Source organism: Salvia hispanica, chromosome 4 (assembly GCF_023119035.1).
Source record: "Salvia hispanica cultivar TCC Black 2014 chromosome 4, UniMelb_Shisp_WGS_1.0, whole genome shotgun sequence".
Lineage (NCBI taxonomy): Eukaryota > Viridiplantae > Streptophyta > Magnoliopsida > Lamiales > Lamiaceae > Salvia > Salvia hispanica.
In genome coordinates, this window is record NC_062968.1 from 38,193,472 (window position 1) to 38,334,058 (window position 140,587).

Genomic DNA, 140,587 nt, shown 5'->3' on the forward strand with positions numbered 1-140,587 from the left:
GTTAAAACTAGTTAATCACTTTGAGCTTGGCGGACAGAGTATTTAGTAGCCTAAAATATCATTTTAAATGTCACAGATATCCTTTTAAATTTTAATTGAGAAACAGTTGTGTATCTCACTTTCTTCGTGTAACTTGTTTTAAACAAAATTTAATTGTGAAACAAAATTGTTTTATCTTCTTGAATGCATATTCTTTTACACTATTTAACGAAATTAGTAACTAATTTACATTTTAATTTTATTTTTACTGAGTATTTTTTTACACTATTATCTATTATATTAAAATTAAGGATCGGAAAATGTCAGAATCCAACTTTCTTTGTATTAGTAGTACTCTAGTTTATAAAAATAAAATCATTGTATAAATAATACTTCCACCGTCCTAAAAAGAATAGATTCATTTTATTATCTCGAGTCATTATTAAAATTAGACCAAGTCTAAATGTGGAAAGTTTTCAACAAATAATAATCATATAGAATTATACAGTAGTACATCACTTATAATAGGGGCCACAATCCATTAATACTCTCGCCTTTTGTTTTTTTTTTCTTATTTTACCAATTGTATATAAAAATCTAGTATATCATTTAATAGTTTATCTCTCTTTCTCTTATTTTACCAATTGTATATTAAAATCTATATTCCCTTTGTCCCACAATAATATGCACTCTTTCCTTTTTAGTTTGTCCTACAAGAATATTCACTTTCCAATTTTGGAAACTCTTTTCTTTTTAAAAGCATCCAGAGTTGGGCGGACGATAGCCCGCCCGATGCATCGTCCGCCCCATCGTCCTCCATTGTAGCTCTGTGGACTATGCAATTTCCTTCCTCCGCGCCCTATGCATCCTCCACGGACGATGAACCATTTTTTGTTCCTGCGGCCTATCCTCTGCCCATTGCGGGGGATAAGGAGGATAAGTCCGAACGATGCACACATTTTTCATTTTAATTTTTTTTTATTTTCTTATATATATCACCAATTTTTTTACTTCATTTAGCGCCTTTCACTCCACTCTCTTCCCCCGCTCAATTTCTCTCTAAATTCAATAATGAATTCCAACGATTTTCCATATTTGCAAGCATAAAATATAAAAAAAATAAAAAAAAAATATCGACAATAGGATTTGCCTTTAATTTATGGTATTTTTATATTTATTCTTGCTAACTAATATATTTGCAAATATTAAAAATAAAAAAATAAATACAAAATAGGAGTTAAAATTATAGGGTGGGCTGTAGGGCGTCCCACTGGAGGTGGATAGGATTGAGGAAAAAATGTTGATGTGGCGAAGGATAGAGCGCTCCATTGTGGATGCTCTAATGAGATAAGACTCATTATCAAGTAACAATACTTTAATTACTTTTTTTTTTCTACCGTTCTATCACTTTACTAATTTTTCATTAAAATCCGTACTCCAAAGTGTTTATCCGTTTTGTTATTTTAGGACGAAGAAAGTAAAAAATAAAATTAAGAGTGAACTACATAAATGGTACATTATCTTTCACTTTCGCACATAAAATGGTACTTGATTTTTATTTTATATCGTTTTTGGTATCCAATGACAAAAATAACCCTAGATACCAAATACGTGCTTTTTTTCATAGAGGATATTTTTGAAAATTTTAATTAAATAGTATACCAAATATGTGATTATTTTTTCTTCCTTTCTTATTTCTCTTTTTCTTCTTTAGTTTCTTCTTCTTTCTTTTTTCTTCATTTTCTTCTTTCTTTTTAGTATTTTACCTTCCTTTCTTTTTTTTCTTTTTTCTGCTTAATTTATGTTTCTTCTTCCTTCTTTTTTCTTCTTTTTCTTCTTTCTTTTTATTATTTTATACATATGTCTAATATAAATAAAAAATAAAATACCTAATTAAATTAATTATTTAAAGTAATTAAATTAATTAAATATTTTTTATTAAATTATTTTATACTCATTTTAAGGTTGAAACACCTAACTAAAAATATTCAACTTTTTATTTCATTATAAATACAATCACAATGTTAAATTTTTATTAAGGCGGTAGTGATTAGTTACTAATTTAATGTAAAATATAATTATTGCTATTATTATTATTACATAATATTATGTGCTTCATAATTTATATAATTATACCATAATTATTTATTAATTTCTATCCGTTTTTAGTATTATAATAATAATATGATTATAATAACTAAATATAATTATTATATTCAAATATATTGGAATGATATTAAAAATGAATTAATTATTAATTTATAATATCAAAGTAATAATATTAATATTGATTAATAATAATATTATAAAGAACGAGGAGAATGAGAGAATATATTATAATATTATTTTTGGTACTAATTTTATATATGCCTAAAATACTCTGTATGACATAAATAAGAAAATATATTCGTTTAAAGGATATTTTGGAAAGAAAATTACATCAAGTACTGATTTATAAATATAAAAAATAATATAAAATAAAGATTAAATAAAGATCAGGTACCATTAATTTAGTTCAGTGATTAAAAGGCTATCTTAATTTTACCATATATCGAGTGGAGGTGGGAAATTAAAGGGGAGCTTAACTTGTGTTTTGATGTTTACACTGACAAATATAATGATTGCACTTTTGCTTGATTTATGCAAAACTGACTGATTGATACGTTTACCATTTATTGAAAATCGAAATATATATAAGCATTCCATCTTTCCTACTTTGCCCTTGCAATATTTAGTTTGGTAAAAGAGAGTTAATATTAGTAAAAGAGAGTTAATATTAGTACCTAGTATTTGAGAATTTTGAAAGTAATTAGAAATATTTAGTGAATTAGGGATAATACAAATTTGAGAAATTTAAAGGGCCTAAATGGAATTATTAAAGATTAATTCAACTAAGGTGAATAGTCCAGCTGCCATGTGCCATCGTATCCTTGCTTTACATGCCACAGTTTGCACTCATCTCAAGTGCTCAATACACTTGTGAATTGATTATATCAATCCAAACAATGTACTACGAAGGTGTTCGATTGATAAGATTAAATCTCATGATTAAATATGTATCATGTTTGGTTCATAAGATTAATCCTCTCAATTCATTCATAGATGGATAGTCTCATGATAATTAGTCATAGCCTCCTCTTCCAATTAAAATAATCCCATAATTTAATCCTAAATGGATAGTCTCATGATTATTAGTCATGACAGCCGAACGGCACCTACTACTACTGGTTTCTATTCTCTTACACCCCCACTAAATATTGTAATTAAAATACTAAGCAAACTTCCCTGAAGTATTTGTATTACTAGTAATTAAAAACTTGACTCCACAAACGCATGACATCTTTTAAGCAGAAAATCTTCAAACATATCAGGTCTTCGGCTTAGCGTATCGGCAAAATATTATACGAAGCTCATTTATAGTTTTTATATTTACTTATTTTAATTATTTGTTTCCTTTACTGTTATCTTTTAGTTGAGCTAATTGAACAAGGGTTACATTATTAAAAAATTTAATAATTCAGAGGAATGGAACTTTTTTTAATAATTCACCGGAATGAAACTGGGACGTGGAGGCATCCTACATTGTAGTTTTCGCAGTAATTTTAATTGAGCTTGATAATTACACGAATATCTTCAAACTATTTATTAAACTAATTTTAATGTAAATGTCATAAATATTAAATACTAGTAATTTTATTACACTTTAAACTTAAAAGATTATTAATTATACATCCACTCCCTTTTCACACTCACAATATCTCAAAAAGTTTGTAAATAAATGAGCAATAAAAAATAAGTAGTCATTTGTCTAAAATTCAAAATGAGATAAAATTTGAGATACCATTAATATTAATTTCATACTTTATTTTATGTTTGAAAATATCATTGGAGATTATCTATATAATGCACTAATACTGAACTAATTAGTTTACATACATATAGTGTGCCATCAAAATAATAGTATTTGTGATGAACCCGCCGTTGAGAAGTAGAACACATTAATTATAATGTCATAAATAACCTACTTCGTGAGAAACTAAATTGATACATCATCCGTAGAACATAGATAAATATCAATTGAATCAGAGATTCCGAATATCTTCAATACGATTAATTTAATAATAAGGAAATAAAGTAAGAGTATTAATTTATGAAGTGATGAAAATTTAAAAGTGGAGTAGCTTTTGGCTTAACCAACCAATCAAGCCATCTCTTTCCAAAACTTTTGACATAGTAAGAGAGAGTACTAGTATTGTTTTTTGTGAGTAAATAAATTAAAGCAAAGGGGGTTGGGTTGGGGTTATTTGGTACTATAAAAGCTTAACACTATTGCTCCATTTCTCATTCCTCATCTCCCCAGTTGTACTTGTAGGGCATCATTCATTTTCACACAAACATAAGTATATACTCCACAAAGAGAGACAGATTGTGTGTGGCGATGGAGATGGAGAAAGAATCAAGATTCAAAAGGATTTGTGTTTTCTGCGGCAGCAGTTCTGGCAGGAAACCAAGCTATCAAGAAGCTGCTGTCGACTTGGGAAAACAACTGGTAATCACACTATAATTTAAAAAAAAAAAGAAACCTTTTTTACCTTTGTGTGTGTGAGTGAGTACAGTTTCTTCTCTTGAAAAATACAGTATTTTGTGATCAATAACGAAACAAACAAAATTGTCTCAGCATTGCTGATTTCTGACAAGTAGTTTCTGTCTTTTATTCTCTCATTCATAGGAGTATTATTTATGTCACAATATAATTCTTTGTTGATAATGAATACAAGTTTGAGTATTCTCTCATGAAATCTGCATTTAGAGAGAGAGAGAGAAAGCTGCTAGCTGTAATCTGTCTGTAGTTGGGAGCAGCCTTCTTGCGTGATCTCAATTTGTTTATAGTAAAATAAAAATAAAAGAGTGCCTTTGAACGGGGAACCAAACGTGCCCTATCGAAATGATGACTGTCTCAAGCGTGTTCCGTTTCGCCCCCATTACCATTTACCAATCCTTGCCTTGGTCGTTTCCATTTCTTCATGCACGTATAATTAAACAATCTCATCATTTTTTATTAATTTTAATATAAATAAGTATAACTAAGTAGGAGTATATTCTTCATCTACAATGTGGAGTATGATGTTGAAGCGATGTGTAATTGTTTTGATTATTAAATGGGAAGGTGGAGAGAAGGATTGATTTGGTGTATGGAGGTGGAAGCGTGGGTCTGATGGGTCTTGTTTCTCAGGCAGTTCATGATGGTGGGCGCCATGTTCTAGGGTATGTCTCTCTCTCTCTCTCTCTCTTTCTCTCTCACACATATATACTACTGACTATGTGTGTTGTAGGATGTGTCAAATAAAGAGGGGAAAGAATCATCAACATCATTTCTCCCTCATAATTCCCATCTTTTGTTTCTCTAGTTATTTATCATAATAATAAAAGACCATGCAACTCTGTCTATCTAGTCTCCTTACCACCCAAAGGCAGACATCATGGGATCAAATGCTTCTTTTCTATTATCAATGCGTCTTCTCTATTTTATTACCTTTATTACAAACATACCGACTTGTCTTTTACTATCATTTCAAGGAAATTATTATGTTAATTGCTGTCGTAATCTTGGTCTTATGATATTAGTTGCAAGTGTAAAAGGATTGGATAGTGCCAAAATGTGCATCTAAAACTTGGTTACTTAATCTAGTACTCCCTCCGTCCCAAGGTATTAGACCAACTTTCCTTTTTGGGATGTCCCAACATATTAGACTCATTTCCTTTTTTAGCAAAAAAAAACATCTATCTTATTTTATTCTCCACCTACTTTTTTCTCTCTTCTCTCCTCTACTTTTTCCCTCTCTCATACTTTACTCTCTCCACTTTAACTATTTAAATATTAATTCCTTAAATCATGTGTCCAAAAGAAGTGAGTCTAATACTCTGGGACGGAGGGAGTAAATGATTGTGTCTTTATTTGGAAAACATTACCTAATTCAAGGGTTTGTGATTGTGTTGCAGAGTTATTCCAAGAACTCTTATGCCTCGAGAGGTAGCATTTATTATGTGTATGATCATTTTTGAGTTGGTTTCTTGTCATATGCCAATAATACTATTGAAAATGTGTTGTAGATCACGGGCGAAACTGTAGGAGAAGTACGAGCTGTGTCCGATATGCATCAGAGGAAGGCAGAGATGGCGCGACAAGCTGATGCTTTCATCGCCCTTCCTGGTATACGATGCACACTAGATTTTTTATCATCTAAATTGGTTTTCAAAGTTGGATTTTGATGAGATTCCTTCCTTTTAGGTGGTTATGGCACTCTTGAAGAGTTGCTTGAAGTCATCACTTGGGCTCAACTAGGCATTCATCGTAAACCAGTAATTAAATCTACTCCTTTCTTCTTAATTCATACTAATGATATAAATTTAGTAGTGTAACAAGGTAATGATTCAAAATAAGGGAGACAAAAGACATTACTACTATCACCTTAATAATGTAGTTTTGGATAAACAGAGAGGCAATGAGATAGATGTCTTCTTTTATTTTGACTATATGCTATGATGTTAAGCCCTTTTAAATATTTGGAAGCCATTTGTTTATAATTTTGGTCAAAAGTGGGATATTCTTCAACAATGTGGAACTTGCTCTTCACATGGAGAGATCGGACAAGATTTGGTACTAGCAATGATTCATGGTTTGAATAGTTAGAGAATCCCTCTACGAATTGTAGAAAAAAATATAAAGTTTCAGAAAAAGGGATGATGATTAATTAGTGGTCAAAGGAAGGAAATTGTATGGGTGTTTGATTAATGTGGTTTAAGCATATGATTAGGCGGTGATTAATGTAGTATAATGATGTGAAAACGCAGGTGGGGCTGTTGAATGTGGAAGGTTACTATAATTCCTTGTTATCTTTCCTTGACAAGGCCGTTGATGAAGGCTTTATCTCCCAAACCGCACGTCGAATTATTGTGTCTGCCCCGACCGCCAAACAGTTGGTCCTAGAGCTCGAGGTAATATAACTAAACGAGGTGCCTAGTGCCAAAGGTTTCGGATTTAAATCTGTCATGACATAGTCTTTAAATTTATGTTCATTTATGAAAAAAAAAAGAAGCTAAACTGAGTTGAATTATGTCATGCTTGACTATACCATTGTGAAAGTTCTAAATTAATTTATTTTAAATTTATAAATTGTAGGAGCATATTCCGGAATGTGATGAAATTGCGTCGAAATTGATATGGGAAGAGGTGGAAATGATGAATTACTTGCCTGAATCAAATGTGCCAACGTGATTAATGAGGGAATATGGGCTTCGACTTTTGGCTTTGGAATTTTCTTGACTTTGTAGTATATATACGAACTACTACTATATTTTGATGCACAGTAACTACCACTTTTTTCTTTTCTTTTTTTTGTACTTTTGTAACTCTCCCCGCAACCTTAAAGTTGTAAACGTATTGGGGGAAAGTGGAAAGAAAAAAAAAATACTCCTACTACGTTTAATTGTTCTACTTATACAATGGTTTTACTACTACATTTTAACATGTCTAATGTAATTTTCTGGGCATCTTGTTCATTTTTATTATTGTATTTGTATTAACCCACATGATTGTTTTATTCCATAACAATAGTATACGTACAGTACTATTAACTTCGTATATATGGTTAATTTTCCATTTCTAACAACCAAAAGTTTAGATATTAGATGAACTCAATACGAAGATGAATTCAAATACATCTCATATTTTACTTGGCTTAATATATTACATTATATACTGTGAATGGAATATAACCTAAGGTCCTTTAGGATTTGTTTTTTTTGGTTTATTGACATAATTTGTATTCTTTCTGTGGAGCTAACTAAGACAAAATCTATCTATATCTCCCCAAAAAGATAAGTTTATATGCTCCAAACATAGTCATAAAATCTATCCATATCTATCTAGTCATTTAAAGTAAACATGCCCTTAATGTTTATGGAAAATACCAATTTACAACAGAAGTTTGTGATTTTAGTGACTAGTACCCTTTTCTAAAATTATAAAATATTGATTTAAAGAACTTATATTCAAATTTGAAATTTATGTCTTCATAATTAAAACCAAATCTTATTCAAACCTTTGACCTAAAATAATTAAAAAATAAAAAGATATAGTGCGTGTTTAATAAGTTAGTAATACCAAGATAAAGAATTATATATGGAAATTTCTAATTGTTTGATATCATAGTTAAGCTTAATTCAAAGCTCAATATAAGATAAGGGCTCTTTCTAATTTTACTAAAATTATAACTTTAACCATGTTTATGTAACCCACGAATTTGTCAAGTTAAACCATGTTATTTAATATGCTATACAAATTTAGATAATTTTTGTTCTATCAAACATAACGAAAAAAATCATATCTTTGTATAAATTGACATGAAGGCCGTATTTCTTATCTTATTTTATCAAACGAGTCCTTAATCTTGATGGATGGTGGCATTGGAAAGTGAGAAAAAAATGACTTAGTGATATTTTTCATTTACCAAACACATGTGATTTTTGATTTTTTTTCAAGAGATCTAACCATATATTATTATAGAGATTAAATTTTAAGCTCACCCTTGAAACAACTGATATTTTCAAGTAAAAATTTATGATCTTAGACATATAAGCCCATTAAGCCTTTTTATTTCTAATATTGGCTAATTGTACTTCATTTCAGACCAAGATGTGGATTGTAGAGTAATAATAAGACAATGGAACATTATACATGCGACAGCCTTGCTGCGTTCTACATTGATGTCACTGGAAAACAACTGCGAAATCCATCGAATTCAATAAAAAACAATTTGCGCAACAAATGTTTTCGATGACATCTCTCTCACACACAAAACGAATAACATTAGTATCAGGAGCTGTTTATATTGCAGCAAAGTACTCCTTGCTGAGCTTAGGGTCTGGTTTCATTGATTTCTCCCCAGGCTTCCATCCAGCTGGGCAGACCTCATCCGGGTTATCCTGCACAAACTGCAAAGCCTGCACAACCACCAACCACCACATTTAGATGGACATAGAGAGAGGGAGAGAGAGATTGTTCTAGTGTGATATAGTACCTGGAGTGTTCTCAGCGTCTCATCCACACTGCGACCAATAGCAAGATTGTTGATGGTGGAGTGTTGAATAATTCCCTCCTTGTCGATGATGAATAGTCCTCTCAAAGCAATTCCCTGATAAAGACAGCATCACATATGATGCAAAGATTTAGAATACTGCTAAATAGCTGCAGTTCTTTGTTCATATGTTACGTTGGTCAAATTTCAGGAAATAAATTGGCTGTTAGTGACATCTTATAATGAGTAATAAACAACTGAACGAGAGGTTGATTGGTATAACTAAACTCAACATCGCCACAAAGATATAAACAAGCTCCATTCATATCTGGAAACTCTGAAAGAGGTCAGCAATTTAACATCCTGAGTTAGATTAGTAACATAATTGTTAAAATAGTTACTGAACCAACTGCATGCAGACTTCCAAGAGTTTTGGGATAAAAAAAGTCGGTCTTTTCTGTAACTCAAATTCCTTTGTCTCGCTCAGATACAAAATAACAAATCATACCAGGCTGGCAATAAGAAAACATAAATTGAAGTTGATCTAATCAAGCATTGTTGAATCAACTAATATTCTGTGCGGGACCAAACAAATAGAAAATTATGATAGCAACAATGTTAAACACATACCTGATCCGGGATCAGCACGCCATACGATTTTGAAATTGATTTGGTCACATCGGAAATTAAAGGATACGCTAGATCACCCAAACCTCCAGACTTTCTGTCAGTTTGAACCCATGCAAGGTGGGAAAACTACAGTAAAATTAAACGACCAGTCAATGCAAAGTTGAATCCATCCGGATTCTACGAGAATTATCTAGAGAATGCAACACTTAGGACCAATACATCGAGAAAGCTGAAGAATAATAACGAGCACAGAAAATCCAAGACTTATCAGTTATTGTAAATGCAGACATAAAAAAGTAACATAAAATACCATCATGCTGTGAATGGGAAAATCTAGACAATATTTAACATGTTGAAAGCACTACATACCACACTGTCGACAGATACACCCAATATTTCTGTGTTCAACTTCTCAAATTCTCCATGGCGATCACTGAAAGCAGTGATCTCTGCAAGAGGAACAATAGATAAGGGGAACTGCCGGAAATACCAGTTTAATGACAGCCAAAATGTTAACAAGGCAGGTTTGGACGTACCAGTGGGGCAAACAAAAGTGAAATCCAATGGATAGAAAAAGAGAATAACATATTTCTTCTTAAAATAGTCAGAGAGTTTAACCTGCAGAAAGAGAAACTCATCCATTTGAGAATTATGGATATTTAAACCCATTCACCAACTAATTTTGCATTTGGATTTAGAATTGGGAGTGCAGCATTCGACATTATAATGAATTTCTGACATTTGTTGTACAAATTCTGAGTAATATTCAGATGATACCTGGGGATAAATCCACCTAATGTTTAAAATATTTTGATTCATTTTCTCAGATTCGAATAACATAGCATTAGTTAATACAATAGCAGAATATATACCTTGAAGGTTCAGTTTGAATATATTCTGATGAAAAAAAGCTTCTTTGCAAACAAAAGCAACTATAAAATGTACTCCACATAAACAGATACCTTAAGAAATGATGAAGCAGTGTTACCTGGACAAATTCCTGATCGAAAACAGCTTCTGCCTCAAAATCTGGAGCTACATTTCCAACTAAAGGAAGTTCACTCTGCAAAAAGGAGATAAATACATCAGCAAAAATAGATCAGTTAACAGTTAACACTCACAACTCCCAAATCATCAAAGGCAAGTCTCGCGGTGTGAATTTAGAGCACATTGGTTCCGTTTTCATTCATAACCTCCCACATTTTACAAATTGAGCCAAACATAACACAATTATCAGATAAAATAGCAATAAATAGTCAACCCTAAAGTTAAACATGAAAATGAGAATAAAAAGGCAATTGGATAGAAAGGGGAATGCTAAGGATGAAAAGAAATACTACTCCATATTCTATGAGCTCAAACCAATTATAAAACCAGATATTAAAACAATGCTAGCTTAAACCCTATAAATTCAATACAAACAGACGCAACTGAAATTGAAAGCGCATATCCGTATGTAACAGCTAAAGTGAATGTGAAAGGCAAACTTACGGCACGAACAGCCAAACTCCGGCGTCTGGAGACGGAAGGGAGAGAGCGAGTGGCACGTGGCACGACGGGCCTGCCGGCGAACGAGGAGGGAAGGGAAACGGGCCGCAGAGAAACGGGCTTTTGGGAAGAGACACAAGCTTTGGGATTGAGATTGGATGAGATGATAGCAGCCACTGAAGCACCAGCTGAGCACGCCATTGTTGCTGAATTAGGGGCTTTCACTATCTCACTCACTCTACAGTGTTGAATATAAATAGATGAATAGTTTGGGATCTAAAGGTGGAGACTTGTTGTAGAGGAGCAATACAAGATAACGGAACTGCGTCGTTTTGTTGTGAGTATTTTGGGCTGGGCTGGGCTGGGCCTTTCCGCAGTTTGGTCCTAGTTTTGTCTTCCATCACAGTAAAATTGATTTATTCTGTTTATTAATGTTTTAAAAATCGGACAGCTAATAAAATTGATCAAGTTATTAATTTATTTGTCTTATTGCAAGGGATTGATATTTTATGTTTAGTTGTCTTATTGCAAGTGAAATTTTTTTTAGCTAACAGTAATCTTTTTTTATCTTTTACATTTTATTCTGCAATCTTTATTCTACTTTTATCTTTCTATTTTATATTCTCCATACTTTATTTTATCTCTATTTAATTCAATAAATATTACTCCCTCCGTCCACAAAAAATAGATCACTTTTGTCATTTTGGAACGTCCACAAAAAATAGATCATTTTCTAAAAATAGAAAGTTTATCTCTTATACTTTACTCACTTTTTCTCCCTATCTTTCTTATTTTACCTACTTTTTCTCCTCATCTCTCTTACTTTATCAATTCTACATTAAAACTCATGCCGAATAACAATAGATCTATTGTTTATGGACGGAGAGAGTATTTTTTAAATTTATATGCGCAACAAAACTCAGTCACTCTAAGTGAGACAGATGGAATTATAACAAATATTATCATTTACTCTCTTTGTTTGTCCTTATTTTTCGTTTTGATTTGTTCACAGATTTTAGGAGGAGTTGTTAGAAGGTGAAAGTACAGAGAAAAAGGTATTTCAGTTGAATATTTTATGAGAGAGGAAAGAAAATATAAATATAGAAAGTTGACATCTTGATGTAGTTATAGAAGATAAGACTTGGAGGCTAAGCAAGTTATATTTTAGGTTTTATTTATTTTCTAGTTAATAGAATTAGTCGATGGAAAAATATTAGAAGTAATTGTTTTTCCTTCTATTAAATTAGATTTTCCTTTTTGTTTATTTTCTTTTAGTTTTATTTTCCATAAGTTTAGGATTTCCCTTCGCTTTGCCTATATAAAGGCCTCATTGTTGAACTAAAAAGACATACTTTTGAATATTAATTTTAGATGAGTTTTTATACTCTAGAGTTCTCAATTTATTGAGTTCTTATTTCTAACAGTTTAGTCATTTTTATACGTTTCTGCACCACATCTTCAGCGGGACAAACTAAAAAAGGCAAGGCTGGCATCTTGAACGAGACTGGATGGAGTATTTTTTTAATTTTGCAATTTTATTTTTAGAATTTTAATCTATAGTTTTTGATATTTTATTTAAGTGTTTTAAATGAATTGTTTTTAATTAATTGTCATTTTTAATTGAAGAAATTACCATGAATAATTAAGAATAGATGGTTAGGTCGTTAGGACTTGGGAGATAAGAGCATCCACAATGGATGCCCAATCGCGCGTCCGATCGGCCGAGATCGGGCTCGGGCGTGGTCGGGCATCCATTGCAGGCGTCGGTCGCGACCGATCGCCCGCCCGATCGATCGGGCGCCCATTGCGTCACAACGCCCGTGCCCGATTTAAAATTTTTTTTTATAAAAAAATCAATTTTTAATTATAAAAACCAATTTTTAATATTAAAAAATCATTTTTTAACTTGAAATAAAAAAAACTATAATTTCACAACGATCCGTACTAAAAGACGGATCCATGAATTAGTGAGCAAGTTCTGCATTACTTGAGTAAACCTTTTATAGATAGGTTTTCAACTCTAACTTTCATTGTGACTTCGATGTGGGACAAATGATAGTTTTATAGATAGGTTTTCAACTCCAAATTTCTTTGTGATTTCGATGTGGGACAATTAGTTTTACACGAGTTTTTTTTTGCTTTATGTAAAAATTTGTTTGATTTCATTACATAATCTAGGTTAGCCTAATGATAAATGTATCTTGTTAAATTATAGAGTTTGTGTGTTCAAGCCCCAAACTCAACATATTTTTTTTTATTATACTTTTCTCATTTTATTTGATTAATGTAAGTGTTTTATTTAAATTTATTGTGTTCTATAATAGTGTATTTATATTTTGCTATTTTTTATTTGATTAAAATTAAATATGAAATTTACAAATTCTTTTTTTAAAATTAAGTAATGCATGATTTTCATTTAATTTAGTATTTAATTTTTTTATTTATAATATGTGAAAATATAAAAAAAATAATATTAAAATTAAAATGAGAAATGAATAAGAGATAGGGCATCCACTAGGGCTCTACCATTGTAGAAAGATAGGACATGCTGATGTGGCAACCATTAGGGCTCTCACTAGGGCTTCCACTAGGGCATCCATTGTGGATGCTCTAAATAATTGCCAAAAGTTGTGAGGTGGAGTATGATATGAGACCCATACATAACTTAGATAAAAGATGGATAAGAGATTCATTTCAGACCAAGATGTAGACTGTAGAGCAATAAGACAATGGAACATTAGACACAACACATCCTTGCCGCATTCTACATATATATCACTGGAAAACAACAGCAAATCCATCGAATTCCATTATTTGCGCAACAAATGTTTTCAATGACCTCTCTCCTACAAAACGAATAACATCAATAACTGGGAGCTGTTTATATTGCAGCAAAGTACTCCTTGCTGAGCTTAGGGTCTGGTTTCATTGATTTCTCCCCAGGCTTCCATCCAGCTGGGCAGACCTCATCCGGGTTCTCCTGCACAAACTGCAAAGCCTGCACAACCACCAACAACCACATTTAGAAGAACACAGAGAGGGAGAGAGAGATTGCTCTAGTGTGTGTTATAGTACCTGAAGTGTTCTCAGTGTCTCATCCACACTACGACCAATAGCAAGATTGTTGATGGTGGAGTGTTGAATAACTCCCTCCTTGTCGATAATGAACAGTCCTCTCAAAGCAATTCCCTGATACAGACAGCATGACATATGATGCAAAGATTTAGAGGACTACTAAACAGCTGCAGTTCATTGTTCATATGTTACTTTGGTCAAATTTCAGGAAATAACAAACAGCTCCTTGAGAGGTTGATGGGTATGGCTAAATTCGACATCACCAAAAGATATAAAATAAGCTCCATTCATATTCGATAACTCTGAAAGATTGCTTTGGGTTGTAGTCGGCAATTTAACATCCTGAGCTAAAATAGTAACATAATTGGAAAAAGTCGGGTTTTTTCTATAACTCATTTTCCTTTGTCTTGCTCGGATACAAAATTACGAATCATGCCAGGCTTGCAATAAGAAAACATAAATTTAACAGAATTGATAACTTGAAGTTTACTAATATTTGTGCGGGACCAAACAAATAGCAAACGCGATAGCAACGATGTTCAACACATACCTGATCTGGGATTAGCACGCCATATGATTTTGAAATTGATTTGGTCACATCAGAAATTAAAGGATACGCCAGATCACCCAAACCTCCAGACTTTCTGTCAGTTTGAACCCATGCAAGGTGGGAAAACTACAGTGAATTTAAACGACCAGTCAATGCAAAGTTGAATCCATCCAGATTCTACAAGAATTATCTAGAGAGAGTGCAACACTCGAAGCCAATACATCCAGAAAGCTGAAGAATAAAAATGAGCACAGAAAATCCAAGACTTATCAGTTGCTATAGATGCAGACATAAAATACCATCATGCTGTGCATGTGAAAATCTGGACAATATTTTACATGTTGAAAGCACTACATACCACACTGTCGACAGATACACCCAAAATTTCTGTGTTCAACTTCTCAAATTCTCCATGGCGGTCACTGAAAGCAGTGATCTCTGCAATAAAAATGATAGATAAGTGAAACTGCCTAAAATACCAGTTTAATGACAACCAACATAGGAACAAGGCAGGTTGGGACGTACCAGTGGGGCAAACAAAAGTGAAATCCAACGGATAGAAAAAGAGAATAACATATTTCTTCTTAAAATAGTCAGAGAGTTTAACCTGCAGACAGAGAAACACTTATCCATTAGAGAATTCTAGATGTTTAAACCCGTTCGCCAAACTAATTTTACATTTCGACTGAGAATAATGAGTGTAGCATTCAACATTATAATGAATATCTGACATTTGTTGCACAAATTTTTAGTACTAATCAGATAATAGCTGGGGATAAATCCACCCAATGTTTGAAACATTTTAATTCATTTCTCATATTCAAATAACATAGCATAAGCATTACAACAATGTAATTTATACCTTGAAGGTTCAGTTTGAATATATTCTGATGAATAAAAGCTTCTTTGTAAACAAAAGCAACTATAAAATGTACATAAACAGACACCAAATTTAAGAAATGATGAAGCAGTGTTACCTGGACAAATTCCTGATCGAAAACAGCTTCTGCCTCAAAATCTGGAGCTACATTTCCAACTAGAGGAAGTTCACTCTGCAAAAAGGAGATAAATACATCACCAAAAAAAAAGATCAGTTAGAACTCCCAAATCAAAAAGGAAAGTCTCGTGGTGTGAATTTAGAGCTCATCGGTTCCATTTTCATTCATTAACTCCCTACAATTTACAAATTGAGCCAAACATAATAAAATATCACATAAAATAGCAATGAATAGTCAACCAAATGAGAATAGAAAGGCTAATGGATGGAAAGGGGAATGCTAAGGAAGAAAAAAAAAACTACACTCCATGAGCTCAAACCACTCAAAAAATATAATTTAAAACAATGCTAGCTTAAATTCAATAAATTAGATGCAAAATCTCAGACGCAACTGAAATCGAAAGCGCATTTCCGTATGTAACAGGTGGTAATCAAATGAGGACAACAGAAAATGAATGTGAACGGGCGAACTTACGGCACGAACAACCAAACTCCGGCGTCTGGAGGCGGAAGGGAGAGAACGAGTGGCATGGGACACGACGGGCCTGCCGGCGAACGAGGAAGGAAGGGAAACGGGGCGAAGAGAAACGGGCTTTTGGGAAGAAACACAAGCTTTGGGGTTGAGATTGGATGACATGATGGAAGCCATTGAAGCACTAGCTGAGCACGCCATTATTGCTGAATTGGGGGTTTTCACTCGCTCTCTCTACAGCGTTGAATAAATAGATGAATCGTCTGGAATCTAAAGGAGGAGACTTGGTTGAAAAGGAGCAAGAGAAGATAAGTGGTGGAACTGCGTCGTTTTGTGTGCGACTGTTGAGGGCTCGACCTTTCTTCCGTTGGTCGTAGTTGTCATCAATTATATACTACTCCTACTATTAAACATTGGTTCGATGAGTAAGTACTACGAAGTTATTAGTTGGGACTTATTATCATCTATCTATACATATATAAAAGATGAGTTTTGACCTTAATACTAAATATTTATTAATTTAAGGGCATAAATTTAAATATTTATAAGTTTAGGAATTTTGAGTAATTATAGTGATATGTTTAATTCCTATGATTTTAATCAACAATATAAATGTAAAGGTACAATTAATGTATTCAAATATGGTACTCATCATTTTGTAACTGCTTTCTACCCAAATAAATTAAAATTACTATCAAAACTTTAAGTTTTTATAATGATGGTAAGCAAAGTGTCAGTTACTAACGAAAATTGTATAAGCAAATTTCTATATTCTATAGTTATAAACGTATATTATAACTTTTCACAAAATGTCTTGTTACAACTTTTGAACATATAAATCTTTAATATTGTTATTGTGGAGCCTAAAGCCTAAACCCAATCATCTATAATTTAATTCATTTATAATAGCTTCTTTCTACTTTTTGCCTATAAATATGTATCATTTGTTACCTTATAATTCACATCCTCATTGCCTCCTCCCATAACATTACGAAATCTCAGCAAAAAGAAGAATATTTTCCGGTATGTTATTACTCTTTGCCAATGATAGTATCTTTATTTGAGTATATAGTAAGCGTTCTTTCTGTGTGACTAATATGTTCCTAACATTGTGATCTTACCAAAGGAAAAAATTGAAGTCATGGAATTAGCATTCCTACATGATCTAAAGCCTAGCAATAACTAAATCAGTCAACAGAGACCGGAGTGCGCATATTTTCTATGATCGTAAGTTATTTGTGTCATTACTTATTAAGTTTTTTTATTTATCCAAAACCATTGATTGTTACTATATTCTTTTTCCATGCAGACCAATAGGATTCAAGGAACATGTCTCGACACCTTACAAATTAAGCTTCGTGATCAAATTAGGGAGGGATCTATTATTTCTATTTTCAAATTTTTGTGAGAATATATATAGTCCATACCCCTATTATACAAACAAAATTATTATACCTCGGCAAGGTAGTTCGATCAGTCTTATACAACGTGCACATGTCAACATATTCTCAACCTTAATTTGCCGAGGTAGTTCGATCAGTCTTATACAACGTGCATATGTCAACATATTCTCAACCTTAATTTGTCACATTTTTTAACACATCCTTTACACACCATGTAAAATCACTCTTCGTAATGGCATTCTACAGTTTTTAAATTTGCCAAGAATTCAATACTATGGAACACAAACCCAACAAATTTCATTCAAAGATAAACAATTTTATTAAAAATGGACGGGTTTTCTTGGTTATTGATCACTTAATTGTACTTTTGTCATATACATTCAAGCCATAGTTTATTAGTATTATTGTTTTGGACTATAATATTAGTATAATTAATTTAATATATTGATAATAGCTTTTTTTTTACATATAATTGTGGAATAATTATTTCATATTTGTTTAGAACATTATTAATTTATGGAGTATACTATTGATGAAACTAAAATAAAGTTTACAAATTAAATGTAATATTAATAAGTAAATTTTTATAAAAATATATGTCACTCTATATTAAAACTCCTTCTGCCACATCATCTAGGATTAGAAATATAACTGTCACATTATTAAAACTGGACTAGTACTAGGACTAGCCACAATAAATAAAATTATAAAAAATAAATAAATTACAATCACGCAAAATACGGAATTAAATTTACGACACAAATACGGGAAAATGCAATAATTTTATTTAAATTAAAAAAAAGTATATTAAAAAAATTACATAATTAAAAAAAAAACCTCCTACTTCCACACACGAGCCCCGCCTCACTCCTCGTCGCCGTCGTCGCCGCTATCTAGGAATCCCAAATCTGCCGCATCTGAGTCCCCGGCGTCTCCCGCCTCCCTACGTGCGGCAGCCAAATCGGCCTGCATACTCTGGAGGAGATCAAGAAGAAACCCCTTCTCCACAGGGACAGTTGTCACCCGCCATTCACCTATGATTTTCCACATGTTCACCTGCGTTTGTTGACGCGCGAGGCGGGTGAGCTCAGCTGACGACTGGCCAGTAGGGGGGATGCCGACTGGACCTCCTGGGACCTGTGGGCGACTCTCCTAGCTCCCTGTTGCGCCCTCTTTTGACCAACCGAGCGAGTGCGGCAAGTAAACGATGGAGGGGATGGGAACTCCTGAGTAGGGGTGGGAATACGGATATCGTGTATTGGATTTACCCGTACCCGACCCGATATTCGCCGGATTTTGGATACCCAATATCCAATTTTATGAGATTGGGTTTGGGATTGGGTATTGAAATATAAGATAAATCGGGTATTGGATAACCCGAATGGATATTGGGTATTACTCGAAAATATACAATTTATTATTTTAATCATATTTTAAATTAGATTTAGTCATTTTGCATTAAATAATCTTATACTTTAAAATAAAAGTGTTCCATTTTTTTTTGTTTTATACTACAAAATAAATAAAACATTAAAGACATTAGTCAATTTAGATATTTCTATATTTTCATTAATATATAATATTCAATTTTATTATATTAGTTATTAACATATGTAAAGAGTCGGGTATTTGGGTACCGAATACGGACGGAGAAAGTGCAATGATAATTTCATTAAATAAAAAAAAAATAGTTAACAATTTTTTTTTTAACAAATTACATTATAAATATCAACGTGCACCCCTCCGCGTCCATAGCTCTTCAATTATATCGTTCTGGAGTCGAATATGAGCTTGTTGTTGGCGCATGTCGGCAAATGCACGGACCCGATCGGCCTCTCCATAGGGTATCCCCATACGTACATTGACGGTGGCCATGCCGTGGCTTGGACCGGCAGCATCGACATCATCATTGGCCTAATCAGTCAGTGTTGGACCTTCATTTTCGACAATCATGTTGTGCATGATAATACATGCGTACATGATATCAGCGATGCAGTCAATATACCACATCCGTGACGGACCCTTTACTGCCACACATCGAGCCTGGAGCACACCAAATGCCTGCTCCACATCCTAGCGCGATCCTCCTAATGTTGCGCAAAGTAGATCTTCTTATCTTCTACTGGGCATCTGATCGTCAAAAACCCGCACCATTTGATAAGTCAAAGTAGTATATAATCAATACCGTATGCTCAATGCTAACGTATGTAGATTAAGAAATAGTTATTTATCAAGACCTAGTCTTTCAATAGATAGCATAAAGACATGTCTTGTTGTTAGATCCATTCGGTGCTATATACCACACCAACGTCATCTTATTTCAGTAAGGCTTAGAAATAATCGGATTGACATTGCAACCTTTCACGATAGGTAGTCTAAGCCTATCTAGGTTGTGAAATTCTTCTTTTTCTTTTGCAAAGCATTGCATAGAACCGTCCGTGTTACCTTAAAGTGGACGACGCCCACAACCGGTCTACTAAGCAAAAGACTTAGACTTTGTTTGCTTCTTATACATTTAAATGTTTATAAAACATCTTATAAATGCATAAGCAAACACAATGTAATAATATACTGATTCTATTTGTGCGAAATTGCTCGAATAATACTGAATCGGGTTAAAAGTGGATTGTAGAGTTTTACGTATACAAGCAAGATTCTATTCGAGCGAAACTTGCTCGAAACATGCTTTTCAGTATACCAAACTTAACAGATAGAAACCTAGAGAGAGAGAGGGAAACTCGTTAAAATAAGTGGTGCGAATGAAATAAAGTTCAACGAGCCGTATATATAGAGTTTAAAAAAAATCAAAATTCAGGACGTCTGCCGGGACGTCCGTCGTGGCACCGCAATGGCGGACTTCCCGACGGACATCGCCGGAAGGCCGCAGATACCTCACATCCACGGCGGACGTCCGCATCCGCCTCTTCTAGCCTAATGGCGGACGTCCCGCACGGGTATCCGGCACGGCGGTCCAACGTCCGGCGGGAAGTCCACCATTGCGGATGCTCTAGTTCTCACTCTTTCTCTCTTGCAAAAATGTTCGGCTCCGGCAATCACCCCTCCGAGTCCCGCGAATGGAACCACGAATGGTTTGGGGCATCGCCATTCCCTTCGCCAGATACGAATTTTCTCGCCCCTCCCTTTTACCCAAGGTTTGCGAATTCCGAGTGGCTACCGGCCTTACCCGGTGAACGAGCAAGATGCCTCCGAGGGGCAATACGGGTGGGCACCCGAACAAGGCTCAAGAGGGAGCGCCTCGACGCCACCGGTGTCCCAAATTCTGAGTGGCGATTCCGGCAGTCGTGGCGCTCGTGGTGTCTGTGTCCGTACTCGTAGCAGTGCCGGTGACCCCAACGTCCGCACCCCGTACACTCCAGTCGAGATGGAGAAGGTATTCATGACCTATTTGAAAATCTCCAAAGATGAGAAGGTAGACACGAACCAAACCGAGGACATGTTTTATTTCCACGTCGCTTGCTTGTACAATGCCAGCCGACCGGCAAGAACTGTGGAGCGCAATGAAAGTATGTTGTGCAATGTCATTGAAAGAGCCAACGAACAAATCCAAAAGTTCCATGAGTATTATCTCCAGGAACAGCGGTCGGCAGGAGCGACACGAGCGGTTCCCGACGCCGGCAGCAAGGAAGGAAACAAGCGACGACCAACCGCCGTCGTGCCGTGACCCCAGCTGCACCGCCGGCTCCCGCTCCTTTGTGTCGCCTCCACCCCCCATCATCACGTTGTGGGCCCTTCTGGCTCAAGCCAAAATGGCCGATACGTCTCGGATGAGACCCGATCAACTTGATTCACATATTGCAATGATACGAGCTCTCCGATAACAATTGGGGATATCACCATGCGACTAGTCTTCTTTTAAATTTCCACGGATGTATTTTTTAGGATTTAATTATGTAATTTTTAATTTGTAGGATTTTAATTATGTAATTTTAATTTTTAGGATTTTAAATATGTAATTTTAATTTTTTTTAATTTGTAATTGTAGTTAGGAAATTTTTAATGCATCTTAATATTGTGGAAATGTTTTTATTTAAATTGAATAATAGAATGGTGGGACCCTTGAGCATGCTCTTGCGGAAGAGCATGAATATGGGTGTTGTGCTCTTGCGGAAGAACAGAGATTAAAAAATAAATAAAAGTGGGTCCGGGCCCATCCATGCAAGATCATGGATGTGTTTGCTTTTACTAAAAAGGAAAATGACTATTACTATGGAACGTACCAAAATGGCAAAATGACTCTATTACTATGGAATATGGAACGAAGGGAGTATCTCTTATCTTATCATTCATCTACCTAACACACTAAAAAAAAAATCATAATCTCTTTACCGAAAAAATGACTCAATTTATAAGAAACGGATGAGTATATATTATTTTATAAAATATTAGTAATATTTATTAATTGAAAAAAAAAATTACTATATGATAAATCAATTTAACTATTTTCCAATAATATACATGTAGAAAAGTTTTGGAGATACTAACAAAAATGTCATTGGAATTATTATAAAAATAAGTCATACTAACTTTTATTGTGTTTTTAAGGGATATTGGCAGGTAAAACTGTACATTTTCGCCAAATTTTAGTATTTTTCATGAACTTAAAATTGGTCTAAAATATAACAAACTTTATATTTTGTTTGTTATTTCTCAACTGACCGCTAATAATATATATCTTCGGCGTCTACGTCGGTAACTATGAAATATTATGATATTTAGACCACTTTTTAAATCGTGGCAAGTAGGATAAAAAAAACCATATAGAAAACCATATTGATTTAGTAGTGTCTACTAGGATTAAAAAAAACACGTAAGTTAATCGTGAAAAATAACAAACAAAATATAAAGTTTATGATATATTCAAAAGTTTACGAAAATTTCACAAATTAACCAAAGTTTATGATTTTAGGCCAATATCTCAATTTTTAATGCATAAAGTGAATGATTTTTTTTTTTTATATTTAACTTTTGCGAAGTTAAAAGGATTTTTAACTTATCACAGGTAGGGTAAGTGAAAAGTTTTTCGAATGTGATTCTAATTTTACAACTTCAACTATAAATATGATACGTTGGAACGTCAAATAACATTCTCTTGAAACATTTAATAAGAGCATCTGCAGCGATGCTTTTGGGGAAGAGCAGCCGTCGTGCCATTGGCGCAACGAGTACCAATGCGCCATGCTTGTCGTTGTGCTCTAGCCGACGGCACGGACGTGCTCGATAGCAAGAGTACTGCAGTGCCGAAGAGCATGGCTACGTGACGCCTCTGATAGAGCTCGTTTTTATTCTGTTAAATTTACTCTTTTTGGAAATTCATAAAAAATCGAAATTAATCTAGAAAAAAGAAAAACAAAAAAAAATCGGATTCCCAAAAATATAGCCGTTTATTTACCCTTTTTTCCAAATCTTTTGATTTTTTAAAATCTTTTTATCCCAAAATCATCTATAAATACACACATTCATCATTCATTCTTTACATCAAATTATCTCTAATTCATACTTCAAATTTTCTTTTATTATGAATTTAATTATGTAATTTTTAATTTTTAGAATTTTAATTATGTAATTTTTTAGTAATTTGTAATAGTATTTCGGGTATTTTTTGATGAATTTTAATATTGTAGAAATATTTTTAGTAATTGAAGTATTTAAATTGAATAATAGAATGGTGGGACCCTTGAGATGCTCTGGCGGAAGAGCATAAATGTGGTTGTTGTGCTCTTGCGGAAGAGTATGAAACTAAAAATAAATAAAGGTGGATCTGGGTTACATCCGAGATAGATATGGATGCTCTAATTTTGCCACTGAAATTAAAATAATTGTTTTCGTTCATAAATCATAGGAGTAATAAAAGCACTACTATTAGCTAAGAACTTTGTCTTTCCATTTCATTCTTCCAACACATTTTGCTGATTTTCAGCCTCAAAATTCAGCTATAGTTAAAAACTGAAATCCCTCACTCATTCAGGTGTCAGATTATCGAATCGATTTTCAACATTTGTGTTTAATTTGATTGCGGCAGCAATCGATTGATCAATAGATCAGGATTTTGTGCCGGTGTGACATGAGTTATAATGTTGGCGATGAGGAAGATCGTTGGTTCGTGGAGGATGCTGAACTTGGTCTAAACAAGGCAGCTGACACTTTGCAGGTAATTAAACTTGATCTAGCACCCTTTCGTTAAGTCCTAGAAACTTAATTGAATTTCAACTATGCAGGCCCAGAAAAGATATAATCCTTTGTCCTATAATAAAAGTTCTATTTGATTATGATACGAGTTTTAAAAAATATAAAGAAAGGTGGATTGAATAAATTAGTGGAATAGGTGTCCCACTTACATGTATTAGTTTTATAATAAAATGTGAGTGAAATAAGTTGGTAGAATATGAGGTTACTTATCATTTATAATAAAAGTGAAATAAGACTCTTATTGTTATCGAAATGGCAAAACATGATTATTATTGTGGGACAGAAGGAGTATATATTACATGACGAATGTCCTTGAAGGGATTGGTCTTATTGAAAAGAAGCTGAAAACCAGAATACACTGGAAGTAAGTGTGTTTAGAATGTTAGAACTATCATTAGATAATAAGTATCCTTATCAATACAGAGAATGACAATAATGGCAAGAGAATGAGCCTGATTACTTAATAGGCTACTTGATCCTTCCTGGACAAGTGGACGACAAGGATGGTGCTCTTCTGCATGTAAGTATGATGGAAAAGTTTGAAAAGGTGAATGGAGTTGAAGATTCAACAAATTTCCCTAATGCCTCAAGCAAGTTGAGAGGCACATCAGAACTTAGCACTCGAGCGATCATCAATAGCATATGGTACACCACAGTTTGAAACTCAGACACAAGATAGCCATAAACTTAACAATTGTGCATGATTCTAAAGATGTTTTCTACTGTTACGGAACGATTCAGACTACTGGCTTTTATCAGATGCAGCAGGCATCAGGCTGACAGACTTGTGGAAGACAGATAGTAACATTCTACCAATTCTCTTAATACTTTTAATTTTCTTTTAAAATGAATCTTGCTCAGAAGCAAAATTCTTTTTATCTTATGCAGCTGGTGTGGAGTGGAATGATGTAAATATGCTTGAAGAGGAGTTGGAAATGGCTGCTATTGGCACACCAAAAGCACAGATTCCATCATCTGTTGATACTGTTGTACATCCTGTTGTTGATAATGTCCAACCTAGGTGATTCACTAGAATTTGTTGGGTGGGGAGGGAGGGGGCAAGAAGACTCCTATCCAATTCAGATAGTAGAAACACTTGTCATTTTGATGTTTATGAATTGATTAGCGTCACAACAATAAAGATAAACCGAGTGTTTAGACCATTGAATTTTTACTCGATTTGAATACCGTATATATGGAAGAGATATTAATTTGTGACACTTATTAACAGAATGATTATGCTCCAAAGTCTGCATCAGTAGGTTATTTCCATTCAACTCATAAGCAAAAATTAGAAATACAAAGTGATAGAAAAATGAGTGTAAAATGGAAAAGAAGCACTAAAATGAAGTGATATAGCACTTGGAAATTTATGGACCCATTTTTTTTTTTATCTCATGTAATAGCAGGCTTTACAGTCCGACTTGCTGTCAGAATTACAGTTTCACCTTCTCCATATGTAGGATTTTACAAAGAATCAAAGACAAGATTACACCCTCTAATTATCCAAGACTTTCTTCACTAATTAAGGCACCAACCAACATTTATTTCAACCACGAATTTCCACACCAATAGAAATTCTTAACTAAGTACTTTACAAATAAAATTGAGCGAATCTCAAAATTCATAATTGAAAATAAAATGTATTAGTAAAATTAACTAGCATGAGTTTGAATGGTACTTTGTTGCTTTGAGACTGGTATGATGGAGGAAGCATGATTTGAAGTGATAAACAATGACCTCCGGTGGCCATTAAAATCTCCAAGTTGTTGTTCACGACTTTTTTCCTTCAAATGATTGAAGAGAAAAATGATTTCGTGCACAAGCTCTCGACATCATATAATTTAAAACTAAATTTATATAGTAGAAGGCCATTTGCATCTGCAAGAGGATGATAGAGAAGGAGCATTAGCTTGACAAGTAGTCTTAGTACATCAGAACCAACAAATGGTCTCTCTGCAGCTAAATTTCTATAAAAAGGCATATGAATGAAAACCCATCTGGTACTAATCACTAGCAAGAGCGTACCTTTTTGAAGATGATTGGTCTCGGCGATCAACGACATATATTATCCATAGCCAAAGTTTTTTTCCAATTCCGCCCATACCAAACGCATGAATCGATCCTCCTACTTGTCCTCCATCCCAATCGAGCAACCCCAAAATAGAAGATTTTACCATTTTTTTTGGAGACATATTTGAGTTGTGAATTGCACAAGATATAGGGTCGAGGAGTCTTGGTCAATGTCAAGTAGACTCGCTTCACCTAACACGCCCTAACAACTTGCAGCTCCTCTATTATTTTTACCACCAAAATCACATTGACTTTGATATTGACTGTAATCGACGACTTCGTCAATACGTATTCCAAAATTTTCTTTCTTGATTTACGACGTACTCCAACTTTGAGTTTTATACAAATTGCCTAAACTTTTCTTCCCTTCTCTCACAAAATATTCTATTTTGTCATTTTAATTAGGTGTCCACAAATTAAGTACTCCACAATTTACAAACTGATATTCTTTGCCCATCTTTCCACCCAATTTCCTTATCTTTTTATTCGTACTTTATCCACTTACATATATATAATGATATAGTAATTCATTACACATGACTCATCATTTTCCACACACAAAAAAAACTCTACCAATAAAGTGGAGTTGGCTCCACTCATAATATACTAGTACTACATAATTTATCTCATTTTTACTAAATTTTGGGATGGAGATTATTTCAAATTTGCTTTTTTAAATTACCTGTACTAGTTTCTGATCGAGAATAAATTTAGTGAATACTCCACTTAGAGTTTTAAAAACGTGGTAAAGTAAAAATTTTGCATATATTTTCCATTGATGTATAGACTATAGAGTAGTATAGAGTACTAATATTGCAATCCTTTTGTTTACATTTTTTTTTTCAGTTTTGAGAATAACTAGTTTGCTCTAGTAGATTATTGAGTCTCGCAAAGCTCGAGCTTAGTTTAGTACACGCTTAGTTAATAGGGGAATTTGTTGGCAATTGAAACTAAAAAAAATGCAATATAACTATCCCTATCATCAATTGGTTTTTAGGATGTAAACCATGATTTCTATCATAATTAAGCAATGATACACTAATATAAGGAAACTAATTTTACACCTCCAATTTGAATCATATAATACACGACATCTTATTACATAAGTACATAACTATATAATGTAATTTCATGATCATGAACTATGAACATGTGCAGAGATACAAGATTCAAACTGTTTATTCTAAATTACAAACTTTAGTGACAAAATCTGGATACACGACCAACTTCATAGTACTTTTAAGGTGGAGTCTGAAAGCAAAATACTTTTCAAAGGGAGTTTTTGGTAATAAAACGCTTGATTTCTTCTAGAACTTTGTAAGCAACTTGTGAGAAAGGTTGATTGACAAAGAAACCGTGTTGTTCACCTTTATATTCAACATAATCAACTTCTTTTCCCATCTCTTTCAGCCTTTTGGAATAATCATCAATTCTGTCTCTCATCACTTCACTCCCTCCAACCAACACCAACATTGGGTCAAGTTTAATGCAATCCAATCTTGGGCTTGAAGGTCCAAAAGGGTTTGCAAATGGGTGGTCTAATGTTTCCCCACTTGGAATTGACAGCCTCCAGAACCTATTCCATTTCCAATTTTAAAACAAAAAAAAACAATTAATTAAGGTTTGCAATCCAGATAGTCTTTATGGACTCCCACAAATTATAGAATCCAAAGAAAAGTCTTTTAAGGTTTATGATTTACAATAACATGCACACAAGTATTGAGATGTCATTTTCATGCAAGTTTAATGTGGAGTAATATAAAACAGAAGGCAATGATTCTTGTACAATAAAATAGTTGTATAAGATATTAGGATGAAACTTATCCAAATCTGATATCTTTATCTAATATCTTATCTTTTAAACGTGACCTAATATTAGCACCTTTTGTTTTTGGGGATGAAGACATACTTATCTTTTAGCAGAGTAAACCACTATCTGTAAAATAAATATTGCAGAGGATTAATTATTCCATATACGAGAGGCTGCAGTTGCAATACATTAGTAATTCATTAAAGTACTAATTAGTTATAAGTTTGCTCACCTAGACGATTTAGGTCCTAACGCTACATAATTGCATTAGGAAAATGGTTTTCAATTGCTTCAAATATTTTAAGAAAATAATACTAATATTTAATTAGATTTAGATAGAAGAGTCACGCTTTTGAAATTGAAGATTTTGGACATTTTACCGACGTTAAAAGACTTTTCATTCGCAAATCGCAACAATATGCAATAATGCAAAAGGATGTGATTAAGATTTAAGATATTTGGACGTGTCATTCACAAATTTTCCCGCATTATTGGTGACGGACCTTTCACTTTCCTATCATGTATTAATTGAATATTGACCATATACCGGGAAAAAGGAGATAATGATTTATATTTTTTAATATATAAATAATAAATAAATACTATAAATTTAATATAGTAGTCTGTTGTGGTGGATTTGAATCCGAATTTTTTTATTTAATTTCAGGCATTACCGTATTATCACTAAACCGACACACACTGATTTATTAATATGAGGTAATAAAACACCCTTAAAATACTGATCCCCACATTATTTTCCCCACTTTTCTTCATATGAAAAATATAAATAACTCTAATTAAGTGCTAACTCCTAAACCCTACTAATAATACTATTAATGATAATGATATGACTATAATTCGACCTCGTGGCTTTGCATTCACATTTAATTTTATTTTTTCCTCTTTACTTTTGAGGGCATCTTTACATTATCATGTAGAAGACTTTTTCCCCTTTCTATGGATGGTTATATATATAAATATTCCATAAAATCTTTGGTCCAGTCATGAAAATATGGGCGAGATAAGATTGAAAAAGCTAATCTTAGGAATGTGGTTGTTAGTGGATGCCTATATATATAGTATAATCTAATACATATATGCGACTAAATTCATGTTGAAAAATTCCAATATATATACATAAATGGCTGCACCTTTCTTGACGCTGATAGGTTTTGTCTTCATCTTCTCCTTTCCATATCCCACTACCTCTTAACCGGTCTCTATCATTATAAAGTTTTAGTAATTATTCACCACCATTTCCCACCCTCCACAAAGTTATTGCAAATTTGATTTTACGTTTGATTAATAGGAGTATTTTAGTTTTCAAATTTTATTAAAGAAGAAGAATCATTTGGCTAGCTAGCTTTTGATTTATTTTGGTCAGATATATATGCTTCTCAAATGGGCTCCAATATTCATGAGTATCTAAGTGGATAGCTTTTTTGACACTATTTGTCGACATATTTCACCCAAATTTAAATTAATTACTAATAAATAAATAAGTTTGACTTGATCCACGTGGTGGCCTAATTATTTCCATTTCGCTTTCCATATGTAATACTCCTCGATTGTAAAGTGGAATATTGGAGCACTCAGCATTTTCCGGATCAATTATTATACCAACAACAAAATTCATACTGAATAAATAGTATACCATGTCAATAATTATACCAAAACATGGGATGTGCTCCCTAATTAGATATTGATTTCGTTTTTTTTTGTTTTGTTTTGAAGTGATAGATTTATATATACAATTTTTTATGTTGAATCTGGTTAGTTGATATAAAGATAAAGAAGAATATGTAGGAAGTGATATACTATAGTTCCTTTTATTGCATGCATATATATATGCAATAGATGTTTCATTATAAATGTAACTACTGTGCATTACATTAGTACTATTGATATTGGAAGATTCATCATAAAGTATATTCTTGTTCTACTCTATAAATTAGTAAATTCAAATAGTTTAGTGTTATAATATTTATCATCATTTCTAAATTAAGCCGCCCTAATTCCCATGCAAACAAAATGCTTTTCACGTAAGTAACAAAGAAATACCTGTCGAGAATTTCCAAATTCAAGTATTTTTCCGGCGGCCCTTCCGCTTCCGATTTAGTCCTAACAACCCCGCCGAAGAACGGCGCCATCAGCACGTATCCCCGCACCCTAACCGGGGCCAATCCAGGCGATCCAGGGCGGAGCTCCACCGCCAGATGGTGCGCCAGGTTCCCGCCGGAGGAATCGCCCACCACGAAAACCCTCCCGAAATCAATCCCCTCCCGCAGCCACTCGTCGGCGGCGGCGGACGGCATCAGAGCCTGTTGCTGCAGCCACTCGAGGGAGGCGCGCGCGTCCTCCGCGGCGGCGGGGAGGCGGTGCTCCGGGGCGAGGCGGTAGTCCGGGGCGACGACGAGGGCGTGCAGGGCGGAGGCGAGGCGGAGGCAGCAGCTGTGGCAGTTGGGCCAGGTGCGGGAGCCGACGCAGAAGCCGCCTCCGTGGAGGAAGAGGAGGACGGGGAGGGGGGCGGAGGAGGTGGCGGAGCGGGGCTTGTAGAGGCGGAGGTGGAGGTTGTTTTGGTTGTCGTATAAGCAGTCTTTCCAGAGGGCGGTGCCGTCGTCCTCCACTTCCATGGGGAATTTGACGAATTCGGAACGGGAAATGGAGCCGTCGCTAAACACTTGTACAATTCCTAGGCAATCTTCAACTACCTTAGGTGGAAGGGATCCCATTTCTCTCTCTCTCTTTACTTTCTATGTGGAATGGTGAGTACTTTAATTGTATAAATAGGCTTGAATGCGGGAGGAGAGGATAAAATTGAAGGATTCAATTAATATAGTAATGGATAATGACAAGGGTGTAATCGCGCAATATTGAGGGGGAAAAAGCAAGTGATAACGACATTTTTGAAATGATAAATGGAATAAGAAATTGGAATTCGTATCTGATTTGATAGTGCTATGTCCACAACCAACAATAAAAACCTAATAATGTAACCGTTAATGGAGTAATGTAATTACTCTGATTGGTTGGATTTCATTTTTATCATGTGATATTATATATCCGGGTCAATTAATAATTTGCAAGCACAACTTGAGTTCGGCACTTGCAAATCAGTATACTGAGCAATTGAGCATTAGTCACAAATTGAGCATTAAGTAAGTAGTCACATAGTATATCGAAAGTATACGTGTTTGCAAAAGAATTACGAGTACATACTGGTTTCATACAGTTTGGTGTCATGGAAAAGTAAATTAAAAATTGTTAAATATTCCCTCCGTTCACCATTTAGATTTAGTACTCCATTATTTTACCATTTTTAGATATCCACAATTTAAAGATTTGTTTTTCTTTTTCCACTTTTAGTATACAGATCTTATATATCATTATTTTTTCCACCTATGATAATCTACAATACTCCCTCCATCCACAAATATATATTTCGTTTCACTTTTTCTATAAATAGTAAGTACACCACATATTCCACATGTCACTTTGCTTAAATTATATTACTCTATTATAACAGTAATAGAGTACATTTTTAGCTATCAAGTACTATATAATTATACTTCACATAAATTATGAGGATCCTATTTCAAAACTTTTTCACTCGCCCATCTCCTAAAATCTTTTCATTCCTCCACTTATGATAAGGAAACATTTCAGTTTCCTAAATGTGTATATACATTAAATTCAGTTTTATGTCTGTTTATTAAGATGGGATCATGTATTGTTTACATTGTAAAATGTATATAGTACCATAATGAAACACATCCTATGAATCCTCCAATAAATATATTTTCTGTAGTCGAGTCATTTCTTTTTTGGACTCGTTTTGAAAAAATAATAATTAAAGAGAAAGTAAAGAGAAAATAATCTAGATGAGAGTCTGATACGGTAGTCCCTCCAATCCAGACGGAGCAGCGCCGGACCGTCATAGAGGAAGAGGAGGTCGAGGAGCCGCAAGCGCCGGAGCTGAATTGCGACACGGTGGAACGGGGAAGACCGTCGCCAAGGGAGGCGAGTAAACAGGGGAAGCCGAGAAGAAGAACAAGGCCAACTGTTAGATTTGGAGACTTTGTCTCTAAATGAAGCGTGGAATAGAATAGGATTATTTATTGCTATTTTCTGAATTTATTGTTTTGTTTTATTATTATTATTTGGAACTTTTGAGTCGAGCAATTTATAAGCTCCGTTCCGGGTTTTCTTTGTTGGTTCTTTCCCGGGCCGTAAGTCGAACCAACCCTAGGGTCCTTAGATTATAAATAGGCGCTGAAATTAATAAAAGAGTATCGAGAATTCACCTACTTTTCTGTTTTCTTTATTTTATCGCTACAAACCCTAGTTGTCGACGGGATTCTGCCTCTCGGGACTTTTTATTTCTGTTAACGGCATCAAGTTGAGAGGAAGACTCTTAACAAATTGGTGCTTTCACTGAACTCATGGACACTATCACTTCTGATGTCGTTCGATCGGATGGGTTACCATTGTTTCGGTCGACCATCTCGCCAATCAGTGCACCTGTTTCATCTGGTACGCCGATTCAGGGCCCGAATCCGGTGTCAACAATGTTCGAGCATATTTTGGCTTCTTTAGCGAGATTCGAGACTCGCATGGATGATTTTGATCGGCGTTTAGTGCCTCCGCGATCGGCGTCGGAGCAGAGTTTTGGACTTCCTTCGCACTGGTTTACCGATTCCCTACCTCGTTCGACGCCTCTCTCAATCCCTACCCAATCAGTGGTGATGACCATGCCGGCCTCTACATCATCTCATCGGTGGGAGCAACCGGGATCAGCCGCGGGCGCGACTGGAGGGATTCCCTCGCTCGGATCGTTTATGCCCACCTTTTCTGCACCTGGCTATGGTAACGGTCTGGTCAGCAGATGGCGCGCGGGTTCAGGCCAGGGAAATTGCTGGGAGCCTCCGGGGGGCAACCAGGGGATGGTGGCACCCTTGGCTCGTCAACCGACTTCGTGGGATAATCCAGTGTAGAACAATAATGGGAGCCATCGGGCATGGGAGGAACCAAGGGATGTGAAGATGAAGCCACCACGCTTCGATGGGTCGGATGCTGTTAATTGGATTGCCAGAATCCAATACTATTTTGACCATTTGATGATGCCCGAGGCCTATCGTCTACATTATGTGGTAATGCTTTTTGAGAATCAAGCGGCAGAGTGGGTGTTTAACTATCGCGCTAGCAACCCAGTGGTACTGTGGAAGGACTTCTTGGAGGATGTGCGGCGTCGTTTTGATCCGCAATGTTTTGAGGATTACCTGGGTTTGATAGCCAAATTGGTGCAGACGGGTTCTCTGGCAGAATACAACGCGACCTTTGAGTCTATGCGGAATCGAATCCCAAACGTTTCGGAATCTACTTTTTTACCTATTTATGTGGCTGGTTAAACACCAACACCCGCGTTCCGTGGCGGCTGCAATGGCCCTTGCTACTGAATTTGATGGGAGCGTGGAGAAGCCACCAACCCAACCGGGTTTCCAGCGACGGAATTGGACTTCCAGAGAGCAGAAAGGTCCAATGCCGGCATCATCATCTCAGCCACAACAGCAACTCCAGCCAACGACCAGACCTGTTCGCGCCAGAGGCCCCGATTACGCGAAGCTGCCAGTTATCCACCTAACCGCAGAGAGAACAGATCGCACACGGCGCGGCCTTTGTGTTTATTGCCAAGAGAAGTGGGTGTCAGGCCATGCTTGCAAACAGCCATTTTTGGCCTATATGGGAGGAGAGGTGGAGGGCGAAGTTGAGGAACCAGAGGCATTGGCTGAGCAGCAGGACCCGGAGGTGATAACGGCGGACCTTTCCCACATCTTTGCGCTGGACGGGAAACAACGACCAGAGGCGATGGAATTGCAGGGTACAATTGGCGCTGACCCCGTTGCCATTCTGGTCGATACGGGCAGCACTCACGATTTTTTGCATCCTAGAGTGGCGCAGCAGTTATCACTTCCTTTAACGGCTGTAAAACCGTTCAGAGTGTATGTGGGCAACGGAGAATCGTTGGTTTGCTCACACGCTAGCCTCCAGACGCGGATAGTGATTCAATCCCACGTGTTCTTGATTGATTTGCATATACTTCCGATACATGGGCCAGAAGTGATTCTAGGATTGGCGTGGCTGAAATCGTTGAGGCGTGTAACTAGCGATTTTGTGGAAGGGACGCTGGAGTTTATGCGCAATGGGGTACCAATGTCGTTGAGGGTGACCACACCGAAAGCTCAGCCGGTGTCCCTCAAGGCTGTCGCGAGCTTGCTGTCACTTCGGGGCGAGGCTGAGGCGTTGAGTTGATTTCGGTCCCCGAGGACGAGTATCAGGGGGCTGCTGCCGAACCACCCCACTTTCCGGACGACCTGGATCCCATGGTGTTGGCAGTTTTGAGATCCCACGAGGCAGTGTTTCACGCTCCGACGGGGATGCCGCCGCCACGACCTTTCGACCATCGTATACACTTACTCCCAAATTCAAAACCGGTTAATGTGAGGCCGTATCGCTACCCATACTTTCAGAAGAACGAGATCGAGAGGCAGGTGAATGAGATGTTAGCCTCGGGCGTCATTCGCCCCAGTCAGAGCCCGTTTTCATCCGCGGTTTTGCTTATCAGAAAGAAAGATGGCACGTTTCGGTTTTGCATTGATTATCAAGCCCTGAACATGGCAACGGTACCCGATCACTTTCCGATACCCACCTCGGATGAGCTGTTTGACGAGCTGGGATCAGCGCGTTTTTTCACAAAGTTGGATCTGCGATCAGGGTACCATCAGATTCGGATGCACGCGGATGACGTTTTCAAAACAGCTTTTCGGACGCATGACGGCCATTTCGTGTTCCTGGTCATGCCGTTCGGTTTGACTAATGCTCCATCTACATTTCAGTCGGCCATGAATGCGATTTTTAGGCCCCTGCTACGCCTCTTTGTTATTGTCTTTTTTGACGATATTTTGGTCTACAGCCCCACCTTGGAGTCTGATAAGGCTAATTTCATGCATCGGTTACATGGTGAAAAGCGTTACATTTTGCTGGGTCTAACATGTTTCCTAAGCCAGGTGTGTGATAAAATCGCTAGATCGAGAGAATGCTGAAGGAAACAATCTAGCGAAAGGAATGAAGTGAAATGAGCAGACTTAAAAGGAAAAGAAGGCGTGACGGAGGGAGTCAGTAGCTGAGGGCAACAAAGTCTATCTATACCTCGTTGGGCCCCACTCCAACGCCTATAAATAGAAGAACATGCAACGCACAAAATCACTTTCTTTTGCTCTCTTTTAGCTCACACACATAACACACACTTGGGAATGAGAGATCTGGGGTAGTTCGGGGTACGAAAGGGTTCATTTCTTTAGAAAGTTTCAGTGCAACACCGTCCGCGTGTGGGCGAAGATACAATCTCTTTAAATTTCAGTTTGTTTTTGCACTTTTGCGTCGAACTTCACTTTTGGGAGTCGACTTGGCTGTTGATGCTACTTATTATCATTTCGCTTCTGTCGGTTTGCGTTTATTTGTGATATTTCAAGTTGATTTACGTAGATCTTGCTGCTGAGAGTTTATTTTGACAAGTTATATGCCGATCTCTGTTTTATTTTGATGCTTTGTGATACTCGATCTGGGAATTTGGTGATAGATCTGTAGTTTGTTGACTAATTGGAGGTTGTTGTTTAAATCTGAAGTGATGAAGTGTTTCTGTTGGTTGGAGTTTGTGTCGGACGCTTGGATCCGGAGTGGATTTAGCGTCTGAGGTTGGATCCACAGTGAGGAGATTAAGTTGTGCATGAATTTGAGTTTTCAGTTTGTTTTTTGTTTTACTTCGTCTAGCATCCTTAGATCTGTTGAGTTCTTGTTGTTTTGCATCTAATTGGTTTAGATTTAGTCTGCTCTGCTCTGATTTCGTTCATGTTGTTTTTCTTCTGAGTTTTTACGCAATTTGGTTGAAGAAGATGATGTCGCTGTTCGTTAGTACCAGAGTTAGTTGTTTTGCCAGCTTTTCGTCCGTACTCTGCTTTTTCAGTCATGGTCCCCACAGTCAGTTTGTTTCCCAGGTCTAGGTAATTAGAGTAGTTTTTCTTTTAGATCTAGTGATTGTGCGGTTAATTTTCCTTGCATAGTTTTCTTTGTTGCTTCGCCTAGGTCTAGTTGTTAGCGTAGTAGTTTTAAAATTCCCAAGTCAAGTTTATTTTGTTTTCCTCAACCCAAGAAAAATGCGTGGCAGCAGCCAACACCTAAAACAAGTCCAAATCCTTGAACATAATTATTACGCATCCTTCTCTGTGGGATCGATCCCTACTTCCCTATACTAGGTTTAGTAAAGTGGTTGAGGGTTTTTGAAAGAGTGCTCTGTGTGTCCGACGACCAGGATCTCCTACGACCAACGAGTTCCTAGACCGCGTGATCTAGTGGATTTGCTGGACCAAGGGAACCTGTTTATTTCCTTCTGTGCGCACCGTGAGAGCAACCAACGTACTTTCAGAGTCTCATGTGCGCCACCTGCACGAGGTACTCACCATACAGAAATCTAATCAGTTTTTCGTAAAAATGTCCAAGTGTGTTTTTTGCAGCACCACGGTGGAATACTTGGGCCACTTGATCGCGGAAGGCCAGTTGAGGGCCGACCCGGAGAAGATTGCAGCCATGGTGGCTTGGCCGATCCCTGCATCCTTAAAACAGTTGAGGGGATTCTTGGGCGTTACAGGGTATTATCGACGATTTATTGCGAATTATGCATCCATTGCAGGACCATTAACTGAGCTCCTTAAGAAGGACGCATTTGTCTGGTCACCCGCAGCGGAGGACAGTTTTTTGGCGTTAAAATCGGCCATGACTTCAGCCCCAGTTTACGTTTGCCGGATTTCTCCAAAGTATTTTTTGTTGAAACAGATGCTTCGGATTTTGGCGTGGGCGCAGTCCTTCTCCAAGACGGTCACCCCTTGGCCTACTTTAGCAAGAAATTGGGCCCCCGCCGACGGGTCTCGTCGACTTATCATAAGGAGTTATACGCAATTGTAGAGGCGGTTTAGAAGTGGCGCCAATATTTGTTGGGGCGCGAATTTGTGATACAGAGTGATCAGAAGAGCTTAAAAGAATTATTGCAGCAAATTATCCAGACTCCTGATCAACAGTTCTATGCCAGAAAATTGATGGGCTACAAATTTCGCATCGAGTACAAAACAGGGGCATCCAACCAGGTGGCGGACGCGTTGTCACACAGGGATATGGCGCCGGAGGTGGGAGTGGCGGAGCAGGAACATGCCGATGCAGCGGCGTTGGCATTGGTAGCCCACCCTGTGCCGGATATCTTTGAACTTTTGCTGACCGAGACTGGGTCGTTGGAGGAGCTGATCGAGCTGAAGGCGCTGATCGCCGACGGCAAAGCAGGGGCTGACATGACTTTTGTGGGGGGTCTGATTTATCGGGGTAGAAGAATTTATGTGGGCGAGCTATCGGCGGCTAAATTGCCGTTGTTGCATGAGCATCATTCGACCCCACAGGCGGGCCATCCGGGCGTCGAGCGAACCTTTCGCCGTCTGGCAGCACAGTTTTATTGGAAACACATGAGGAAGGATGTTCGAACCTTTGTGGAGGCATGCTTGGAGTGTCAAACTACAAAGTACTCGACACAAAAACCTGCGGGGTTGCTGCAGCCCTTGCCTATCCCATCACAGGTTTGGGAGGACGTGTCTATGGACTTCGTGACGAGCCTTCCTCAGTCTCGCGGGTTCACAACGATCATGGTAGTGGTTGATAGGCTGACCAAGTATGCGCACTTCGCTCCTTTGCCGCCGCATTTTAATGCTTTGAGAGTGGCCAACCTTTTTTATCGAGACAGTGGTAAAGCATCATGGGTTTCCGAAGACTTTGGTCTCGGACAGGGACTCGGTGTTCTTAAACGACGTGTGGGAGGAGATGCTGCGTTTGAGTGGCACGAAGCTGCATTTCACGACCGCATACCATCCTCAATCTGATGGACAGACGGAGGTGCGGAATCGTGGGTTGGAGCAGTCCTTACGCGCTTTCGTGGCAGACAAGCCGAATAAGTGGGTGAATTTCTTACCGTGGGCCGAATTGTCCCTGAATTGTTTCTTTCACGAGGGTTTGGGCACTTCGCCATTCAAGGCTCTATATGGGCGCGAGCCACCTCCACTCGTCGCAGCGGAGCCGTCGAACTTCACCCCTGCTGATGTAGCTTCTCTGATTCGTCAACGGGGTGAACTCATTGTTTCTTTGCGCGCCAATCTGGAGAGGGCACAACAGCGTATGAGGACCGCTGCTAATAAACACAGGCGTCATGTCGAATTTCAGGTCGGCGATGAGGTGTTGTTAAAATTGCAGCAGTACCGGCAATATTCAGTGGCCAAGCCACTGTCTTCAAAGTTAGCTCGACGGTTTTTCGGTCCCTTCGAGGTGTTGGAACGTATAGGGCAGGTTGCCTATCGTCTTCGTTTACCTGAGGGCAGTCGGGTGCACAACGTTTTCCACGTGAGTTTGCTTCGACCCTTTGTGCAGGGAGCTTCGCCAGAGTCCATAGCGTTGCCTCCTTTGTTCGCCCAGGGCCGCCCTGTTTCGAGGCCGCTGAAATGGGTTGATAGCCGAACGGTATGGAGGGATGGAGCGCCAGCGGAGGAGGCCTTGATACAGTGGGATGATGATGGGGGAGAGAGTCCTACGTGGGAGCCATTGTCGGTTGTTCGTCGCCGTTTTCCGACACTGATCCTTGAGGACAAGAATGCTCTTATCCGGGGGGGAGTTGATACGGTAGTCCCTCCAATCCAGACGGAGCAGCGCCGGACCGTCATAGAGGAAGAGGAGGTCGAGGAGCCGCAAGCGCCGGAGCTGAATTGCGACACGGTGGAACGGGGAAGACCGTCGCCAAGGGAGGCGAGTAACCAGGGGAAGCCGAGAAGAAGAACAAGACCACCTGTTAGATTTGGAGACTTTGTCTCTAAATGAAGCGTGGAATAGAATAGGATTATTTATTGCTATTTTCTGAATTTATTGTTTTGTTTTATTATTATTATTTGAAACTTTTGAGTCGAGCAATTTATAAGCTCCGTTCCGGGTTTTCTTTGTTGGTTCTTTCCCGGGCCGTAAGTCGAACCAATCCTAGGGTCCTTAGATTATAAATAGGCGCTGAAATTAATAAAAGAGTATCGAGAATTCGCCTACTTTTCTGTTTTCTTTATTTTATCGCTACAAACCCTAGTTGTCGACGGGATTCCGCCTCCCGGGACTTCTTGTTTCTGTTAACGGCATCAAGTTGAGAGGAAGACTCTTAACAGAGTCTCATCTAATAAACGTATAATTAACAAGATGAGAGTCTCATCTAATAAACGTATAATTAACAATGAGTAAAGTTGACTGCAATATCACGAGACGTAGTACTAAAATAAAAGGCTTATTTATTTGAAGATGGTGAAAAGTGAAAACTACAAAAATTGCATCTTCTTTTACAATGGTACAAGCGCAGGATTAATAATACAATTATCCCAAACACAATATACTGAATCACTGATACATGCAACTATGTCTGGTAATAATCCTCGCCTGCAGACTCAGGAATTAGAGAACCGGGCTACGAACCTCAGTATTAGGGATCCGAATCCCTCCCCGTCATAATGCTTTCCACTCAACGGCAGCACAAAATTACATGCATACATGGGGAGGGATAAGCTTTCCTGGATTCATGATGTTGTTGGGATCTAAAGCAGCCTTAATCCTTTTCATCGTCTGGAGAGCCTCCATCCCCAGTTCTTTCTCCAGATACTAAAATGTTCAATACCATTTTAATTATAATCTCATTGCCTGTGATTCTACAATAAATACTACAATTCAAATTTTTAGTGCATTCAACAATACCTTCATTTTTCCCGTGCCCACACCATGTTCCCCGGTGCAAGTTCCTGATCATGATAAACATTGGATTAACTTTTACTTTAGAAAGATGTTGATTATTGAATGAAATTCTGCTATGCCAGCAAATGGTTGGCAATTGATTATATACCGTCCATATCCAGAGCAGCATGCACCATGAAACGGTTTAATCTCTCAGCTTCCTTTCGTTGCTCCTCTTTGTTCGGATCAAACAAAACCACGCAATGGAAGTTGCCATCACCAGCATGAGCAAGAACGGTGCTGTTCTAGCATCCATGTGTATCAGTGAAAGTGAAAGCATTGCCAAAAGCTTTAACAGAGTTTGGGAAGTACAATACCAGACTAAAGGTGAAGCATCTAGCTGCTTCTTGGATGTTGATATTATTTCAGCAAGGCGAGATAGTGGGACGCATACATCCTACATTATTATAAATTTTATGAAATAACCCACATATCAAGTATAAAGGTAAGACATGATGTGCTAGCCAAAAAAAAAAAGCTGAAGTTGAGGGACAGAACATTTTGAGGACTAAGGAAAAAACAAGTTTGATTTACTGATTTATCCTGCATAACACTGGCTTGGAGCTGATGTATTCTAGAATATGTGAAACTTCGGTAAATTAACTGAATGAGCTAAACTTGATGGAAATTATTGTTCTAAACAGAAGAATATAAGGTAGAGAAAATCACTACTTAGATGCATTCTAAAATATGTTCTGAAAACTTCCGTATATTAATTGAATGAGCTAAACCTGATGGAAAATATTGTTCAGAAAAGAAGAATATAAAACTGACCGTGATTAATGCTTCGGAATTAGGTTCCATGGCAAAGCATGCCCAGAGTGCCTCCTTCCGTATCTAATAAGAAACAGACCATAGAAAAAAAAAATTAGATGCAGAGCAGAAAAGTTTTTTCTTCCATCGTCTTCTCGCTGAAGCTTCAAAGAAGATGTACTTCTCATTAGTTCTTTTTTCTGGAAGTGCAGATAAAATTTTCCATAACTTATTTACCCAGACATGTAAGCAAGTTATATCTGCTGTACCTTCCAAAGTTCCTTTTTTGCTTCAGGTTCCTCTGCAAACACAAAATCTGAGCCATGGTGCTCAGAAGCAATCTTCTGAACCATAAGTGTTTGTTCACGAGAATATGCTTCTGCCATTATAGAAACCAAAAGAGAACATGAGAAACGAAGATGCATGTCAGATTAGAGGGTAAATAAATTTAGTGCTATAAATAATAAAATCAGAAATTGAAAATAATGGAAGCTATTGAAGCAATATTATATATTTGCCAATAGAAGTGGAGAACTTTCTTAGCCTCACTTCACCCACCAAGAATCATAGCTAAAAAAACACAAAAAATCTGTTTGAAATGCATTCATTTATTTTATCCAAACATATACCACTGCTCACCTGTGCCAATAAACTCGAACATCAAAGTTGGGGCTTCAGGTAGGCTTTTCCCATTAGCAAGGTTGATTGCCCTGACTTGAACCTCATCAAGAAGCTCAACCCTTGATACCTATTACACAATATAGAACAAGATAAAAGGATGAAATGAACAAGAAATTGCATCTTCAAAAAGTCGTTATGAGAATGGAAGATTATGCAGCAATAATTCAACAATAATATAAACATGCAACATATACTACCAGCTCCTTCAAGACCTTTACCTTTCCACGCTTTCAGTTATGTATAACTGAGTATAAGTACAATCAGAAAAGCTAGGAACCACAACAAATATGCAACAGATTGGACCAATCCTAGAATCCAGAGAAGCCAACTGACCTGTATACCAGACATCATAGTGGCAATAGCAACATCTGCGGCATCTTTAATTGTAGGAAAGTTGCACATGGCTACCTATAAAACAATTGAAGGTAAGCCAATATGCAGCTTTCAAACATCTTCCCAAAAATATCACATGTCATGCATGGATTGTTCTATTTCAAGTGAAAATTATTAAAATTTTGAAAGCCTCAACTGTTGGTCTATGGGAGCCAATAGAAATCCAACTCAAATATCATACAAAAAATAATTGCCCCAATCCACTGGTAATAGTTGTGGGGTATTTTTTATTGTCGGCATCACCCGTTCATTGTCGGTTGTCATTATAAACATCGCTATAGCATGGTGGTTCGTGATGAAAACGCCATCGCCACACCGATTCTTTGCATTTTTTTTGTGTCGGCCACCATGGCGGTCATTTGCCTGTAATTTTGACTTTTTTGTTTTATTTATATAATTTTGGCTTTTTAGTTAAATTTTGACTAGAAGCCCAATAACTGAACACACCCAAATAACCCACCCACCACCTATTTTACAATTAAAATGAAAATTAGATTAAAATAAAAAATTGAAACCCTAATTGAACACCTTCTCTCTCACGCAATTCACATCTGTCCGCCTCCTACCCCACGCCGTCACCGCCCAGCCCCTCTCCTCCTTTGGCTTTTCTGGCTTCAGGCGCAACATAGCGGACCAGCTCCCATCCGGCCTTCCTCTAGTCCCGCCAGCACTGTCCTGTCCCTGCTGGCACCCTTCAGCAACAAGGTAATGCTCCCTCCGTCCCACGTTACTTGAGGCGTTTCTTTTCGGCACGGGATTAAACAAAGTTGTGTTTAGTGAGTTAAACAAAGAGTCCCATAATTTTGAGAACGTATACAACATTAGTCTAACAAGGAAGTCACCATCTTCAATCCCCTTATCTCCTTTGATAACTTGTTCTGCACCTACTCTTCACATGTAAACATTCTTCTAAGGTAGTCCTTAACCTCAAACAAGGAGTTAGTGGGGCCGACCATCACTCGATTTGTTACATCCTATCGATCATTATAAAGGATTCAACAAGGAAGAGACAACCTTAGGAGAAAGAGTGGATGCAAAACAAGTTATCAAAGGAGGATAAGGGAATCGAAGTAACAAAACTATTATGATTCCTTTTGGACTAATGTTCTATACATTCTCAAAATCATGGGTACTCTTGTATGAGTTCTTAGAATGGTTGATGGTGAGAAGAAAGTAGCAATGAGCTACATCTATCCAACATAATCGTGCAACCAACATCGCTCTACTCTTCCACCTTACGCTTCAACAATGTTTCAGTACATATTCTAACTCTTTGCTCAAAAGAGGGCCTCCGATGTCGTGATAGCTCGGAAATGGAAAATGCTTGTCATATTCTCCAATTGATTGAACCATACGTTCAAAGCTCTCCAATCGAATTGAGTTGAACGACAAGCCTGCTTGGTGCCAAAACCGAGCAATATCCTGATGGACTCGGTCTTCGGCTTATCTGCCAAAAGCTTCTTTCACGTATCTTCTTTGTGTTTCGTTCGTTTTTCTGCAATTTCACACCTTTTGAAAAATGCATTCAGCCCTTTCTTTCGACGATCAACATTATGTATTTCTTGAACTAATGTAGCATCAATCGCTTCTTCATTATTGAATCTCATACCCCCTAGATCAATTATGTCTGTATGTTTTGAAAAATCAGAGCTTCCAAAAGCCTTTTTTGCTAGAAAGTGTTCCCAAAGTTCCCCTCGCACTTGCTTCAGAATTTGGGACATGCGGAAACCTTTCATTTCTTTCCCGTCAAGTGCTCTTTGGCTCTTGTAATGCCGTCGATTATCACTTTGTTGCAATAGTTGCATAATACTCCCTCCATCCCACAATAAGACTCACATTTGGTGTGGATACGAGTTTTAAGAAATGTAAAGAATAGTGGGTTAGCAAAATTAGTGGAATATGAGTAGAGACGGTTAGTAGAATGTGGAACCTACTTATCATTTATGGTAAAAGTGAAATGTGACTCTTATTGTGGGACGGACCGAATGGGAAAATGTGACCTTTATTGTGGGACGGAGGGAGTACTTATTGGTTAATTTTTCTCCATCGAAGAGCAATATTTCCAGTCTGAACCTTTTCCACTAGGGCGATTGAAGAAGCTTATTCTCTAGTAGACATTCTTGCAAATGTTATATGTATAATAACAAAGCAATGTTATCAAATAGCAGATATGGCTGCGCCATGGCGTTTGGTGGTGGAAACGCCATAGCACCGCCATTTGACAACATTGCGTGTATACCCCATTTGGGAATGGGGCATTATGCAAGAAACATGGAGGTTAGAGTTATATTTTATGCTTTATTAATTGTTTTAAGAGTTTTAGATGTTATATTTTTATAATTTTCTAATTTTTGAATTATATATAAATATATAAGTATTATTTTATTTATTTAATTATTGACCGCCATATCCGCCATACTAATACGCCATATCCCTCTGGCGGTTTTTAGGCAAACCACCATACGAGATTGATAACATTGTAGCAAAGAACACAATAAAAAAAGTTTATAATCTACTGGATCAGTTGTATATGCAATCAGGACAATATATATAAATATGAAGTATATATACGCAGGGATGTATTCATATCAAAACCTTATCTTTTGCCAAAATGTCAAACCATCTACATTTTATGCCGTTTAATGTACATTTTATGTACTATAATGTATTATCCCATAATGATGTAAAATATACGAATTATGTACATTATTAAAGATAACAATGTTATCAATCTCGTATGGCGGCTTATGGTGGTTCGCCTAAAAACCGCTGCAGGGATATGGCGTATTAGTATAGCGGATATGGCGGTCAATAATTAAATAAACAAAATAATACTTATATATATTTATATATAATTCAAAAATTAGAAAATAATAAAAATATATCATCTAAAACTCATAAACAAATAATAAACCATAAAATACAACTCTAACCTCCATATTTCTTGCTAATGCCTTATTCTTAAATGCAATACACATGCAATGTTGTCAAATGGCGGTGCTATGGCGTTTCCACCACCGAACACCATGCCATAGCGCCATATCCGTTATTTGATAACATTGAAAGACAATACATTATTTATACATAAAATGTACATTACTGGTGTGTATAATGTACCTTAATGATGTTTTACATGTAAGATTGGTTTTGACGTTAACACACGCCTATCTATATATCAAAATTCACAAGTATCATAATTTTCAAACAAAATATAAAACTACTTGATTTGTAACCTAAACCCTAAACCGTAATCGGTTTGTAATTACTTATGTAATTACTAATCGGTTTGTATAACTTATGTAATCAATCACTAATCGGTTTGCAATTACTCCCCCCGTCCCGGCTAAGATGACACATTGCTTAGCCGGCAAGGGATTTTAGGAGTTATTGGTTAAAGTGTTTAATTGGAGAGAGAGAAGGTGGGTGTAAGTATTAAAGTAGAGAGATGAAGAAAGATGGATATTTTAATAGGAGTGAGAAAAGTGGTTGAGTGTATTAATTGGAGAGAGAAAGTTACCAAAAAAGGAAAGGTGTCATTTTAGTTGGGACAAACTAAAAAGGAAAACGTGTCATCTTAGGCGGGAGGAAGGGAGTACTAAATTGTACTCCTCCGTCCCACTGTCCCACTCTAAATGGAGCATTTCTAATTCAGCACGAGATTTTATGTAGTGTTGTTTTATAAATAAAGTAGAGAGTAAAATAAAAGAGGGAAAAAATAGAGAGTGATGTTGCTATATTTAGAATTGTGTCATTTAGAATGGGAATCCCAAAAGAGAAAAGGTGTCACTTAGAGTTAGACAAAAGGAGTAATAACATTTGTTTATGTGTAAATGACAGTTAACGGTTTGTATAAATATATAATCATTAATCAGTAAATAACTTGTTACATTGTCGTTGATTTTCTAGAGGGTGCCGGCAGGAGCTAGAATGCTGGAGCATGGAGTTATGTTGCACCTAAAGCTGAGAGAAGCCAGAGAAGGAGGAGAGGGGCTGGGCAGCGACGGCGGACATATTGTGAATCGTGTGAGAAAGGGGGTTATTTGCATTGGTTGAATTAAGTTTCAATTTCTTATTTTAATTTTAATTTAATTTTCATTTTAATTGTAAAATGGGTCGGAATGGGTGGGTGGGGGTTATTTAGGCCGGTTCAAATATTGCGTTTATAGCCAAAATTCAACTAAAAAGTCAAAATTGGATTAAAAAAATGACTGCCATGGTGGGATATTATGGCGCCATAGCGCCACGACTGTGATGGCCGACACAGAAAAATGCCAAAAATCGGTGTGGCGATGGTGTTTTCATCATGAACCGCCACGCTATACGGCTATAGCGCCATATCGCCGCCGTACCCGATATTTAACAACATTGAGTATAAATATACTTTAAACGGTTAAATTGTTGGGGGACCATGGGGTCACCAGGCCCCAAAGTGGCTCTATCACTATTCGCAGGTATAAAAAGTATATATGAAACACAGGTTTAGTACAGGAAGACAAGGACAAAAAGCATCGTGAGGTACAAAACATTTTTCCGGAGCATGTTATTTGGGTTGGGGTGAAGGGGAAACATATTTAAAGAGATTTTCCCACAAGAACACACATAAATAATATATATAGAGAGAGAAGAGAGAGGGGTTTCATATATGTGTTTGCCTCATAAAAGAAGCTTGGCCTGCAGAATTTTTTTGTTTATATAGATGAAACTCAAACCTGATCATGCTACGCACAATCATTATTTAGTAATCTGGAAGCACTAATCTCCCAGCAAGTGTTTGACATCACGCAATTCGTTCAGGGAATGATGCCTAGCTATAGCATTTTCAATTTGTGAGAAATTCATAGATAAATTGCATTATTTAATAGTATTATCCATCCATTTCAATTTCAACAGCCTTCATTCTTCAATTGTTGTGATGGATATCATGGATTACATGATACAATAAATACGTATTTAGATCTTAACACCACAATAACCTCACTGTTCAGCATTTACACTTGAGCTCATTATAGAGTACTCCCTCTGTCCCTTAAAATTATGCACTTTCTATTTTAGGAAAAAAAATTCTCTCTAATTAGATAAGACTCATTCTCCACTAACAATATTTCAAGCATTTTTTCTTCATGTCTCTCTTACTTTACCAATTGTGCATTAAAATCTATGCCCCTTCAAAAGTTCTTATTTTTAAGGGATGGAGGGAGTATAAGATATTCAGCTTCAAATTAAGAATAGCAGGTGAGGGTGAAGAGAGAGAGAGAATGAGAAAGTACTACGAAAATACCACTGAGAACTGAGGGATTTTTTGGAGACGTAATGTGACTTCTGTTATCACACCCAATGTTCCTTCACTTCCAATCATGAGACGTGTCAGGTCATACCTGAGAAAGATTAAACAAAAAACATATGGCTTTTAATTACAAAGTAAGGGCAGGGAGAAAGATGAAATTGAGCTTGAAAAGCAAAAACGGTGAGCGACGATCAGAAAAGATATAAATGGATAAAGAAGCAAAGTTGTAAAGACACAAAATTCAATAATCTCAGTTACAAACTACAGAGCTTTCCTATGTGGAAATATGCATGATGCCATTGGTCTAGACATTACTGTGTTTTTTCTTGCTCTTATTGAGTTTCAAGCACCATATAAAGACTTGTTGCAAACCAATTCTGATCAAGCTATGGAACAAACTTATATGGCAAAAAGTTAAAATAGAGAACATACCCAGCAGCACTTTTCCTGGCACGAGATCCAGTCTTCACAATGTCTCCATTGGCTAGAACCGCCTGAAAGGAATAAGCATCAATGCATCATGAGTGTGATCTCAGTGAGCATAAGGAACATAGCATGAAATATACATACCTTAAGGTTAATGACATTTTCGCGCATAGTTCCATACCTACAAACTAGAAATGAAATAATTAAACTGAATTAAGAAGGTAACAAAATAGTTCTTAGGTTTAGAACCTAACCTATACAGCTTCTCAACAATCATTTTATGCAATGGCATGAGCTAACCAGCTACTAAACAACTTGCCTAGGCATATAAAGCTAGGTTTTCACACAATGTGACAAATCATGCACAATGCTGTTAGTTTACTGTAAAAGTTTGTTTTCGTGTATATATCATCAGCTACCTAGTATTACCACAAAATTTATGATCATGCAGAAGCAGATAAGGCTCAAGTCTCAACATATATGGAAAATGATGTTTATGCTTCTAAAGCTGAAACAAAACAACTACCTTACAGCCAATGAGCCGGAGCAGCGTGTGGCACACATCCCACCAATGGTTGCTCCAGGACCTGAGGACCAGCTTAGTTACAAAATATTATATTGATGTGAAAATTACAAGTATCCAGTAAATTCATAGGAACAAGGAATCTAGGAAGAAAACGTAATAGTCTAATTTGAAGAGCAGCTGCTCAGTAAAGTTCTAAGGAATCAGGATACATAAAACCAAAAAAACCTACTCCTAACTGAAATGTAAGCTTTAATTATTGATACTAGAGGCCCCATTCAGATTCGGTACCAAGAGCTTAATTAAGCAGTCATCTTCATAGTAAAGGCAATAACAACTGAAAGAGTTCAACGGCCTTTTTGCATATCATATAGGGTCAATTTCTTGGATTAACATGTTCTAATATTGCATATTCTTACAAGTTACAATGCAATCATACACCCGTCAAAAATTTAGAAAAAAAAGGTAAAAACTAAAAGGCAAAAGCACCAAATAAGAAGAGGTGTGTGAACTTTACCAGGATCTAGAGGAAAGAATAAACCATATGGTTCGAGGTATTCATTAAGATCCATCCACCCAATTCCAGGCTCAACAACCACATCCATGTCCTTTAAATTTAATGATTTGATACGCTACAATTTGAATAGTTAGCAAAGTAAGTAACATGATGCTTTCCGGCTAAGTCAAAATATTACATGATGGATGAGAAATCCTCACTCATAATTTCCAATGTTGGGAAATAAGTACATGCAGAGGGGAGAAATTTTGAGGATTGTGATAACAATTAACAAAGTTGATTATATTTGGTGATAGCAAATGAAACAACAAACTGATAACCTCAGAAAGAAACCAGCCTACATCATATGTGGAAGAGTCCCTAGGCCAAAACATATACTCCCTCTGTCACAAGATAAGTGAAGCATTTCTTTTGGGCACGGGATTTAAGGAATTGATATTTAAAGAGTTAAAGTAGAGAGAGGAAAAAGTAGAGAAGTAAAGAGAGAATAAAGTAGGTGGAGAATAAAGTAAGAGAAAAGATTTTTTGCTAAAAAGGGAAATGGCTCACTTATAGTGGGACATCCCAAAAAGGAATATGACTTGCTTATCTTGGGACGGAGGGAGTACAAACTAGAATGAAAAATATTTCACTGTTATAGAGATTAATTAATCACAATAAGAATTTAGTGGCAACATATACAGATGGGAGCTTTCATACTTTCATTTGTGTCATGTCAATGCAAACTCCACCACTAGGAGACAAGGTATGGCCTTCGATAGAGGTAGCTCCACCATATGGCACAATAGGAACCTGCCATCAGCAGAGTAAGAGAGTGGGTCAAAAACCCTATACCATTAAATTCCCTGAGACTACAAAGCACATGATGGTGTGAAGCGCAGCTCTAACCTTATGTTTGTTGCAGGATACTACTATCTTAGACACCTCCTCCTCAGTCCTACAGAAAATATATAAAATATGAACATGATGTATCTTAAGACAAGGGTGCCACTCTGCCACTAAGAGCTAGAATCAGACCATGTACAAACAGTTTCCTCTAGCCCAGCAATCAAACAAAGAGTAGTGAAGAATAAACCATAAAACACACTAGAATCACGGAACAGGGGTGCAAATCTTACAACAAATGGGAAGTCGGGTAGTCAGGTATGCAAGTGTATGAATGCCTTCAATGAATCCTCACTACTATGCATGCTATTATGAATAAATTTACTACTCCCTCCATTCCATAGTAGTGGAGTCATTTTGCCATTTCGGTACGTTCCATAGTAGTAAAGTCATTTCCCTTTCTAATAAAAGTCAACACATTTCTTCTCACTTACTTTACTCTCTCTTACTTTATTCTCTCTTCCTCTCTCTATCTTTCTCATTTCTACTTTATTTTTTCATTACTTAACCCACTTAACACAATTTTTCTTAAATCGCGTGCCGTAGAGAAGAAACGCCTCTACTACTATGGAACGGAGAGCGTATATATTAACATCATATGACAAGCCTAGATGTGAAAGTTACTCGTCATGCTAATGATGATTGGCATCCATCCACTAGTGCCAAACTCTGACCTAACAACAATTGTAGTTTTAGCAATCCCCATTTTCCAGACCAGCTGTTACATATCTGTTTGTTCAGAGGACAGAAGAATCTAAAGTAATAAACCACCACAAGAATGGTCTAAATATAGATTTTAGTATTAGAAATTCATGCACTAAATACCTTCTCAAGTATTCCTCAAGTCAATACTCAATATACAAGTTGCACATAGTCAAAATCAACTCCACGGTCCTCACCTTGGGAAAACAATCACATCAGGGATGTTCTGAGCCTTGTGAAAGCTGTTCTGTGGCTTCCCATGATAGTATCTTTCATCGTAGTCCATTGTCATATTCTCCTGCACCAGATATTCATTAATATCCCATTAGATAAACTAAATGCTGCATTTTAGATTGGGGCAAAGCTTATTCGTAGTCAAGTCATTGCAGGAAACTGTCGGTTCACACCTTGCAGATGATACTGAGTTCTTCAATAAGCTCTTGCGGAACTTCTCGGTGTGATCCTTTCACCACGTAATTCGTGCTGTCTGTGCCCCCAATCCTCTTATCACTAAAAGAGAAGTCATTCACAAAAAAGACACCATTAATTCCATAATTCCATTTAGCTTCCAGTAAGACGAAACAAAACATCAGGAAACACATCTCTCGGATAGAATTCATGAAATATGCATCCACATCAGAACAGTAATCAATCAACGCACAAACTAGTATCACCAATACCACGAGAATAACAAACTGAAAAACTAAAAATCCGCGCGTTTATTCAAGCAATAAACTAATCACTAAAGAGAAACTAGCTTCGAATAGAAGCCTTACGATTGAGCGAGATTTGGGGCTTCGCAGCATGAAGGAGCGTTATTGAAGTAAGAGTGCAAAGCAAGAGACGCGGCAGAGACAGTGAAAGCAAGCGGAAGCAAAGAGCTTTCCCAATGCGAAAAGGACGGTCCCCGGAGGCGTTCCGCCGTTGGTACAGTGGCATGGTGCTCGTGAGAACGATAGTTCCGGAATTTGGTGTAAAACGGCCTTGAAGAAGAACGCAATCGAGAAATCCAGGAGGATAGCGCCATTGTTTGGAGGTTTGTGGGGAGCCGGATTGCACTATGACACGTCCTTATGAAGCATATAAATTGATTATACAAAATAATTTTTTAACATCATAGTAAGATTTTAAGTGGAGTAGTAAATTTACATTGTATTTTATATTTATACTTTATTAAATAAGCTCACCAACATGCCAACAAAACTAGTTTAGAAATCGCCAAATCTCAAGACGAAAAACATAGAAATAGTAGTATAAAGGTTTTCATTCCAAAACAAAATTAAATAATCATTATTAAGTAGTTTAGAAATAAAAGTTACTTGTTTCTAAATGAATGCACAAGCAAAACATTATTTTAGAACAAAATACTAATTCTATCGAAAACTAAATGAATTAACTACAACTAATATACACATGTAGCATTATCAAATGGGACAACTATCTCACAATTGATTTCCATGAGAGACAACCTCATACATCTCCTACTACATACGCAATATTTGTGCATGCAGTAGGAGATGTAGCAGATGATCCTCATTCTTATACTGTAGTTTTCTTATTTCCTAATTAAAACAAATACTCCCTCTGTTAAAAAAAAATAGGATACTTTACTTTTATGCACTCATTTTGAAAAAAATGATAATAAATAGCTAAAGTGGAGAGAAAGTAAAGTATGAAAGAGAATAATGTAAAGAAGAGTCTTATTTATATTATTCTCTTTTACTTTTTTTTCTCTTCACTTTAGCTATTTATTATCATTTTTTCAAAATGAGTGCAAAAAAGTAAATACTCTATTTTTCGTGGTCGGAGGGAGTATACTACAAAACCCCTATTAGCATAATACAGTAGCAATCAATATCCACTAATACCCATTAATGGATAGAAACCATCGCTAGACATAATTCAACTACAAAAACTTGATGAATACCTTGATTTATTCGTTAGAAGAGGACGTCACAAATATAGTGCTCTTTCAGTTGACAATATATATAAGCAATTTTGATTTCTTTGTATTCTTTTAACCTTCACGTCCTTTCTTTGAACCGCCATTCTATTGTCTTTTCCTCCACCAAATGAAACTCCATACGAACGAAAAGAGTTGGCGCCCTTCTTTTATTCCGCATGCACATAACTTCAATTTCTAATCTGACTTGGTATACCTTTTGATTTCATCAAGCCCTAGATATTGATAATGACAGTACAAGGGTGAAACTATGAAAGCATGATGTATTATGCTAATAGGGGTTTTGAATCTTGACATTCTCCCAATAACATCATTTCTTCCAAGTCATTGTACATCATAAGAGCCGCATCTCTTTCGAGTATACTTCTTTTGATTGTTTTCACCATGATATTTGAATGGCATAAAGTCTATTTGTTCCAAAATTGTTTCATGTCTTTTGTAAATTTTTAAGAAAAATATGCTTGTTCAAATACTTTTGAAAACTCATTTTCAGTAGATCATTTTTCGATTTATGCGTGTCATCCTTGCGCAGGGGCCATGCTAATCTTCTCTGTATCGTTCCAATTTTATCAGATGTCCCCGAAGGGACAACTCAATTTCAATAGATGGGGACAAGGTTGAACTAGAACAAAATTAACTTTCATATAACAAGGATATTATCCAAATTTTCTTTCCGAAGTTTGAAGGTTGGTCCTTCTAGTTCAATTAATTTTAATACGATAAACGCTAATATCACATAACATGCTTAATTGGTAAGACAAAAACTGTTCGTTTGGTATACTATTGTTTACCCAAGTTTTCATAATTTCCCAGGTAAATTATGAAATCGTTATATCTTCAAGTCATCATTAGTCCATAGAAAATATCTATTAGAGATTTGTATATTAGAAATATCTTTCGAATGAATGATTGTATGCTGTAAAAACTCTTATTATATTTTATAAGGAATAAAAAAAATTATTTTTGCTAATGATTGTTATGTTTTACATTTAATGGTTGTTTTTCACATGTTTAAATGTATAAGAAACTTAACAAATCTAACTCTTTGTTTTAGTAGACCGGTTGTGGGTGTCATTCACTTTAAGGTAACACGGTCAATTCTAAATAAAGAAAAAAACACAATTTCACAACCCACTTAGACTACCTATTGTGAAATGTTGCAATGTCAGTCCGCATATTTCTAAGTCTTACTTAAATAAGATGACATTGATGTGGTATAATACTGAACGGATCTAACAACAAGATATATTTGTATGCTATCTACTGAAAGACGAGGTCTTGATAAATAATCATTTCTTAATCAATATATTTAGCATTGAGCATGCGTTATTGATTTTGCATTACTTTGATTTATCAAATGGTACGGGTTTTTTGCAACCCAATAATCATGATATTTTGGGTAGTGTTGATTAATATTTAGCGGTGCTAGGATTGTTATTATATAGGAACATGCGCCTGGTGAGTCTGGTTTGATAATATCCTCAAGAGGAGCTCGAAACAAGGTTTTATTATTCGGAATCTAGCTAGTTGGGATTTAATTATTCCATTGAATAATAAATAAGTGTTTCTTGCTGAGTCCACTCTTGGAATTAAAAAGATACTCCCTTCGTCCCCCAATAATTGTCCACTTTGGTTTTAACACAAGTTTTAAGAAATGTAAAGAAAAGTGAGTTGAAAAAGTTAGTAGAATATGAGTCTCACTTTTATACTATATTAGTTTTATAATAAAATGTGAGTGGAATGTGAGATCTACTTACCATTTATGGTAAAAAAGTGAAAGTGGACAATTAATGTGGATCAGACGAAAATGACAAAAGTGGACAACTAATGGGGGACAGCGGGAATATTAATTAATTAAGTCTATAACAGACATTAATTAATTAATTGACATTTATATCTTAAGCGCGGGAAAAAACCTTTTAAAAGTGGAAACCCGGATTACTTGTAATTTTGGATTTGGATGGGTAATTCAATATTATTACTGTAGTGACTGATAATAATATTCCAACATAAGCTTGTACTCCCTCCGTCCAATTAAATATGAAACATTTGGTTTTCGGCACGAGATTTTATGTAGTGTTGTTTTGTGAGTTAATGCGAAAAGAGTGAAGTAAGAGAGGAAAAAGTAGAGAGAGTGCGCTTTCCATTTTTAGAAACACTTTATTTTTAATGGGACAGAGAGAGTATTAAATTGTAGATTCAATTTAATTAGAAGAGCGAATTAGGTGAGGCCACATCTCCATAGATCCCTGACTGGGTCTAATATGTAACTTAGTACAAATAGGAGAATAAATAAGAGATAGAGCTACAATAATTATTTTATGAAATTTCCGTCCCCCTCTCTATTGAAGGAGTCGAAATTTCTACATCCCCTACTTTGTGTGGGAGTTATGTCTTCTTTATTTAAGTCCTAGTATTTTGATAAAATCAGTCCACTCTGATATCGAAATACAGTTCGGGAACCAGTCAAAAGATTTGTGGTCAAGTATTGAAGATCATCACGTAGAGAAGTAGCAAGTCATCTTCGATTCTTTGGAGAATCAAGAAGGTATAATTCCATCTTCGTAAAAAGCATGTTTAGGTTTCAATTAATCAAAAACATGTTTTAATTCAAGTTTTTTGAGCATGATACATGTGATAATTATGCGAATATAATTTATCTAAATAATATGCAAAATAGATCTAATTCTCTTATTTATTTGTGCTTCCGCTGCCAGCCCCATCAATATCGCTCCAACACCTTCTGCCATCTTCACTCTATAAAGGCTACCACAATAAATTAGAATTCCTTGATAGCCCAATTAAATATTAAAAATTCTACAAATATACACTCATTTTTATTCAAAGTTGATGGCCCAATTAAAAGAAGTAGGAGTATAGTAACTTCCTAAATATTCCTTCTCATGAAACCTACCACAATAAATTAGAATTCCTTGATGGCCCAATTAAATATAAAAAATTCCTACAAATATAAACTCATTTTTATTCAAAGTTGATGGCCCAATTAAAAGAAGTAGGAGTATAGTAACTTCCTAAATATTCCTACAAGGCTACAGATATAAAATCACTTTTATGTATACTACTTTGTAGTCCTAGTCCTATTATACTCATTTCACATTTCTTCATTGCCACTTGACAAAATTTTTGAAATTGGTTCATCCACCGTTAACTCCCGAAATTGGTTGTTGCACTGAGAATGAGTAACACCTTTTTGAAAATAATACAAACATTATTTCATTTATAAATAAATCTTAGTAGTAATATTTTATTTCATTATGCATTTTGAGAATGTGTAAGTAACTAAAATAGACATCGCATAGTGGAAAGATTTTTACTAATTATTTTGTTGTTAGGATTTAATTTGATTTATTTTTCTAATAATATATCTCCCATAAGAATAAATAAATAAAATTGTGAAACTCTTGCTCCAATCTTAATCAAATCTCCTAAATTTTTGTCATATATCTTTTTAAAATTTCCTACAAACTAATAATCATGTTCAACAAATTTTAATTACATAATATTTTTTTTTTCATATTTTCTAAAAATCATAGTACTAAAACTAATGGTTGTATGCAAATCTCTTAAATCTTTTTTATATAATTCATTATTTTTTCTTATTGGATACTTTCTCCAAATGATTATATTATAAATGAAATGTATTTTGTGTTATTTTACTTAGTCATGCAAAATGTATATTTAGTTACACATTCTCAAAATACGTAAAATCTAACTTAAGAAGCATAAAAAATACTGTAGTTCATTTTCAGAAACTAATAGATGGATCCCTTTCAAGAAGGAAAAAAAAAAGAAATTCATTTGATAAACTAATAGATGGATCCCTTTCAAGAATATTGCCCACCTAGCATTGGGGGTGCGCGTTAATAGTTATAATCTAACATTTCTTAAATTGCTAACTTATCAACGTTGTATTAAAAATGTCAACACGATCACATTAAAATGTCAACACATATTTGTATAATATGTGTTGACATTTTAATAAACTATGTTCACATTTAAATATTAATTCAACACAATGTATTAAAATATCAATTTAAGTTTATATTGACATTTGAGTATCATCGTGTTGATATTTTTAATACACTATGTTGATGAATAAGCGAGTTAGCAAATTAAGAAAAATTAATAATTAATAGATTGTATATTTGTATTTATTTATTTAATACTAATAAGTATCTCTGAACTTCGTTTTTGAAAATTCCTAAAAGAACAAGGATATTAGGACAAGGACAAGGAACAAGGTTAAAAATATTGTCACGATCAAATCATACTAACAACTTTGGATTGCCTGCTTTGTTTTCTTTATCTATGAACTTATATTCAATTTAAAATATTTGATAACAGCTAATGAATTGCGATTTACAATAATTGGTTAATGGTAGCCCCAACACCTAAATGTATATGGAAAAATGTTCTTGAAAACGTTCGTAATAGTATTTCAGAAACAAGATTGATCTTCCTTTTACAGGTGAGGTGGGGTTGGGGTGAAGAAAGGGAAGTTTAATCACGAAGAGTATGTAGTTGGAATTGTCCAACGTTCAATCATGGAGTAATAATTACTGCACACATAACCAAGAAGGTAATGACAGATTCGTTTCATTCCATAGGGCATGCTAAAGTCTCACTCATTTGGTGGAGTCCAAGTGTCGTATTAAAAATTCAAATTTTGAATTGGGTTAATTGCATGTAAAATTACTTTGATCATATTAAGTTTTATCTCAATTTTGTTATTTAAATGACAAATTGTGAAGTTTTAAATAATGTACTCCCTTTCGCAGTGATTTTAAGTTTTAAATAATGTACTCCCTTTCGCAGTGATTTTTTCCCAAGTAAATGTGGTGCTAAACTAGGCACACATGTAAAAATTTGGAGATATTAATAAATATTGATTTTAATGTGTATGTGATAACGTAAATGACAAAATAAGTGTGAAAAATAAGTGACTCAGCTATGAGAGAACGAATGTAGTATTAAAAATTAAAACAAAATAAGTTTATTCAAATAGAACCAGATTTCGAAACTTAATAAGTTATTATTACAATTTTAAAAGAGACTAAAATGACTCTCTTCCTAATTTTACAATTTTTATACAAAAAAAGCTCTACAAGTACATAAAAATGGCGATAATTTGTTTTTAAAAATAAATCATATGACTTCTGCTATATTCTCGTGACTCATCGATTCCCAATTCCATTCTAAACTATATTTATCCGATCCTTATTATTTGATGGAGTATATTTCACTTAGTACTTTTGGTAAAATGACATCAGATTTAATAACTCGTGTCAATCACAATTATTCTTATAAAAGTGAACTCACATTTTATTAGTTTGTTGGGTAAACTCGTATTTTTAAATAAAGTTAAAAACAAATTCTTACAAATTGCACCAGTCAACTATCAAACAATTAGTTGGGATCGGAGGCAGTACTAATTATTTTATTGGGTAACTATGGATTAGTGTTAAAATCATACAATTTCGTCTGTATGTTTTTGTAATTGTGTTCCTCCATCAGTTATAGTTATGAGTTGGATTTATCTGAATGGGTCTTGAAAAAATCAGTTGTTTGATTTATTATATTTGTATCAGGTAAATAAATGTCGACGGTTTGGTTCAATAGAAAAGGAACACACTTGACAATTTCACATCTGCAACTTTGATATCAAAATGTTGTTCTACTTCTACGTACCCCTTTTACCATTCCAATTCTGATGATTTACTCTCCAAGAATATTAGTAACTTGGTGAGGGCCAAAGAGAGTTGCCATTGGTTCCTTGTACAACAGCTAAAACGGTACACGTTTAAGTCGAGGTTCTTAATTATCGCGAATGGAGGATATAGCCTAATTAATTTTGCACTACAAACCAAATTTACAGCGATTTCAAAGTCAACAACTTTCAAAAACAGGTAGAAAACTTAACGGCTCGGCTCTGCAGAAGAACAGTGTAACATGTGGGTTCTGGGGGACGAGGGAAGGGAAGGCATGCAGAAATCTTCTCACTTTCCCAAACAGAGGTGCCAAACTGCCAATGAAAGGTAGGAGTGGTAGTATTTTTTTTGGAGAAGGCTAAAATTGAGGGGTATTAGAGTCTTTTTATGTAAGGAAATTGATATTAGGCTCAAGCCATGCTATGCACCCGTAAAAATTTGACAGATTGGGTTAACCGTGTCTATCTATCGGTGTAAAAACGTCGGGCTGAGGCGAATTGCTCATGCCATTCAATTAGCATTGTCATCAAGCCAAAAATGCCACTAATTGGGCCTAACATGACAGCTCCTTACATTTATTAGGAATTAATACTACTAGAATGCGTATTTATTACTTTTGTCCTTGCAACTATTTCTAAATCTCGACTCATTTAGATAATTGAAATTAATAGTAATTTGAGAATCTAATTCAACTAAAATATACTGTAGATGATTTTTACATTTGAATGACAATATCATTCAAACTATTTACAATTAACTCTATACTGTATTTTCCAATTTTCTCTTTAGCCTATTATATCGTTTTCCCCGCAACAGACGCTTTCTTATGTTGTCATTACTAAAGCTAAACTAATTCTTTATTTTTGGTATTACAAGGTAAATGACATTAATCCAAGCGATTAAATTAAATTAAAATGAAACCGGTATGCCCTTAGTAGTCCACCTTCCCGTCGGAATAGCCCAATTTTGCGTTACATGATTAGTTGATTATATCCTTGATAATTAGGACAACTGTTTTTTAAGAATATTAGCAAACACAATCATCGGAAAATAAGGAGAAATATAGAGTTTACGTACCCCAAAAATTCTTGAGGTGAGAATGAAAGTGTCCAAACATGTATAACTTTGGGTTGTGAGTTGTGATGATGTATATTTATAAAGGCAAAAACAAGGTAGAGAGAAAGAGAGAGACGGAACGAGAGAGAGATGGCGGCCGTCCGGCTAGATTAATCGGGACGGGATTGAAAGTGGTTCTGAGTAATTTGGAAGGGCAAAAAGGTAATTACGATGGCTGATGTTGGCGCGTGTTTATAAAAATAGCAAACAAACACCGATTAATCCTCTTTCTCTCTCTGCAGATTTCCACGCCAAACGAAGCTAATCTGAATCAAATACCAGAAGCACTGACCGCACAACGCCTGCGAATTCCTCTCTTGCTCAATTTGTGTTCCCCCTCTCTTTACCTCAATTCTCCATTTTTTGCCGCGAAATTTGAATCAGCAGCCACAATGGAAGGCATTTTCCTCGGAGGATTTGAACTTCGTTTGGCCGCATTTGTTTATATCAGAGCTGCTAGGTAACCAAATCACGCATGCACACACTTACTAATTCAAATACCTGTTTTTCTTCAGATTTTGTGCTTTTTGACATTATATTTTCGTCTGGAATTTTCTAGGATAATAGATATGTTTTTACATTTTTAGGGATCATGAGGATATTATTTTGATCCGGAACGATACACGTTTTCTGTTTTGCAGCAACGAACCGGAAATTTATTTATAACCTGCTGGAAATTTGTTTGTTTTATAAGTATTTATTTATTTGTCGAGTATTCAGCGCGGGGAGTATTGATTACTTTGAAGAAAGTATGGTGGAATTGAGTGTGTAGTAGATCCGTATTGGTGGTGAATGGAGTCTGGGGATTATCCCACATCGGGCAGCGAGATAAAATGCTGTGACCGCGACTCCGATTGCAACGATTCTTCGATGATGGAGAGGACTGGTGGTCAGGCTGTGAAGCGAAAATGTGATGAGTTTGAGGAAGAAACCTGCCTCTCCACCCAAATTGCCCGTGTAGAGATAGGAAATGAATGTACGGCTCTCCGTGAGATGGTGATCAGCCAGCAGCAGACCATTGATGACCTGATTTCTGAGTTGGAGGAAGAGAGGAATGCTGCGTCCACGGCTGCCAATGAAGCTCTCTCAATGATTCTGAAGCTTCAGAAGGATAAAGCGGAGTTTCAGATGGAATTAAGGCAATTTAAGAGGTTCGCAGAGGAAAGAATGGCTCATGATCAGCAGGAGACGTTGGGATTGGAGGATATGTTGTATAAGAGGGAGGAAGCCATACAGTCACTTGCTTATGAGATTGAGGCATATAGACAGAAGATGTTGAGCTATGGGCTCTCAGAGACTGAAGTGGATGGAGTCGTCCAGGCTATGAGCCGGAACTACAGCATGATTGAGGACATTGAAGGTCAGTTTGACTATGTAAATGAGATGTACCCTCCTCTCAAATGCAATTTGAATGATTCACTAACTTATCCAATTGGTGATGATGAAATGCCTGATATTGAGAAATATGCATTTGGGGAAACTCCGCATCCAAGCGACCAATTAAAGGATTTGGATTGTCGAATCAATCAATTGGAGAAAAGTCCAAAAGCCATTTATCCTGATGGTGAATTAGTTAATGCAAAACAAGTGCTTGAAAAAGTAATAGTTGGCCATTCTCCAAGACCTAGGAAGTTCTGTACTGACGGCCAACAATCACCTTTTGCAATGGCTAAAGAAAAGGGCCCAGAATTTTCCAAGTGTTATTCTCCAAAGTTTGCCGGCAGTTTCAAGAAGTCAGTATTTTCCTATATTGAGGAGAATCCTAGGAAGGCAGATAATGCATCAGAATATGGAGATGAATCGTGCGACAGAGTCTGCACAGTTGATTCTGTTCAACAGGGACCTATTCATAATCAGCCAATGAGTTGCAATGCTTCTTCTTTTGGTGTTGGTGGTGATGAGGAGTTGAATTATTCCAGTTCTAAAGACCTTGAGATTCAAAAGTTATATGCAAGACTTCATTCTCTTGAGGCTGATAGAGAGTCTATGAGACAAGCAATTATTTCTATGGGGACTGAGAAAGCACAAGTAGTGCTGTTGAAGGAGATAGCGCAGAACTTATGCAAAGAAATGTCTCCAAAGAATATCCCCTTGAGGAAGCAAAACGAGACCAGGAAATTTACCTTCATGTCGATATTCAAGGTAATTCTGATAACAAGATTTGACATTATTTCTGTTCATTTATGTCTCTCCATGATACAGCAGACTATTTTACTAAAAAACTAACTTTCGATAATTCTCTTTGGACCATGCTAAGAAGTTTTGAATACATTCATTGGTGTAGTGATTATTACTGACCTCGACTATATTACTATGCCTTTTGAATATTAATTCTCTTGTTCATCCCTAGGATATACTGTATTATTTCATTAACTGCTGACCATATTTTACTCCTTTTCCTTTTCAGTGGATTGTTCCTATTTTTAGCTGGAGGAGAAAAGGACGAAGGGCCAGGTACGTGCATATCCATCAAATTATAATCGATTGTCTTTTGCTGCATTTAGCCTTATTGCTTAAAGGCTACTTTTCTCTAAGCGAAGCTGCCTGCATATTGGCTTACCTCTGACATTAAGTATAAAGCATTTATATCCAGGGACTGAAAATAGAGCTTTGATTCTAAACTAACTGGACTGAGAACTCATAACTATCAAAATGTAGGAGTAAATCAATAAAACCGAACAAGAGGATTGAAACAGAACGTATACTGATGCTCCAAAAAGTTTGTTGCACTTGATTCTAGCGAGCATTTGTGCTCATGAAAGTTGTTTGTATTTTCTCAGGTACATGTTCGGTTTATCAGCCAACAATATTGGCACGTTAGTGCTTTTAGACAGGAGCCCTCGTGTGGGATTATGGAGGCATCAATTCATTACAAACACACAAAACTAAAAAGTGGAAAATCAGTATGTGATGTCTTTGATCATCAAAATGGATGTTAGTTTTTTTCTTAAGTTCTAGCTGCAGCTTGATTGGTATGGTGCTTGATAGCCATTGTTTGCTCCTTACTTGTGTTCATTGTATTTAGCGTTGTGGTCAGTCACCAATATTCGAAAACCTGTCTATCCTAGCAAAGGCAAGCCTCTTTGCTGCCTCTTTTCTGTGTATTTGTTTTTGGATGAACTCTCAAGTTTATTGTTTGCTAAATAAACGATTTTTCCACCCTCAGTTAAAAAGAATTAGTCTAATTTGCATAGCCTCTACTGTGTTACTAATCGGTAGCTTACAGAATCTGCATTAATTATATAACTAGCATTATCGCATAATTCTCTTCAACTACATTAAATAAGTACATCTAAGTTCAGAGACAACCCATGCTATTTTTTCCAAGAACCACAAAAATGAGAATCTCAAAATGTGTAAGACATAGCCAGAAAATGAAGGAGAAGATGAAACATGAAAACACAGATCTGGGCGTGTACTACTAATGAGCACATATAAGTTTTCTCAATAAAAATGGGGGTACATCGTAGTATAGCGCCATTGCCAAAAAACAGTCGAGCGGCGCAGTTTGTTGTATTGCTCAATTGCCTTCTGTAACACTGTCTAAGTAAAGGTGTTTCTTAGATATTACAGCTGAAAACATACAAATAAATATCCCTCCCATTATTTAATAGGCGGTGAGCAAAATGTTTATCCATCAGAATCTACAAAGGCTCAGATATGAGAGAGCTTATATGTTAATCCTTAATCAATCGGTGATAAAAAGGCTGTATAAGAAGTATCACCATACTTCAGTCCTTTTAAAAAGGCAGAATGTCTTAGAAGGGAAAGAGTGGTGTTTGGAATACCAAAAGAAAGATCCTGCTCTTCCATTGGTATCTCTGCCTCAACCTGCTGGGGAGGTTGGTTAGTTGAGTCTAGACCAACATTCAAGCCAATGGATGTGGACTCCGTCACAAAACTGCATATATATCAAATCAAATTTAAGGCAGCAGCCACAAATGAGCATTGCAGAAGGGCTTAACCTGACAGGCAAACATATGAAATGGGAGACCGGGATACCTGGCTTGAAAGTCACCCCCGTTAGAGCAAATAGCATCGCAAACTCCAGAAACTACCCAAGGAGGAATATACGCATCCTTAAGTTCAATACTATAGCTGATGCCAGAAGATGAACTTCTCATAGGTTCACTATACATATTAGAGTCCTTTAGCTGTGAAGACATATGCTCAACTCTTCTAACCTGTTTGCATCTGATCTGCACAATGCAAAGGGAGTATTATAAGAAGGGTGAATTTTGCAAAGGGAATGAAGGAAAAAATTGATCAAATGTAAGAATACGTGCAACAAATGCTGAAACCGGAGAATAATGCTATGGAAATGTTAATATTCATCAAGAGCCGGTATTTTTCTTTTTAACTTCTGGTCTGGTAAAATTTGAAGTGGAAGCTGAGAGGTACAATGTATCTGAAAAGACTAACTATTTTCTAGAAGTTATCATGGCATGCTCTTCATCACAAACACTCCAACAAACAACTGTAATTAATACGGTATTGCCTATTCATGATGCATGCTCTAGAAAAACATAGTGAGAACTAAAAACCCACCTCAGGAGCAGAAAGTGCAGCATTTTCAAAAGGAACTGGTGAATACAGAACTGGAACGTCACTACCAATCAAAGGGCTGTAAAGGGATCTGAAACCAAAGAAATGAAGAAATTGAGATGAAGAAAAACTCAGATAAAACTTCATAATATTAAGTACTTCAGCTTTTTTCCTTCTTTACCAAGTACTAATAAGTAAATGAACAAACTAATGCCAGATACCAACCTATAATTTAACAGAAAATCATACAAGCCATGCACATTCTTCCCAGCAAACATTAACAAAGATTGTGGGGTATTATCAACTCCAGTCAGGGATTCCACAGCTCGAGTCTGCATCATTCAGCAGAATAAAATGTGTGGGTTAGCTATGGAATCAGTTTGCTAAATACTCCACAAGTTAATCATTCTTGAAATTGATTCTCTAAAAGCAAGCAACCTTGGCTCATACAGCAATGCAACTGGAAAGATAAGGACTACCATATCATAGAAATAACATCTGTAGAAGTGTAGATTCCTCAACAATGAATACATGCCACAATTATAAATAAACAATCATATAGCTCAAGCACCCTATTTTACGAGATACCACTGAGGCAAAATGGACGGATTCTAACCTTTCCAAGGTTGTTTCTTTCAATTTCAGAGAGTGCAACTAGGTCTTCTGCAGTAACCTCCTCTACTTTAGAGTGGCAAAGAGGCATAGAAAATGAAGCATCCTGCAAAAGCATAGTGTTTAAGAAAGCATTATTCTTGCTAACCAGTACAATGACAAAGTGAATGACCACACAAGAAATAGATAAGTTCAAGCAATGACAAATTGTAACTAACTTCAAGTAGGAAATACTTATAGAAGAATAAATTACTCACATGTTCTTTCAAAAGTGACCTCAGATTTCTCGTTGATTGAGACACATAGGCATAGCAAGAATGCTTGGTTTTGTTTGGGCCATCAGATATGGTAAACATAGCTACAAAGTGCACTGTGCACACTGCAAATGTCCAGGGCAAAAACAAATGAATTTTCATTGAGAAGGCATAGCAAATCCTACAGTTTGAAGTTAAAACAGAAAAATGCCATGATTGAGCTAGGTTGGGCCTGTGTGACAACTGATACTATTGCATTCTCAATTAGAAATGATGTTCCAAAATCTACAATAAATCAAGTGCCACTACCGTTGCAAGAGAAGATAACTTTGAGGGTCACCTTGATTGATGGTTTAGGCATTAATACAATTGATAGATAATTATTACTTCCATCCAATGAATAATAGCTGAGTCAGATTAGAGGAGGAGAATTTCAGAGTGTGATGATTCACCGGACAGTCAGATACATCAAAAGATTATATGAAAGAAGACAATTACCATAAAATATTTTACACAGTTTCTTTCGCAGCATGTAGTAGAGACTTCGAAATGAATCCTCCCATGCCTGCTGTCGTTTACTTAGGAAATCCAATTGCCCTTGAGAAATGATAACATTATTAAAAAGAGGAGAAATGGAATGAGATAAGAAATAACCTTTTAACCGAAAATACCTCCCACGGCAGAGGTCAATGCTGATATAACTACATGGGGTAGACTGGATTGGGGGTGCACCCAAGAATGAAAAACCCCATGCCTTGCGATTTGGCTGGTGCAGATAGGGTGCGCTGAGGTCATACTTTGGCCTTGGAAACCCTCATGCGAAAATAGACCCATGTCGTTTAAAGTGGCACACGTACTTAATCTATAAAACCTGTACAACCATTAATTATATTGATCAGCATTTAAAGTCTGATACATTGATAACTTCATATCCAGCAGGTGAAAGTTTGAGCCAAGTTTTAAGTGTTAGGCCGCTGTAGTCTGTAGGGGATGTATAAATTGTGAAAAAGTACAACCTGTAGATTTATAGAAAAATAATCCAAACAGACATCGTCCATCTCACTTTTATAGATAACAAATAACAATAAAATAAAAACTGCTCTTTTACACATAAGTCAACACTCACAAAAACAGGTGAAGGTGTCACTGGGAACAGTAGAAAACCACAAGTCAGTGATGCCCTTTATATACTAATGTACAAGTCTACAGGATGATAATTACACTGGTTTGTCTACTTTAAAATATAGAGATGTTAGTAGTCTTTGGGGCATCAGAAATTTTACTAGTGAACTTACCAATTCACAGACGATGCTGACAGCACACGCATACTAGTTTTTAGTGTCAAATCTAGTGGACTCTTCTGTCCAGGTATATGGATTTCTGAAAGGCGTTGCTGCGCAATATTCCCTGATCTATGCATAGACTGAGCAAGTGGAGCTGAAGAAGCATGAGGTTCGCATGAAACCAGACCTTTTAAAGCTTTACCCTGAAAACAAGAAGAGCACTTCACATTTTAGACCTCAAAGAGTGCTTTCCTGGTCAAGAAGTTACAGAAAGTGAAAATACCATGTCTACTGATGAGGAGTTGTATATCATTCCACCCCTAAGGGATAACTCCCGAACACTCTTAAAAGTATTAGCAGTGCTATTTTCACATGAATTGTTATTAATTTGTCTTGAAGTGTCGTTGTCACCTTCTGAAGCAACAGTGCCCTCCAAACTTCCAAGTACATGTAGAAATCAAACATTCTGAATCACAAAAACAAAGACACAACTGAATGATAATAATTCATTCAGTATAATCCGTACCATGAATTCTGTAGCCCATGTTTATCATTTGAATCCAAAGTAAGACTCGAACTCTTCATGCTGCCAACACACTTGCTATGAATATTTTCCTGCAGTTGTCAGCAGACAATATCTTCAAGCAGTACTAGGTCAACACTATAATCCACCATCTCATAATAAAATACTAACTTAAAAGATGGGATGATATCAGCAAAAGCAATAAAAAATGTCCTAGATTAAAGTCTAGTAACCTTGAGATTTTCCTTTCTGCAAAACATCCTACTAGTTTTAGTGACAGGAAAGTGTTCGTCCATCCTTCTGAACCGTGCTGCTTTTAATGAATCAGATTTATTGCTCCCAGAAACTGCTCCATCAGCATTCCTTAACAGACAAAGATATGATATCAAGGTCTGAGCCATGAGGTATCTAAGGTAATAGCAAAAGAAAAATATGGGAATGATTCTACCTCATGGAGCCAGTTTTAGTTGGAGGCTCGTCTGAACAATCCAGTAAATTCTTTTTCTTCAGTAGTTCCCCCTGTCGAGTAAAGGAAAAGAGTATTCTGTTACAGATCATAGGTAGTTATTGCTGCTTGGTAATCAACAGATACATCATATATATTGAATCATACAGGGGCAGACTTTGGTATTAACACATAGAAGGGCCAAACTGAAGATTTTGGGAACATTCCAGTGTACACAAGTGGCAGATTAACCTATGATGAGTACAAAGACATTGTCAATGACTAGGCATCGAGTTCCGTCTCTTTTCTTGCTTCTTAGCATAACCAACAGCATAATATGCCTGTTTTTAGCTGAGAAATGGATGTGGGACACTTTTAGTTTCACTAAAATGGCAATCCTAAGGGTCTATCATGATTCATGTGTACGTGAAGAAACACACATGATGGTATGCAAAGAAAGGTGTATGGATTGGAATAACATTGAGAGATTTGAATAACATTGAAGCTGGTGTCACACTCCTATTCAACTTATAACAAAATAGAGACGAAAACTAGAAATTAAGTCACCATTCACCGCACTTTTATAGTACATTATTTTTACCCAATTCGGCCTCTGAGAGAATTGTATAGCTCAGCAGCTTAAATGCACCACCACTACCGATAGTGAAGATTAATGATAAATGAAGCATGTAAAGATTGACATCACTTAATAGAGTATATCTGATCAATAGAGTGTGACTATATTATGTCGAAATTAATCAGATTGTAAAACGAAACTGAAAGATGAAGGCTTGGAAATGCTACCCTCAACTCCGAGGGGGTTTTCCGCTTCAATTTGGTGTTCGAAACTCCTCCGGCAGAAACACCGCCATAGTGAAGATTATTAGGCATCGGCAATTGACTTGCTGTCGCAACATTACTCATCCTTCTCCGCGAGCAACTGCTGCAAATTACATGAATACAATCCATAAGATCCACGCACACAAAAAACTCAAATTGGGGGAATAAATCAAACTCGTCCTCAATCTAGGGAACAGTAGAGGGAAAAGAGAAAAATAGCAATAACAAACAATCAAACAAAATTAGGATCGCACTTAGAGAAGAAGAACTAACGCAGCGACTTGAGGCAGTCAGATAAATCCAGAAATCATTCGAATAGTGTTCTAGCGAGGAGAGAATGCGGCTCGACTAAATAAAGGGGGGAAACAAATTTGGTTTTGGATTGATTTGAATTATTTGTTTCCCTCTATTTGAGATGGACTACTTCTTTGGGCTTCATATTTTTCTAGAAAGGTCTTCTTTAGTGGATAAATTTGTGATAAAATATAATACCACTCACAAGTACACCCTTTGTCCCATCTATTTCGATCCACATATGTTAATGAGTATATAAAAAATAGATGAAAAAGGTAATATTGTATACCAATTTTATAATAAAATATAAATATAATAAAATGTGAAATTCATTACTAGAAATAATAAAAATAAAGAGCTACAAAAATCTCAAGCAAATATTTAAATTTATCATTGATTTGACTTATGATAGCCTTTGATTACGTAGTGATATATCAATATATCGATTTAATTACTTTGTTACTAAATCTAGCAAAAAAAAGTTATAAACTTTGGCGAACAATCTTAAAATATAAGCTTCAAGTTTAGGCTAAAATAACTTATCACTTGTGTAGTATAGAGACATCTGCAAGACCGTAACGTGGATTCATTTTCCCATCCCTAGAACAGGACTCGTGAAATCAAGCGAAAGGGGTTGGAGATGTAAAGATACCTGATGAAGTTGAACAAATTGATGCATCGGATGATGGACATGTGTCGAGTAATGAGCACACTCCAGCTCATGAAAAAGATCACAAACGGTCATGGAGCGACGTGGTGAAAGGAGATGGATTGAAGAATATCTGATTCTTGTTATTGTTACAGGAAGTGGTCCCATGCTGAGTTGCTGGCTAATGGCTATTAGAGCATCCGCAATGGTCTGTGTAATGTATTCTGCAATCCTATCATTTATAGTAATACAACTAGCAACTTTCTCTTTTTAAAACAATGGAGTTTCTCATTTTCCTTCATGGTATCAGAGCAGGATCCTGATCCTGTCTCTTTTACTTTGTTTTTCTTCATTTTTTTTTAGGTGTGATAATGGAGGGCACCAATGCATCCAACACTTCCGCTCAGCTATCTCCATCCCAAATTCCTCAATTTCCTCAAAACTCACCAATCTCTGTGAAGTTATCGGATACCAATTTCCTCATGTGGAAACATCAAATGGAGGCAACCATTTGGGGTCATGGCCTTGAGTCATACATTACTGGTGAGGATGCTCCACCTCCAGAGAAGGTGACGATACAAGGGCATCTGGCAGCAAACCCGGAGTTTTTGGCCTGGCGTCGTCAAGATTTGAGGCTCTCTGCCTGGATTCTCTCTTCCCTTTCAGAGAGTGCAATGGCTCTTGTAGTTGGATTGAAGTCCACCAAGGACATTTGGAAAGCCTTGGAAACAAATTTTGCTAGCCAATCCAAGGCAAAAATGATGCAGTATAAAATGCAGATTCAAACCATGCGAAAAGATTCTCAATCTATGTCAGAATACTTGGGGAAAATGAAGACATGCTGTGATCTCTTGTCTTCAGCTGGGTGCTGCATTTCTGAAGATGATCAGATTCTTCATATTCTTGGAGGATTGGGCCCAGATTACAACCCCGTGGTGGTTTCTATTTCATCCAGAATAGAGCCATGGACAGTCCGAGAAGTTTCCTCCCTATTATTGAGCTTTGAATCACGATTGGAAGGAGTTGCTGCATCTGGAGGAAGCCTTGAAGGGTCTCAACCTTCTCTGAATATAGTGCAGCAAGCAAATCCAAGAAAGGATCCTTCTCCTCAACACAATAGAGGAGGCTTTACTGGTGGAGGAAGAAGTTTTTCCAGAGGTGGGAGATCTGGTCGAGGAGGTAGGAGCTTCGGGAGATTAATTTGCCAACTTTGTGAGAAACCTGGGCACACTGCAAGTAAGTGCTGGTACAGGTTTGAGCACTCTTTTTCACCTCAAAGTCCGCAAGCTAGGCCACAACAACAATACACTCCTAATCCCTCGGCACACCTAGTCCAGACCAGGCCTCCACCACAGAGCAATTTTCATTCGGGTTCAATCTCATCTGAGTACAACTTTGATGGGAATGCATCTGCCTCATGGTATCCTGACTCTGGTGCATCGAACCACATCTCCAGTGATCTCAGCAACTTGAACATATCTTCAGAGTACACTGGTGGTAAGAAATTGCATTTAGGTGATGGTTTTGGTGTTAAAATTGCTCATATTGGTCAAGGACACATAGAGTCTAACTATTCATCTCTTCCCTCCAGAAAACTCATTTTAAAAAATCTGCTTCATGTGCCTGATGTCACTAAAAATTTGCTGAGTGTTTCTCAATTTGCTTGTGACAATAATGTCTATTTTGAATTTCACCCAACTTTTTGTCTTGTGAAAGACCAGGCAACCAAGGAAACCGTGCTCAAGGGCAATCTTGAGAAGGGTCTCTATCATTTCCGAGTCAAGCAACCTGCTGTCAAGTCCAAAGTTCATTCCAATTCCAGTTTTCTCTTCAATCAAGCTGCAGATTCACCCTCTGTGCACTCAGCATCAGCTTCTTCTTCACAGGCTAGAACCAGTAGTGTAGTTTCCAGTCTAGCCTTGTGGCATAATAGACTTGGCCATCCTACTCTTGATGTAGTCAAACATGCACTCAATGGATGTAATATTCCTTTTCAATCAATGGAAACTAAATCCCCTTGTCATTCTTGTTGTGTTTCAAAAGCTCATAGACTTCCTTACAATTCCTCTCAAACTGTCTACTCCACTCCTCTTGAATTAATACACAGTGATTTATGGGGGCCTTCCCCTGTTAAATCTAGGAATGGTTATTCTTATTATGTGTCTTTTATTGACCAATATAGTAGATACACTTGGATATATGTGCTAAAGAACAAGAGTGATGTTCCTGCAGTGTTTCAACAGTTTAAATCCTTGGTTGAAAATATGTTTTCCAGTAAGATCAAAATGTTGCAAACTGATTGGGGTGGTGAATATCAAGCGTTATCTAAATTTCTAAAAGATTGTGGAATCCATCACAGAGTAAGCTGCCCTTATACCCCTCAACAAAATGGTTTGGCCGAGAGGAAGCATAGACACATTGTTGAGACTGGTCTCTCTCTTTTAGCACAATCTGGTCTGCCTCTTCACTTCTGGGATGATGCCTTTATTACAGCTGGTTTCTTGATTAACCTTCTTCCTACTAAAATCATACAAAACCTTTCTCCTCATGAAAAGCTTCTAAATTCCAAGCCTGACTACTCTTTCTTGAGATCTTTTGGGTGTCTTTGCTATCCATACACCAGACCCTATAACAAAAATAAGTTACAATTTAGGTCTGCTGCCTCCATCTTTCTTGGCTATAGTCCAAATCACAAAGGCTATAAAGTCTTATTACCTCATGGTAAAGTGATAGTCACAAGAGATATTTTATTTGATGAATCTGTCTTTCCCTATAAATCAGGTTCTGTTATCTCTTCTACTTCCACTTATCCTCCTCCCATTAGTATGCCTCATATTCCCTCTTTTCCTTTATCATTAGCCCCTGATTGCATCTCAAGTCCTATTAGGAATGACCTCTCTCATGAATCATCTCTTCCTCATCACTCTCCAGTTTCTTCTCATCATGAGAGCAGGCTTGTTTCTCCTCTCTCTAACTTACCTGCACACATGCATACTTCTGCTAATCAATCTGATCCAGCTGATGTTACAATTCCTATCTCTAACTCTGCTCCTACCCCTGAACCTGCTCCTATTGCTTCAACCACTGAATCTGCACCTCTCACAGATAATGTTGAATCTGCACCTCTCCCAGATAATACCCCATCTCATCCCATGGTGACTAGATCCAAGGTTGGTATTTTCAAGCCCAAAGCTTTCACTTTGTGTTTATCCCCTGCAACTCTCCCTAGATCAGCTCTTGAGGCCATTTTGATCCCTATCTGGAAAGCAGCAATGTTATCAGAATTTTTGGCTCTTCTGAAAAATAAAACATGGATTCTCACTCCTCTTCCACCGGGCAAAAACCTCATTGGCTGTACTTGGGTCTTCAAAATCAAGAAATTTATTGATGGGAGCATAGCTAGATACAAGGCTAGGCTTGTGGCTCAAGGATTTTCTCAACAAGCAGGTTTTGACTTCAATGAAACATTTAGCCCAGTTGTGAAGCCAACTACTGTTAGATTGATCTTGAGTCTTGCTATCTCCAATGGTTGGGCTGTTACACATTTGGATGTGAACAATGCCTTTCTTAATGGAAACTTAGAGGAGGATATCTACATGAGGCAGCCAGTAGGATTTGAACAGGGCTCTCCACTCCTAGTTTGTAAGCTTAATAAAGCTATATATGGTTTAAAGCAGGCCTCGAGGGCTTGGTTTCTCACTGTCCTATCTGTATTGCTTGACCTTGGTTTTCGTCAGTCAAAGTGTGATGCCTCTCTGTTCTATAGACATAAGGGTTCAGAAAAGATTTATCTACTCATATACGTAGATGACATGTTGATTACAGGGAATGCTCCAGCCTCTATCTCCAAAGTCATAGCACAGCTCCATCAACATTTCTCTCTTAAGGATCTTGGTGAGGTTAACCTTTTTCTAGGTGTTGAAATCCTCAAAACTGATCATGGCTTTCATCTATGTCAAGCTTCTTACATCAAGGATCTTCTTCAAAAGGTTAACATGACAGGGGCTAAAGGGTGTCCTACACCCATGATTTCCAACATTGAGCTCAGCAAATCTGTTGGTGAACCTATACCTGATGAGAAGCTTTACAGAAGTACAGTGGGTGCACTACAATATGCTACAATCACACGCCCTGACATCAACTATGCTGTCAACAAAGTAAGTCAATTCATGAGTTCACCCTTGGATACACATTGGCGAGCAGTTAAACGGATTTTAAGGTATCTTTCCGGTACTTTGGACTTTGGTGTTCACATCAGGAAATCAAATACAAGAATTACAGCTTTCTCTGATTCAGATTGGGCTTCGGATTTGGACGATAGAAAATCAACAAGTGGCTATTGTACATATCTTGGGGATAATCTGATTTCATGGTGTTCTAAAAAACAATCTGTGGTTGCTCGATCAAGTACGGAAGCAGAGTATAGGAGTTTGGCCAATGCAGCATCCGAAGTCACTTGGATTCACTCTCTCTTCAAGGAACTTGGGATCAAGCATGAAGGGAACACTATCATTTGGGTGGATAATCTTAGTGCGATGGCATTGGCATCCAATCCTGTTGTTCATGCAAGAACAAAGCATATTGAAATTGATGTGCACTTTGTTCGTGACAAAGTCTTGGCAAAGGAACTGGAGCTTCGTCATGTGCCTTCTCTGGATCAAATAGCAGATGTGTTAACTAAACCATTGAGCCGACAATCCTTCATTAGATTACGTGCTAAGCTTAGTGTGATCGCACGATCTGCACTTGGATTGAGGGGGAGTATTGGAGATGTAAAGATACCTGATGAAGTTGAACAAATTGATGCATCGGATGATGGACATGTGTCGAGTAATGAGCACATTCCAGCTCATGAAAAAGATCACAAACGGTCATGGAGCGACGTGGTGAAAGGAGATGGATTGAAGAATATCTGATTCTTGTTATTGTTACAGGAAGTGGTCCCATGCTGAGTTGCTGGCTAATGGCTATTAGATCAGTTTTATGTTCCCTTTTCTTTATGCTTTAGTAGTCTTATATATAAGGAGGTAATGTGTCTGTGTAATGTATTCTGCAATCCTATCATTTATAGTAATACAACTAGCAACTTTCTCTTTTTAAAACAATGGAGTTTCTCATTTTCCTTCAGGGTTGTCTTGCCATGTAGGCTAACAATTTTTACACAACATGAACATCTCAAAATTAATAGATTTGTGCCAACTTTTATTATGTTTATGTCCTTATCAAATCGACATAATAAGGATACGATTATTCCAGTTTAGCTAAGGCAAAATTCGAGTAACTCGTTAATAATTAATATTATTAATTTAATTATTTTACTTCCTTATTTATTATTCTTATTACTTGGTTATAGTTAAATTATGTTTTCATTTGTCATATATTGCCTCCATGGCTCCCCATTCCATTATCTGGTTGCACTGCCACAAGTCTGATATCACACCGTCATTGGATCATAGCATATTCGCAACACACCTGAATAAATTTGAGTTGTTGTTGTGTTATGTTTGTGTCTTTGGGACGTACCCAACGTAGGCCAATAGTATCCGCTCTGGCAGGACTTCGTCCCCCTGCCATGACCCTGCGGTTGAGGAGGTAGAGATAGAAGAAAAGAGGCGTATTTGTGTTATTGGGCTGATGAATTGTGGAATTGAACTTGACTTGTAATAGTAAGACTTAAATTATACTTTTAATTGATTTCGGTTAATTAACCAAGTAGATATACAATTTGAGAATTACATGCATCTATTAATAATTTAATGATAGAGATTATAATTTGTGTATAATTCTTTATTGAAATCATTATTTTTAAATTAAATAAGTAATTACTTATATTTACAAATACAATAAACCTAATCAAATACTTGAAAAACATTATTACGTGTATTGTTGATACCTTAGTCTAGATTTTTGGTTTTCAGATTTTGTTCAAGTCTAAAAATCAGATATGATCAATCAAAATTTTAGGAATTAACAATTTCGCGTACCATAAAAGATAATGTATCTTAAAGTTTAATTCATTTTCAAAAACATTTCTTTAAATTACATCACCGGTTTATTTAAATCTTTGGTTTTGTCGCTGCATATCAATATGTCATTATCGTATTGTGTCGAGTTTATGCAATTATTATGTTGTGTCAATACAAATAATATTGTATTTCTAACCAGTTCAGGCACTGCGTGAGTCATGTATCGGATATGGACATAGATCGGATTAGTGTGCGGACAGAGGGAGTTATTTTATTATATACTAATGTGTCGGTCTATATATTAATGATGTACTATCTAGTATAGTGGTTCATAAGTTTTTTACAACCCATTGACTTGAGTTCAAAACCATTTTGTCCCATTTTAATTTTCGGATCTCTTTTTATAGATAGTCTTTTACCCATTTTAGGATGGAGAAATATTTATACGCCAAATATCCCGATTTTTGGTGAATAGTATGGTATTAGCAATTTAAATGTCCCAGTGAAATGCTCTTGTTTAAATCTTAGATTTGGTTATGGAAGATGGCAAATACTATATGTATATGGATATTTGGAAAAAATAAATTATTTGCATGCATGTGTTGATGTAGAATTTTGAAAAAGTTCAAACATTATAGAATAAATGCTATATACATGCGTCGAAAAAATAAAAACGTGGTGTCTATTTTATTTGCCGTGAGTATAATTTATATTCATAACATAGAACGTACGTGATATTATTATTTGGAGGCACGAATCTGATAATCATAACATACATTGCATGAGACCAAAGGGATGCTCAAATATAAGAATTCGGGCTGGTCATCTCCTGCAATTCTGCGCGGAACAAAGAACATGTAGAAATTAAACCAAAACAAATCTGAATCCAATGCCACAATTCTCATCCCACTTGACTCACCCACTAATCTCTCGCATTATTTTGTCATTTCTCCTCATCCAATTTTCTCATCCCCTCCCGCTCAGATTTTTTCTCCATTGTCCAATTTTGATTCGGCAGCGCAGTTGCACCAATTGATTGCACGTTGAAAATTGAAGGTGATAAGAAGACGATTGATCAGAAAATTGGGGGTGATTCGCGATCAATTAGGGCACGTTAATTCAAAAGAGTTGGGGATTTCCACAAATCGGAATAGTGTTTGGATGGGGAACAATTGCGCAGGGCCAACTACAGGGAAGAATCCTGGATTCTTCCAATCCATGACCGCCGCCGTGTGGAAGCCGAAGGAGACCCCTCCGCCTCCGGATCAGGACTCCGGTGGCAACACCAAAAACAAGGAGAACTCCGACGTCCACAACACCCTACCAACACCGACCAATACCACCCCCGAGGAGGAGCCTAAGAAATCGGATCCTCTGCCATCGCCCAAGGTAGAGACGACCACCAACGATAAGCCGGCCGATGCAGCAAAACAGAACAAGCCTGCATACGCAAAGACAGTGTCATGTGCAGGACTACAGGTGGAGTCAGTTCTACAGCGGAAAACGGAGAATATGAAGGAGAAGTTTACTATGGGGAGGAAGCTAGGACAAGGCCAGTTTGGGACGACATTCCTGTGCGTGGAGAAGGGGACGAACAAGGAGTTTGCTTGCAAAACAATAGCTAAGAGGAAGCTGACAACGCCCGAGGATGTGGAGGATGTCAGGACGGAAATTCAGATCATGCACCACTTGGCAGGGCATCCGAACATGATTTCTATTGTGGGGGCTTTTGAGGATGCTGTGGCAGTGCATGTTATGATGGAGCTTTGCGCAGGTGGAGAGCTTTTCGATAGGATCATCCAAAGGGGGCATTACACTGAGAGGAAGGCGGCCGAGCTGTCTAGGATAATAGTTGGTGTTGTGCAAGCCTGCCATTCCCTAGGAGTTATGCATAGAGACTTGAAACCTGAGAATTTCCTATTTGTTAATCAGCAGGAGGAGTCGCTGCTTAAGACCATTGATTTTGGCCTCTCTGCTTTCTTCAAGCCAGGTGCTCATTTACCTGCATCTTGTTCTCTTTTTTTTTTTTCAGGTGAATGATGGGTGAGTTTGTTCCACTTTGTTGACTGTGTTTTATGACCTTTTGACATCAAGGGATGTTTTCAATAATTGGTTCATTTGGAAATTGAAAACTTTTGCAAGAGTGGCTATTTATATTCTATGCCATTTGTTCATTGTTGAATTTAAGTCATAAGAAGAATCTAGGCTTGGAGCTGTTAGATTATAAACTACTAGCTTGTTGAAATTTGAGAACAATCCTGACCTTAGCATGATGACATGACAATAGATGGAAGAAGAGATATCAAATAAGCATATCACTTTGTACTTGGGAAATGATATTGAACCACCTGGAAAGAATCTTGTTATCTTCATTGTAGCAAAGTCATTAACTCTAAACTTGTCTAAATTTGTATCCTTTAGTGTTAAATCAAACGAGAAGTGTGTTTTTAGGAACTATGTGATCGATGTTCTGAATGAGTTTCTCTTATCAATTTCTTTCTCCTATTCAATGAGCAAAATAACATTTATCGTCTCGCCATTCTCTGACTAAGGTCATGCTTTGTTTCTAACCATTCGACTGGAAACATCCTTGCACTTCAGTCCCTTAATGCATACGCCTGATCAAGTTTGTATTTGTTTACTCAGGAGACACATTCAATGATGTTGTTGGAAGCCCTTACTATGTGGCCCCAGAGGTACTAAAGAAGCATTATAGCCAAGAATGTGATGTTTGGAGTGCGGGAGTTATTATCTACATATTGTTATGTGGAGTTCCACCATTTTGGGATGGTAAGAATTTATTCTTGATCCCTATTATTTGCTGCGATCAGGCTAATGTATGCTTTTGTTTCAGAATCGGAACAAGGAATTTTCGAGCAGGTTTTGAAAGGCGAACTTGACTTTGTTTCGGAACCCTGGCCTAGTATATCCGAAAGTGCAAAGGATCTCGTTCGGAAAATGCTTGTACAAGACCCTAAGAAGCGGCTAACAGCTCACCAAGTTCTTTGTGAGTTTATCATCTCGCTCTTCTCAGATCTGTGGTATTGTTTAAGAAGATACAAGTTGCAGGAATAACATATTTGGTAGAGAATAAAACGGAATGTGGCTACTAGCATCTATCAAGATATTTTCATATTCAAAACATATGGAATGCCCATTAAAGTATGAATATGTTGTATTTAGGCCATCCATGGGTACAAGTTGATGGTGTTGCTCCAGATAAGCCTCTTGATTCAGCTGTTCTAAGTCGACTGAAGCAATTCTCTGCGATGAACAAAATCAAAAAGATTGCAATTAGAGTGAGTTCTCTCTACTTTCTCTTATGAACACTATTTAACTGAAACAATACAATCTTAATTGGAATCCATGTATATGCATGAAACGTTTGATTTTAAGAACGATATCAAGTGGTATCTTTGCATACCAGTCGCCTTAGTGAGCTGATGGCTACATCATTGCTTCAACCTTTGCAGGTTATCGCCGAGAGCCTATCTGAGGAGGAAATCGCAGGATTAAAGGAAATGTTTAAAATGATCGATGTAGACAATAGTGGGCACATCACACTTGAAGAACTCAAGAAAGGGCTATCTAGAGTTGGGGCCAACCTCAAAGACTCGGAAATAGAGAACCTAATGCAAGCTGTGAGTTGATAATGATATACAGTAGTACTACTATATATCAAAACCATAGCATCGCTGGGTTTGAAAGATTAGTTTTTGTTGTGATTTAACTAGATTTTGTTGGCAATGCAGGCTGATTTCGACAACAGTGGCACCATAGACTACCGGGAATTTGTAGCAGCAATGTTGCACCTAAACAAAGTGCAGAAAGAGGATCACATACACGCAGCCTTTTCGTATTTTGACAAAGATGGCAGCGGCTACATCACAAGGGACGAGCTCCAGCAGGTCTGCGAGCAATTTGGAATAGAAGACGTCCACTTGGATGACATCATCCGTGAAGCCGACAAAGACAACGTACCTCTCCCTCTCTCCATTATTCATGCTCTGATGTTGGATTTCTCCAAAAATCATAAACTTGTCTTGTTTGTTTCAGGATGGCCGCATTGATTACAGCGAGTTCGTGTCAATGATGCAGGACAGTAGTTTGGGGGGCAAGGTAGTACAGAGTAGCATAAGCATGGGAATGAAGAGTTCTTAGAAAAAAAACTTTTTATTTTTCTTTTTAGTTTGTGTAAATTTATGTGTAGATGCAAGAAAAGAAGTTGGATGAATAGAGAATAGTGATGAGTTGTGTGCCCTTCTTTAGATTTTTAGGTTGATTTTTGTTAGGTTGTTTTGCGATTCTTGAATTGAAATTGTTGTCTATATAGTCCACAGTGTATAAATATTTGGTTAATTGGAAAATGATTTAAAAAATAATAGTATATTCACTATATGCGATTCCGGAAAATTAATATTCTGAATGGTTATTTGTGTCAATTACAATTTACAATCTTCTAGAATTAGAAAATATTTATGAGCGGCACGTGAGATACAACTTGAAAGTATTAATGATATATCTGCAATTCAAGAACACTAGTGGATACTTTAATTGGATGAGAATCCATACAGAGTCATGTCAATTCTTACAAAAGGTAGCACAAGCATAAATTACTAGTCCATCAGTCCTACAAAAAGAAGTGTACTTTCCATTTTCGTCCATGACATAAAAATATGAGCATTTTTATTTATGGAAAGTTATCCTAATTTATTACTCATATACATCAAGTTATTTACCACTTATACCATCATCAATATACTAATAATAATGTGTGTCACACTATCCATTAACACTACTTTAACCACCTTCTTCTCATCTCTCTTACATTCCAATATTATTTTAATTCTCGCGCCATATCAGATGCCCATATTTATATGGGACGGAGCGAGTATTATTGAAATTTGAAACGCAAAACCTATTTTTGAGGAGGATAGCATATGACTTTTTGTTCACTCTTTTTTAAGCACATATCAAAAACAATATTTTGTCAAAATTGGCAGATAAAGAAGATGTTTTCTTAATATTTTAATGAAGAAAAAGAGTAAATACACTGACATACCTTTCACGGGCTTGAGGATATTTTCGCCCAGCTCAAATGATATTAAATTGAAGTCATGGACTTTAGAAGATATTTTAAAATATTATGGAGCAAAATTGATTCCTTGGCAGAATTCGCCAAAAAAAAAAAAATGTTCCCTCTATATTTTAAAGTGACCGTGATTGCTCAAACTTGAAAGTTAAGGTCCATTTAATGTAGTTCACTTCAATAATAGTATTATAGCTAAAAACTACTCACTCCGTCCCATAAGAATATGTAATCTTTTCTTTTTATTCTGTCCCACGAGAATATGTATTTTCTAATTTTGGAAAGTTTTTTCTTTCCAACATGAGCTGAGACCTATTATCCACTAACAATTCTTTAATTACTTTTTTTTCCTATATCTCTTACTCTACCAATTTTGCATTTAAACTCGTAACCAATCAAAAGTGTATACTCTTGTAGAATAGATGAAGTATCTATTTATATTAAGTTTATTTATTTAATGAGGTGGATTCTATTTTCTATTAATAATGCTTTAACTATTTTTTTTATCTTTCTTAATTAGTACTCCCTCTATTCCAAAAAAGTTAAGTCACTATTTTTTTCACTCATTTAAAAAAAAAAATTACACTCCATCCGTTCATGAAAAATAGTCCTATTTTATCATTTTGGAATGTCCACAAAATGTTGTCTCATTTCTAAAAATGAAAAGTTTTTTTCTCATTGGATAGAATCCGGTACACTTTTATATTTCCATTGAAGCCATAAACCATATTCTTGTCGTAATTCTTTTTTCAGACATGTACAAGCGAAGGGGCGTATGCATGAGTAAAATTAACAGAATGTTATTTGTGTCACCAACTTGGTAACAACGGGGCAAGGTCTCCAATTGTCACTGCTGATATGTATGAAGACCCCGCTTTGTCAGTTATGGATGAAAAATCGGACTGCATGAGCATGGCCGCATTCATATTATGTTATTTTGGATGGAATACACTTTTGTTATTATGATCACTTTTTTGCAGCGGGGGCTTGGCCGGTGCCGTCCTCTTAGAATCGGATGTAGTGTTTACAGAGATAGAATAGCTTGAGAGAGAAGATAATGAAGAAATAAAGAAGAGAGGGAAGAGAAACAGGGTGTTGAATAAATAGGAGTAGACGAGTCATATAAATTATGATCTCGGTAACAGACAGCATTTAAATCCTATTTCTTGTTTTGTGTGTTTAGGAATATATTACTAATATTTGTTCTTTTTGAAAAATGTTTTAATATCAATCTGTACAATTTAAAATTTTATAATTTTTATTTATATCAGAACAGTATTATATGAATCAATTTATTTATTAATATTTTGTAATTTTATTATTTTTATTTGTATAATAACATTATTGATTAGTATTTTTTAAGCAATTATTCATCTCATATTTTATTTTTGGTCTATATGCCTATACATATTCATTTACTATTTTTCATTAATTTTAATAAATAAATTTCACATTCTACTCATTAATTACTCCTATTTATAAAATTACTTATATAGAAGAACACACATTTGTCTAATATTTTTCTTTTTTACTATATTTTTAATATTATTATAAACGAGTCAAAGTAATTGTAAATGGACAATACGAGGCATCGCGCACTTTGGTGTATTTATAGTGAAATTTCAGCACCGGCTTATTTCATATTATGTTATTTTGGATGGAATACACTTTTGTTATTATGATCACTTTTTTTTGTCTTAGCTCATTGTGAAAATAGAATCATATATAATTGTTCCCAATTCAAACTTTCTGTTGTAATCTGATGTCGTCGGGTAAGGAACTATTTTGCTTAGCCTACCAAAATGTTTAGGACAATATCTGATTATGTTAGAAATGTCCAGGGCCTCTTCGTGTTTATGAAATGAGGTGTTTGATAGCGTGGATATATTAAAAGAATTCAAAAGTTTTAGTTTTTCAAATATAAAAATAAAATAATTAGTTAACGATATTTAAATGTCTAATCAGGCGGATTAGTATACTTTAAATGTGTTGACCATAGTTTTTTACAATTCCGTTAGAATTTGGCAAAAGGTAAACCAATATCTAAACTTAGATTCATAAAATACTAAACATAATATTTTTATATTTAGCAACAATTTTAGACTATAATAATATATAGTACTCCCTACTGCTCCCTCTGTCCACTATTAAAGTCTCACTTCTAAATGGCGCAGAGAAATATTAATTCATAAAATACTAAACATAATATTTTTATATTTAGCAACAATTTTAGACTATAATAATATATAGTACTCCCTACTGCTCCCTCTGTCCACTATTAAAGTCTCACTTCTAAATGGCGCAGAGAAATATTAAGAAAAGTGAGTGGAAGAAAGTTAGTGGAATATGAATCCCACTTGTATATATTAGTTTTAAATGATATGTGAGTGGAATGAGTTAGTGGAATGTAAGGTCTCTTTACCATTTATGATAATTATGAACTGAGACTCTTATTTGTGGACGGACCAAAATAGAAAAACAGAACTCTTATATGTGGATGGAGGGAGTATATATTAGTACCATATCTTTTGTAGACATGAGTATATGTGCATTTTTAATACTCCATTTTCCCATTCCATTGTAGTTGGGTCTTGAACTCCGTATTTATTAGCCCATTCGAGATTGATAGAAACTACACCATTCAAAATTTCAAACCAAACATTGGGAAAGTTCAAAGATTTTTTCAAAACACCGCTTTAGGTTTTTTTCTTTTTTTTTTTTTTTTTTTTTTTTTTTTTTTTTCTTTTCAAATTTTGAAGTTGAGCATTATTTTAGTCCTATATTCTTGGTAAGCATGTAAACCTATTTTCGGTCCAATCAAATGCTTATCCAACAATCTTGCACTTATAATTGTACAAAATAAAATAATCCTTCTTATTCCTTTTCCCCTTTACTTTGGTCAGTTGGTGTCTTGTAAAATAAGCTTTCAGCATTTTAGTCCTTTAATGTCACAATAACAATATCAATTCTGAAAAGTTCATTTATGGAAGTTTATTAGTTACTCGGAATTTCTTTTAACTTTATCGAAATACTATGAAATAACAATTGAAATGATAATATACTATGGAATTACGGTATCAGAAAGTAATTGCTATCATATTCGATTAAAAAACCATTTACTAACTCATCCTTTTTTAACTAAAAATCTGCTCAAATTCATTCTGACCACTCAATACATTGATTAAATATTCAGTTGTTAATATTTTAGTTGGTAATTCATGTTTCCAAGCTTGGTTCCAATTTCAAATTTCAAATAATTTTAATTCAAACCATATCATTTCGGTGCAATTCACTTTTTTTTTTTTTTTTTTAATCGTAGTATATAAGCGCCCATGCTCAGATCTGAAACTTTGATCTTACTCCACAATCTCTTTTCCCCCAATTCTTTCCATTTCCCAAATTTCTCAACCCTCAATTTGCTCGCACAGAAAATGACTCTCCGCCTGCTATATGGATTGGTGTTCCTCTCCATCTCCACCGCTTGTTTCCTCGGCCTCCACCTCATCCTTCAGCCGGTGTTCTATTACACATCGTAATCGCCGCGGCGGCGGATGCGAATGCGAATGAATCTCACATGAATCTGCTACGGTCAGTCAATTTGATTATAGTGTATGTACAAAAATTAGAGACTATGTAGCCGTTTCACGGAAAACAGGGGAGAAATCGTGGATCCTCTGTTGCCGGCCGGCTATGGAATTGTGTTTCTATTTGCGATGCGATGATAGATTAGCCGTGCAATTTGTTTGCTTTTTTGTTATAGATTCGCAATAGATTGTTATACTTGTGATATGGATCAATATATCGTTTGATCTTATTCTAATTGATTTGTTTTTGGTTTATATTCAAACTTTTTCCGTTATCGAATTTCCGAGCACCTTGTTTGTTGGTTGTAAATTTGTAATTGTACGGATACGTCTGTGGCTTATTTTTCCAACGGCTTCGGCTCCGCCTCATCTGCAGCTATCCAGCTGGCGCTATTGGCTGCATCCACATGTCATGTTTACTCATGTGGTGTAGATGATGAGGCCAGATTTAGATAAACAGTTTAATTGCTTAGCTAAGAAGATTTTCCCCATTTCAAACTATATAATAATAATAATAATAATAATAATTTAATAATAATAATAATTATTATTAAATAATAATAATAATAATTATTATTATTAAATAATAATAATAATAATAATTATTATTATTATTATTATTGTTATTATTATTATAATACTCTGTACTTGTTTATATTTATCTACATAAAAATGCAAAGTCAATACTTTTTCTCAAATGGAGTAACAAAATACACTTTAACTTTTAGTATTAAATTTCATGGTATATAAAAGAGACCATTATTGTTTGATATAAGAAATTTTAAATGTAGATTTGAATATGATTATTATCTTATAGATCTCCATTGATTAGACAATTTCTTTAGATGTATCCATTAATTGGAAAAGTGATACTCCGTATTAGCTTTTTGTGCATTTGGTATATTGCTATATTATGGCCGAATGGGCGTAGTTAACAATTGAGATAGGAGTATAAAGGAAAGTAGCATTAAAGCAGTTCTGGGTATTATTCTCGACGCATCAACGAAGAATCTTCACTTTGCATCCGATGATATCTTTTTTTTGTCAGTTTATATTTGGCATGTATATTATTAGTAGTAATTTAATTAAAAGGAAAATTGCCCAATTTTTTTTTTTATCTTTTCAATTTTTTTCAATCATGCAATTTTTAACAATATATGATTACATCCTGAATTATAATTTTCTCAATTATTCCCTGGTGATTGGTTTGTGGCAAATTGTTTAAGCCAGTGAAAAAATATTACACGGAAAATAAGTTCGGCTTATGAAATGACGTCGTTCCATTACCCTAAAGATAATATAGTTTTACTAAATTCAACCCTTCTTACAAATTTAGGGCTTGAATCGCGCTCTACACCTCTCTTCTTTTTTCTTATTCGAGATTCAATGTCTGTGTAAATTGTTAAATTTAAGCCCAGTCAAAATGCAAATTGTTGGAATCTAAGCTCAGTTAGAGCATCCACAGTGGGGAGGACACTTCCCGAACAAGCCATTTTTTTTTGTCCTTAGCCACTTCTGATTTGTCCACAGCAAAAAAAAAAAAGTTTTCACAGCAATAGTGGACATTTTTTGGCCACATTTCAATTTATTTTGTTTTTTCAATATTTTAATTCAATTAGAATTAAAATTATGGAACTAAAAATAATTAGAAAAAACATATAATTTAATAAAAAATAATTAAAACTAATGACCAAAAACCAAATCATTTTGATTGGACTCATTTGACCAAAGTAATCAAAATCCATTTAAAAAAATCCAAAATTAACTTATATTCTTCCTCATTTACAAAAGTCCAAACTCAACCAAATTAAAACCCTACTTGTCATCTTCTTCCTCATTCTTCTCTTTCTCTCTTCCTCATTCTAGTAAATGAAAATTTTAAAAAAAAAATTCGAAGAAGGCGCCGCCGCACAGTAGACCGCCGCGCCTATCGCCGCGCGGCTCCCTCATCGCCGTGACCTCGACGTTTGCTCGCCGATGGCCTTTCTGCGGCCTCATACCCGGCTAAGCCGAGGCGCCCGCTTCTTCCACTATAGATCGCCGCGCCGTTGGTGACTCCGGGGCGGCCGGCGCACTGCCCCTATTTAAGAGCATCCATAGTAGTGAGGACACTTCCCGGACAAGGCACTTTTTTTTTGTCCTCAGCCACTTCTGATTTGTCCACGGCCACAAAAAAAAGTTTCCACATCAATAGTGGACACTTTTTTTGGCCACATTTTATTTTATTTTATTTTTTGCTTATTTTTTCAATGAAGATTAAAATTATTGGACTATACATAAATAAATTCAAATTGTAAACTAAATTTTTGTCGTATTAAAGTAAGGGGAAAATTATACAACGAAAATTTCATCTACGAAAATCACACATGTTCTTCACGCTGCGCCCCCTCCCCTACGTGCCCAGACCTCCTCAATCAAATCGGCCTGGAGTTGGGTATGTGTTGTGCTCCTGTGCATATCAGTGAAACATTGGAGCAGATATTCATTACTACGTGGTACACCCATCTGTATCGGCGCGGAGGCAACACCGTGACTTGTACTAGCACTATCTTCCGGTGCCCAGCGCTCTGCAGCAAATCCTTCATCTTCTATTATCATATTGTGTAATATGATACATGCTATCATCATATTCGCGACATCATCTTCGTGCCAAACTCGTGCCGGGCACCGTATAATGGCTCATCGCCCTTGGAGCACACCAAAAGCTCGCTCAACATCCTTCCTAGCACCCTCTTGTTTTCGCTCAAAAAATTGTTTCTTCGCTCCAAACGGTTGGCGAACTGTCTTCACGAATACAGGCCAACGACGGTATATCCCATCTGCCAAATAGTACCCCCTGTGGTACTGCGTGCCGTTGGCTACAAATCTGATTTCTAATCCCTCCCCTCGGTACTTATCATTGAAGAGAGGCGATGACTGAAGAACGTTGATGTCGTTGTTCGAACCTGCAATACCGAAATCAGCATGCCAGATCCGTAAACGGTAGTCAGCAATGGCTTCCAGAATCATCGAGGGATGTTTGCTTTTGAAACCAATTGTGAATTGGCCTTTCCACACCACCGGACAGTTTTTCCACTCCCAATGCATGCAGTCGATGCTCGCCATCATCCTTGGGAAACTGTGCACCGCTCCGTGCATATCTAGTAGTCTTTGGCACTCATCAGGTTGGCTTTCGTAGGAACTCTGGACCAAAGACTTCCCGGATGCCCTTACAGAACTGCCGCAGCACTTCTAGGCTAGTCGTCTCACCCATCTGTAGGTATTCGTCGAACATATCAGCCAGTCTGGCATAGGTAAGCTGCCTAATTGCAGCGGTGCATTTCTGAAAAGTAGACAGCCTCATCCGACCAGTGCAATCACTCCGGAGGGTGAAGCACCTGTACCGCGCCGTCAATGTCGTCGCTATATGGGTGAAGAGCATTCTCTCAAACACGGTTTCTCCCTCTTGGAGAAAACCCTCAATCTTTCTCAAATTCACGCTAATCACCCCTTTTCTTCAAGATAGACAATTAAAGCCTATGAAATTGGTGCTTTCATTAGGTTCTCTTCCTCCTATTGATTTCTACCACCATGTCCGTCTTGCTGTCATACTCTACTCCAGACTCTCCTCCTCGGTTTTCTGGCGTTAACCCCGTGAGATGGATTTTGGATATTCAAGAATATTTTGATTATCACTTGTTTTCTGATGCTGACCGTCTATTTTTTGTGAGGTTGTTTTTTGACCATCCAGCATCCGTATGGCTCCACATGGCTCCACGAGTATCGACGCTCGAATCCTGATTGCTCATGGCAAGAATTTCTAGATGCCGTTTATCATAATTTTGAAGAGGATGCCATTTAATTCGCCGAGACGAATAAACTTCTCAACAAAATTATAGAGGGAGTGGCATATTTAGCTAAAAAGGAGGTTATGGCTAAAAAGGAGGCCACATCTGATTCTGTCATCAAGCCTGTTGCAAAAAAGGATGATGAGCCAACAACAAATGTCAAGTTTGATCCCATCATCGAAGAGATGGTAAAAATTGATGATGAATCGCCTCAAAAGCTAGATGCGCCAATGGTTTTGGTGGAAACCCAATTTCCTCCAAAATCCCGTAGCCCAAAAATCAATGTTGTCATCATTGGTTATGTCACTGAAGTCGCGGAAGAGATCTCATGTTTAAAGACGGATTCTCCATCACTCGTTGCGGTCCTAAACGATATACTTATTTTTGCAGACGAAGATCCAAACAAAGACAACGAGTTGGAAGATTATTTTCCTGACTTCCACCTTGAGGGCAAGGTGATTTTCAACGGTGGGGGAGTTGATAGGGACCTGATATTCTATTTTATTCCGGAAGGGAGCTGATATTCTCTCCGTATATTTATTTAGTTTATTTATGTTTTAGTATTGTTTAGTTGCTGTGATTTTATTTACTTTCCCTAGTGGTTAGGATTTGATTTGCTTTTGATTTGTTTTCCTAGTTTATAGAGATCTTTTTGTACCACACATATTATAAATATGTGTGGAGTCTTTTATTATTATCAAGCAGAATGAAGAATTAAAATATTAATCTCGTTCTCTACCTCGGTTCTCCCTCTCGGAGAAATCGCCAATCTCTATAATTCTCTATAATTCTCTCAAAGTCACGGTTGCTCATATAATTTCTCCAGATAGGAATTAATCTCATATTAATTCCTATCAAATTGGTGCTTTTAGGTTTAGAATTCTATAGCATTTTCATTCATTGAGAAATAAAGTTAATTACTTGGTCTCATTCTCGGTTCTGGCGGAAATCGCCCCCTAGCACCTCAACTAGGGTTTATCTTTTCCAATATTTGTTCGTTCAAATCGTGGTGCTCACGCTCGATAGGTCAAGGACCTATCTGATGGGTAACGGGGGTTATTGCCAAAGTAGTGTGCCATCAGCCGCTGATGCGCTCCGGAATGGTCTCGTGGGATTGTACGACGATGGTGAATCGCACGAGGGAGCGCCGCTGCCGCCAATTCCGCCGCCGCCTCCACATCCTCGTCGTCGGCTTCCCTCTGCACCTCTTGAATCAGAGAATCCCACGCGTCGTTCTACAAATCATCCATTTTTTAAATAGCAATAGAATCCACAAATTTTAGAGAGACAAAGTAGGAATAAAGAGTTGAATGATGTGAAAATAATGAGGAGAATGGGGTGTATTTATAGGCAATTAAAACAGAATAAAAAAAACGAAATTTTTTTTTTGGAAAGTGTCCGCCGAGGCGAATGCGCCGCACAATAGACAGCCGCGCCGCCTCCTCCTCGGCGGCTCACCGATGGCCTTTCCGCGGCCTCATACCCGGCTAAGCCGGAGCGCCCGCTTCTTCCACTATACATCGCTGCGCCGCCGGCGACTCCAGGCCGGCCGGCGCGCCGTCCCTACTGTGGATGCTCTTAGAGCATTTTGATCGGATTGTATAAGTGACATAACATTTCACTATTATCAATCTATGTTCCGAGTAGATGATCGACGTACATTAATTTTTTCTAAACCAACGGTGAGAATCGCCACACTAGGAGCACTCACAATAGGGGCATCGTCCCGCTGTTGTGCGAACAATGCCCCCGATGGCGCTTATTGCGCGAGGAGGGCCGTGGGACTATGGTCGGCGGATGCCGCATGTTCAGGCAGGAGAAAGGGGCACTCGATGTTCTCTCGGTGCCTATTGCCAGTTGAACGACCGCCGAGCGGGAGTCGTCGGCCATATTTAATTTTTTTTTTGAATTCTTAATTTCACATATATAATACCCTACTCCCATTTAATTTTTTTTTCATCCAATTTTCTCACTTCACTTTTCCTAACCTAATTTTCTCACTTTCTAAAAATGGCTTTGGGTGGTAATGATGATCCAATTAATTAGTTTATTTCGAAAGCCGTGTGGGATTAGTCGTGTGCCCAGATAAATCACGAACTAGAACGATGCCCGTGTTAGAGTTTGTATACTAGAAATCACGTTTCGAGTGATTAAATAAATAAAACAGATTATTTTTGTCATAATGTTGTTATGTTTTACATTTAATGGATGTTAATGCATGTTTAAATGTATAAGTTAACCTAACAAAGTCTAAGTCTTTGTTTTAGTAGACCGGTTGTGGGCATCGTCCACTTTAAGGTAACACGGTCAGTTCTAAACAAAGAAAAAGATGAATTTTACAACCTAGTTGGAATTTGACTATCCAACGAGAAAGGTTGCAATGTCAGTCCGCATATTTCTAAGCCTTACTGAAATAAGATGACATTGGTGTGGTATAGCACTGAACGGATCTAACAGCAAGACTTGCCTTAGGCTATCTACTGAAAGGCGAGGTCTTGATAAATATTTATTTCTTAATCAATGTAGGTTAGCATTGAGCATACGGTATTGATTATGCACTTGCTTTGACTTATCAAATGGTGCGGGTTTTTCGTAACCCAATTATCCCGATATATTGGGTAGTGGTGATCAATATCTAGCGGTGCTAGGATTGCTATTATATTGTATCGTGCGCGAGCTAAGTCTCGTTTGATAATGTCCTCAAGAGGAGCGCGAAACAAGGTTTTATTATTCGGAACCTAGCTAGTTGGAGTGTGATTACTCTATGAATAATAAATAAGCGTTTCATGCAAAATCCACTCTTGGAATTAATAAGAAGTTAATTAATTAAGTCAATAGCAGACATTAATTAATAATGCACATTTTAATCTTAAGCGCAGGAAATAAAAGTTAAACGGAAACCCGGATTACTTGTAATTTCGGATTTGGATGGGGAGAGTTCAATATTACTTCTGTAGTGGCTGCTCGTAATATTCCAATTATAACTTATATTAAATTGTGGGTTCAATTTAATTAGTAAAAAGTAAATTGGATGAGCCCATATCCAAAACCTTCCATAGATCCCTGTCTGGGCCCAAAAAGAACTTAATATAAATAGGAGAATAAATGAGACAAAAATATCACAATTTTATCTTTAAAATTTTCGAAAATTTTCAGCCCCTAAGCTAAAGGAATTTTCGAATTCCTCTCCTGTTTCAAAAAGGATTTCTTCTGTCTTCTTTATTTAAGTCCTAGTATTCTAGTAAGATCAGCCCACACTGATATTGGGATACAGTTCGGGAACCAGAGAGAAGATTTGTGGTCTAGTACTCAAAGCATCACGTGGAGAAGAAGCTAGCCATCTTCAATTCTTTGGAGAATTATTTAGGTATTTTTCTGCTCCGTAGAAAAGCATGTTTTAGGTTTCAATATTCTTAAAGCATGATTAATTCAAGTTATGAGCATGATACATGTGAAAATTACGCGAATAGGTTTTGTCTAAATAATCTGCTAAATAGATCTGATTATTATGTGATTGTTATTTATGCGCCCGCTTCTGCTGCCAGTTCCATCACATACTCAGTGGACTCATGCCAAAACGTTTTAATAGTTATGCCACCCTTACCCTAGTGAACTCGAGTCTTTGCATTTATTTAAAGAATAACATCGAGTATCACAAAATAATTTCATGGACTGGCCAGTCAAACAATACCTCCCATTTTTTCGTCAATCAACAATATCATGGTGCGACGAAGTGTGGCCACACTTTCGCCCACGAGACCGGCCAACTAGCAAGGACGGCTCCCCATCTCCCGTGTACACTAGCCTGATAGAGTTTGCAGTCCTACTCAGACCCGAATTCGTTTATATAGCCCTATAGCCTAATGGAGCGTACTCGCAAACTAGGCATCAGGCACACACAATATCCAAAACAATCACAGGCATGACATAACAGTTTAATCCACCCTTATTTCTTCACTTCCATAAATTTGCAACATAAATGAGTTTAAGAATAAAGCCCACCTCGATTCCTAGATCACAAGTATGTTCTTCTTCTTGCTATCACTCCGTGAGCGCGAGTTATCATCTTTAATTTATGTATTACAAGTAAGTCTCAATCATTGATCAAAATCATGCATGTTCCCACGTTTTCCTTTTTCCCATCGATTAGTTTTAATATCACCATTCAAAATCAAAGTACGATTATCATATCGTTTTTATTCGCACAACAACTCCAGATTTATCATTAAATCGTGTCACGCAAGAGTGTTTTTCACACAACACACGCACGCACACACACACGATCACACACACACACACCTATGCATCCCAAATTCATCAATTGTTTTCCCCTTTCACTCAATCTAAATGCATGTGGACTCAAGAACACCGATTAATCGGTAGATGAAGAAAAGATCAAAATAAAAATACCTTTTTCGATAGAATGAACGGTAGAAACAAAGTAGTAGCCTTGATTCTTCAAAGATTCTTGAATTTCAACTTCAATTCTTCTCCAAAAGATGAAGAAATATTGGAGAAGTAGAAGAAAATTTTGAGAGAGTGAGGAGAGGGAGAGATCGAGATTTTGGGGAGTGGGGTGTTTTTTTGTGATGCTAGGGTTTAGGTTCTCACTCTTATATTTATAGAGTGCAAGATTTAATCCCACAATTAATTAAATAAAAGATTTGAGGAGATATGGTGGTTGTAGTTGGCGAAATTTTGGAGAGAAAAATAGGGGAGTTCGAATTTTAGGCTATTTATTTAGCCTATAATTTAATTTGAATATTTCACGGAGTAAGATAAAATATCACGGAGCATAATAAAATAATAAACCTCCCCAAATAATTAGGAATAGGCGTTAATATTGATTCTCTACAAGGAATCAATTTCAAATATTATTTAAAATAAGATATGGCAAGATCTCCTTAGATATGGCAAGATATGCTAGGATATTTGAATTTATTTATGGAAGAGAATAAATAAGGGATCAAATAATATAATAATAAAATTCCTTCTCCCATAAAGTAGGAGATTTCGAAATCTCCATGAATTAATGTGGGGTTCGAAAATTTCATGAAATAAATAAGGAATAATCGGACTTTGGATTTAATTTAAATAATTATCTCAAGCAATAATTAAATCCAAGAAAAATAGGATTTCTTTCCAATAAATAGGAGGATCGAAAATTCCATATGAATAAATAATGCTCCTATTTAATTATCACTCATCCCTTAGGAAAAATAATTCACCACAATATTATTTCACCCCGCATCAAAAATATTCACATATTCACATCACAAATCCACCATTCTAATTTCACCGCCACATCACATTTTCAACTACTTTGACCATTCCACGGCCACGTCATATTTTCCAAAATCTTGACTATTCAATAGCCACGTCATATATTCAACAAGTTTGACTATTCAAATCCATCTCAACTCCAAATCGCAATTAGGTCACAAGGAATCATGCAATAAATTACTCATAATTTCATCCACATATTTCATAGCATTAAATGCAAAATTTTCACATCTCAAAAATTAGGGTTCAAAAAAGTGGGATGTTACATACACTGTATAGGAGTGGATGAAAATTTTGTGAAAAATAAAGTCTATTTTCTGTCTCATTTATTCTCCTATTTATATTAAGTTCCTTTTTGGGCACACACAAGGATCTATGGAAGTAATATTGCACTGCCCATCCAAATATGAAATTACAAGTAATCCGGGTTTCCGTGTTGCTATTCATTTCCCGCGCTTAAGATATAAATGTCCACTAATTAATTATTGACTGTTATGGACTTAATTAATTAACATCTTATCAATTCCAAGAGTGGACTTTGCATGAAACACTTATTTATTATTCATAGAGTAATCAATCCCCAACTAGCTAGGTTCCGAATAATAAAACCTTGTCTCGCACTCCTCTTGAGAACATTATAAAACGAGACATCTCGCACACGATTCAATATAATAGCAATCCTAGCACCGCTAGATATTAATCACCACTACCCAACAAATCAGGATTATTGGGTTGCAAAAAACCCGCATCATTTGATAAGTCAAAGTAGTGCATAATCAATACCGTATGCTCAACGCTAACGTATATTGATTAAGAAGTAAACATTTATCAAGACCTCGTCTTTCAGTTGATAGCATAAAGACTTGTCTCGCTGTTAGACCCATTTAGTGCTCTACCACACCAATGTCATCTTCGGAAAGACATAGAAATAATTGGACTGACATTGCATCTGGGTTGTGAAATTCTTCTTTTTCTTTGTTCAGAACTGACTATGTTACCTTAAAGTGGATGTCGCCTACAATCGGTCTACTAAAACAAAGACTTAGACTTTGTTACATTGCTTATACATTCAAATATGCAATAAACATTCATTAAATGTAAAACATAACCGCATTACGACAAAAATAATTTGTTTTATTCCTTGGAAAATAAATTAAGAGTTTTTACTGTATTCAATCACTCGAAAGGTGATTTCTATTATACGAACTCTAACATGTGAATGCTCTTATCAAATGCTTAAACAACAACAAAAAAATCTACAGGAGTAAAAAAACATAGAAAACATGTAATCACAGTCAAACATAAAAAATCTTCGTTGTATTAGAATTTTGGAAAACAATACAACGATAGACAAACTTTTCAAATAAAATACAAATGATATCAATGGTTACGTGTAATCCTATGTGCCCATATCTCTTTAATAATATCGTACTAGTGTCTAATATGGGCTTGTTCCTGGTGCATACTAATAAATACTTGGAGCCTCTGACCCTCACCATGCGGTACACCCATCTGTACGAGGGTGGTGACCATACCGTGGCTTGATCCAACAATATCTTCATTGACCCTATTGGTGAGTTTTGTACCTTCATTATCGCCTATAATGTTATGCATGATTATGTATGCATACATGACATCAGCGAGACAATCTTTGTAGAACATTCGTGTCGAGCCTTTCACCAAATGTCTGCTCCACATCCTTCCATGCAACATCTTGCTATTGCGCAAAACTTTCTTTATGTTGGGCATCTGATTATCTTTACAAATATGGGCCACATGTGGTATATCCCATCAGCCAAATAGTAGCTCATATTATGTTGGATCTCGTTGGCTTCAAAATTGACAGGCGAACCCACACCTTTGTATTGGTCATTGCAGAGGGGCGACGACCTACGTTGATGTCATTGTTTGACCCGACAACCCCGAAGCACGCATGTCAAATCCACAGCTGATGGTTAGCAACGGCTTCAAGGATCATCGTTGGATGCTTGCCTTTGAACTCAATAGTAAACTGGTCTTTCCAAGTTGTCGGATAGTTTTTCCATTGCCAATGCATGCAATCTCTGTTGCCCAATAGTGAAAGTCGTGCACCCTCCCGTGCAAATCAAGCAGATATTGACAGTCGAGAGGGGCCGGCGTTTGAAGATATGTGGACCCGAATACTTCGACGACGCCCTGACAAAACACTTCAGACAATTACGGTCAGTCGTGCTGCAGATGTGAAGATACCCGTTGTACATGTCGGTCGGTCCTCCATAAGCCAACTGCCTAATTGCAGCAGTGAACTTCTATAGCGACGATAGTCCGGACCTGCCGTTGGCATCAGATTGCTGCTGGAAGTATGCGTAATGCACTGACAACGCCGCCACAATGTGCATGAACAAATCTCGCGCATTTTAAACCTCCAACGGCAAACCACCAGCTCCCATTGCGGCTCCTTGATAAAGTAGTCAGCAAACAACCGTTGGTGAGCCCCAATGCGATCACGGATGACTGTCCGTCGATGCTGGATCGGTCGAGGGACCGCCGCCTCCAACTTTGCCTACGTGCTGATTGTGCTGGCAGCAGAAGCGGGCGCATAAATATCAATCACATAATAATCAGATCTATTTAGCAGATTATTTAGACAAAACCTATTCGCGTAATTATCACATGTATCATGCTCATAACTTGAATTAATCATGCTTTAAGAATATTGAAACCTAAAACATGCTTTTCTACGGAGCAGAAAAATACCTAATTAATTCTCCAAAGAATTGAAGATGGCTAGCTTCTTCTCCACGTGATGCTTTGAGTACTAGACCACAAATCTTCTCTCTGGTTCCCGAACTGTATCCCAATATCAGTGTGGGCTGATCTTACTAGAATACTAGGACTTAAATAAAGAAGACAGAAGAAATCCTTTTTTGGAATAGGAGAGGAATTCGAAAATTCCTTCAGCTTAGGGGCTGAAATTTTCGAAAATTTTAATGATAAAATTGTGTTATTTCTGTCTCCTTTATTCTCCTATTTATATTAAGTTCCTTTTGGGCCCAGACAGGGATCTATGGAAGGTTTTGGATATGGGCTCATCCAATTTACTTTTTACTAATTAAATTGAACCCACAATTTAATATAAGTTATAATTGGAATATTACGAGCAGCCACTACAGAAGTAATATTGAACTCTCCCCATCCAAATCCGAAATTACAAGTAATCCGGGTTTCCGTTTAACTTTCATTTCCCGTGCTTAAGATTAAAATGTCCATTAATTAATTAATGTCTGCTATTGACTTAATTAATTAACTTCTTATTAATTCCAAGAGTGGACTTAGCATGAAACGCTTATTTATTATTCATAGAGTAATCACACTCCAACTAGCTAGGTTCCGAATAATAAAACCTTGTTTCGCGCTCCTCTTGAGGACATTATCAAACGAGACTTGGCTCGCGCACGATTCAATATAATAGCAATCCTAGCACCGCTAGATATTGATCACCACTACCCAATATATCAGGATAATTGGGTTACGAAAAACCCGCACCATTTGATAAGTCAAAGTAGTGCATAATCAATACCGTATGCTCAATGCTAACCTACATTGATTAAGAAATAAATATTTATCAAGACCTCGCCTTTCGTAGATAGCCTAAGGCAAGTCTTGCTGTTAGATCCGTTCAGTGCTATACCACACCAATGTCATCTTATTTCAGTAAGGCTTAGAAATATGCGGACTGACATTGCAACCTTTCTCGTTGGATAGTCAAATTCCAACTAGGTTGTGAAATTCATCTTTTTCTTTGTTTAGAACTGACCGTATTACCTTAAAGTGGACGACGCCCACAACCGGTCTACTAAAACAAAGATTTAGACTTTGTTAAGTTAACTTATACATTTAAACATGCATTAACATCCATTAAATGTAAAACATAACAACATTATGACAAAAAATAATCTGTTTTATTTATTGGAAAATAAAATAAGAGTTTTACAAGTATTCAATCACTCGAAACGTGATTTCTAGTATACAAACTCTAACAAGTATGTTTAAAATACTCAGCCCTGCATGTGTTTTCCCTATGTGCAGGTTGAGCAGTGACGAGCGGGTGGCGGTGTTGAGCTAATAAATTGAATAATGATATGATCGTTTGAAACATCAAGTGGAGTTGTGTCTTCATACATGTTCTTCACTTTTCTCTTGGTTGTTTCCGCTAAACATGAAACTTAGTATCATCGTTTTTGAACTATTTCATTATTTCTTAGAATATTGAGACATAATGTGTTTTGTTGGATTTATATTAAACCCTTGCCTTTTGAGCATATTCCATGATATCTATCCATGATTATTTTCTTGATTAAGCCGTTGACCTATTGCTTTAATAGTGCATTTAATACTTTGGTCAAATCTCTTTAACTGGAACCCTAGCCTATGTTGTGTTGTTTTTAAGTCTGCCTAGGTAGCAGTCGCCGCATTTATTATACCCTAGAATGGCGGGCTGTTACAGTGTAGGGGACGATTTTTCTCCTTCAGCTCTCCTTCGTGAGCTTGAATTTTTCTGTCCTATTTATTCAAGTCCTAGTATCCCGGTGAGATCAGCCCACACTGATATCGGAATACAGTTCAGGAATCAGCCAGAAGATCTGTGATTTAGTACTCGACATCTTCACGAGGAGAAGTAGCGAGCAACCTTTGGTTCTTTGGAGAATTATCAAGGTATTATTTCTACTCTGTAGAAAAGCATGTTTTGGGTTTCAATTATACTTAAAGCATGTTTAATTCAAGTTATGAGTATGATACATGTGAAAATTACGCGAAAATTTTTTGTCTAAATAATATGCTAAATAGATCGTAATTTTATCTGATTTATTTGATGCACGCTTCCGCTGCCAACCCCTTCATCACAATAGGGGCATCATCCCACCGCAGTGTAGACGACGCCTATTGCGTGGGAGGAGGTGTGGGACGGCGGTTGTAGGCTCTCCCTATTGTGAATGCCTGAGAGGATGAGAGTGTTGTGAGATAACTGTGAGGTTTGATGATGATGTGGCAGCAGAAATTCTGTGGGAGGGCCCTCCCTATTGTGAGTGCTCTAACCACCAATAATTAAAATAAATTAAATTGAAGGGATGTTGGTGATAAACACGAGATTTGCATATTTTTAAGGCCTAGATTTGGCTTGTTTTAAATGTCAATCTTTCAAATTATGTTCTTAAATTGCATATATTATATATTTTGATATTTTGACGTGTTTGTTGATAAATGATAGAAAAAATGTGCAAAAGTATCAAGGTTCAACAACCTCTGTTCGAGCCCATCTTCTAATGATTCTGAAGTCCAATCAGTGCTTAATATATACCATTCTCTTCATCTTCGAAAGAGCTTTGCGTGGGTACCTTGAACATCTAAATCGGAGTTCTGTAGAGAAAGTTATGACCATTTCACGAATGTTGCGTAGTGCAGTCAAAATTAGGCGAAAATTAAGGAAGGGAAGAAATTATTGCGAAATCTCTCCTATTAATTGAGGATATCGAATTTACCATCTTTTCCATTACTTGGAGGGTACTTTTTACCAATTATAAATCCTTTTCTAGCCTATATATACCCAATAACCTAATTCATAATATTCATCTAAGAGCCTCCAATCCTCTCCATCTCTATAATATTAATATCAGAGCCTCCAATCCTCTCCATCTCTATACTTCTTCCATCCCATATTCCACATATTATTATTCCATCATCCATTGGAGCGAAGCTTTGCAGATCCAGACAAGAGAAGACTGAAGACTGCATAATTCAACCTTGGGTTTTGTTTTGTTTTTCTTCATGTCTAGTATTTTTTGTTGTTTTTACTTGTCTATGAGTAGTAAACATCTTTTGTGGAATTTTTGGTAAACATGCTATGATTTTGAGTTATTAATTCAATTGTTTTTCCTTGTTAGCTCTTGTAGTTCTTTCAATTTCTCTTGTGCTTATACATTTATTTGATTGGCTATCTTATGAATGCATGTGGATTTTACTACAATACCTGGGAAGTGAGTAGTTTAATTTGAAAGAGGAGAAATTCACGTTTTTCCCATAAAATCGGGAGATTTGAGCCTTTGAATGAAGCAAATTTATCTTAGGAGCTTTTAGGAGTTGTTGCCTTAGTTCTAGGAAGGACACTTTGGTTCTAGGTAGCAATCTACAAATTGCATGCTTCGAGAGAAAATATAGTTTTACATATGTGATAGCTTAGTAACTCTAGAGACCGTAATTCAAGGAAGTCCTTTGGATATTAGCTTTTGATTGTGGTTCCTAAAATTCTGCATTCCTTAGCCTGTTTTGTATTATAGTATTTGTTTTTATGTTTTCTTTTATTTTTTTATTTATTTCTGTCTAGTTTAAATAATCCAACCAAAAATCCGTGTCTCTAAATAGTATATGACGCTTAGTATATACTCCCTCCGTCCCCCATTAAGAGTCACACTTCCGTTTCTGCACCCGTTTTATAAAAAAGATAATAAATAGTTAACGTGGAAAAATGGTAAAGTAAGAGAAAGAATAATGCAGAGTAAAGTTTTATCTACATTATTCTCTCTCTTACTTTATCATTTCTCCACTTTAACTATTTATAATCATTTTTATAAAACGAGTGCAGAAACGGAAGTGTGACTCCTAATGGGGGACGGAGGGAGTAATAGACGGTTGCAATCTTATTCCCTGAGTTCGATATTCCGGTACTGACCTTTAGCTATACTAGATCTATCTTGTATACTTTCAAGTATTTTTAGTGTTAATATATAGTGCATCAGTTGGGAGGTTTATGAGCGACTGAGAAGGTTGTGAGAGGAATGTGAGGTTTACTGATAATGTGGCCGAAGAAATTTTTGGAATGGCTAAAAAAGAGCTCTCTCTATTATGAATCCTCTAAAACAGCAATAAAGAAAGTCCAAATAAAGTAACATTTGTGATAATAAATATTTATCTATTTTTCCATATTGTTTTGTGTAGGAATAATTATATTTTAATCTATTTTATTAATTTCATCAATTATTTCTTTAATTCTTAATAAATATAAACTATCATTTTATTGCAGATTACTATCCATTAGTGTAAAATTAAATAGGAATAGAGTTTAATCAAATATAAAAGTTAAATTTGGTTAATTTTTGTAAACATTTTTTCTATATATAAAAAAATTATTTTTATAAAATTCAAATTTTATGTATCAGGTGGCTTGTCTTTTCTAAAATAAAACAAATAAGAATCATATTTATAACTATAATTTAATTATAATTTAATAATATGTGTATGTAATTTATGTATGACCACTTTATTTTTAATCGAGATCCAACAATGTTCTTCTAATCAACATGCATATTCGTATTACTTTGTTTCAAAAGTTATTTAATTTTATTTAATTAACAATTTATAACTAGAGCAAATAAAATAAAATAGACTATACATCTGACAAGTGTGATACTGGTTTATCTGTAAAATTTGAGTTTGTCCTGCCATTAGTCCATGGACTTTGGAATAAATAAACTATACTATCAAATAATAAAAATTAAATAAACTAATTTAAAATTAACATAGCCATTAAACTATGTCTTTCAATAAATTAGTAATAACTCCTTACAATAAATTAAGAAAAAGTGTATTATGAATACATCGATAGTTAAAATATCGGGACACCTTCGCAATATCGAAATGGCCAACAATTCTTTTCTTTGTTGCATGCGTAGAATAAGGTGGTCACACTTACTGAAGTTGGCCGCTCAAATTAAAAAGAAGTGTTTCACGATTTTTATATGTGGAATTATTATTGCGTGTTTATTTTAGCCACGACTTTGAATATCTGTAAGTTTCATATTCATATACATTTACGCTTGATTAAGCATTACACATCGATGTTCAATTTGCATGATTATATTTTAGGATATTATATTGATTCATGAAATTCAAGCTCATAATTTAAAACATAGATGAATTATCTACTTTACATAACATGCTATAAATAGTTAATAATTTGATAATTAGTTATAGTCATCCCTCCAATTATAATAATTTCACAACTTAATTTCAGATAAATTATCATATAATAATTAGTTATGATAATGAATGACACTTAAAAGTATGGCCGACATCCTTTATCGTTTAGGGTTAAAATTTTACCGTTGTTGTGAATATTCTCTAAAAAGAAAAAATCAATCACAAAATTTTATTAGTAGAAACTCGTGCATCATTCGTCGCACTCCAAAATCGTGCACAATACATAAAAAATTATTAAACACATTTATTTTAGTAAAATGTATGGCGAAATATATGAGAGAAATGTTTAGCAAGAACTCCAAAAGAGTCCAAGTATTCAAAATAACAACTACTTAATTTTTTTAACATTAAAAGTCTCACTCAACGTGACTCATATTTCGTAATGTATAAGCAAAGTTGATTTTTTATGGATGGTTTGATCCAGTAATAATTTTGGACCATTTTCATGATACTGACTATCTGTCTTTTTTGTAATTACCGTGTATGTAGAGTTGGTTACGCTACTAATACTCCTTCCGTTCTATAGTAATAGAGTCATTTTGCCATTTTGGTACGTTTCATAGTAAAAGAGTCATTTCCATTTTTAGTAAAAGTCAACACATTTTTTCACACCTACTTTACTCTCTCTTACTTTTTTCTCTCTTCATCTCTCTACCTTTTTCATTTTCTACTTTATTCTCCTTTTACTTAACCCACCTAACACAATTTTTATTAATCTCCGTGCCGAAAAGAAATGTCTTCATTACTATGGAACGGATGGAGTATATAATTTATACGCCCTCCGTCACTAAAGAATATGCACTTTGGGATGAACATGAATTTTAATGTAAAATTAACAAAGTAAGAGAGAGGTAGAAAAAATAATTAAAGTATTGTTAGTGGAAAGTGAGTCTCACTTCATTAGAGAGAAAAGACTCTCCAAAATTAGAAAGTGCATATTTTGGGACAAACTAAAAGGAAAAGAATGCATATTCTTGTGAGACGAGGGAGTACTACTAATTCTGATGTTACTAAGTACTACTCCCTCTGTTCAATAGTAATAGAGTCATTTTGCCATTTTTGTACGTTCCTCTTTTTAGTAAAAGTCAACACATTTTTCCACACCTACTTTACTCTGTCTTACTTTTTTCTCTCTTCACCCCTCTACCTTTTTCATTTTCCACTTTATTCTCCATTTACTTAACTCACCTAACACAATTTTTCTTAATCTCCGTGTCGAAAAGAAATGCATCCATTACTATGGAACGGAGGGAGTACTATTTAGTACTTTCTCCATTCCATTTAAGATATCCACCTTTTTTGTTCAGTTTGTACTATTCAAGATGTTATATTTCTATATTTGGAAATAAATCTCTCTCAATCCCTACTCATTTAAGTATTCAACTAGTATCTTTTTTTCTCTTTATTTATTCCACTTAACAACTTTTCCTAAAATCTCGGGTCACACTGCCACTCAAGAATGCGGACATCTTAAGTGAAACGGAAGAAGTGCTAATATTATCATTCTAAACTTATCATACAACTAGGATTCGGTTTTTCAATTTAGAGTTATACTCCCTCTGTATCCCACAAGAATATGCATTCTTTTATTTTTAGTCCGTCTCACAAGAATATATATTTTCTAATTCTGGAAACTCTTTTCTCTCTCTAAAATATAGTACTCCCTCCATCCCACAAGAATATACACTAAAACAATAATACATCATCCGTCTCACAAGAATATGCACTTTCTAATTTTGAAAAGTCTTTTATCTTTAATGAGATTGGACCCATTTTCCACTAACAATACTTTAATGACTTTTTCTCTCTATTTCTCTCTTACTTTATTGATTTTACATTAAAACCGATGCTGAATTCAAAGTGCATATTCTTTTAGGACAGAGGGAATAATAAATAAAAATTACTACTACTATTTTAAATTGAAATATAGCAATATTGACTATAAAATAAAACTAATTATACTGTTACCGATCATTTTTACTATATACAACTAGCTATACATAATCACCGATCCTAAAATAACTAACAAAATAAACTAAATACACATTAAATTGCATTATATTTACTCAATTATTACACCAGCTTGAAGGAAGAAGACAAGGCAATGTAAAGAAAAGGTTAGCAAATAAAAGTAAAATGTCAATTCGTGGAAACAAGGTTGATTAATTCTTTAATTGAAAATGCGACGACCAACAATTTTATATCTCCCCTGTTCACATCGCATTGAATCATTCGTCGAAAATACAACATTCATTCTGTCCACATCGTACTACTTCATTTCCACCATCTCTATATATAAATGCTGCTTCACATTAACAATTACTACTACTAAATCAACAAAAATGGATGATTCAGTGAGAAGGGGTTTCATGGCAGCTATTGCAGTTTCCGGAGGCGTAGTCTTCCTAGCAGTGCATGCTCACAATCGACTTCTTTCTGATTTCATCAACAAAATCGAATTTCAGACCAAAACCTCTACCGGTACGAATTCTTCTTCTTTCACACTTTTTTTTTTAATTTTTTTTAATTTTTTTTAAAAAAATATTCCTTGCGCGTTGATATTAGGGAACTCAAAGGATGTGGCAAGAAAGAAGGTGAGGTTCGTGGAGTCAAAAGACGAAAAGTATTACGTGAAGAAGGAGGGGCGGGAGGCAACTTGGCGGAATAATGGTGAAATTTTAGAGGGTATGCCTCAAAACCGGCAAGTTTTGTACAAAGGGATTATGCAAAATAGGAATCGTATGGTTTGATGATGAAAAGTGGGCGGCTGCCGGCTAATCGCTTGTCAATTAGTACTAGTATTAATTAGTTGGTTGAAAAAACATTCTACTCTGATGTAAAATGATCAACATTTAATTTCTAATTTCTACGTATGTAAGTATGTTGTTCGTGTTGCGCACGTGTATATACATATGAGATGATACAAACCACAGATTGTCTGCAATTGATGATTTGGATCGGAAGTTCTATTGATAAAGAGTTCAATTTCAGATAAAATTAATCCAAATTCTCGAACTTGAAAATGGTTGTTAAGGAGTAGTACAGTATAATTTTTTTTTATGCTGGAGCTGTTCCTAAAGTCATTAAGTCAAGCACGCATGATCGGAGACTTGGAATGAGTTGACTCTGTGAAATTCAAGTTAGCATGTGTAGGCATGTTAAACCGTACGTATAATATTAAAATTTTGCATTTAAATATTTACTTTAGGTTCAGTTGCATCTTCGTATTGAATTGATAAAATATTTTGGTTGCTCTAAAGTATTAATCTGCCATGGCTCATCCAAGGTTTCCCATGTGGCTAAGTTAGAACATTACCACTAATTTCGTTATTTTGGCCCAAATTTTGAACGAAGCTCAACAGAAACATTTGTCAATACAACAAACATTATATTTTGTTTTCCAACTAATAATTGTTTATACACTTGCTTTTGCATAGCGAGTGAAATCTACCGAACACTATGATTGAAGAGCGATGTACAAGTATTCGCCGAGCACAAAAAACAAGTATTGTTGATATGAATATAACAAAATCAAATATGAATATATGATATGATAACAAAACCATGTTATTTCAGATGTATTAGTGTTTTAATTAACACGCAAAATATAATGCCGCCGCTTTGTAAAACAGTAATGCCATATTACAATTATAAAAAATATAAGATTGATCAGAAATCAATAAATGGGATCGTGTGCGTGCTTTTTAGGTAATCTAATTTTTAAAGAGAAAGAGTATTTATTTAGTTAATATGTACGCACTATATGGTTGCTTATAATCATGCTTGGGGCCTGTGGGATTTAATAGAGCAGAACCGTACTAATATGAACATTAAAAACGAAGGCCCAATATGCAAATTAAAAAAATGAAGGCCCGATGCATTAAGTTGACTAAACGTAAGAGGAATAACACTAGTTTAAATATTGTGAATCAGTTAGGCATTTCAATCGTAAGAAAATAGCATACCAATTTCAAAAAGTGATATTTTTTCTTACACACCTCTACGGTTTTGAGCACGTGGCTGACGGTGGGTTTATTGCTGCCGTTAACCATATAACAATTATTTCTAGTGAAATAAAAATTAATTATTGTGATTTTGAAAAGATTTAAGCTCAGAAAAAATATAATAAATTGTTTACAATAAGTAATCAATCCGCTCACATTCAAGAAATCGAATTTGGACTAAATCAAAATCACAGGTACAGGTTTTAAACTTATATTAAGAGTATTCACAATAGGAGACGATCTCACTACTGGTCGATGGACGATTTGATCGTACCCCATTACAGCTCAAACGTCGATCAAAGGCGCTTCGTCCATGTCCGACATGTCGTCCGCGTCGTGTAAGATCAACGCTTATTGTAGGCGCGACCGATCTCATGCCTTTTTTTTCATTTTTTTCATCCGCGTCGTGTAAGATCAACGCTTATTGTAGGCGCGACCGATCTCATGCCTTTTTTTTCATTTTTTTCAATGTACTTTTACTTTTCAACTTCTATATATATATATATATACCTCATTTGTAACCTATTTTATTCACTCCTCTCCATTCTCTTTCACATATAGTTTTCTCATGTTTTTTTTTTCTATTTTTATTTTTGACTTTCTTTTCTGTTGTAGTTGTTTTTTTTTTTTAAAATTAATTACATTTGTTTTTTGTCATCAATATATTTGTCAGGTTTGTCGGCGTCAGCAGTATTAGTTTGATATTGTCCGCTTTGGGTCAAGCCCGCACGGATTTGTTTTTGGGTTACTCCCAAAAGGCCTCAAACTAATTGTGGTTGAACAGGAATTATATACACCTTCCAACTTCTCTCAAATGTGGGATAGGTTTGTACTAACAAACCTCCCCCTCAAACCGAGACCACATCGAAACACATAATGGGCTCCGACTCAGACGGATCGTCGGCCCCACTCAAACATGGGTCTCGCAAATCGGACCAGACCCGACGCCAACCTGGCTCTGATACCACTTGTCAGGATTGTCGGCGTCGGCAACATTACTTTGATATTGTCCACTTTGGGTCTAGCCCGCATGGATTTGTTTTTGGATTACTCTCAAAAGGCCTCAAATTAATTGGGGTTGGATAAAAATTATATACACCTTCTAACTTCCCTCAAATGTCCGATGTGGGATAGGTTTGTACTAACAATATTTTATTTTGTTATTTTACTTTAATTGATAAACAAAAAAAAATAGTGGCGAGGTGCAACATGGTATGAGCTAGGGGTGTCGAAACGGGCACCCGACGAGTCGGGTACCCGCACCCGATTTAGGCCGAAATTATTGTCCCGATACCCGTCCCGCACTATGTCGGGTATTACCCGATATCCGAGTCGGGTATCCCGCACCCGACACAGCGGGTACCCGACCCGACCCGATTAAAAAAAAAAAAAAACTTTTTGTTTATTATTTGCATTATCTTCAACTTGTTCATCGTCATCCGTGGTAATGTTAGTATTTTTTATGCATCCTAAAAGCACATAAAAAATCCATAAATCATTAGTGATTAGACATTGAACATCCACAATTTAATAAGTATATGTATATGCTACTGTATATATAATGAGTGTGTGTAGCATATGCTACTGTACATATGCTACTACGTACATATGCCCTATTGTAGTGTATTCTATATAAAATTGGTATTTGTATGCTCTTTAATAAAGAAAAAAAGACAAAAAAAGTTGCATGTTGAAATCAGAGTATGACCAGGATAGTTTAAAAATTATATAAATATTAATAATTACAAAATACTTAACTATAATCGGGTAATTTTCGGGATTATTGGGTATCCCGAGCGGGTATCGGGTATACCCGATACCCGCAAAACCACAAATATGATTACCCGATCCCGACCCGTTACCCGTTTCTGTTGGGGTACCCAATACCCGACGGGTATCGGGTCGGATGTGCGGGTACCCAATGCCCGTTACCTGTTTCGACACCCCTAGTATGAGCTGATAATGTAGATATTTGAGCTAGAGAATAAAGTGCTAACATGCTAAAGAGTTAAATGAAAATGGCAAAACGGAATTATGTTTTGCTATCGTGAATGCACCTTGTCAGACACGTTACAAATAGATCGTTAATTAATAAGACTAGCTGCTAAACCGTGTTTGCTTGCCTACGGATACAATTCAAAACCCTACGCTGCCTTCGCATATGTCTATGACACACATTCCAGACGTTTTAAAATAAAAAATTAGCAGCCATATATATTTAAACAGATTGTGGCTTCCTCCCTCCTCTCTTCACCTCTGATAATTATTGCTATTCCTGTAACTTAGGCAGATTATAAAATATGAATCAGTCCCCCATATATTTGGAATAATCATAAAAATTCCTAGAAATAGGAATAGTAAACAATCGAAGGAATACACCTTCCTACGCCGAACCGCCGTGTTACGGAACCGCGTAACACGGCCGACAACCACAGCATTATACCCGGCAATGGCACATCTTTCTCTCACCTTCAAATTTATATTACCATTTCAGGTCTATTTCAAATTGAATCGACTTTGGTTGGAATTGGGATCATAATTAGGTCAAATTTCAATTTGAATGCGCAGTTAGCTGGATTTGTTTGGTGAAGAAAGGAGGCGATCAAAAGGGGGAATTCAATTGAGAAATTCGAATACTGATTCCAACACAATGACGAGACAATTCGGGCTGCCCCCGGCGTCATCGCGGCAGCCGCTGCTTGACGGCGACTTCTCATCGCGCGGCGGAATGAGGCGGGTGAGGGCGGCGGAGATGGCCGGAGGAGCGACGGCGGATTGCGCGGCGGTGGTCTGCTGCTGCCCGTGCGGGGTTCTGAACTTGGCTGTGATGGCGGTGTACAAGGTGCCGGCAGGGCTGTGCAGGAAGGCTCTGCGGAAGCAGCGCCAGCGCCGGCTGCTGAAGAAGGGGATTCTGCAGCCGCCGCGTGGCGGCGGCGGCGGCGACGACGATGACTACTTCTTCCAGCTCCAGTCGAACGGAAGCTCCGATAGCAGCGTCTCCACCGCCTTCGATTCGTCGCCGTACGACAACGCAGAGGTGATTGAGCTCGAGAAAGAGATGGTGAATAAATTCTACGGTGCCGGTTTCTGGAGGACTCCGTCGCAGAAAAGCGAAGCCTCCGGCCTCACATCGGTCGTCTCCATCTAGTAAATAAATACTTGTAAAAAATAATTTAATTAAACGCTTCAAACATAGGTACCTTCCATCTTCCCCCAAAAAAAAGATGAAGAAAGTGTATAGATGTTCGTTATTAAAATTTGTGGCTTTTGCTTTCGATTGGAATTTTTATTGAATCAATCTTGTAAATACTGGCATAGGAGGTGAAGAAACTCTTTGTGTTTTCCACAGTATGGATACAAATTTTCAATCACAATCTATTTGTCTCTAGCCTGTCCGCATTTCCCATTCACCTTCATCCTCAATTATCATATGTATGATGATAAATCAATGAAAATAAGTGTCCAGTGCAAGACATGGATATAATTGTTAGACCGACCACACCAAAGAAAGCATGCCGTATCCAAAATCTTTGGTCATGAACAGCTTCGAGGATCAGGGTCGGGTGCTTGCCCTTGTCGCCGTTCGCTTATGCTCCTCTCCGCGTAGTAGGATAATTTTTCCAAGCCACTGAGATATTAGGAAAGCCATGAGCTCTGTCGTGCATATTCATAAGCAATTGGGGGATCAATAGGGCCTTCACAAATATGTGCAGCGGAATACTTGATATTCATCAAATTACTCTGTTGTATCTCCACAAGCCAACTGCCTAATTGAGTCCCGGCGCCGTAGTGTCGTAGTTGGGGGATCAATAGGGCCTTCACCGTCCTGGCGCGATGGAGGGGAGCGAGGAGAGGCCCAGGCCGCGCCTAGTGTCGTAGTTGAGTCCCGAGGCCGCGCCCCATTGCGGCCCGACTCGGGGTTGGAGGATGCAGGGCCGTGCCCCGGTGCGTCCCGGCCCGATGTTGGAGGGGGTTCGGGCCAGACCTGGGCCCTAATTTTTTTTTTGGGCATTTGGAAGAGGAAGAGGGAGAGAAGGGAAGAAGATAGGGAGAGGGGCTACAACATTAATATTATATTCCATTTGTCTATGAATATATATCACATTATTTAGTACTCATGAATTTTAAAATACTAATAAATAATAAAATACTAGTAGTACTCCGTATGATTTAAGTTTTCGTTTTATAGTAAGTTTTCGTTTTATAGTAGTAATAAAATAATAAAAATAATAAGAAATGTAAATAAATAATAGAATATAGTTTAAGTTTTCATATTATAGTAATAATAAATAATAAAATAAAATAGATTGGAGTTGTGAATAGTGCAATTTAATAGTTGGGGCCTCGATGGGGACTGCTTGGTTATAAGAGTTGTGATCTGAGCCTAAAATTTAGGAGAATAATGACGCAGAGGGGATTACAACCTGAATCCAGGCCGGGGATGTTACATATAGTGATGTGGTTGGGATGTTAGAGCACTCCCAATGGCCGGCGGCGTTAAATCCGGTGTTTTATCGCCGGATTTCGCCGAGAAATCGCCGTCAATGGGGTGAATTCGGCGTTTTTCCGGCGTTGGCCCCCGAAAAAACGCCGAATTAACGCCGAATGAACGCCGGCCACTGTAGGCGCGTTCGGCGTTTTCCGGCGTTTTTTTTTTTTTTTAATACCCAAAGGCTATTTTTCCCCTATATATAATTCCTCCTCCTCCTCCATTCATCACACAAAATCTTCATTTTCTCAATTTTCAATCTCATTTTCTCAATCTTCTATATTCAATCTTCAAAATTATGAGTTCAAATAGGAAAAAATCTCGAAAAGGTAAAGGCAAAGAGTCGAGTTCCCAAAATCCCAACCCCACTGATGAAGCAAATCAGCAGTGGATGGCCTCGTTGTTGTCGATGGGTTCTCCTCCCGGCCAATATCCATATGCGGGTCCGTCCCCATTGCAGACTCCTCCGGTGCGCAGACTTTCTCCGTACTTCCAGTCTGCCCTCAGCATGCCCTCTCCAACCGACGATGTGTATCGCCCCCAGATAGTCACATCGTTGTTCGACACCCCTGGAGCCACTCCAGACGACGAAGGATCTCAGGCCGCGACGTACACAACGGATCCGACACTCAGCACGGACGACTACGAGGTGGAAGAAACGCCCGCCGACCCGCCTTCCAGGAGCAAGAAGGGGAAGGCGCCGTCGCCGGAGTCGACGGCTGCGGCTCGATACGGCTTCCGATGAGAAGCCGAAGCGGGCAAGGACTACTTACACTCTGGCAGAGTCCGAGCTTATAGCCAACTGGCTGGGCGGACACGACGCAAGACTCGGAGCGCAGCAACTACCGAGGCCTGAGCTCATTTTCTGGGAGCGGGTTGCGGAGAAGTACAAGACCAACAAGACTGCCTCGATGAAGGACCATGGCAGCGAGGCGATTCGCCGGCATTGGGAGCGCCTCATGAGGGACTGCGGCCACTTCAACGGTATATACTCTAACTTGGTGACGAACATGACGAGTGGCCAGAACGAGCACATGGTCCGAGATGAGGCCATGCAGAGGTATAGTGGCAAGTACTTGACGAAGGGCTTCAAGTATTGGAACATCTATGAGACGCTGAAGGATCTCCCCAAATTCCGGACGGGGATGCACAGCGCGCTGCACGGGAAATCGGTGCGCTCGCGACTTAGCGGTGCGGAGAGTGAGGGCAGCGCGATCCCCATCGACTTGTCCGAGGATGGTCCGCACGAGCGCCCTGTGGGAGCGAAGAAGGCGAAGGGGAGGCGGAAGGGGAAGGGCACATCGTCAGATGCCCAGTCGGAATCCCCGTTCTTACAACAAGCCACGTTCTCTTCCAATGCCGCCACTCTGGCGCAGATTTTACACGCTGTACTTCACCGGCGGCGGAACCCCAGAAGAGAAGCAGTCCCTCTGGTCGACCATCCAAAATATGAAGATCAAGATGGGCCTCTCGCCGGACGCTCCTCCCTCTTAGTTTTTTAAATCCTTGTTTTTTATGGTTTTTTATTTGTAGTTTTTTTTTTCTCATTGTATTATATTTTCCAATGATTAATACAACGACGAATTGTTCATTTATAAATCTATTTATTAAACACATTTGTAGGGAAAATTAAATAATATTAAAAATGATGATGTAAAAATGAAATGTTGAGTTAGGGAGAAATAAGGGAGAAACCATTGGAGCAGTTGGCTAAAAGTTGGCTAAAAACTGGGGATAAATTTTGGTGCTGATGTGGCGCTGATGTGACAGGAGTTAGGGAGAAATAAGGGAGACCATTGGGAGTGCTCTTACATATATACCTTATGCTAGTTTTAGTTAGGTGTGGGTTGGTACGATATACCTTACCAACACAACTATATCATATACCTTTAAATAACCAAGATTTTTGGTATTTTCAATATTACAAACTTCAAAACTGATACGGTACATCAATTTCGATATGTTGTTACTAAAACTCGGTATACCATATCTTTGGTTATATCGAACATCAATGACAATAGAAAATTTAAAATTATTAATTACTCCCTCCGTCCCGCTTTAGGAGTCCCGGTTGAGTCGGGCGCATGTTTTAAGAAAAAAGTGTTTAAGTGTGTAATAAATAAATATTGTAGTGGATGTTGGGACCCACTTTTAATTGAGTGTCCAATAAATAAGTGTTTTAGTGGATGTTGGGATCCACTTTTAACACTTTTTTATTAGTTGTAGTGGATGTTGGGACCCACTTTTAACACTTTGTAGGCATTTTTTATTAATTTATCTCAATCGGGACTCCTAAAGCGGGACGCCCAAAATTGATCAACCGGGACTCCTAAAGCGGGACGGAGGGAGTACTATATTTTATGATTATAATTATACTTTATAGTATATATGAAAAATTCAGTATATACCCTATACAGTATGTCTTATATACCTTATTATCAACATATATGGTAATTACCGTAGAGATGTGATCTGTGACTAACTTTTTAAAGTTGCTAACTCTGTTAATTTATCAATACAGTGTATTAAAAATGTTAACACGATACAATTTAAATGTCAACATAAACTTAGTTGATATTTTAATACATTGCGTTGATGAATTAACAAGTTACTAATTTAACACAAAGTTAGCATTATAACATACACAGATTATGGTATTACCAAATTTTGTTATGCCACGGTATACTACTGCATACAAAAATTCATATCCTTATTTTATTGAAATATTTCGATAAATTATTACTCCTATATTATATCAAAAATCACGCAATATTTTTTTAGTTAGTACAATAAGACCGATATTTCAATAATTATTTCCCCCCTTTGTTTAGCAGTATTAGAAATTTAGTATCGAGGACTATGGTGTAGTTTAATATTTCCACCAAACTAGCAAATGCACATCCCATTCCCCACAATCCAAAGCTAAGCAAGTCCACATTTTCAACATTTTTCCAGTAGAGAAACAAACCCCCCACCTAAATAAAGCCCTTTCTAGAGAGAGAAACAACACACACAGAGCCCAAAATTCATCAAACGCCATGGATTGTCAGATCTATGGCGTCCTCTTCCTTCTCACCCTCGCCTCCGCATTACCGGAAAATCCCACCGCCAAGCCCTCAAACTCCACCGCCCAGATCAATTCCAACTCCGTCCTCGTCGCTCTCTTAGACTCTCACTACACTGAGCTCTCGGAGCTGGTCGAGAAGGCCCTCCTCCTCCAGACCCTCGAAGAAGCCGTCGCCAAACACAACATCACCATTTTCGCGCCCAGAAATGAGGCGCTGGAGCGGGAATTGGACCCCGAATTCAAGCGCTTCCTTCTCGAGCCCGGAAACCTAAAATCCCTCCAAAATCTCCTGCTTTTCCACATGATCCCCGCCCGCATTGAGTCCAATCACTGGCCCGACAAGCCCCTCCACCACACCACCCTCTGCCGCGAGAACATTCCCCTCAACGGCGACAAAACCGTGAGCACCGCTAAACTCATCAAATCCGACGACATCATCCGCCCCGACGGAGTAATCCACGGCATTGAGCGCCTACTCATCCCGAAATCCGTCCAGCAGGACTTCAACGCCCGGCGCAGCCTCCGCACCACCTCCGCCGTGATCCCGGAGGGCGCGCCGGAGGTCGACCCGCGGACGCACCGCCTGAAAAAGCCCGCGCCGCCCGTCCCCGCCGGCGGGGCGCCCGCCCTCCCCATTTTCGAGGCCATGGCCCCCGGCCCCTCCCTGGCCCCCGCCCCCGCCCCAGGCCCCGGCGGGCCCCACCACCACTTCGACGGCGAGAGCCAGGTGAAGGACTTCATCCAAACGCTCCTGCATTACGGCGGCTACAACGAGCTGGCCGATATTCTGGTCAATCTCACCTCATTAGCAACTGAGATGGGCAGACTTGTTTCCGAGGGTTACGTTTTGACGGTTTTAGCCCCCAACGACGAGGCTATGGCCAAGCTGACCACCGAGCAGCTCAGCGAGCCCGGGGCGCCGGAGCAGATCATGTATTATCATCTGATCCCCGAATACCAAACGGAGGAGAGTATGTACAATTCGGTGCGGAGATTCGGGAAGGTTAATTACGATACGCTGAGATTGCCGCATAAAGTGGCGGCGGAGGAGGCTGACGGCTCCGTTAAATTCGGGCGGGGCGAAGGATCCGCTTATCTATTCGACCCCGATATTTACACCGACGGTAGGATTTCCGTTCAGGGAATCGACGGAGTTCTGTTTCCGGCGGAGGAAGGCACTGCCGCGCCGAAAGCTGCTCCCGCCGCTAAGATTGTTGCTAAGCCGAGAAGAGGTATCTTTCGAATTTGTGTTTTTGTCTTTTTACGCCGGCGGTGGTTTAGTTTGTTAATTCGTAATTATTAGGGATTGATTAATTAAATTTGGGTTGATTATGGAATTTTGGGATTTAGGGCCAGTTTTTTATTTTATTTTTATTCACGCAGACGTTGATTAGCTTTTAAAACAAGCAGAGATGAGAGACCCATTCTAGATTGACTTGCAAGGTTAAGTTGTTTTATGGATTAGGTGAAGTTAATTAGTTACTTTTGTTTTAAGTTTTGATCAGTGGACGTCTCAAGGTGTTAGTTATGGCTTCACTTTCACTAATTTCTTTTACATCTGAATTAATTAATGAAATGAAAATTAGGAAGCTAGAATCTGTCGGTGGAGGGTTAGTATCCAGTGATGTCGAGAACACGGATTGACCTCGTGGGTTTTGTCAATAATAGGATTTGGTAATCAACTAATCATGATAACTGGATTTTGTGCGAGGGTGTATGATAATTTGTAGTGAGTGTCGGCCACCAGATTTTAGCCCCAATTAGTCATCCAGCCTTGGCCAGCTGTGGGCTCAATTTTTTCATAATAATTCTTGATTGTTTGACTTGTACTTGGAGTATTTGATTTAGTAGACAATAAATCTTAAAATATGCTTTTTTAAACGTAGAAGGATTATTAATTTGTATAGTTAACAATAATATGGTGTGCAGGGAAGCTATTGGAAGTGACATGCAAAATGCTTGGAGCTGTTGGACAGGATTCTCATTTCTCTAGTTGTCATTAACTATCACACTTGGAAAAAATGAAAAAAAAAAAACAAAAAAAGAATAAAGGGATGGGGAGGAGATGGTTCAAAAAGGTAAGTGAGTAGGACTTTTGTTTACGTGTTTTTCTGTATATTCTTGAAATTATCCCAAATTAACTTAAAGTTTTTACTTTGTTTAAATAATGCCAGATTATTAGACAACAACATAAAGGGGTGAGAGACAGGACATAGTTGTGTTTAATTGTTTGTTCTTCCGAACCCCCCACAGGAGAATTTTTTATTTTTATTTTTTCTTTGTTTTTTTGTCTTATTTGGGCATAAATACTGTAATTAGAGTATCCAATTTCTTTTTTTTTCTTTAATTGTATGTAAGTTTGCTCACCGACATTGTATTCCAATAAAAATACAGTCCTTTTGAAGGATATATATTGCTGCTGCTGTCACTTTTTTTGGGTGTTTTAGTACTACTATATGATTAACCTCCAATTCAAGTCCTGTGACCTTTTTATTCACTTTATCATTTTTGAAATTTTTTTCCAGTCCATGCGTTTTGTCTAATCTAATTTTCAGTCCATGTGTTTTGTCTAATCTAATTTCTTTGTGAAGGTTTGTTTAACCTAACCTTAATTATTTTAGTTATGAAATTTAAACTATTTGTCACGCCGCGGGGGCGTCAGATGGTGTCTGAATCTCACTGAAAGTGATATTTTAGCATATTAAGTTTCTTTTGAAGGAAATTCTTTTGCATTAGTGTTGGCATCATTTTGGCTGTTCTCAACATTTCATATTTAAAAGCTTATTTTGTCAAATTTGTGATTTCAAAGTATGCCAAGTTTGCAAAATAAATTGAAAGATTTTGACGGGATTAGATTAATAAAAGAAATATTACTCCCTCCGTTCCGCGGTAGTGAAATCGTTTATTTTCGACACACGGTTTAAGAAAAACTGTATTAAGTGAGTTAAGTAAAGATAGAATAAAGTATGAAATGGAAAAGGTAGAGATTAGAGTAAGAAAAAGTAAGTGAGAAGAAATGTGTTGATTTAACTAAAAACAAAACTGATTCCACTACTATACAATGTATTAAAATGACAAAATAACTCTACTAATATAATAAGAAAATATCAACACATATTTATTGAGATTTTTACATGGTTTATTGAAATTTTTTGATATATTTGTTGATAAAAATCTGGTTATCAAATTTCATCATCCGAAAACTAAAATGAAAAATATCAAATTTTATCATCCGAACATCGTCGGAACATATGCAATTGAGATCTCGTTGGAATCCTTATAAAATTATCTTTAATATGATATATTTTTTGCGAAAAAATAATTTAAATCGAGAGAATTTCGTAAATTTAAAGTTTTAAGATGATTTTAATGAGAGGGAATTGACAATAATACCCTCTAATTTTATTTATTAATTTTCTTAATTAAAAATATAATCACGTGACATTATTTCAATCACTAGATCTTCTAATTTAGTGGCTAAAATTTAATTTTAGTATAAGATTGCTAATTAGTTAGCAATTGATCATGCGGATTAGTATATCACCAAATATGATTTAGGATGCTTGTAGAAACTTTTCACATGCATGGAGTACTAAATATTAGAGAGAATACTTTTTTAGTCCCTAAATTTTGGAAAAGTATCAATTTTAGTTCGTTTAAGAATATCATCCGAGTTCTTTTAGCTTCAATTTAATATCTTTTGAATTTTTAACTGTTTGAAATTATATTTTTGCAAAAAAAAAAACCCTAAGCTCATAATTGCATTTCAGGCAATTTACTCTTTCTTCATTTAAAATAAGACATTTTTAGTCCTTAAACTATAGATTGGTATCAATTTAGGTCAGTGACGTTTAAAATATCATTTGAAATCCTTTAACTTTATTAATATTTACTGAACACTTTTTCACTATTTGGATAATTTTTCGAGTGACTACCTTGAAGGGCATTTCAGTCTATATATAATGAAAAAGAGATACTTCCTCTGTCCTATAAAAATTGAGATAAAATTTTTGGGCACCGATGTTAAGAATTTATTTAAATAAATAGGAGAAATGAAAAAAGTAGGAAAGATAAGAGAGAGTAAAGTAAATTATGGAATAAAAAAATTAATTAGATGTTTTGTCTTTTGTTAAAAAAAATGACTCAACTTTATTGGGACGGACTAAAAATGAATACGACTCAATTTTTCAGTGACGAGGGAGTACAACTTTTTGCCACAATTCAACTTTCTTCGTCTCTCTCCCTTTTTTTTACTTTTTCTTCTCAAAAACTGTTATTATTGGCAAAGAGAGATTAATGAACAAAATTTCATAAGTTGCATATACACTGACCAACAATAATAGTCTATGTTAAGAAGAAGAAGAGAGAGATTAATGAAGAAAATTCAATTACAAAATGCAAAAATATGTTAATTCATTTAAAAAGTTGAATTGTGGTAGAAAGTTCTTTCTTTCATTACAAGCAGACTATTACAAGTAGGGATGTCAATGTAGCCCGCAACCTGTGGGCTGGCCCGAATAGCCCGCCAAATTTATAGGGTTAGGGTCGAACTTTTATAACCCGAAAGAAATCACAACCCGACTAGCCCACACCCGATTAACCCGCAACCCGTTAGGGCCAGACCCGAAAGCCCGATGGGCTGGCTCGGAAACCCGATAAAATTTTTATTATTGCAATTTTTACTCCTAATTCGACATTTCATTGATTGATTTTATAATTATAGATAACTAAAAAAAGTAACTTTCAATTTTTATATTAAATATATAAATTATATATTGAATTTTTATTAATATAATAATTGATAAATAAACTAAAAACTTTAAATTCACTAAAAAAATTATTTAAATTTCTAAAATATGCATTAAAATTTTACGAAATATCTCAAATATTAGTATTTGATCATGTTTATGATTGAGTTTAAGCATATATCTCACGTTTATCATTATTAAATATTTTACATTTTATGAATATAACTAATTTTCATCATTATTTATGGGATTGATCGCATGTTATTCTTATCGGTAGCAACCCGATTAACCCGTTGGGCTAGCCCGAAACCCGAGCTTTTAGGATTAGGGTTGAACTTTTATAACCCGAAAGAAATCACAACCCGACTAGCCCGCACTCGATTGACCCGCAACCCAAATAGGGCTGGCTCGAAACCCGGTGGGCCGACCCGGTTGACATCCCTAATTACAAGTAGACTGGAACGCCTTTGCGGATAGTTTTGCCCTAAAAAAATATCCAAACAGTGAAAAGTAGTTCAAAATATATTAAATCAAAATTAAAGAACTTTAGATGATATTTTTAAACGTTACGGACCAAAATTGATACTAATAAATAGTTTAGGGACTAAAAAAATGTTTCCTCTGTTTCAAAATGGAGAAGAGAGTATATTAACTAAATGCCCTTTATGGACTTGAGTGTTTTCGCTCAAAAATAGTTCCAAACAATGAAAAAAATGTTCCCACTAAATATTATATAACCAAAATCATCTAAAAAATAAGGGTATGAACTTGTATTGAAATGTCAAACTATTACATTGAAAAAACAATGAAAATAACAGTCGCCACTCGGCAGATAGGAGGGTCAAAAGATGGAATGATATGCTAACCTTTGAAACGATGTTATCATATGATTATAATCTCTCTCTATGTATACATACATATACTACATATTTGTGCAATAAAAAAAGAATATATGGAATATTTGGATAGAAACCACAAGAATATTTGGCATGAGTACCTTTCCAAGTTTAAACTCTACTTATTTCCCTTTGTCAAAGAAGTAAATATCACTATAATGGCCTCGACCAATAATCCTATGTCACCAAAGGCAAAATAAGATCAAATAAAGAAAACAATCACATGTGACGAGTAAAATGAACATATATATGTTTGAAAAAGTGTATATACAAATTTCCAGTATAATGAGTAGAGGCCATGAACAACACATGATTAGAGCCTATTAAATATATATATAGAGAGAGAGAGAGAAGAAAAGAAGTTACAGACGGTAGATGCATCCCTACATCTACTGTAGTCGTACAACGTATTACTTCCTTGTTCCACTATGATACATAATACACAAATTAAACAGCAACCACATTGAACAAATATACTTGACTCAAACTTACAACATACACCAACTGTATTCACAGCAAAATGGAGTTTGAAACACCTTGAAATTTAGCATGCAAAGGTGATTGATCACCTAATTCAAGCTTCGACGCTAACATCAGCAGCCGCCGCCTCAGAAAATCCGTTGCACTGCAAAGAATCCCCAATTTTATCTGGTGTCTGTGCATTGTTTTGGACCCCTGTCTCCACATTTTTCGCTTTTGTAGTTGTGGGAGAATTTTGAGTTTTAGGCTTGAGCAGGGAGCTTCTCGTTGGCTTCTTCGAAGCAACAATGCCTTTAACACCATTGATCTTGGGAGACCTAGGAGAATTGCCATCATTTTCAAGGGAGTTGGCAGACGCGGGAGCAGCAGCACCTTTGTTCCTTCCAAGCTTCGGAGATATCGGACGTGTGGTTGGTATCTATGTATAGGAATGCAAGGATTTGAGTAAACTAATGATGCATGAGCAAGGTTTATCATGATAGTGGAACTTTATTGAGGTAGACATATGTTATGTAATAAAACACATCTTTAAAGAAGTTCTGTATCTTGAAGAAATAAGGTTAATGGATTTTCATCCCACAATAAGCCTCTAATGTTCATTCACTCTACCTTCTTGAGTTCGTTTTTTGGAGGAGGTTCCTTGTAGAAACTTGGCATAGGCGTAGCTTTGAAGGTCAAGCTCTTTCTCAGTTGTTTTATCTCTGCCTCTCGGCTTTCCTGATATATCATATAAAAGACGAGAAAAGAGAGTGACCAAACCGAAACAATCAAATTCTAATGTTATAATATTTGACAAACAGAGAGTAGTAGTACCATCGATTTTGCTTGCAGAGTAGTCTTTTCAACTTCCTTGGCATGTATTTTCTCTTCTATCTTCGAGTAGAACTGACGATGGCACATCACACCAAGACATAAATGTTTTTAGTAAACTAGACAAAACTAAACAACATATGATGATGCACTCGAAGCTTCTAGTTTCTACCTCTTTCCGCTTCTCAGCACGCTCTTCCAACCTGAACGAGAAGGCTAAGACATTCATCCTCTGCTGTGTCCGAGGAGTAAGAGTTCTGCTCAACAGTAAAAACAAATCGCGAACATTCAATTTAAACACAAACCAGAACAAAACACAGGACTAGATGAAGTTCAAAAAACATTATAAAAAGTCTAAGATATATGATTAGTACGATGATGTAGTGGAACGAGCATCCTCCTCCTCCCTTACAGGCAACACGTCGTTGCTAGGCTCCGAACTCTTCTCAACCAATCTGCATCACCAACTAAACACACTCAACTACGCAGAAACATAGGTAAGACATTGAGCAATCAATGTGCTAAAACCATAGGCAGCAAGAATAAGCAACAAACAACATACGTGTCACTTTCAGTCTTCATTTCATTTCCATCACCAGGAAACTGCTTCCCTGACTGAAATCAAACCAAAACACTAAGCACAAAACACCCAAACACACATCAATGTAAGACTGAAAGAGCAAAAACCTCACCACAGATTGAGATGCACTAGGCATCGAAGCTAAAGTTGCACGTCTACCACCAGCAACCTTCCCTGCCCTCAATCCACCAGAAACCTTGGCATCATCATTATCTTTCACACCATTTCTCCCAGGCTCTGGCTTTGCCGGATGCACCTCAATGCTTCGTTTCATCGGATCAGAGTGACGGCCTCTGGACGGAAAGGACAGAGACTGTGACAGGCTTGGCTTCCTACTCCGGCCAAAGGCCACTGATCCTTTGGAATCAGATTGATTCTTGGCCAATTCACTGTTTTTTTTGGATCTCCCATTAGGATTTTTAGCATTGGAGGTTTTAGTAGTCTTTGACACAGTTGAAGATGATTCGAATTGGGGCGGAGATGAACTAATGCCTTCCTTGTCTTTTACCACTTCATTTTCACCACTCATCACATTCTCCTTGTTCACATCCACACTCGAGCCTTCGCTATTAGAGTTTTCAAGAACTAATCTTTTTTCATCTTCAACACAAATCCCATTTTCAGACTCCATTCCACAAAAAAGCGAATATTCCTAAAACAAATCAAAATTAAAAATCAATTATGAGCCCAATTTCAGTTTTTACTCAGAGTGGATCCAGTAACATACTCTAAATGACAGAAAGAAGAGTGATGGATTGGATGATGATCGTGGATTGTTAAGATGGAAGAATGAAAAGCAGAAAAATGAGATAAGTAGGATTGATTACCTTGGAAGTGGATTGCGGGAAGTGAGGAGATGCGGTGGAATCTTGTTGTATTGTGCAATTAAAAAGGTGGGAAGGAATGTATGTTTGGAAACGGACGGGGAGAGATGAGTGAGTTTTGATTGGAGAATTTATGATGAAGAGGGGCAAAAATGGATAACTGTAGCAGAACGTGGGAGGCTGATGGTTTAGGGGGGTGACCGACGTGGCTCGACGTGATTGGCCCCACAGTGACCTGTTACCACCAACCGTCGATCGTGAGTTGTCAAAACCTGTTGGTTGGCGGAGGCGATCCAACGGCAGAGAAGGCTCCTCGCAAATGAAGGCTAGCCGTTGATGGGAGAGTCAAACCGTATGATTGTAGTTGGAGGCGCTGGCTACGGGATTTTGCGGTTGGTACGTTGTATTCAATCTGGCCTTGCCTTATACAAGTGGAATTATCATTATTTCATCATCATCATTCATTTTCTTCTCATCCTCATTATACTTAAATACCTACTACATTTAATCTCTACCATTCTACTTAACTTTTAATTTAGTGATAGGATGAGATTTTAGAATGTTCGAATTAGTTGAGATGCTTTTGAGGTTTGCTCGTATTAATTGGTAGGATGGTAAAACGCTTATTAATTCATCAACCGTTCTCTCTAAATTAATATATGTAGTTCAAATTATAGCCAAACAGTTTATCGCTGTAACTAAAATATAAAATGTCTAAATTGCATCATAGTACGTGGAGTATGTTTTTACTTGCAAAATAATACGATCAAAATTGTGGTGTCTCATTCTTATTGTGCGTCCTATTTACATTAAGTCTAAAGAAAAGAATCTTATTTGTTCATTTTGAGATATTCACAAAAAATTAGTCTTATTTTTTAAAATAGTCATACTTTACCTATCTTTTCTTCTTTTCTCTCTTATCTTACTAATTTCTTATTAAAACTTGTGTCATCTATAAATAAGATTATTTTTTATGAACAGATGAGCAATATTATGCCAGGATAATTATGACAAAAATAGTTTATTAACTGTACTTGGGATTTTGTTCTTCAGACGGATAAGTCTAATTTTAATAGGAAGAAAGTAATTATAAATGTATAAGGGGATTGTTCTGCATCATGCATATGTTTGTTTATTTGTGTTATTTTGAAATTATTTTAATAAATACATTAATTTCCCTCGTATTATAGTCCACTCGTTGATTAAGCGTTACCTAGGAAAATAACAAGGGCGTCCTTATCTCAAATATATGATTCGAATAAAAATGGAGTATTAACATTTCAAATTTATGAATTTAATACTCACATAGTCACATTGAATTAGAGGCATCGTCAAGGTTCCATAACTATTTTCTGATGAGCGTGTGGTTAGTTTTCTAATAAGGCCCACCTAATGGGCTAATGGCTAATTCTATATGGTTGAACCTTAAGTATTAATTTGTTTTTTTGGACAGATGTATTAATTAGTTTATTAGCTGTAACTAGATTATGATTTATGAATGTAATGATATATCTCCAAAACCTTATAAATTTTGTTAAAATTTCAAAACATATACTATAAAAGGATTCCCATCTCGATCATACTATATATAGAAGTAAGAAATGGGTATATATTAAAATTTGTAAATTTAATCACACATTTTTATAATAGTAATAGATAGAATAGCATAGATGCTAGAAATCCTCGGCGGGATCCGGCGAAATATAGTAGCATACATAAAAAAGTTTAGTTATCATCTATACTATAAAAAAATTAAGATTTTTTTAGGTCTTGCACAAATAGTAATACTTAAAATTGAGAACCCTCAGACAAAAAGAAACACTCTTGGAAATTAATGTAATAAAAAAAAAAGCAAATTGTCTTAATTAGTTTGATTAAGACAATTAAAAAAAGCAAATTCTTAATTGGAACAGCGATATTCAAGTTGTCTTAATTAGTTGTTAGGTCTCAACTTTTGGATTAATTGTATTAATTATGCCCCACAACTCCTTTTCATAATTGAAGTAACGCTTAACCTAACTTAACTTGGTACAAATTTGTAGTAATGATTAATGTTCTCAAGGTGCTATCTCGAGTAATTAACAATTAATTTAGACGAACTCATGTGGATTATGTCTCCTGATTATCTGGAGCTACATGTGCCAATTATATATAGTAATGCTTGTTATTTTTTGAAACAGTGAAATACTTAAAACATAAAATTGTAGATACTCAGTTAATTACATCTAAATTGTTTTAACCCAATTTCCTTATCAGGAGTAAATCAGGGTACATTTTGAACATAAATCTAGTACTAATATATTTGGATTATAGAAGAATACTAATTCACCTACGGCGAACCGATCTCATGACACCTTGCCAGAGCACGATTCCCCCCCCCCCCCCCACACACACACCACGCGATCGGCAGAAAAATCGGCGCTATTGCAAGAACAACACCGATTACAATGCCGAGAGAAATGTACGATGCATAGGGCGTGCTGATCGCCGCCCTATCGTTGTTAATGTAGGCGCCAATCACCAATTGTTCTGTTGATCTTGACTATTTTTTTCCCACTTTTTTTCACTATAAATACACTATTTTTCACCTAATTTATTCACCCATTCACACAACCTCTTCTCATCTCATTTCTCTCTCTCTAGCAAAAATGAATCTCAGTCGTTTCTCAAACTCGAATGCTCCCGATGGAACTCCGGAGTTCTAGTGGTCCCTACTCAGGTGGTCCCCCGGTGTTGCCTAATGGCAGACCGATGACTTCCGCTCTCACCGCCGCCTTCTACAACTTTTGTCAAGGCTAGGTCTTGACCCCAATCACGGCGACGAAGTGTATCCAGCTGGCCTGTACGTGCCTTCTACCTGCAAAATGCCGGTGAATGGATCCACTGGAGACTCAGGCTGATCAACTCAACTTAGATTCGACTTGAGTGAGATGAACCGAAGATCTAAAAAAGTACGTTCTCAAAACCTTAACCCACTAATACTATTAACTAGTATAGAGAAGTCAGGATCGATCCCACATAGATGATGTGTTTAACATTTGTTTGCGAGACCCGAAAAGGGAATGGCTGCGGCCACGCTTCCTAGGGGTGGGTTAAGTTAACAACTTGACTTGAGAAATTAAAACTAACTAAATTGATCAACTCGTGAAAACTAAACTAGTCTACTTGATCAACTTAACCGAACTTTCCATAATTGAACAAACAACATAAACGGGAAACTGTCAGTCCCCTACAAAAAGCACTGTAAAGTAAAAAACTTTTCTAACAACTTTATCTTCTTCACAAAATCAACATCGAAAGCAGAGTAAAGAACAGATCTGAAAAGTTATGGAAGACGACACATCAAAACAACTCATAAAAATAAATCTACTTCTAAGATCTAAGCTACAACTACGTAAACAAGAATATTAATCCATAACCATGCAGAAACAAAACTTAAATTGCTAGATCTAAACATCCTAAGAACTTTTAAACCTAAACACCAGATCTGACCAAATCAAAACAGAACAATACATTTTTAAGCTAAGACATGCGACAGAAAAATGAATCGAAAACAGACCAGAGACATCATGCATGAAGAACTGAACACATCAACTGAAAACGAAAACATAACTTCAAATTGACTAAATCAAAACATCAAGAGTCATTAACATTAAAACCAAACTACAATTTAACTACGAAGGCAGTAGATTGTTTCATCACCCTTCTCGGAGTAATATAACAGAACCGAAAGCTGAAACTGCAGGAAACTACTACCAAATACCGACTAAACTAAACTAAGTTAGGACCAAGAGTGTGTGTGTGTGTGTGTGTGTGCGCAACGAAATCAAGAAGATGAAGTGAAAAGAACTCCGATTTCAGCCCTAGAAGAGACCTGAATTCCTAAAGATATTCTAACTAAGAAAGCTCATGAGACCCTCCTTTCACCATTGGTTGGGACTCTCTTTTTCTTGTTTCAGGCTTCCTTTATATAGAGAGGCGTAGGGCTCTTATCCTTAGGGTATCATCCTCTTTGAAATGTCGTTCATGCCCTTCACAATTGGTGGTGAGGGTCTTTAGCTCTACTTCTAATGCAGAACTCCTGTTGGCTCCTCTTGATTTCTGACTCGATCAACTCAATGCCGTAGTTTTTGCCTTCTTTCCATGATTCATTCGTCCGCCCAATAGATTAGTTCTTCTTCTGAAAATGGCGGATTTCACTCACACGTGGCTCAAAAATAGATGTTAGTTTACCGAATTTGATGCAATTTTACTATAGAACACATGCATGAAACGAGCCAAACTGCTCACATTTAACCCATACTAAGAAAGAGTCAAGTTTCAAAGCATGGTTCTTATTTAGATAACAACAAATAGACACACATGCGTAAAAGACCTAGAAAGAGAAAAACACATTGTCCCCACAAGCTTAAGGTCAATCCGATCATCTACAGTCTCAGATTCCTTTTCCTCTCCTCTTCTACCTAATCATGCTTGTCCGTTTGTCAAGATAGCTCCTATCTTTCCAGCTGTTGGATTCACTCAGTCACTCAATTCTCACCAGAATTGTTAGGACCATTCTCTCATTCATTTTTCCATACCATTGAAGCTATAGTTCTGTTGACAGAAGCTAACTCCTTAAGGTCTTTTATTTAGGTTATAATGGGGCAAGGGTTGTAGTGTATAAATGTGAGGTTCCTATGAGTTCTAAGTTCATGATGTATATAAAAGTGTAAAGAACATGTGAACTCAGAGACAAAACTAGAACAACCTCCCTATGTATATCCTGAAACTTTGGAATTTCCCTTGGCCATTTAGGCACGGGACCCCCGATTCTGCGTCGATTATAGAGCACTGAATGCTGCCACAACACCCGACCACTTTCCCATCCTACATTTTGTACCCAAAACAAACACGCTACCAAGCTGCGCCACATCCCTTCAATTGTTCTGCGGATGAACTTTTTGACGAATTGCATGCAACCAGAATCTTTTCTAAACTGGATTTTTGGGTAACTTGAGTATCGAGATTATTACCATATATACTTTGAGTCAAACTAGAATTCAAACTATTTCAATTGATTCCATATGGTAACTTACTTTATACTCCCTCCGTTCTGCTTAATAGAGGCGGAACTTTTGTGCACGAAGTCTAAGAAATGGATGTTCAGCGAATTAAGTGTGTATATAATAAAGTAGATAAAGTTATGTGATGGGTGGCTTTTACTTTTTGAATTATTATTAAATATTAATAATATTGGTGTATTGTATTTTTTTTCTTCTCTGACTATAAAAAATTGAAGATAAATTCAACAAATTAAATGATGATTTTGAGAATTAAATGTTGCATTTTAAAATTAAATTCAATTTTACACGGAAAATAAATCTGAAGTGAATGTTTAACAAATTAAATGTTGCATCTTTTCATTTCTCCATAAAACAAACAATGAATACTTCTGTGAATCTGTGATTACAAAAATCGAATTGACAACATCCATCTGCTCCACTAAACCAAATCTGAATCATAAACAACCACAAAATACACACAAAATCCAACAATGCAACAATCTGTAGTAAAATTACTCCAACAATGCAACAATCAAAGATAAAATTATTCCAACAATGCAATAATCAGAGTTTATATCCAGTAACCACAAAAAAAGCACTACACAACTTGCACCATATCCAACAACTGAACCAAAAAAAAATAGAAAGATCTAAACCAACGAGTTCGATCTCATCTGACTACGGATCCAAGCAACTCTTCCCGAAGAGTCCGTTCACCCCTCGGTCTGCCTCAGCAACACATCTCTCCCAAAGGGCTTTGTCAACATCAGAGACGAAAAATCGCCTCTTAAACTCTTCCTAAGACAATATACAGTCGCAGTCGCTTGCATCGCCTTCAGCCTCGGTGTCATCGCCGTCTCCGCCTCCCGCCTCGGTGGTCGCCTTCGCCGCCAGCTACTCCTCTAGTGATCGGGAGCATCGCCTTTGCCGCCACTTATAGAAGAAGGAAACGAATTGAGAAAGAGAAGAGTGGCGAAATGAGAGGAGAACAACGCCGGATTACTCACCTACGGTTAGGAGATGTACATAGAGAGATGGGAGGCGGCGGGTTTCACATCTAGGGTTAGGAAATGAAGAGAGGGATAGTGAGAGAGAGGGAAGGCAGATAGTGAGAGAGAGGAGAGGTGGAGAAATGAGTTGAAAATTTTGGATTGGGGGATTTTTCATTTTTTAATTGTATAATTATGATAGTTAATTGTAATAAGGGGTGTTAATTAATTTTGGCTAAAATCTCATTAAAATGCCTAATTCTTACCTTATAATGACTCTATTACCTTGGAATTTCCCGAAATAGAAAAATGACTCTATTAACGCGGAACTGAGGGAGTATATAATTGGACGACTCTTATGTTTATATAAACCCACCGCTCTCAATTCATTTAACACTACAAACTCTAAATTCTATCAATTACTTACCATCGTTTGTAATCATGTTTCTCCTAAACCCAATGCCTCTACATCTGCAACCCAAGAATCCTCATCATCAATCACAACAAAATCGCTACCAAATTCTTAATGTCGTCAACGGGAATCTTCGTAGGTAATAGTGCCAACTTGAAATGCTCTTATGTGTGTCTCCACACACCAATTTCATTACAGGACCACAAATTCAACATCGACTTGTTTATTCTCCAAGTATAGGGCCCAGATGTTATTTTGGGCGTCTAATGGTTATAGGATTTGGGGAATATGACAAAAAACTTCCGATGGGACGATGAAGTTTACTTGGGAGAACCGACCGATCTTTCTGCAAGGGGGCGGGGGAAGATCACGCCGGATATCTTATAGCAACTTGTTTTTTTCTAATAGGTGTTGATCCGGGTTCGGAGGTTTTCGAAATTGTCTCGCTGCCATCCGACCAGAAGGACGCATCTGACACATTAGCACCAACTGATCCGCGAATTGCGGCGGTCATTCAAGCCTTTCATACGTTGTTTGACATTCCAAAGGGTCTACCACCACCTCGCCATTGAGACCATCCCATCCATATCCCCAGCTCCAACAAGCCAATGATTGTCAGGCCCTATAGATACTCATACTTTCAGAAGGCCGAGATTGAACGACAAATTTAAGATATATTGGCACAGGGGGTGAGCCAGCATAGCACGAGTCCATTCTCATCGCCGGTGCTGTTAGTCCGCAAGAAGGACGGGACCTCCGATTCTGCGCCGATTATAGAGCACTAAACGCCGCCACAACACCCGACCACTTTCCCATCCCTACGGCGGATGAACTTTTTGACGAATTGCATGCAACCGAAATCTTTTCTAAACTGGATTTATGAGTAACTTGAGTATCGAGATTATTAGCATATATACTTTGAGTCAAACTAGAATTCAAACTGTTTCAATTGATTCCATACGGTAACTTACCTTATATATAATTGGTCGATTCTCATGCTTATATAAACCCATCGCTCCCAATTCATTTAACACTACAAACTCATAATTCTATCAATTACTTACCATCGTTTGTAAACATGTCTCTCCTCAACCCAATGCCTCTACATCTGCAACCCAAGAATCCTCATCATCAATCTCAACAGAATCGCTACCAAATTCTTAATGTCGTCAACCGGGGATCTTACGGCGTCGTGTACCGCGCTTGGGATACGGAGGCCGGCGAAATCGTGACAATCAAACACGGATTGACGAGTTTGAGTTATTGGATGAGTTATTGGGAGGACAAAAATGAAGGACGGACTTGGACCGACTTCTTGGTAGATGTGAAGCAACGTTTCACGCCGGATCTGTACGAGGACTATGTGGGTCGCCTAACGAATCGACAATAAACGACGGTGGAGGCTTATCAAAATGCATTCGAGTCCGACCATCTAAATATCTCCAACGTGAATGATGCTACGCTCTCGTCTCTGTTTATGGCGGACCTCAAACCTGCTCTGAAACATGATCTATTGACGAAGCAACCAGAGTCTCTGTAGGAAGCCTTTGCCCTAGCGCAACAGGTTGAAACGTGTCAGACAATCTTGGCAACCCAGGTATCCCCACCAAAACCATTCTGGTCAAGACAGGAGTAGAGACCTTTGAAGGGGCCCTCGGACGAACCTAAGATCCAGATACCCCCACTGAAACCAATTCGTGAAGGTCAACTAGCAGGGACGCTACCTATTGTCCGGCTTAAAAAGGCAGAGCGCGAAGAACAGACTCGTAGGGGCCTATGTTGGTGGTTCCACGAGAAATATTCCCGCTCTCATTTTGTGCTAAGCGTTTTTATGCGCTTATGGGTGACGAGGAGGCGGATGATTTGTCCGACACAGAGGAACCCCTCAAGGAGACCGATGATGATGATAATGGTGAGACTTTGGTTATAAAAAGGTGATTGGACATTTGTGCATCCTCGCTCAATTCGCCTGATCGGTTACATCAATGCATCTGAGGTGTCTGTACTGATCGACATCGGCAGCACCCATAATTTCATCAAGCCCGCCGTTGCTGAACAACTAAGTTTAACTGTCCATCCTTTTTCTCCTTTTCGTGTCTTCTAAGGTAATAGTTCCAGCTTGAAATGCTCTTATGCGTGTCTCCACACACCAATTTTATGGTAGGACCACAAATTCAACATTGACTTGTTTATTCTCCAAGTGGAGGACCCGGATGTTATTTTGGGCGTCTAGTGGTTACAGGTTTTGGGGGATGTGACCAAAAACTTCCGCGATGGTACGGTGAAGTTTACTTGGGAGAACCGACCGATGCTCGCCCAACTTTAACTTACCATTTGTGGTCGAAACGGATGCCTCGGACTTTGGGATTGATGTCGTTCTTTTGCAAGAAGGCCACCCTATCACCTATTGTAGCAGGAAAATAGGCCCACGTCGGCGGTTACTCTCCGTGACCCAAGACGTTGTTCAAGACCGTCAAGTCACTACCCAGGATGAGGAAGAGAGTTAAGTCTTTGAGCAATTCATCAACAACCTTACAACACAATTGAGATTCAATTGATCTAGTTTATTTCTTTAGTGTAGTTGTAGTAGTTTTTTTTTTGCTTAGTAGTAACTTTAAAAAAAAATCAAGTATGGTTTGGAATTGCCTTTAATATATGTTAAGTATTTTGTTATTTTATTTCATTTGTTAACTCAAAAATTAAAAAAAAATAGTGGTGAAAATAGGGAATGATGAATTTTAAGGGCATAATTTATAGCGCTAGTACCGGCGTTGGTGCGGGCTAATAAAATACTGACATAAGAAGAGAAAATGAGAAATAGCAAATACAACTATTTTTATTAGACAAAAAATATTATTGGACTGATAATTTCAATAGTTAATCATTATTTTCGTAAAATTCATTTTTTTCAAATAAATACTCCACTAAATAATTCTCACTCCCAACAAATTTTACCTAACAAATTTATTATCACAAGACCAAGAATAATATAATTGGATAGTGTTGGAGGTGCGCAACCAAAATTAGTAAAATGCATACAATATATACGAGCATAGAATTCATATTCCTCTTGATCAATGACCACAATTACTTCATTTCACCATCATTAATCATTATACACATCAACGATCCTATATAAAAATGGGAGTGGACCCATTTTCGATCATCATACAATGGGATGAAATTATTGTTGATTACGGAAATCATACTAGTATTAGTACTATTTCTAACGCGATTAGGACAAACCCCACTGAGATTATGCATTAATTGCACATATTTGACAACTTTGTGCTGTTATAATTATCCGCATTCTTTGGTTGTATCTGATGATGGATGACTGTAATAATTTCCAATCAAGATAAGTACCTAACAACAATCATTGCTTTCATCATACATTCTTGATGTTTAGTAAATATTTATCCCCATAATAATCCTGATGCCTTTTTCTTACCGCGGGAAATGAAGAATTCTAAAATCAATGAAATTCATGGAAAAAATAAAGCTTATTAATTTGATTCACATCAAGTATGGTTTGCACTTTTCTTCCTGTGGTATTTATAACAGTCCCACTGTTCACAAAAAAGCTCATTCTTGATTGACAATAGTATAATCAGTGAGAAAGAGAAAAGTGAATAAAGTTTAAGAGAGAAAAAGAAAAAAGTGCTGATAAAGGTTCCATAAAAGAATGATGTACTTACTAATTTTAGTCGATGAACAAAATGAATTTGACTATTTTACAGAACGGATGAAATATTATTTACAGATGAATATTATTATTGATCGAAACTGGAATTTTCTCATTTATACATTAGTATATTAGAGTTTGAGTAATCGAGTGTCAAATTGGGTATGACCGTATGAGATTTCCTAGTTTTTGAATTTTCTGTAAATCAAATATTGAAATAGATGTATAATAGATTAGCCGAGATATTGATATTTGATCATGCCTTATTTCCTATTATTCTTGATTTTGATAATAAACAAAAAGGTAGGAGTTTTATTAGTAATTGCCAGTAATAATTTCGATGATCCGGTTTTTACTTACTACTGTATTTGCTTTCGACGTTTCTTTTTCTTATTATTGTGAAGCGACATATTTGGGAGCTCTAAATAATGCAAAGCAAAAATATAGTACGTGTATAATGTTTGTAGCCTATTAATTATGTACCGTTATCTATTACTCCTATTATAATTTCCTAACGATTAATCAAAAAGAAAAAGATCGCATTTCGAGGTCCATTTGCGCTTTCAGAAAATCTACTATGTGCCAAATCGCATTAGCCCAATTAATTTATTCTTAAATTCCAACAAAGATTGCTTGAAAAGTATATGTACTAGAATTAGAAGCGCTAACTGAAAGAATATGGAGTTGGACCTGTTGGGCCATTTATATAACTTACACAGAGTAATTTTAAATTTGAAAAAAAGAGAGAAAAAAAGGAAAATATTTCGTATCAACAAACTGGCATTGGCTCCTTCAATCCAACACCAAAATTATTCTTGAATTTTTTGTTACTGAAATCTGTGTTACCTCTATGCATCATAGCCACGAACTCATTGTAATCTATTCGGCCATCCTGCACCAAATCATCACAACATGTTACTGTCGAATTCCATATCTAATTAATTCAATAACCCAACAAATATTTGTAACAAAATGTGGCACTCACATTATCCTGGTCTGCTTCTTGAATAATTTCATCAAGCTTGAAATCTTGAATCCCGAAGTCCTCACAAGCTCGTTGAAGCTCGTCTTGCGTTATGTATCCACTCCCGTCTTTGTCAAAGTAAGAAAATGCGCGAATGAGATGATCATCCTTGTCGATTTTGTTCATGTGCAACGTTGCTGCGATGAACTCTCCATAGTCTATGGCACCATTGTTATCAATATCTGCCTACAGAGAGTTTAACACATGTGTAAGTGTTTCGAGCTTTTGAGATTCCAACTTTCCAAGTGTTGTCTCAGTATACTTACAGCTTTCAACAGACGATGTATCTCTGATTCCTCAAGATTAGCTCCGTATCTTGTTAGGCCAACCTTGAGCTCCTCGAAGGTGATGTAGCCGCTGTTGTCTGAATCTATTGTCTCGAACATTTCTCTTAGCCCTGCAATCTCTTCCTCGGAGAGACTCTCCGCAATTACCTGTATCGATACAAACACAAGCGTTACTACTGAAACAAAAGACATTAGTAGAGTAGTACTATCATTTTTCTTGATAGTATGTCACATACTCTTATAGCCATTTTCTTGAGCTTGTTCATGGCCGAGAAGTGCATCATCCGGCTCAGCACCGCAGAGTGAATAGGCTCGTCTGGAGCTACCCCGCCAACCTGCACCCATGGATGTGCTGCAACAAATTCAAAACTCAATCAACATTACACTTCACATTTCTAACCAAACATGTGTACTTACATAAAACTTGATGAGCAGTTATCCTTTTTTTGGGATCCCTTACAAGCATTCTTTTCACAAGATCCTTTGCACTCTCAGAGATGTTAGGCCAAGGATGTGATGAGAAGTCAATCTCACCATACAAAACCTCTTTGAATATCTCTTGTTCTGTTTCTGCACAACAATATGTGTCCAATACAAAGCATCAGAAATCAACTAGTAAAACATTGAAAACCAAAACTCATGAGCAAATCAAAATCTCACCACCCCAAAATGGAGGCACTCCACAGAGAAGGATATAAACTATAACTCCTGCGCTCCAGACGTCGGCCTCAGCGCCATATCGCTTGCACAGAACTTCCGGTGCAACGTAGTAAGGGCTCCCCACCACATCACTCAACACTTGCCCTAAATTCAATCAATCAACTAACTAACCAATCCAAAACTCTACCTCCTCAAAACCAATGGAAAATCTGAGTATACCTGGCTTGAAGAAAACAGACAAACCGAAATCTATGATCTTCATAGCCGAATCCTCAGCTCCATTAACAAAGAGGAAATTCTCCGGCTTTACATCTCTATGCATAACTCCCAACGAATGGCAAGCCTCCAACACACCTACGATTGTTCTAGTAAGTTCGGCGGCCTTCTTCTCCGAATAATGCCCCCTCTGGATGATCCTATCGAAAAGCTCCCCGCCTCCGCAGAGCTCCATCACGACATGGACCGCGACAGCGTCCTCGTACGCTCCTTGGATGGAGACGACGTTGTCGTGGCCGGACAAGTGGTGCAGGATTTCGACCTCTCTCCTCACATCTTCTAGATCCTCTTTCTGCACCAATTTCCGCTTAGCGATGGATTTGCAGGCGAATTTGTTGCCGGTCTTCCTCTCGGTGCAGAGGAACGTGGTGCCGAACTGGCCGTGCCCGAGCTTTTCGCCTAAATCGAACCGCTGTTTGAGGTGCCCTGTTTTGGTTTTGAGAACAGAGTCCACCTCGAGGCCTATGCTCATCTTCCTCTTCACGGCGTTAGCCTTTTTACGCGGCGGTTTCGGCTTCTCCGTCACGATCATGAACACTTTTTCATCCGTTTGTTTCACATCGATCGTCACTTTCTTCGGAGACGGCGGTGTCGTTGTTGTTGCAGCTTCGGCTTCGATTTTGATGGTTTTTTGACTAATGGCAGCGTTGTCTTCTCGTGATTTTGACGGCCAGAATAGGCCGTAGAGAGCGCCGTGATCGTCAATTTTTCCGTGAACGCAATTGTTTCCCATTGTGATGAAAACTGTTATCTCACAAGCATCATATGTAACGCTTCTTCAACTGAATAGGAACACAGGAAATGCAGCGTATATATGGAATTCCAGAATTCTAATTAAATTAAAAAATAAATTGATAGTGAAAGAGTGAATGTTTCAAAGGGGGGAAAAGTGGAAATTTGAGAAGGTGGCAAGATTATGAAATGAGAAGGAGGAAAGAAAGTGTGGAATAGAGGAAAAATGGCTAGTGTTGAATTATATTTATAATTTGGGTTTTTTTTCATATGTTGTAACGTAGAAAGTGTGTAAACCGTGGGTGGGTTTTGAATGTGTCGAAACACCCACTTTTCTTGAAATAAACGCAAATGAGAAATAGAGATCTTACAGTTAGAAACAATGTTTCAACTTTCCAAATTGCACGTACGCGTTGGATTAAATTTGTGTAATTATCTACTACTATAAATTATCTGTAAATTTGTGTAATTATCTAAAATTACCAAACCAAAAGACGTTACATAATTCAGATCGGATTCTCTATGCTATTTTTCGTAATTTGGAGTTTATTTTCCTAAACTTGTACGCCTTCATTTAATATCATTTAATGTTCTCTTTTGGATAAACACAAGTGATCTGATTCGCTATAATACGTTGAATCAGATATCATAATGTATGAAAAGAGACCTAGTTCTGTATTGAATATTTAATTAAAGCGTAGATATTATAATTAACAAAAAAGAAAAAAAATCCGACGACTTACGACTAATTCTAAGAAAGAATTGAAATAGTAGACCGCTAGCTAAAGGATAAATCTTTATATATATAAAGAGAGCGCCGGCGCCAGCATTGCATGCATAAGCGGCAGCCGGCTGCTGCGGCAGCGATTCCATCGGAGTATGTTTCCACCCAGCTGTATTCTTTACTCATTTCTCTACCACTTTTTTTGTTTTTGTTTTTTTTTTCAAGTAGGTATATATTTTGTTCATGTTACTGCGAATAGTTAGACTCTCGTTATAGTGCAGCAACACTAAACTTCATTTTAAATTGAAACCATATTCTATTAATTTTTTTCGATTATAATTTATTATAAAATTAATGGAGTATTAATGAGACTCAGATTACACTAATTTTTTATTCACTTTTTTTTCATAAAAACAAATATTTCCTCCGTCTATCATTAGGAGTTTCGGTCACTTTTGCACACTCGTTTTATAAAAATGATACTACCTCCGTCCCCCAAATTTTGACACAGTTTACTATTTCGATCCGTCCCTGAAAATTTGACACATTTTACTTTTTACCAGTTTTGGTAGTGGACCTCATATTCCACTAACTCATTACTACTCACATTTTATTATAAAACTAATACTTTAAAAGTAGAACTCACATCCCACCAATTTTTTCAATTCACTTTCCATTACATTTCTCAAAATTTGGGAGACGGAGGTAGTAATAAATAGTTAATGTGGAGAAATGGTAAAGTAAGAGAGAAAATAACTTATATAAAACTTTTGTCAACATTATTCTCTCAATTACTTTACCATTTCTCTACTTTACCTATTTATTATCATTTTTATATAACGAGTGCGCAAAAATGACCGAGACTCCTAATGACGGACGGAGAGAGTAATTTTTTAAAATTTATACCGAGTCAAAATAGTGGCTCTTTAAATTATGGACAAAATGAGTACATGCCAATATTTTTCTCATGATAGGAAAGGTCAATGTACATACTGGAAAATACGATGTATAAATTTTTCTTTCTTCAAAAATTCACGTGCCTTTCTGGATTCTGATCACTCTAAATTGCCGTCTATTGGAGTTTTGACTAAACAAAACGTCACATTGAAATTTGGGTGATGCGTTCATTCAGTGTTTGAAGTTTGAACTTTCCATTATTTCAGATAATACATCATGCAATTAATATAAAACATTAATAATTGTATTTATATTATTGTGAGACGTACATAAGGGTAAACGCATAAATAGTTGTGAAGTTGTGATATGCGAGTAGTATCACACTCGACCTTCCAAATAAAATTGAAAACAAACTAACACGTAAACGCAGAAGATATTATTCCACGGCACAAGCAACTATATCATTCTTTTTTCACACGTTTCTTCATTTTTGTAGTATATTATTTCCCTATTTAGTAGGGATATGTTGTCACAAATTATTATTGAGTTTATAGTATAATATTATTGTAAATATAAGAAATAAAAACAAAAACAATAATATGAATGAATGATTATAAAGAGAGAACATAAAAAACGAATATAACGAAAATTTGAAAATTTGCCACTAGTTTAGTTACCAACCATGTCTGGATGTCAATGCAGCCTAAAACTTATGGGCTCGCCAAAATAGCTCGTTAAATTTAGAAGGTTACTGACTGAAATTTTTTTGTCAGATAACATTATAATTTGATTAGCCCGCAACTTGAATAGACTGTTCCGGAACCAGATGAGCTAGCTCAGTGGGTTGGACCTAGGTGCACTATTGTGTATTCCTGTCTTATTGAACAATTAATTTGACAGTTCAACAATTATTTTTATAATATAAATAACTATAAAAAATAATATTTTTTTTATTTAATATACGTACATACTAATTTTTTTATTAATATAAGATAATAATAGGTAAATGAATTAGAAATTCAAATACCATAAGAAACCATTTGAATTCTAAAATACTCCAGGTTTTAAAATGTTTCAAAATATTTTAAAAATCTTAAATTAGATGGTCAATGTCATGACCCATCATAAACTATCCTTATATATGTTAAATTATTCAACCAATTGGACTCAATTATTTTACTGCTTAAGAGCATTAGTAATGGAAGGAGCCTTCCCATTCCATATCAGCATTTGTCCAAAGGGTCTATCTCCCTGTTATGGAAGGGCCCTCCTGTAGGACCCTCCCATTCCATTTCATTTTCACCTCATCAATATTTTGTTTTAATTATTTTTCACTTCTATATTTAATATGTTATCAAAATTAAATAAATTTAAATACAAAAATAATATAATACATGAAATAAATTTTAATTGATCTCATGTGACAACTTATTAAATAATTAGATGAAAACCTAAATATGTGACAACTTATTTATTTAGGAATACTAAAAAATTGATACTATTATTTACTCCCTCCGTCCGCGAATAGGAGTCCCGGTTCATAATTACCATAAATGGTAAAGAGGCCCCACATTCCACCAACCCATTCCACTCACATATCATTTAAAACTAATATATACAAGTGGGACCCCTATTCCACTAACTTTCTTCCACTCACTTTTCTTAACATTTCTTAAAACCCGCACCGATAAGAAATGGGACTCCTATTCATGGACGGAGGGAGTATTTAATAAATTTATTGGCCCACTAGTAAGCCCAATTAGAATTAATAAAAGAAGTTTAAAAAATTAGGGTTATATTTTTCTTCTTCCTCACTCACAGCTGCTCTTTTTCTTCCTTCAGGTATTTCTTCTTCCTCTATCTCTCTTTCTCTACTCCTTCACAACAAAATTTAAAAAAAAAAAAAAAAAAAAAACCTTGAGAGGGCCGATGATCGGCTCTTGCTCCACAATGGATGGTCGATCAAAGGACCCTCGTCATCGGCATAGGCCGATATATCGGCTCGTTGGGGGAGGGGGGAGATCGACGGCCCGTTCACCGCAATGGTTGGCCGATGAGGCCGATGGGGAAGGCCCTCCCATCGGCCAACCATTACTAATGCTCTAAGCAACCTACAAGTGTATCTAATGCAACAATGCAAGTAAGTATATCGTATCCTGAGACCAATGTGCTAACCTAATAACCATGGACCAATCTTAACTACTATAAAAAATATTCAAAATAGTTTTTTATTCAAAATCAACTACTTAAACAAAATTAAATTAACACAAGTGAAACTTGGGCATTTAAATACGATTTGAAAAGATGATATAGATGATAGTAGAATTCTAGTATTGTCACGACCGCACTTTCTAAGGATAGAAAGTCCGGTTAATCGCGACTAGGGGAGGATAAAAGAAGCGGGGAAGAAAGGGGAAAACTGTGGCACAACTGAACTTGAACTGAAATAACTTGGAATATATATATAAATCAGAGTGCATGGTAGAAGAGAATGAAATCTCGACTTTTACATTGCAGCGGAAGAGTCAAGAGCAGATGACATCGTGTATGGAGACACGACGCATCCAAGTACTATTCTATCGAAGGATCTTCATCGTCTATGCTCAACACCGCCCGCCGTCATCACTGCTCAACCTGCACATTTTTAAAACATATGCAGGGCTGAGTACTTGGTGTACTCAGTGGACAGGTGCCGAAATATTTTTTTACTAAAAAACTGATTTTGTCAAGTCACTCCTAAGTAAACTCGGGATTTTAAGTGAAAGATCCGAGAACACTAAATCATTTTCCTTGTCATTATCAAAAGCGATCTGCTGTTCTATTTTCCTGGAACTTATGCCATATCTGATTTAACTCCTGGTGAAACGAAGTCACAACTCCTGGTGAAATAAATTCACAAACTCCTGGTGAAACGAATTCACAAACTCCTGGTGAAACGAATTCACAACTCCTGGTGAAACTAATTCACAACTCCTGGTGAAATAAATTCACAAACTCCTGGTGAAACGAATTCACAACTCCTGGTGAAACTAATTCACAAACTCCTGGTCTAGTAGGGACATCGCCCTTGCTAGACAATCAGATAGGCAAAGTTCAAAACAAAACATGGCTTGACATAACTTTCAAAAAACTTCCTTTCCTCATAAACATTTTCGACTAAACTTATTTCTATCGGTCAAAGCCGAACAAAATATCAACGAAGGCTGACAGTTCACAAGCACCCGTAAAGCAACACATAATGTCACATAACTAAATAACATCACTTTCACTTGATGTAAATAGCACTCATCATAAAATATTGTTCATGAAACTGTAAATGTAAACTGTACTTTTCATATCACCTTGGCACTCTTCATAAAACCCATATTTTAAACATAAAGGCAACAATCGTATCTTAAATAGAAAGCCCACCTCGTTCGCTTAAAACTCCTTAAATTGATTTTTCCTCACTCCGCCTTTACTTGCAGAGATAGCCTTTTGAAAGCAAAGAACGTACTAATAAGACTTAAGAAGTTCTCATACTTATAGGAATGCATGCCCCTAATTAATTCTCTTATCCTTTGTTCACTTCTAGGAATTTTTTTTTTTAGAAACTTGCATATTAATTAAATCGGGAAATTTAATTAATAGCACTTCTTTATTAAACTTAATTATTTTCGTGGCTCGAGAACGTCGTCTCTCTTTCCTCCTATTTCTTAGCGGCCGTCCGAGGCGTCGCGGGGCGGCGCCGGTCGGCTTTCGCGTCTCCCACTTTACTACTTTATTTTCCCGGAATCTAAATAAATTATTTGGAAATTAATTAATTGAGTTACATCTCAATTCTTAAATAATTCCAACTTCTCATAATTAAATCTTGGCCCAAACAATAAATCTCTTGGCCCACTAATTAAATGGGAATATCTCATCTCCTCATTTAACTCATATGGCCCAAGCTAAAATAGCCCATCACAAAATATACTCTTTAATTAATTCCTATGGAGCTTAGCCCAATTCCCTCTCAATTCATTAGGCCCAACAATTAATTAAATTGGGAGTCAATCCAATTATATACTCCCCTTCCACCGTGGCTTCTCCCTTAAAAATCGATTCCCAACTTAGAACATGCAGCAGCGGTTTTCTACTCTCTTCATAGGCAAAATCGCCGTCTCTCCGACGAATCGAGGCCTCTCTGCGTCGCCGGAGCGTCGCCGGCTCCGCCTCTTCTCCCAATTTTGCACATTTACCCCAATTTAGTCCAAATCTCAAAAATCCCTAAATTAGAAGAACAGAGAAGCAGCGACGGTTCCTATCCTCAGCTCGTCGCCGCCTCCGACGAATTTTCCACCGCCGTTCTTTCCTCGAGCTCTCTCTCTTCTTCAAGTTATCTCTCTTCGTCGAGCCCTCATTGTCGGGGTCTCTCTCTTTCTCCGGAGATCGCAGCGCCGCCGCCGCCGAGCAAGTGTCGGGGAGCTCCTAGCGTTGTGCGTACTCTCTCTGGCTCGCGTGTTGGAGCTCCGAGGTCCGCCGTCGCACCTACGCCTCCAGCTTCGGCGAGCAGGGCCGCTGCCTCCGTCGCCTTCTAGGCGAATCCAGCGGCAGAGAGGAGGGCCTCGTCTCCCTCTTCCTCTCTCAGCCGCCTCTGTAGCCGCTCCGCGGAAATTTTCGGACTCCGTCGACGCTCGCTCGTCGCCCGCCAGCCCCTTCACCTCCCATTTTCTCCTTTACTCAATTTCTTTAAATTCTAGTAGATTGGTGATTGATGGTATTTCGTATGATCTTGTTGGAGTATTTAAATTCCATGATCCAATCTTTTGAGTGCTCACTAGAATGATCTTTGGCTATGGTATTAAAGTTCTAATTTTTCATTTGGGGCTTTTAGCTCATTGTGTAAAGACTTGATGGCTCTTGCTACTGATCCATACTTGATTGTGAGGATCCTATGGAAGTTCTAAGTTCTTGTGCTATCTATTTGTTGTTCTACATGATGCAAATTTTTTGGTTGTGGTGTTACCTAAGTTTGATGAATCCTCTTGGGTGGGACCGATGTCCTGCCTCAAACTCCCCCTTGCTCCTTCTCCCTTCCTTGCTATATTCCTTGACTTATTTGGTGAAATTATAGTGTTGAGAATGAGGGGAGGAGAAGGAGATTGGGGCTGCTTATATAGGCTTCCATTTTGGCAGTTTGTGCTTGAGACTTGGAGGCAAAGGCTCCTATTTTGGGGCTGCCAGCTCTACCTCTTTTGAGTTTCATGTTCAAGTCATTCTTACTACTTTGGTGTATGTGTGGCTGTCTCTCTCTTGGCTGTTTCCTCAGCCTTGATCGATGGGAAAACTAAAATTTTGCTCATGTCTATATTGGGTTTGTGTAGAGGCTCATTCTACTAAGCTCTCTTGTCTTGGTTCCTCTTTGATGCTAGTTGAGAATGTGCCAAAAATGGCTGACCTCAGGCTCTATACTGCAGCCTCTACCTTGCCTACTACTTCCCTTTCCTAATTAAGCTTGTGTCTCCCTTCCTCTTTATTTGTGAGTCATCTTCTAACCCCATTTTTGTGCTAATTTGCAGGTACATGGCTGGAGCTTTGGAGTCTTGTGGCTGCTCCCTAATCGAGAAAGAGAGTGAGGGAGAAAGAAAGAAGATGCTCCTCTAGAGATCCCTTGGCTCCATCACCAAAATAGCTAGCTTCCAAACTTGTTGATTAGTGTTGTAGGATAAAGGGTGTAGAATAGATGTGTGTGTTGTCACTCTCACATATGTAAACACGTACTATTGTATTTAAATTCCTCCAAGTACTTATCTAATAAAATTATGGCATTTACTTTTATCCTCGAAATGTAAATTTCCTTGCACTTTATTTCTTCCAACGAAAATACTTAGATTATCCAAAAGTTGAAAATTACCACGATAACTACGATTACACGGCTTCTTAAAGGGAATAGATTAAGCTACTAAATCCGATTTATCCCGAAGGAAGGGAACGAAAATTCGGGGCGTTACAAGTATCCAATGCACATATTCAAACTATAATCTAATCAATTCCCCTTGTCTGTCGCTAGAGTTGTTAGGTCGGTAATTTAATTAGATTAAACCCCCTTATGAGGTGAGATTTCCGTTGATTAGATGTTGGGATCAAAATCCCCTC

At 36.8% G+C, this 140,587-nt stretch overlaps 14 protein-coding genes, 4 long non-coding RNA genes and 2 other non-coding genes across 26 annotated transcripts; 8 read left to right on the forward strand and 12 right to left on the reverse strand.

The window, feature by feature from the left end:
* Window positions 1-4,340: 4,340 nt before the first annotated feature.
* LOC125223687 (cytokinin riboside 5'-monophosphate phosphoribohydrolase LOG7) lies at window positions 4,341-7,494 on the forward strand. The gene is made up of 7 exons (XM_048126941.1): window positions 4,341-4,528; window positions 5,147-5,244; window positions 5,980-6,010; window positions 6,091-6,190; window positions 6,269-6,339; window positions 6,832-6,975; window positions 7,160-7,494. The coding sequence occupies exons 1-7, from the start codon at window positions 4,418-4,420 to the stop codon at window positions 7,253-7,255; spliced, it is 651 nt and encodes a 216-aa protein (XP_047982898.1). The 5' UTR covers window positions 4,341-4,417; the 3' UTR covers window positions 7,256-7,494.
* A 1,183-nt stretch (window positions 7,495-8,677) lies between these two features.
* LOC125223708 (2-Cys peroxiredoxin BAS1, chloroplastic-like) lies at window positions 8,678-11,432 on the reverse strand. Its single transcript, XM_048126971.1, has 7 exons — window positions 11,178-11,432; window positions 10,675-10,749; window positions 10,223-10,304; window positions 10,056-10,135; window positions 9,687-9,812; window positions 9,060-9,173; window positions 8,678-8,982 (listed from the first exon to the last, which is right to left on the reverse strand). Exons 1-7 carry the CDS (start codon window positions 11,373-11,375, stop codon window positions 8,866-8,868), a joined length of 792 nt encoding a protein of 263 aa, XP_047982928.1. The 5' UTR covers window positions 11,376-11,432; the 3' UTR covers window positions 8,678-8,865.
* A 2,407-nt stretch (window positions 11,433-13,839) lies between these two features.
* LOC125224574 (2-Cys peroxiredoxin BAS1, chloroplastic-like) lies at window positions 13,840-16,609 on the reverse strand. The gene is made up of 7 exons (XM_048127993.1): window positions 16,272-16,609; window positions 15,777-15,851; window positions 15,325-15,406; window positions 15,158-15,237; window positions 14,800-14,925; window positions 14,250-14,363; window positions 13,840-14,172 (listed from the first exon to the last, which is right to left on the reverse strand). The coding sequence occupies exons 1-7, from the start codon at window positions 16,467-16,469 to the stop codon at window positions 14,056-14,058; spliced, it is 792 nt and encodes a 263-aa protein (XP_047983950.1). The 5' UTR covers window positions 16,470-16,609; the 3' UTR covers window positions 13,840-14,055.
* Window positions 16,610-23,599: 6,990 nt separating this feature from the next.
* On the forward strand, window positions 23,600-24,920 carry LOC125220164. The gene is made up of 3 exons (XR_007176327.1): window positions 23,600-23,840; window positions 24,302-24,679; window positions 24,767-24,920. It is a non-coding gene; the product is annotated as an uncharacterized LOC125220164 (long non-coding RNA).
* Window positions 24,921-25,234: 314 nt separating this feature from the next.
* LOC125223833 lies at window positions 25,235-26,167 on the reverse strand. Its single transcript, XR_007176788.1, has 2 exons — window positions 25,907-26,167; window positions 25,235-25,759 (listed from the first exon to the last, which is right to left on the reverse strand). It is a non-coding gene; the product is annotated as an uncharacterized LOC125223833 (long non-coding RNA).
* Window positions 26,168-26,995: 828 nt separating this feature from the next.
* On the reverse strand, window positions 26,996-30,530 carry LOC125224489 (probable carboxylesterase 15). The gene is made up of 2 exons (XM_048127894.1): window positions 29,823-30,530; window positions 26,996-27,527 (listed from the first exon to the last, which is right to left on the reverse strand). Exons 1-2 carry the CDS (start codon window positions 30,491-30,493, stop codon window positions 27,221-27,223), a joined length of 978 nt encoding a protein of 325 aa, XP_047983851.1. The 5' UTR covers window positions 30,494-30,530; the 3' UTR covers window positions 26,996-27,220.
* Window positions 30,531-39,149: 8,619 nt separating this feature from the next.
* On the reverse strand, window positions 39,150-50,875 carry LOC125223004 (D-lactate dehydrogenase [cytochrome], mitochondrial). Of its 2 annotated transcripts, XM_048125945.1 has the most exons (18): window positions 50,600-50,875; window positions 50,231-50,333; window positions 50,021-50,121; window positions 49,125-49,173; window positions 48,936-49,028; window positions 48,237-48,351; window positions 47,723-47,783; window positions 47,341-47,377; window positions 47,203-47,264; window positions 46,765-46,861; window positions 41,427-41,501; window positions 41,052-41,160; window positions 40,682-40,791; window positions 40,434-40,496; window positions 39,977-40,056; window positions 39,769-39,899; window positions 39,624-39,667; window positions 39,150-39,530 (listed from the first exon to the last, which is right to left on the reverse strand). In XM_048125945.1, the coding sequence occupies exons 1-18, from the start codon at window positions 50,848-50,850 to the stop codon at window positions 39,411-39,413; spliced, it is 1,701 nt and encodes a 566-aa protein (XP_047981902.1). In that variant the 5' UTR covers window positions 50,851-50,875; the 3' UTR covers window positions 39,150-39,410. The 2 variants fall into 2 exon arrangements, with proteins under 2 accessions (XP_047981902.1, XP_047981903.1); XM_048125946.1 differs by lacking the exons at window positions 39,150-39,530; window positions 39,624-39,667 and having other exon boundaries at window positions 39,801-39,904.
* Window positions 50,876-52,272: 1,397 nt separating this feature from the next.
* LOC125185726 lies at window positions 52,273-52,375 on the reverse strand. The gene has a single exon (XR_007170229.1). It is a non-coding gene; the product is annotated as a U6 spliceosomal RNA (small nuclear RNA).
* Window positions 52,376-58,667: 6,292 nt separating this feature from the next.
* LOC125219524 (myosin-binding protein 7-like) lies at window positions 58,668-61,796 on the forward strand. The gene is made up of 5 exons (XM_048121524.1): window positions 58,668-58,793; window positions 58,874-59,091; window positions 59,273-60,773; window positions 61,039-61,085; window positions 61,412-61,796. The coding sequence occupies exons 3-5, from the start codon at window positions 59,424-59,426 to the stop codon at window positions 61,518-61,520; spliced, it is 1,506 nt and encodes a 501-aa protein (XP_047977481.1). The 5' UTR covers window positions 58,668-58,793; window positions 58,874-59,091; window positions 59,273-59,423; the 3' UTR covers window positions 61,521-61,796.
* A 243-nt stretch (window positions 61,797-62,039) lies between these two features.
* Window positions 62,040-67,534, reverse strand: LOC125219274 (protein downstream neighbor of Son). Of its 4 annotated transcripts, none has more exons than XM_048121201.1 (15): window positions 67,407-67,534; window positions 67,098-67,236; window positions 66,297-66,367; window positions 66,082-66,211; window positions 65,852-65,940; window positions 65,609-65,762; window positions 65,338-65,528; window positions 64,714-64,913; window positions 64,541-64,639; window positions 64,046-64,167; window positions 63,793-63,894; window positions 63,402-63,508; window positions 63,180-63,267; window positions 62,634-62,830; window positions 62,040-62,532 (listed from the first exon to the last, which is right to left on the reverse strand). In XM_048121201.1, the coding sequence occupies exons 2-15, from the start codon at window positions 67,215-67,217 to the stop codon at window positions 62,316-62,318; spliced, it is 1,887 nt and encodes a 628-aa protein (XP_047977158.1). In that variant the 5' UTR covers window positions 67,218-67,236; window positions 67,407-67,534; the 3' UTR covers window positions 62,040-62,315. The 4 variants fall into 4 exon arrangements, with proteins under 4 accessions (XP_047977158.1, XP_047977160.1, XP_047977161.1 ...); XM_048121203.1 differs by having other exon boundaries at window positions 67,098-67,233; window positions 67,388-67,517; XM_048121204.1 differs by having other exon boundaries at window positions 67,098-67,233; window positions 67,407-67,511.
* Window positions 67,535-68,947: 1,413 nt separating this feature from the next.
* LOC125185778 lies at window positions 68,948-69,084 on the forward strand. The gene has a single exon (XR_007170276.1). It is a non-coding gene; the product is annotated as a small nucleolar RNA Z247 (small nucleolar RNA).
* A 5,814-nt stretch (window positions 69,085-74,898) lies between these two features.
* LOC125223773 (calcium-dependent protein kinase 20-like) lies at window positions 74,899-78,438 on the forward strand. Its single transcript, XM_048127068.1, has 7 exons — window positions 74,899-76,032; window positions 76,689-76,832; window positions 76,897-77,049; window positions 77,226-77,341; window positions 77,516-77,683; window positions 77,795-78,019; window positions 78,099-78,438. The coding sequence occupies exons 1-7, from the start codon at window positions 75,204-75,206 to the stop codon at window positions 78,201-78,203; spliced, it is 1,740 nt and encodes a 579-aa protein (XP_047983025.1). The 5' UTR covers window positions 74,899-75,203; the 3' UTR covers window positions 78,204-78,438.
* Window positions 78,439-85,394: 6,956 nt separating this feature from the next.
* LOC125221021 lies at window positions 85,395-85,820 on the reverse strand. Its single transcript, XM_048123146.1, has one exon. It carries the CDS (start codon window positions 85,818-85,820, stop codon window positions 85,395-85,397), a length of 426 nt encoding a protein of 141 aa, XP_047979103.1.
* A 16,252-nt stretch (window positions 85,821-102,072) lies between these two features.
* On the forward strand, window positions 102,073-102,728 carry LOC125185623. The gene is made up of 2 exons (XM_048082180.1): window positions 102,073-102,319; window positions 102,404-102,728. Exons 1-2 carry the CDS (start codon window positions 102,181-102,183, stop codon window positions 102,586-102,588), a joined length of 324 nt encoding a protein of 107 aa, XP_047938137.1. The 5' UTR covers window positions 102,073-102,180; the 3' UTR covers window positions 102,589-102,728.
* A 3,344-nt stretch (window positions 102,729-106,072) lies between these two features.
* On the forward strand, window positions 106,073-107,230 carry LOC125222082. The gene is made up of 2 exons (XM_048124514.1): window positions 106,073-106,336; window positions 106,411-107,230. The coding sequence occupies exon 2, from the start codon at window positions 106,493-106,495 to the stop codon at window positions 106,988-106,990; it is 498 nt and encodes a 165-aa protein (XP_047980471.1). The 5' UTR covers window positions 106,073-106,336; window positions 106,411-106,492; the 3' UTR covers window positions 106,991-107,230.
* A 53-nt stretch (window positions 107,231-107,283) lies between these two features.
* On the reverse strand, window positions 107,284-107,885 carry LOC125222083. Its single transcript, XR_007176468.1, has 2 exons — window positions 107,564-107,885; window positions 107,284-107,470 (listed from the first exon to the last, which is right to left on the reverse strand). It is a non-coding gene; the product is annotated as an uncharacterized LOC125222083 (long non-coding RNA).
* Window positions 107,886-111,228: 3,343 nt separating this feature from the next.
* LOC125222081 (fasciclin-like arabinogalactan protein 17) lies at window positions 111,229-113,826 on the forward strand. Of its 2 annotated transcripts, XR_007176467.1 has the most exons (3): window positions 111,230-112,630; window positions 113,328-113,476; window positions 113,573-113,826. XR_007176467.1 is itself a non-coding variant. In XM_048124513.1 (2 exons), exons 1-2 carry the CDS (start codon window positions 111,370-111,372, stop codon window positions 113,399-113,401), a joined length of 1,335 nt encoding a protein of 444 aa, XP_047980470.1. In that variant the 5' UTR covers window positions 111,229-111,369; the 3' UTR covers window positions 113,402-113,826. The 2 variants fall into 2 exon arrangements, 1 of the variants encoding a protein (XP_047980470.1); XM_048124513.1 differs by having other exon boundaries at window positions 111,229-112,630; window positions 113,328-113,826.
* Window positions 113,827-117,355: 3,529 nt separating this feature from the next.
* Window positions 117,356-119,876, reverse strand: LOC125218726 (protein WVD2-like 4). Its single transcript, XM_048120465.1, has 8 exons — window positions 119,740-119,876; window positions 119,025-119,564; window positions 118,895-118,947; window positions 118,707-118,787; window positions 118,505-118,589; window positions 118,336-118,407; window positions 118,132-118,239; window positions 117,356-117,940 (listed from the first exon to the last, which is right to left on the reverse strand). Exons 2-8 carry the CDS (start codon window positions 119,541-119,543, stop codon window positions 117,617-117,619), a joined length of 1,242 nt encoding a protein of 413 aa, XP_047976422.1. The 5' UTR covers window positions 119,544-119,564; window positions 119,740-119,876; the 3' UTR covers window positions 117,356-117,616.
* Window positions 119,877-130,536: 10,660 nt separating this feature from the next.
* Window positions 130,537-133,040, reverse strand: LOC125185495 (calcium-dependent protein kinase 26-like). 2 transcript variants are annotated; one of them, XM_048082023.1, is made up of 7 exons: window positions 132,058-133,040; window positions 131,839-131,982; window positions 131,596-131,748; window positions 131,415-131,530; window positions 131,158-131,325; window positions 130,853-131,077; window positions 130,537-130,759 (listed from the first exon to the last, which is right to left on the reverse strand). In XM_048082023.1, exons 1-7 carry the CDS (start codon window positions 132,845-132,847, stop codon window positions 130,637-130,639), a joined length of 1,719 nt encoding a protein of 572 aa, XP_047937980.1. In that variant the 5' UTR covers window positions 132,848-133,040; the 3' UTR covers window positions 130,537-130,636. The 2 variants fall into 2 exon arrangements, with proteins under 2 accessions (XP_047937980.1, XP_047937981.1); XM_048082024.1 differs by lacking the exon at window positions 130,537-130,759 and having other exon boundaries at window positions 130,913-131,073.
* Window positions 133,041-136,903: 3,863 nt separating this feature from the next.
* LOC125219859 lies at window positions 136,904-139,541 on the reverse strand. The gene is made up of 3 exons (XR_007176218.1): window positions 139,458-139,541; window positions 137,879-137,941; window positions 136,904-137,101 (listed from the first exon to the last, which is right to left on the reverse strand). It is a non-coding gene; the product is annotated as an uncharacterized LOC125219859 (long non-coding RNA).
* Window positions 139,542-140,587: the final 1,046 nt, after the last annotated feature.

Bases quoted from the DNA above. Each gene is read 5' to 3' on its own strand.
- LOC125223687 (XM_048126941.1), top strand. From the start codon at position 4,418: ATGGAGATGGAGAAAGAATCAAGATTCAAAAGGATTTGTGTTTTCTGC. The intron at 6,191-6,268 runs GTATACGATGCA...CCTTCCTTTTAG, and splicing joins TGCTTTCATCGCCCTTCCTG to GTGGTTATGGCACTCTTGAA. The intron at 6,340-6,831 runs GTAATTAAATCT...GTGAAAACGCAG, and splicing joins TAGGCATTCATCGTAAACCA to GTGGGGCTGTTGAATGTGGA.
- LOC125223708 (XM_048126971.1), bottom strand. From the start codon at position 11,375: ATGGCGTGCTCAGCTGGTGCTTCAGTGGCTGCTATCATCTCATCCAAT. The intron at 10,305-10,674 runs GTAACACTGCTT...CTCTTTCTGCAG, and splicing joins TCGATCAGGAATTTGTCCAG to GTTAAACTCTCTGACTATTT. The intron at 10,136-10,222 runs GTACGTCCAAAC...TTCCTCTTGCAG, and splicing joins CACTTTTGTTTGCCCCACTG to AGATCACTGCTTTCAGTGAT.
- LOC125224574 (XM_048127993.1), bottom strand. From the start codon at position 16,469: ATGGCGTGCTCAGCTAGTGCTTCAATGGCTTCCATCATGTCATCCAAT. The intron at 15,238-15,324 runs GTACGTCCCAAC...TTTTTATTGCAG, and splicing joins CACTTTTGTTTGCCCCACTG to AGATCACTGCTTTCAGTGAC. The intron at 14,364-14,799 runs GTATGTGTTGAA...TGTCTGTATCAG, and splicing joins GCGTGCTAATCCCAGATCAG to GGAATTGCTTTGAGAGGACT.
- LOC125224489 (XM_048127894.1), bottom strand. From the start codon at position 30,493: ATGGGATCCCTTCCACCTAAGGTAGTTGAAGATTGCCTAGGAATTGTA. The intron at 27,528-29,822 runs GTATTTCTTTGT...GAAATGGAATAG, and splicing joins AATTTGGAAATTCTCGACAG to GTTCTGGAGGCTGTCAATTC.
- LOC125223004 (XM_048125945.1), bottom strand. From the start codon at position 50,850: ATGGCGCTATCCTCCTGGATTTCTCGATTGCGTTCTTCTTCAAGGCCG. The intron at 50,122-50,230 runs GTGTGAACCGAC...TATCTGGTGCAG, and splicing joins AACTCAGTATCATCTGCAAG to GAGAATATGACAATGGACTA. The intron at 46,862-47,202 runs GTATGTTCTCTA...AATCTTTCTCAG, and splicing joins GCCAGGAAAAGTGCTGCTGG to GTATGACCTGACACGTCTCA.
- LOC125219524 (XM_048121524.1), top strand. From the start codon at position 59,424: ATGGAGTCTGGGGATTATCCCACATCGGGCAGCGAGATAAAATGCTGT. The intron at 60,774-61,038 runs GTAATTCTGATA...TTTCCTTTTCAG, and splicing joins CCTTCATGTCGATATTCAAG to TGGATTGTTCCTATTTTTAG. The intron at 61,086-61,411 runs GTACGTGCATAT...GTATTTTCTCAG, and splicing joins AGAAAAGGACGAAGGGCCAG to GTACATGTTCGGTTTATCAG.
- LOC125219274 (XM_048121201.1), bottom strand. From the start codon at position 67,217: ATGAGTAATGTTGCGACAGCAAGTCAATTGCCGATGCCTAATAATCTT. The intron at 64,640-64,713 runs GTATTTTCGGTT...TCATTTCTCAAG, and splicing joins ATTGACCTCTGCCGTGGGAG to GGCAATTGGATTTCCTAAGT. The intron at 63,509-63,792 runs GTTAGAATCCGT...TGAATGATGCAG, and splicing joins AAAGAAACAACCTTGGAAAG to ACTCGAGCTGTGGAATCCCT.
- LOC125223773 (XM_048127068.1), top strand. From the start codon at position 75,204: ATGGGGAACAATTGCGCAGGGCCAACTACAGGGAAGAATCCTGGATTC. The intron at 76,033-76,688 runs GTGCTCATTTAC...TTGTTTACTCAG, and splicing joins CTCTGCTTTCTTCAAGCCAG to GAGACACATTCAATGATGTT. The intron at 77,684-77,794 runs GTGAGTTGATAA...TTGGCAATGCAG, and splicing joins TAGAGAACCTAATGCAAGCT to GCTGATTTCGACAACAGTGG.
- LOC125221021 (XM_048123146.1), bottom strand. From the start codon at position 85,820: ATGGCGAGCATCGACTGCATGCATTGGGAGTGGAAAAACTGTCCGGTG.
- LOC125185623 (XM_048082180.1), top strand. From the start codon at position 102,181: ATGGATGATTCAGTGAGAAGGGGTTTCATGGCAGCTATTGCAGTTTCC. The intron at 102,320-102,403 runs GTACGAATTCTT...CGTTGATATTAG, and splicing joins TCAGACCAAAACCTCTACCG to GGAACTCAAAGGATGTGGCA.
- LOC125222082 (XM_048124514.1), top strand. From the start codon at position 106,493: ATGACGAGACAATTCGGGCTGCCCCCGGCGTCATCGCGGCAGCCGCTG.
- LOC125222081 (XM_048124513.1), top strand. From the start codon at position 111,370: ATGGATTGTCAGATCTATGGCGTCCTCTTCCTTCTCACCCTCGCCTCC. The intron at 112,631-113,327 runs GTATCTTTCGAA...TATGGTGTGCAG, and splicing joins TGTTGCTAAGCCGAGAAGAG to GGAAGCTATTGGAAGTGACA.
- LOC125218726 (XM_048120465.1), bottom strand. From the start codon at position 119,543: ATGGAGTCTGAAAATGGGATTTGTGTTGAAGATGAAAAAAGATTAGTT. The intron at 118,948-119,024 runs GTGAGGTTTTTG...GTTTGATTTCAG, and splicing joins CTAGTGCATCTCAATCTGTG to TCAGGGAAGCAGTTTCCTGG. The intron at 118,240-118,335 runs GTACTACTACTC...ATGATATATCAG, and splicing joins CTCTGCAAGCAAAATCGATG to GAAAGCCGAGAGGCAGAGAT.
- LOC125185495 (XM_048082023.1), bottom strand. From the start codon at position 132,847: ATGGGAAACAATTGCGTTCACGGAAAAATTGACGATCACGGCGCTCTC. The intron at 131,749-131,838 runs GTGAGATTTTGA...ATTGTTGTGCAG, and splicing joins AGTGCCTCCATTTTGGGGTG to AAACAGAACAAGAGATATTC. The intron at 131,531-131,595 runs GTAAGTACACAT...AATTTGTTGCAG, and splicing joins AACTGCTCATCAAGTTTTAT to CACATCCATGGGTGCAGGTT.